This window comes from Balaenoptera ricei, chromosome 4 (assembly GCF_028023285.1).
Source record: "Balaenoptera ricei isolate mBalRic1 chromosome 4, mBalRic1.hap2, whole genome shotgun sequence".
In the NCBI taxonomy this organism is placed as follows: Eukaryota; Metazoa; Chordata; class Mammalia; order Artiodactyla; family Balaenopteridae; genus Balaenoptera; species Balaenoptera ricei.
The window spans coordinates 9283211-9427389 of record NC_082642.1 but is presented as its reverse complement, the minus strand read 5'-3'; the positions used below and the strand labels follow the sequence as shown (position 1 = coordinate 9427389).

The following is a 144179-nucleotide window of genomic DNA, read 5'->3' as shown; positions in this document are numbered from 1 at the left end:
AATATTACTCAGCCATATAATGAAATGAAATTGAGTTATTTGTAGTGAGGTGGATGGACCTAGAGTCTGTCATACAGAGTGAGGTAGGTCAGAAAGAGAAAAACAAATAACGTATGCTAACACATATATATGGAATCAAAAAAAAAAAAAAAAAGGTTCTGAAGGACCTAGGGGCAGGTCAGGAATAAAGACGCAGACCTAGAGAATGGACTTGAGGACACGGGGAGGGGGAAGGGTAAGCTGGGACGAAGTGAGAGAGTGGCATGGACGTATATACACTATCAAATGTAAAATAGATAGCTAGTGGGAAGCAGCCACATAGCACAGGGAGATCACCTCGGTGCTTTGTGACCACCTAGAGGGGTGGGATAGGGAGGGTGGGAGGGAGACGCACAAGGGAGGAGATATGGGGATATATGTATATGTATAGCTGATTCACTTTGTTATAAAGCAGAAACTAACACACCATTGTAAAGTAATTATACTCCAATAAAGATGTTAAAAAAATAAATGAATAAAATAAATAAACTTTAAAGCAAAAAACTGTTCAAACAATGTAATTCTCTTAGAGGAGTGCATTAAACATGTTCTACCTTTTAAACAAGGTGCAACAGATAGTAACATTTTCACCCTTTATTCTAGGATTTGTATTGGTAGGACCATTAAAAGGTAGCAGTGAAGAATGGGAAAATTGAAGCATGAGTTTTGTTTTGTTTTTTACTTTTACTTGAAATAGTGGCTTCCTGAAACCTCATGGAAGACTAAAAAGTTGTTTTCAACTTGGAGACACAGAAAGCAAAATAGGTCAAAGTCCACTGCATCTATTTTCAATTATTGAGACATACAGTACTCAAGCAGCCAGAGTCAGCCAGAATTGTCTGAGACCTGGTAATCATAATGAAAATATCTTATAGTAAAATGTATTCACCATAGGTTTAAATTCAAAATGAGAAACCAACTTTTTATTACTCGTTAAATGAAATGTGCAGTCTTTTACCCTTTTAAGGTCAAGTATGCAGTATTTTGGAAAACAAACCATAAAATCATGATTAGAGAGAACAGAGGAAGTCATTATTTTCTTCAGTCATAAAGAATGCAGCATCATTCTATCAATCTAATGTATCTCTGTAATAGCAGTGGCAGCATGTGGCAGTGCTTAAATTGCAAATACAGTATTTAAGAAAAAGCTTGGATTAAAAGATCACCAAGATGAGCTAGAAAATATCTACATGGATTAGATTATTTTTATAAATTCGATTTTCTTCCCAAAGACCCACTTAACGTTATATATTGCCATATTATCTACCTACCTGGAAATAATATATTCATCAGGCCAAAAATCATAAGTTAAATCCAAATGTACATAGTTAATATCTATTGAGAATACAGTCCATGTTGTGATATGTGGTATAGGAAACAAAAATATCTATGAAATCAGTGCAGAAAATGCTGAACCTGAACTGATAAATGTATATAACATCTCTTGGTTTACTTTGCTTTCTTGGAAAGATTTATAATTCAAAAACTGAAGATAGCAGATACACCTTCACAGTGTTACCATCAGGAGAGACCTCATGCAAAAGCTTATCACAAAGACAAACATTTCAGAGCATGCGGCCTTTGCAAAGCACAAGTTTGCTGTTGAGACAGTTCCAACGCAGCATCAGTTTCTCAACAACAGCTGCTAGCTATCTGTCATATTTAGGGCAGTTATGCTTTCGATATACTCCGCTAGAGGCAGCTGGATCAACTTGAAACCAATTTGAAAAACATGTTTAGAAAAGTAAAGGAAATGACCTTTAATATTATAAACACAGCATATCGTACTTGAGATTCTCACCAGTCTAGCTTTATCGAGTTAGGTTATCTAAGAGGGGATGAATTTTTAAGCCACCGTTCAGGCTCAGGATTTCATGTTTCAGGGCTAAGTGATGGCTTCTATTTCCAATCTGTCTTCTTTCAAATGATGTACGACATTTTCTACAAGACCTCGTTCTCCATAAAATAAAAAAACAAGAAGGTAAATCCTACTGAAGCTTCACTGTCTGGAATGCATGATGAGCAAAATCGTTCTGACTGAAGGGGAGCATAAGACAAGTTGGAGATTCTGCAAAATCCATAGACGAGGACTTTTTGTTTGCTTGGTTGGTTGGTTTGGTTTGGAGCTTCTTTGTTTTGCTTTTTGTTTTTTTGTAAGGAGTGGCGATGTTGCAACCTTGTCTCATATGCTAACATGAATTACGAAGGTTGCCTCTGTCCAGACCAGTTTGTTTCTCAACCCAACGTTTGTTAATGTAATGAATGAGATAAACAGTCTGTGCAACAAATAAAACTGACCTTCTGGATAGGCTAAGGAAATGTCAGGCCCCACTTGTTACAGAAAACTCAGCAGAAACCTACATAGACTCAGAATAATTGGAAGGAAGCCAAAGGCGCAGCCCCAAGCTTCAGGTTCTTTATCTTTTCTACACGTCTCACAGTAAGATTTGGCTAGGCACTGCTAAGTAAGAATGTTGAGCTCGTCAGAAAAATTGGCATAAAAGAAATCAAGATTCATTATTTTTTAAAGCAGTCTTTTTTCTTACACTCTTAAGATAGATGTTCACCGGACTCAAATTTGGTGGCCAGACTGAAAATTTGAACATTTATATCTTCAAACATCTCCTTTCTAGTTGGCATTTCAGAATTATTAACAATAGGATTAATCCCTCTTCAAAGCACATTAAGATAACAGTTCCAGCTCTCCCTTTGAGCCATTCCTGGCTCACAGATCAGTAATTCATTTTTAAGGGGAGATGCAAATGAGAAGATAGGACACCAGCTAAGGTATCTGGGTCCATAAAAATGCATGTGCAAAATACATGCTGAGAAAGACTCAGCATACCCACCCACATCTCCAGCCATAGCTCAGCATCTGCATTTAGCAAAGTAGTCTAGGGCTGAAATAGCCACATAAATGAGCTGGTCTTGATAACAATACTATGTGCTGCAGGAATCAGTGTTTTCGTTTTGCATGAGATCATACTCCAACATATAAAATCTTGGTAACTTCGGTAGACAGTTCTAATATTGTGCATTTTGTTGGCTTAAATATTGTTCTCCTGTGTTCCAAGTGCTATTGGAATCTCATTCCTCAAGTTAATTTGATACTGAAGTTAAATAAAATGCACCTTCAGAAGCCTCATTCAATGTGCTGGGTGACTAATATATGCAAACAAAGCTTAAGGCTGATGAAAACAAGGATCTAAGGACTTCAACCATTCCTCTCTCTTTGTTAATGTCAATGACAAAATAGATTCAAAACTAGACGTGAATTTAAGATTCATTCAACAAATATATTTGAGCACCTGGTACTCTTAAAATTTTTGGATATATAGCACTTAAGAAACATTAAAAAATAACCTCTGCAATCCTAGAAATTACATTCTAGAAGCGGGAAGAATATAATGAATGGGATAGATAAATAAAATCAATAAAATATAAGTAATAAATAAAATATATAGACTATAAAGGTGGTAAGTGTTTAGGAGAAAAATAAAGCAGGAAAAAGGACAGTGATTTTCAGGTTTAGGGAAGGGGGCAGGAATTCAGTTGAAAATAGGGTAGTATCAGAGAAGACCTCATTGTGATGGGTGACCTTGAGCAAAGGTGATGAGAAGTCAGCCACAGTAATATCTGGGAGAAAAGCATTACAGGCAGAGGGAATGGCAAACACAAAGTGGGGAGGATGTGCAGATTTTGCAGTGATTAGATAGGTTATTGTAAGACTTTGTTAATGTAATGAATGACATAAATAGTCTGTGAACAAATAAAACTGGCCTCCTAGATAGGCTAAGGAAATTGATTCAGAGACAAGATTTACACTTGTCTGGATTCATTCAGAGACAAGTTTTATGCTTCTACACAAATAAGAAAAATCCTATAGACAGTACATCAGTTTCCATGTTTCTTATCTTCACCGAATATTAGAAATAGCAGTGAGTTTGGGATGCTCACCAAACTCCCTTATTTTTAAGTCAGAGAAAAAGATGTTCAGGGAAATTAGATGGTTTCTCAAGGTCACAGCCTTATCTGGTGGCAGAGCCAGGGTTAGGTCCAGAACGCCAGTGCTCCTCATACCAGAATTTTTTCTTACTTGAATTTTCATAGTAGACACTCAGTATTCATTCTGAATTGTGGTAGGAATCATTGAAGTATTTTAGGGAGAAAAGTTCATGATTTGCTTTACTTTTATAAAGGCTCGCTTTGGCTACCATGTGGAGAATAAACGTTAGGGAGGGCACAGGTGGACACAGAAAGACCAGTTAGGAAGCCACTGAGGTGTCCTCCACACCTAGAAAAACATCTGTCAAATGAACGGATGAATGCAGATAAGTGCCTCACAAGAGATCAAATATTGTTTCCTAAAAGTGCTTGGTACTTTGTATACGCATTTGGAACAGTTAGAGATACCAAAGGAATAATAAAAATAGAGCCCCTGGGGATTTCCACTTCTGTAAAGAGAGAGCAGAGGTACTTTTTCATATTCCCCCCACTGAGTACAACTAAAACCCTGAACATTATATATAAAATAAAAATAAGAAGACTCTGAAAGATGGCGAGAAGGTGGCAAACTAGCTAGGGACCTTAGGACCCCAGGACAGACAATGGTGAGTTTCTGGGTTTTCTTTCTGCTTCATACATACACGACTCAGAGTTAAATAATATGACAACCCCAGGACTTCCCCGGTGGTCCAGTGGTTAGGGCTCCGTGCTTCCACTGCAGGGGCACAGGTTCGATCCCTGGTCGGGGAACTAAGATCCCGCATGCCACACGGCACGGCCAAAACATAAGAAGAAGAAGAATATGACAACCTAGAAACACCAATGGTCACAAACAAAAATAAGCCCCAACAAAAGCCTGCTCTCTCTAGCCAAAGGATGAGGGAAGGAGCAACCTAGAAAGACAGAATACTTTTAGATAATAACTGCTCCATTGTAGACAAATACCACAGAAAAAATTGTGGCCTCACCCATACCCACACCCACACCAGCAAAAGCCAAGAGTGGAGCCTAGATTTCTACCCTCATGAGGCTGTAATGAGGTGCCCCAACACCCCTGCCAGGGTGGAGTCAGACAGCATCAAGTAGTGAGCTGGGACTTTCATCTCCCCTGGCCAGGAAAAAGCTTCTCCTGCAGTGTCGGTGAAGACCACTGGGCGCTTGGAATTCCACCCCCTCCCAGCAATAATGAGGCACCCCTCCTCCTTTCCACTGCAGTAATATCAGAGGGGTCCTGGTAGAAGGTCAGGAGTTTCACTATATCAAGACCGCCCCTACTGTGGTCTCAATAGAGACTACACAGTAAGCCAAAACTCCCACCCCTGCCTAGCAATAAGAGTCTCCCCACTCAGGTGTCAAAAGAGGCTGAAGAGGAACCTGAACTTCTAACTCCATCTGATAGCAATTGGTGCAATCCCTTCCCCTGCCACAGCAGTGTCAAAGAAAGCCAGATAAAACAGAAGGCTTAAATACGAGCCAAAGTTTCATAATATAAAATGCAAAATGTCCAGATTCCGATCAAAAAAATCACTCATCACACAAAGAATAAAAACATTTGAAGCTGAATTTTAAAAAATAGTTGCCAACATTGAGATGACAATGGTTTTAAAGCAGCCTTGATAGAAATGCTCCAATGAGCAGTATTCAGAGGGAATGGCCAAGATGGTGGAGTAGGAAGATACTGAGCTCACCCTCTCCCATAAACACCAAAATTACAAATATTTACGAAGCAACTGTCAATGAGAACAATCTGAAGACTAGCAGAAAAGACCTTCTATAACTAAAGACATAGAAAAAGGAACCACAATGAGATGGGTAAGAGGGACAGAGATGTGATATAGTCAAGACCCATACTACAGGGTAAGCAACCTACAAATGGGAAAATGATTACAACTGCAAAGGTTCTCCCCAAGGAGTAAGGTGTCCAAGCCCCACATAGGGTACCCAGCCTAGGGATCCTGCACCAAAAAGACAAGTCCCCAGAATGTTTGGCTGTGAAGGCCAGTGGGGTTTACTTTCAGGAGAGCCAGAGGGCTGTGGGAAATGGAGATTTCACTCTTAACAGATGCACGCAAAATTTCATACACTCCAGGACCCAGGGCAGATGCACACAAAATTTCACACACTCCAGGACCCTGGCTCAGGCTCACCTGCTGATCTTTGAGATTCTCCCAGAAAGGCAGGAGGCAACTGGGACTCAGAATGGGGATACAAACACAAGTAGCAGCCATTTTGGAAAGCTCATCTCATCAGGAGGACACAGAGGAAAGAACCAGAGAAATGGAAGGTAGAATAATAGAACTTGCCCAGTATGAAAAACAGTGAGAAATTAGACTGAAAAAAAATATTAAATAAACAGAGCCTCAGGGAGCTGGGAGACTATTACAAAAGATCTAACATCTGTGTCACCAGAGCCCCAGAAGGACACAGGAGAAAGAGAGCAGAGCTGAAAATGTACTCAAAGAAATCATGGCTGAAAACTTTCCATATTTGGCAAGAGTTATAAACTTATGGGTTCAAGAAGCTGAGCAAACCCTAAACAGGATAAACCCAAATAAATCTATGCGAAAAAGCATCATTAAACTTCTGAAAATTAAAGACAAAGAAAAATCCTTGAAAGTAGCCATAGGGAGGGAAAAAAAACATACCTACGGGGAAAACAATTTGAATGATAGCAGATTTCTCATCAAAAACCATAGAGGCCAGAAGGAAGAGGTACAACATTTTTCAAGTGCTGATGGGAAAAAACTGTCAGCCTAGAGCCCTATGCCTATTGAAAATATCCTTCAGAAATGAAGGGGAAATCAAGGCATTGTCAGATGAAGGTAAACTAAGAGAATTTGTCACCAGCAAAAAACCTACTCTAAAAGAACGGCTACAGGAGTTTCTCTAAACATAGAGGAAACATTAAAGGAGGAAACTTTGGAACCTCATGATAGAAGAAAAGACACAATAAGCAAAAATATGGTAAATACAATAGCTTTTCTTTCTTCTCTTAAGTTTTCTAAATTATGATTGACTGTTTAAAGTAAAAGTGTAACACTATCAGATGTGGATCTAAATTTATGTAGAGGAAATATTTAAGACAATTATAAATGGAAGAGGGTAAAATGACAACAGCAGTAGACTGTGAGAAGTAAGATATACATAGTAAAATACTTACAGCAATCACTAAAAATGGCTATCTAATATGATACTCTCAAAAACACTTTATACAAATAAAATGCAATTCATAAAACATATTCAAATAACCCACAGAAGTCAGGTAAAGAAAACAGAGAAATGAAAAACAAAGAGAACAAACAGAAGACAAAAAAAAAAAAGTGAAACAAGCCCTAATATACCAATAATAATAACAGTAAGTGTTGGATTGGTTTTCCATTGCCACTGTAACAAATCATCACAAACTTGGCAACTTTAAAACACAAATTTATTACGTTACAGTTCTATAGACTAAAAGTCTGACACAGGTCTCACTGGGATAAAATCAAGGAGCTACCAAGTCTGAATTCTTTTATGAAGGCTATATAGGATCTGTTTCCTTGCCTTTTCCAGCTTCTAGAGGCTGCTTGCATTTCTTGACTTGTGGCTCTTTCCTCCAACTTCTAAGCTAGCCAAGATGAGTTGAATCTTCTGACATTATATCACTCTAACCTCCTCTTCTGCCTTTCTCTTCCACTTTTAAGGACCCATGTGATCACACTATGCACACCCAGATAATGCAGGTATCCTCATGTCAAAGACAGCTGATTAACAACTTTAATTCCAGCTGCTACTGTAATTCCCCTTTGCCATATAAGATGACGTATTCACAGGTTCAAGGGATTAGGATGTGGACATCTTTGTGGGGCCATTATTCTGCCTACTATAAATGTAAACGGTCTAAATACACCAATTAAAAGACAGAAATGGCAGAGTGATTTTTTTAAAAATATGACCCAACTATATACTGTGTACAAGAAACTCACTTCAAATGTGATATAGGCAAGTTGAAAGTAAAAGGATAGAAAAGGATATATCATACAAACACTAATCAATAGAAAGCAAGAGTGGCTATGTTAATATCAAATAAAGTAGACTTCAGAGCATAGAAAATTACGAGACAGAGGGGGACATCATATAATGAGAAAAGGATCAATCCACCAAGAAGATGCAGCAACCTTAATTTTGCATACACCAAACAACAGAGCTACAAAATATGTAAAGCAAAAACTAATAGAAATGAAAGCAAAAATAGACAAGTTCATAATTATAACTGTAAACTCCAATACCCCTCTCTCAACAACTGATAGAAAAAATAGGCAGAAAATCAGTAAGGATATAGAACTCAACACCATCAATCAAAAGAATCTAACATTTACAGAACACTCCATCCAACAGCAGAAAGCACACATTCTTTTCAAGTGCCCACAGAATATTTATCAAGATAGACCATATCCTAGGCCAGAAAATAAAACTCAACAAATTTAGAAGAATTGAAATCATATATAGTATGTATTATGGACTGAAATGTATATCTAAAAATTCATATGTTGAAGTCCTAACCCCCAATGTGACTATATGTGGAGATGGGGCCTTTAAAGAGGTAATTAAGGTTACATGAGTGGGGCCCTAATCCAGGTCATAAGAATGGGGCCCTAATCCAATATGACTGGTGTCCTTATGGAAAGAGGAAGAGATGCCAGGAATGTGTGTGCACAGAGGAAAAACCATGTGAGGGCACAGTAAGAGGTGGCCACCTGTAAGCCAAGGAGACAGGCCTTGGGCGAAACTAAACCTTCCAGGACCTTGATGTTGGACTTGTAGCCTCCAGAACTGTGAAACAATAAATTTCTGTTGTTTAAGCCACCCAGCCTGTGGCAGTTTTTTTTAAGGCACTGCTAGTAAACCAATAGGGTGTGTTCTTTGACCACAATGGAACCACACTAGAAATCAATAACATTAAGATAACAGGAAAATCTCCAAATGCATGCAGGTTTGGAAACTAAATATACTTCTAAGTAATCTATGGGTCAAAGAGGAAGTCACAAAGGAAAGCAAAAAACACACTGAACTGAGTGATAATGAAAATATATTATATCAACAGGATATAGGTAGCATCAAGAGGGAAATTTATAGCACTAAATGCATACATTAGTAAAAAGGAAAACTCTCAAATCAATAATCTAACCTCCCATTTCAAGAACCTAAAAAAAGAATATTAAAAAAAAACAAGTATAAGGAAGGAAGTAGAGAGAAGTAAATAAAAAAATAACCCCAGCTTTCTAGAAGTTTATAGCTTATATTTAGAGATAACAATTATATACAACACAAAACAAGGAAGAACCAGAGCCTGTAAAATTCAAGAAGATCAAGGCCACTTCTATTTTTAAAAGTCCCAATATACTAAAAAATAAAGAATGCCAAAACAGAGTTTTTTGGTATTGTGCTATACTTTAAAGCTCTACATTTAGTAAATGGATCCTTATAAGACCAAAGAAATGCAGTAATTGTATTATTCACAAGATAATGACATAATCTATAAACATATGAATTTAGAGTGTACTTCAAAAGTCTAGTAATGGCACACAAGGTAAACCTGTATAATAAATGTATTCATTAAGCCTGTCTTAGTACACATGACTATACCTATAGTCATATTAAGAAATAATATCGCAAACCTGCATTAGAGAACTTACAGATCAGAAAACATAAGATGAACCACCAATTACTCTATTCTAATATTTCTGTGGAAGATGTCTCAACCAATAATAAGTCACTGAAGGTCACTTTTTTTTTCCTTTGCTGCTAATTAAGTATTTGCAAAACTCTGCACACAGCCAAAAGGGGTTACCATTTGTGGTATTATCATAAAGCCATCTTCTGAAATTGCATCAGTCTTCTTGAGTATGACAGTCACGTCTGTTACACATAAAAATGTCAGGATGTCTATTATGCAAATTGAGCAGCTAAACACTCAATTACCCAATACACATGCACAAAATGCAGGCTCTGCATGTGAAAACAGTATCAAAAGTGTACTGTGGTAGAACCTAATAGAATTGTCCTGGAGGGAAACCCAAGGCATCTGAATATATAAATCAGGAATTTATAACCTCTACTTCTACTGTCTCATCTGCCACTGGTTACCTTGGAAACATGCAGCCCCCATGGAGACTTTTGCCAGTGGTCCAGTCTGTTCCAGAACCACATGGAAACAGTTTCTAAGTGGGTAAAGGTAAAAACCTGCCATCAGATCAGGGGTCTGCCTCTGCAAATCTGCCATCTTAGCTAAATACCCAAGATCACACAGCAGCAAGGCCAGAACTTAAACCAGGGCTTTGCTGATACTGTAACAGCAGCAATATTTCTGGGGAGTCTATCAGATGCCAGGCACTGAACTAGGTACCTGCTATCTCAGAACAACTAAACTAGTATAATTTTCTTATTTTCATAGATAAAATTTGAGTCAATAGTTATGGCAATTACATGAGGCCAGGTCACTAGTAAACTGGCAATTCAGGATTTGAATCCATGTCTTTCTGTCTCCAAAGTCCATGCTCTTTAAAAACACCCCAGATTATTCCCTTGAGCCTCCATCTACTATTGTTCTCTCCACTATTCTATAGTTTCTTGCTTTTACCCAAGTAGAATTTGTTTCCCAAGATCTCATTTCGCAACTAGAGTTTACAGATCTCAAGATGGAACAAAGACATTCCAAGGAACAAAAATTGTATCTAAGATTTTCTCCTTTATCAAAGTATATCTAGTATTACTTGTTGTAAGTTATTATATTTTTCCCTCAGAGAAAAATGTTCCCACAGATCTTAGAGTTTGTGAAATGCTCATGAAGAGCCAAAACCTTAAATTAGGTGTTCTCTAGCTCGAAGAGGAACTATCTCACAAAAATGCAAATTTGGTGAGTATTTGTATTAAGATACAAGAAACTGGAGAAATCATCCTCAGTTTGAAAGATGAGAAGAGAGAATTTTGAGTATCTGGTAACTTTTTATAGTCTCACTATAAAGTAATAGAATATTCCTGCTCCAAAGGTACCTTCAAGATCATCTATTCCAGTCCTCATTGTATTTATTCAGGCTTGCTTATTCAGAAAAAAGGATTTGAAGGAACATTTAATTAAAAGATATATGAACTGGAACATTTAAAGTAAAAAGATAAATAACCATATAAAAGAAGGAAACAGATCATTCCATCTGGAAACTAAAGGGAGATCATAATTGTACTTGGGTATCAATTCCATTTGCAGCTTGTTGGCAGCAAAGGCAAAAATGGAAAATGTTATTTGTCTATAACAATTTATATTATGTCATAATGTTAATAGCTAATATATATAAGAAAGGATGAGGTAGTACCTAGCACAACGTAAGTCGCTCACTAAGTGTTCCTGCCTCCCCTTTTTTAAAAGGGCCATTTTTCTTTATTTCACATAAATTCCAGTTAGAGAGTAGCATCCCTTTCTGAAATAACATTGTTTTGAAATTACTTTCTCCTGGGCACAGTTCTTTCCTTATTAAATAAATAAACAACTCCTATATTGTAAGATAAAATTCAACAAATAAGTGATAAATTCTTCATAACCTTAAATTGCCCAAAGGACTAGATTTGAAGAGAAAGAGGAAAGGAAGAGAAGGGAAGGGAAGGGGAGGGGAGGGATGAGGGAGGAGAAGACTGGAGAGAGGGGAGGAGGGGGGAGGGGATAAAACCGGCATCTAATATGTATGCATGTTTATAAAAGTTTAAGTAAATTTCCTCTAGATCTCAAGATTCAGCTGACAATATTTTCCCTTAATCACTCAAGGCAACTCACCCACAAGCACCCAGTGATTCCAGGAAAGCCACACCCGTTCATTTATAAATGTTGATGAGGACTAGTGACAGGTAGGTGATGGCCATTCTTAAGAGCTATATGCATTTGAGGGTTTGATTACTTAATCAAATAATTTTATACATTTTAAGTGTTGGTTCACTTATTCAAAAGTTTTAAAGTTTTAATAAGTACAAATATGGCTAAAGCATACGAGAACTTTGAGATCCCACAGACAAAATCCTAATAAAATAGAGACAACATGGAATAATCCAAGGCTTTCCAATTGGCAGGCCACTGCCAAGGGTACAGGTGTGCTAATAGGAAACAGGTGATCTGAGATAGTGCTCTCTCAGCCTCGGGGCTCCGGAAGCAAGTAGCCTTGCCTGTTTACCCCAGTGTGTAAAAATAGTATCATTTTCTACGCATAAAAAGAAGGGGAAAGCACCAAAAGAGACTATGAAACAACAGCAATGAATATGGAGAGAGAATGTTGATGAGAAGAATGATTTGAAACAGAAGAGGAAAATAAAGGCATTGAAAAAACAGGTCACAAATGGTTATAGAGATGTAGTCAATTCAAAAGAACACAATAATTACAAATAAGAGTTACAGTTTGAGCATTTCCAGGCAAGATACTATGGTTAAGAGTTAAACAGGCAAAGAAATACATTAAATGCTCTAACGATGCTAGTGTCTGAAACAACAACTTTATTATAAAGTCTGCTTCTGGGATACTACAGGAAAGTAAATAAATATTTTGTTTTGTTTTGTTGTTATTTTTCTTAAAGCTATACAACTCAAAATTGCATTCCCTTCAGTGTACGCTAAAATGAAATACCCCATTGAACACAGTCACTCAGGTTTTAAATACACAACTGGTTTTAAAATGCATAACTTTTCATTGGTAACTATAAAAATCTGAGTACAAATATATATGCTATTCCATGAACTAATAATTAGTAGTTATTTCCTGTTTCAGTGAGTTTAAAATTCAAAATTTAGTCCTTGGTGCACTAAGAAAAACAAAGATTGGCTAAGTTACAAAGTTTTATTTAAACTTAACTTGGATAATCATATGAAGATTGTTTCTTATTAATATTCAATTCAAACTCAAGTGATAAAATCCCTTTGAGAATGCTCACAATGGCTTGAAATCAAAGTAACTTATTCACTTTCAAAACTTTTTATTCAATCCCAAATGTAGGGAAAACCTTACAACTAAACCTCCTAGGAACTATTTTTACTTTTAAGACACAGCCAGTCAAGACTATTGTTATTATAATTATTTGAGGAATTCTATGGTTTAGGAATGTTTGTCAAAGTTAGTTTTCTGTTATCTCTACAGAAAATAAAATTAATTCGATAATAATCCCACAAACCAGAGACAATTACTCCTAACATTCTAATATATTCTTATAGACATTTTTCTTACACGTTATTTTTATTTTTTTACATAATCCTATAGTTTTGTATCATGCTTCCTAACCTAATATTATACTTTAAGCATTTCCTATCTACCTGATATTTCAATCACATTATTTGTAACAGTTACATATTACTCCATCGTATAACTACATTATAATTTATTCCAGCAGTGTTAACTATTGTTAAACATTTAAGTCATTTGCAAAATTTTATTACTAGAAACAATACAGACTTCCTGGTCAAACGTTAAAATGTGCAACAATGTACAACCAAAAAAATCAAAATAAAAAACTATTTTAATATATAGCCAAGTAAGAGAAAACTAAAAGTCTTAAGGTTAAGTAAGAGATTAAACCTCTCATCAGGGGTATTAGAATCAGATAGGCCATAGGTGCTGGAAGCTGCAATTTAACGAAGTTAGGAAACAGGAGACAAGATGTCACACCCATGAGAGTCAGAACTAAAGTCTGCATAAAACTGGGAGCATGAAGGACTGTGCATTCTATTCTACAAGCTCTGGTTGCCAGCCTTGGAAAGCTATAAAGAAACTGAGCATGTACATAGGGATAAGGTTGAAAAAGAATCACCTGTAGGAAAGCAGAGCACCAAACCAGTGCCATGGGTAAGAGGGTCATATTCCCTGGGTATGGAAATTCCAACATGAGAAACTAATAGAACTGTTTGTCCAAATCAGTAAAACTCATAAATCCCTGGAAGAGGCAAGTACAAAATCATTCCACAGGAATGACTCCACAGAGACAATTCCAAAACCCAGGATACTGGGACTTCTGTGGTAAACAACCCCTACTGAAGAACTGCTCACAGTAAAAAACTGTAAGCCCTACACAAAAGTGAGCTACACTGAAGCAGAGTGAGTAGATGCAACTAATGGAATCATCTGAACCCTAAGAACTGGAGATGATAGAGCAGTCCAAAAGAAACCTGCAAATAAATATGAAAGTAAATTTCAAATGGTCAAAGAAATAAAGAACAGAATCTCAATGTCAAGAACAGAGAACAGAATCTCAACATCAAGATTAGATGTACAAATGTGATTTTTAAAAAAGAAACTCTATAAATAAAAATATGTGATCAACATAATTTTTTAAATTTAAATGTTTTAATTCAAAAGCCATTAAGTGGAGTTGAGTATGATGGGTGTCCATGCAAGGTCAATAAGTGGGGGACAAAGATGCAATGAGAAATAGGCCACATACAGGTAGGACTGATGCAATAAATATATCTAGGATAATGGAAGTCAGTTTCCTCATGTTAGAGAAAGGAGTGGCAAATACAAAAAGATAAAAAATAAAGTGGATTGGAATTGAAGGTATTAGGGGAACTCATGGGTGTCAATATAGATGGTTTGGGAAGTAAATACAGAAGTATATATATGTTTATGTATTTATGTGTATGTATCTAGATAGATACATACAGAAGGAGAGAGAGATAACGTGAGAGCGATCTGAGCGTAACAGCAATAATTCCACCTAACACTCAGGTCTTACTTTCGAAATAACCACTCTCCGCTAAAAGAAACCACAGGGCTCCTTGGAGAAAGGCTGCTTCCTGAGCTAGGGTAAGGAAAGTATAAGGTGAGCCTGAAATATCTTTGGGCCAAAAAGTAATAAAATGCTCAGGGAATCATGGGTAAATATCAAAGACACAGACATCAATGTAAAGGGATTCCCAGCCAATTTTTGGAAAATTTGAGCATCAAAATAAATAATTACTTCAATGGATTATAATCCATTGAATAAAACAGAAATTCATGAGTCCATACTGATATAAATAAATAAATGAATATCTAAACATGGAGAAAAGAAAGCTTTTCCTTACAGCAGACTACCAGTGAATAAATGGAAATAGAATAAAGAAATCAGGAAATCACAATTTGACAACCATCAGAGAAATAATTAATTCAGCCAAGAAACACGAATGGATGTTAGAGCTACTTGGTGAAATTTTAATGAGAAATGGGATGTATAGTTAGTTTCAAAGTACTTCTTCTCAAAACCCTTATTAATTACAAAGGGATAAAGAGCACCTTTACTGTGGAGAATCCTGACAGATACCACTTTAATCATGGTTATGATGATCAGGGAAGGGACAAATCAAAGCCATGTGCCACCTGATAGGATGCAATGAGAAGAATATGGTATCACTTCTGTAATATTCCTATCAAAATACACAAGCTGAATCTAACCATGAGGAGATATCAGAGATATGAAAACTGAGGGACAGTCTACAAAATAACTGGGCTGTAATCTTCAAAAGTTTCAACATGAAAGTCAACGAAGACTGAGGAACTGTTCCAGACCAAAGGAGCCTAAAGAGACAGCTACACGCAATGCATAATTCCGTGCTAAATTCTTTTACTAAAAAGGGCAATGTTGAGACAACTGGCAAAACCTAAATGGAGTCTAATTAGATGGTAATGTAATGTACCAATGTACCAATGGTTAACTTGTACCAGTGTTAACTTCCTGATTTTGATGATTGTAGTTATGTAGGAGAATTTCTGCGTTTATAAGAATTACACACTACAAGCAAGAAAAACTACAATCCTGCAGCCTGTGGAACAAAAACCACATTCACAGAAAGATAGACAAGATGAAAAGGCAGAGGGCTATGTACCAGATGAAGGAACAAGATAAAACCCCAGAAAAACAACTACATGAAGTGGAGATAGGCAACCTTCCAGGAAAAGAATTCAGAATAATGATAGTGAAGATGATCCAGTAGCTCGGAAAAAGAATGTAAGCAAAGATGGAGAAGATGCAAGAAATGTTTAACAAAGACCTAGAAGAATTAAAGAACAAACAAACAAAGATGAACAATGCAATAACTGAAATGAAAACTACACTAGAAGGAATCAATAGCAGAATAACTGAGGCAGAAGAATGGATAAGTGACCTGGAAGACAGAATGGTGGAATTCACTGCCATGGAACAGAATAAAGATAAAAGAATGGAAAGAAATGAAGACAGCCTAAGAGACCTCTGGGACAATATTAAATGCAACAACATTTGCATTATAGGGGTCCCGGAAGGAGAAGAGAGAGAGAAAGGACCAGAGAAAATATGTGAAGAGATTATAGTCGAAAACTTCCCTAACATGGGAAAGGAAATAGCTACCCAAGTCCAGGAAGCGCAGAGAGTCCCACTTTGGATAAAACCAAGGAGAAACATGCCGAGACACATAGAAATCAAATTGGCAAAAATTAAAGACAAAGAAAAAGTATTAGAAGCAGCAAGGGAAAAACGACAAATAACATACAAGGGAACTCCCATAAAGTTAACAGCTGATTTCTCAGCAGAAACTCTATGAGCCAGAAGGGAGTGGTATGATATACTTAAAGTGATGAAAGGGAAAAACCTACAACCAAGACTACTCTACCCGGCAAGGATCTCATTCAGATTCGATGGAGAAATCAAAAGCTTTAGAGACAAGCAAAAGCTAAGAGAATTCAGTACCACCAAACCAGCTCTACAACAAATGCTAACGGAAGTTCTCTAAGTGGGAAACACAACAGAAGAAAAGGACCTACAAAAACAAACCCAAAACAATTAAGAAAATGGTAAAAGGAACAAACATATCGATAATTACCCTAAATGTGAATGGATTAAATGCTCCAACCAAAAGACACAGGCTTGCTGAATGGATACAAAAACAAGACCCATATACATGCTGTCTACAAGAGACCCACTTCAAACCTAAGGACACATACAGACTGAAAGTGAGGGGATGGAAAAAGATATTCCATGCAAATGGAAATCAAAAGAAAGCTGGAGTAGCAATACTCATATCAGATAAAACAGACTTTAAAATAAAGAATGTTACAAGAGACAAGGAAGGATACTACATAATGATCAGGGGATCAATCCAAGAAGAAGATATAACAAATAAAACATATATGCACCCGAAATAGAAACACCTCAATACATAAGGCAACTGCTAACAGCTATAAAAGAGGAAATCGACAGTAACACAATAATAGTGGGGGAATTTAACACCTCACTTACACCAATGGACAGACCATCCAAAATGAAAATAAATAAGAAAACAGAAGCTTTAAATGACACAATAGACCAGATAGATTTAATTGATATTTATAGGACATTCCATCCTAAAACAGCAGATTACACTTTCTTCACAAGTGCGCATGGAACATTCTCCAGGATAGATCACATCTTGGGTCACAAATCAAGCCTCAGTAAATTTAAGAAAATTGAAATCATATCAAGCATCTTTTCTGACCACAACGCTATGAGATTAGAAATCAATTACAGCGGAAAAAAATGTAAAAAACACAAACACATGGAGGCTAAATAATACATTACTAAATAACCAAGAAATCACTGAAGAAATCAAAGAGGAAATCAAAAAATACCTAGAGACAAATGACAATGAAAATACGACAATCCAAAACCTATGGGACACAGCAAAAGCAGTTCTAAGAGGGAAGTTTATAGCTATACAAGCCTACCTCAAGAAACAACAAAAACCTCAAATAAACAATCTAACCTTACACCTAAAGAAACTAGAGAAAGAAGAACAAACAAAACCCAAAGTTAGCAGAAGGAAAGAAATCATAAAGATCAGAGCGGAAATAAATGAAGTAGAAACAAAGAAAACAATAGCAAAGATAAATAAAACTAAAAGCTGGTTCTTTGAGAAGATAAACAAAATTGATAAACCATTAGCCAGACTCATCAAGAAAAAGAGAGGACTCAAATCAATAAAACTAGAAATGAAAAAGGAGAAGTTACAACAGACACCACAGAAATACAAAGCATCCTAAGAGACTACTACAAGCAACTCTATGCCAATAAAATGGACAACCTGGAAGAAATGGACAAATTCTTAGAAAGTTATAACCTTCCAAGACTGAACCAGGAAGAAATAGAAAATATGAACAGACCAATCACAAGTAATGAAATTGAAACTGTGATTAAAAATCTTCCAACAAACAAAAGTCCAGGACCAGATGGCTTCACAGGTGAATTCTATCAAACATTTAGAGAAGAGCTAACACCCATCCTTCTCAAACTCTTCCAAGAAATTGCAGAGGAAGGAACACTCCCAAACTCATTCTATGAGGCCACCATCACCCTGATACCAAAACCACACAAAGATACTACAAAAAAAGAAAATTAGAGACCAATATCACTGATGAACACAGATACAAAGATCCTCAACAAAATACTAGCAAACAGAATCCAACAACACATTAAAAGGATCATACACCATGAACAAGTGGGATTTATCCCAGGGATGCAAGGATTCTTCAATATACACAAATCAATCAATGTGATACACCATATTAACAAATTGAAGAATAAAAACCATATGATCATCTCAATAGATGCAGAAAAAGCTTTTGACAAAATTCAACACCCATTTATGATAAAAACTCTCCAGAAAGTGGGCACAGAGGGAACCTACCTCAACATAATAAAGCCCATATATGACAAACCCACAGCAAACATCATTCTCAATGGTGAAAAACTGAAAGCATTTCCTCTAAGATCAGGAACAAGACAAGGATGTCCACTCTCACCACTATTATTCAACATAGTTCTGGAAGTCCTAGCCACGGCAATCAGAGAAGAAAAAGAAATAAAAAGGAATACAAATAGGAAAAGAAGAAGTAAAACTGTCACTGTTTGCAGATGACATGATACTATACATAGAGAATCCTAAAGATGCCACCAGAAAACTACTAGAGCTAATCAATGAATTTGGTAAAGTAGCAGGATACAAGATTAATGCACAGAAATCTCTTGCATTCCTATACACTAATGATGAAAAATATGAAAGAGAAATTAAGGAAACACTCCCATTTACCACTGCAACAAAAAGAATAAAATACCTAGGAATAAACCTATCTAGGGAGACAAAAGACCTGTATGCAGAAAACTATAAGACACTGATGAAAGAAATTAAAGATGATACCAACAGATGGAGAGATATACCATGTTCTTGGATTGGAAGAATCAACATTGTGAAAATGACTCTACTACCCAAAGCAATCTACAGATTTAATGCAATCCCTATCAAATTATCAATGGAATTTTTTACGGAACTAGAACAAAAAATCTTAAAATTTGTAAGGAGATACAAACGACCCCGAATAGCCAAAGCAGTCTTGAGGGAAAAAAACGGAGCTGGAGGAATCAGACTCCCTGACTTCAGACTATACTACAAAGCTACAGTAATCAAGACAATATGGTACTGGCACAAAAACAGAAACATAGATCAATGGAACAAGATAGAAAGCCCAGAGATAAACCCATGCATCTATGGTCAACTAATCTATGACAAAGGATGCAAGGACATACAATGGAGAGAAGACAGTCTCTTCAATAAGTGGTGCTGGGAAAACTGGACAGCTACATGTAAAAGAATGAAATTTGAACACTCCCTAACACCATACACAAAAATAAACTCAAAATGGATTAGAGACCTAAATGTAAGACCAGACACTATAAATATCTTAGAGGAAAACATAGGAAGAACACTCTTTGACATAAATCACAGCAAGATCTTTTTTGATCCACCTCCTAGAATAATGGAAATAAAAACCAAAATAAACAAATGGGACCTAATGAAACTTCAAAGCTTTTTCACAGCAAAGGAAACCATAAACAAGACAAAAAGACAACCCTCAGAATGGGAGAAAATGTTTGCAAATGAATCAACAGACAAAGGATTAATCTCCAAAATATATAAACAGCTCATGCAGCTCAATATTAAAAAAACAAACAACCCAACCCAAAAATGGGCAGAAGACCTAAATAGACATTTCTCCAAAGAAGACATACAGATGGCCAAGAAGCACATGAAAAGCTGCTCAACATCACTAATTATTAGAGAAATGCAAATCAAAACTACAATGAGGTATCACCTCACACCAGTTAGAATGGGCATCATCAGAAAATCTACAAACAACAAATGCTGGAGAGGGTGTGGAGAAAAGGGAACCCTCTTTCACTGTTGGTGGGAATGTAAACTGATACAGCCACTATGGAGAACAGTAAGGAGGTTCCTTAAGAAACTAAAAATAGAATTACCATATGATCCAGCAATCCCACTGCTGGGCATATACCCAGAGAAAACCATAATTCAAAAAGACACATGCACCCCAATGTTCATTGCAGCACTGTTTACAATAGCCAGGTCATGGAAGCAACCTAAATGCCCATCGACTGACGAATGGATAAAGAAGATGTGGTACATATATACAATGGAATATTAGCCATAAAAAGGAATGAGACTGGGTCATTTGTTGAGACGTGGATGGATCTAGAGACTGTCATACAGAGTGAAGTAAGTCAGAAAGAGAAAAACAGATATCGTATATTAACGCATATATGTGGAACCTAGAAAAATGGTACAGATGAATCAGTCTGAAGTGCAGAAACTGAGACACAGATGGTAGAGAACAAACGTATGGACACCAAGTGGGGAAAGCGGTGGGGTGGTGGTGGTGGTGTGATGAATTGGGCAATTGGGATTGACATGTATACACTGATGTGTATAAAATTGATGACTAATAAGAACCTGCTGCATAAAAAAATAAATATAATTAAATTTAAAAATTTTTTTAAAAAAAGAGTTACACACTAGAGTAATCAGAAGTGATAGGGCATCACATCGGCCACTTACTCTTAAATATGTCAGGTAGAAAAGTTCTTCATCCTATTCTTACAAGTTTTCTCTAGGTTTGAAATTATTGCAAGTTAAAAGAATAAAAATGTCAAGCAGTAGAGCAGGCACAGCTAACAGTGAATTATTTGGAACCTAGAACAGAAATGATTTGAAACCAAAGGGACTGTCCAGTAGAAACTAACACAACATTGTAAAGCAACTATGCTCTGATCAAAAATAAATAAATAAATAACAATTTTTAAAATAAAACAAGGAGATTAAAATATGGGAGAAAAACTAAGAAAATGAGTGGGAGATTTCAGAATTAAGGATTTGCAAGGGCCTTACATTGGTTCACAGGAGGATACAGATGTACTGTTTAACTTTAGAATTTAAGAAGGCACATAGAAATTTAAAGGTAACATAAGGCAGATATAGAATTAAAAACTTCCAAATTAGTAGAGAAAAATATGAGAAATAACAAAAACACGATCAATCTTATAGAAAGCTGGATAAAGAATAAAACCATAGAAACTGAGTAAGTGTGATTAAAAAAAAGTTATCAATACTATAATAAACATTCTTGGATATAATCTTCTTTATATATATTTAATCATATCCTTAGAAGTCCCTAGAAATGGAATCACTGTGTTAAAATTTATGTCCACAATTTTATTATAGATGCATTAACTTTTGATACATCAACAAGTAAACTAAGGTTTTATTTTACAAACTACCAGTTTTTAATAAAAAGTTTTAACTGCATCTCTCTTAAACTTCACTTTGCCGTGATCCACCCTGTTGATGATGCCCCAGCCACACTATTCTTCTACCTGCTCCCAGAACACGGCAACCTCTTTCTCACCTTAGGGCCTTGCAGGTGCTGTTCCCTCTGTCTGGATGGTCTCCCACTTTCCCTCACAGCCCACGATCAACACGTTCCCTTTGGTCTTCCCACCATTTCCACCTTCCCAGAGAAGTCCTCCCCTAATTCTCCTTTAGCCCTTCCTAGGAGATCATCTCCCAGGGAATCCACAGCCACATTCTCCAGAAAACTTTCCACAACTTTCTCTCCTAAAACTGAGGAGTGCAGTGTCACCTTCTTATATTAATTTTTCTAAAGCAGTCTTTCTCTTCTGACACACTATATTCAATTTTTTTCTTTCATAAATCAAGCTGCTAAGTGCTAATAAAACATGTAATAAAAAGGTAAATGGCCTCTATTAATCTTAAGTACTGCCGCCTGTAATATGATTTTTAAAGCTATATTCTCAAATTATATAAACCCCATGGGGCTGATTGTCAATGTCTTTCATACATAAGAAAGCCTCATTGTGGCTGTCATGTAACTTATGCCAAATCTGTTTTCTTCTCAAAAAAAAAAAAAAAAAAAAAAAAACCTCGTTATAAGAGACTTCTGTGAACTTAATGCTAGTGAAAGGAGTCACACTAACTAACAGTTCATGACCTTGGCTAAACCACAGGAGAAACACCCTCTTAGATCACTGATATGCCTCACTTGCACTTCAACAAATCCACAGTTTCCCTATTAACAATCATCAAATACTAGTGAAAATTTTTGTCATTTTAGTTTTTTCCATTTCCACTAGGAAATGACTTGGACTACGGCAAGGCGACTGGCTTTAAGGGTCTGGTGATGGCCGCCAGGAACAAGCTGGTGAGTTATTAACATTACTAGACCTGTCTGTAGCATTTAGGATTTTCAGAGTGTTTTACGATCCCTTTTCTTAGTCATAACTCACAGACTTGTGAAAGAGGCAGCCCCTGTCATTTTTGCTTTGCGATTTGGATGCTGATCTATGGAAAGGTTAAATACCGTTTCCAAGGTCACCAAGAGTTCTCCTGACAGAGCCTACTTAAGCATTCATTGCTGCTGACATAGGGCGCTGGGGAGAAGGAAAGAGACGAGGTGAGGAAAAGCCCTAGGCTAAGCACATCCTGTGGATAGCCTTTCTCATAAACTACTAAAGACAACTACACCAGGAAATATCCGATTTTGTCCAATTCTCGCTAATATTAAATAGCGTTATCCTTAGAATTCCTGGGAACAGCAAAGCTAGAAACTGAAATAGAATGGGAAGGGAATGAAACAGAGTACGTTAACTTTTTTCACACCTCCAAGATATACTATTTATTTTCTACTTATATCATATTGATGCTAATACACGTAGCTTATATTTACAAACACTAATGTAGTCTGTCGTATGTGCGGAAAGCATTAATTTTTCTGTCTAAGGGTCACAATAGGATCTTAGTGTCAAAGGAACACTCTCATTACTGAGAGTGGTACACCGTCTTCAGAAAAGTTAAGTGGCTCCTCCAACATCACACACCCTGTCCCCAAGCCATGCTACCTCCCTCTGGCCTTCCTCTGATAGACACTACTGATACCCTTAAATATGTAGAAAACAACATCCATGAGGATATTTTAATTGGGGGGAGGCCATGAGTGGAGGGAATCAATTAGCAACAAGAGCTACTAATCAACTGGATTTGGATGAAATACTGAAAATGCTCCAAAATCACATGATCTGAAGACCTTTAAGAAGAGGAACTCACCATTGCTCAGTAATCATCAATCCTTGTTTACTGCTTATCCTAAGAACATAGACAAAGAGTTGGAAACCCAGCTGAGCTCTGGAAGCAGGCTGTGCCTCCAATCCTAGGCTCTTAGTCCCCATAATCACGAGTTTAATCAGACTACCTTCTGCACATAGAAGGGTGCAGTTATGGCTATTTCTCACAGAAAGCAAAGTAAGAGCGTAAGAATCAAATCTCTAGTCTTTTCTCTGTTTATTCCAGATACAAATTTATTTCCATCACGCTGTGGTTCATGAATACATTTGATCATAAAATCTTGGCAGCTCTTGGGAGTTAATGTTGTCTAACCTGGAGGAGAATGGATGCCAAGGCAGGGCCTAGAGCAACTAAACAGAACTGGACCTTCAACAAATTTCCTTCATTCACACCATCCTCTAAGCAGAGTCCAAGCATGGCCCTCTTACTCCTGCCTTCAGCAGCAAACCAAAGACTTTTCACTGTGGGATTTGGTTTGTTTTCCCTTAGCCCTGTGACCATGACTTTTCTAGTATGTGAGCGAGTGCACTCTCTGCCGAGCTCCCCAACTGGTCCCCACAGAACAGACTTGGCGCCCAAGGCAACATAGCTAGGCAGACCACAAAGTCTCCAGAATGCGAAAATGTTGGAAGCTGATAATATATCCAGCTGAGCATTCTTCCTGGCAGTGTGAGCGAGAGCCTGATTTGGACCTTAAAAGCTAAGTGGCAACAACAAATGAGCACTGGCCTGGAAAATCCACGTCCTCTTAGGCAAGATAAGGTAGGTAAGGGGATAATAAGGTTAGGTATTTGCAGAATCTCCCTGCATTAAAAAAAATGTTCACAGTCATATACAGGCTACTTTCATAGAATCATTCAGCTCTACATCCCTTGTGTGTAATCCAAACCTCTTTGCATCTCTGACTGCATCCCAGTACCTGAGGGTCAAGTATCCCACTGAGAGCTTGGAAAGAGAAGCCAAAAAGATTTGGAGCTGATACGGGTGACTGTAGAGCACAGATGGTCAGTTATCGATGTAATCTGTGTATCTGGGAGGCATGTGCTATAAGGAGACAGCTGCTAAACCAAATGAATTAAGCCACGGTTTTTAAGAAGAGAGGGTGGATTGGAAAAGGATAAAAGTTTTGAATGTATGCAGCTGTGGATTTTCCCGAAGTGCAACCCTATGGAAGTCAGAGGGATAGTCCATTTTACTGTGTGTGTGTGTGTGTGTGTGTGTGTGTGTGTGTGTGTGTGTGTGTGTGTGTGTGTGTGTCGGTGGAGCAGGGGAGGGGGAGGCGGGAGTAATCATTTTGCAAGCTCACCTTTAACTCTCTCAGTCCATTGTTTTCCTGGTATGCCAGAATGTGTTATATTACATCGGTTGTCTGTGCTCTGGGATAAGATAGTAGGTCCAAGTTTAAAAGAAGGTATTGGCCTGCCATTTTCCTATGGAGGGAGAGCAGGGAATGCTTTTACTCCATTTATTGGTCACTTAGACGTGTGGCTTAATCTGTACGGCTGGATAAATTCTGAATTTTCTATCCGTGGTGTAACCCATAATGTTAGTGGAAAATGAGCCAACATTACTTTGTTCTGGCAATGTGAGCAGCACTGAATTCTAATTTTGTTTCTCTATCTAAGCCCCAGAATGGAAACTGCCAAGGTCAATTCATTTCAATAAATCAACTGTTTCAGATGGCCATCTATGCTGAACTACAGCTGCTGTTCTTTTTTTTTTCCCTAACAAAATGATTATGAAGCAAGCATGTTCCAACTATTACATTGTTTTACTGAACTAATGAATTGCTCTGGGAAGACTGTTACGAAGACTTTTGATCAATTATCGTATACAAACTAGTTAAAAGGAAATACATCATAATTAGGCTAACAAAGCTGCTGTGACGTCACCTCTCCTGATGAATGAATTCCTTTGAGACTGAGTGGGCACATAGGGGTACTTATGTGTGTTTCTTCTGTTTATGGATTTTCATACTTTATATTATGATAGATTAACCAACACTGGCTCACAACTGCTCTTTGTCCAGAGTTTAATGGAGGAAAAAAATACCTTTTGGTCTCTTTAAAAAATCTTCTCCTAGATGTGTGAGAGGAATAAGCATATGGTGTCCAGCAATACTACTGAGAACATGCACCTAGATCAAAATGAGGAAACACATTTCAGCTGTCACTACCATGTCATTACAGCCCCTCCTCAACTGCATTTATGTTGCCAACAAGAATCCTCACCAGATCAAAATGATTGGAATCAGGCCCAAGACAGCTGTGGCCTAGATAAAGAAAACCAAGTGATTTTCAGTCTCCTGGATACCAAGGAACAGAATATGTCATTGATGGCCAGTTAGTGATATTATTCTACACTTCAGTACTGTTCATCTGAGTGTGACACTTTCTGTATAGTCCTTGGACCATCATTGTTTTTTACAGTTTAAAAAGGAAAGGATTCCGTTTACTTTAAAGCCTTTTACTACAAAGTTGGGAACTCAGCAAGTGACGCAGAGAAAACTTCAGGAGTCCATAAAAAGAACCAACCATCCAATCAACTACAATGCCCTTTATTCTAATAACTTTATTGTTCAAAAACTGAGGAGAAATTGGCATGTATACAGAGTTTAGATTGGAGAGTACCAAATGACATATGCAGTGTGACTCTGGATTTACTAAAATTTGACCTTATACATTACTTAAAAGGGAGAAAATGACTACATGAAGGAAAAGTCATCAGTCAAACCTCTGGGCATTGAGAAGTTTGGGCACTGAGGAGAAATTAATCCTTTTACAGCTACCCATATTTAAAGACACTGTTAGCATTATGCTCTATGAGATGAAATTTAATGAGTTAAAATTTTGTAGGTCAGATATGAATGTGGGCAAGATCAAAGTCATTTGAACTTTATGCCCAAACAAATAGAAGAGAGTCTCTGGAACTCAGGGGTAGTACATTTCTTAGGAAGAATCCATGTACCATCTTCCCCTGTTCCACGAAAGAAGCCAAAAGGAGTCCCTTTAATGGGCTTCCATTTTCCCTTGCGAGTGATCTTGTTCTTGTCTGAGGGGCTCTCCCCCACGAACTCTTGAGCCTTCTAGTTTATAGAGCTTCTTGTTGCCCTAAGCTCTTCTTCCCCTCTGTAATCAACCCTCACTTTCCCTGAAATAAAAATAATAACACCATGTAGGAGATAATTTGAAAAAGTGTGGTATCCTTGGAAGACCAATGTTAAAAGAGTCCAATCACTAGTAACTTAAGAGTTCTCCCCCAACTTTTCTCATATCACAGGACACATAAAGTTCATATCTGTACAGACAAGGCTGTCTGAGGTCAGGCAAGCTGCCTGGGGTTGCTCCAGCTACAAATTGCCACCCTGAGGACTGAGAGCATAAATATCTCAGTTATACTGTAAGCTATTCACGTGGGAAGCTTTACTGTCCAACAGAGGATCTTAACCCTTTTTGTGTCATTGACCCCTTTAGTATCTGGTGACGCCTATGGATCGCTTCTCAGAATAATATTTTTAAATGCATAAAATAAAATTCATAAGATTAAAAAGAAAACTGATTATACTGAAACACAGTTTAAAATATTTAAAAACCAAATGTATGATATAGTATATGTGTTTTTTTTATTAAAGCATGAAATAAGAAGATCTAGTGGCAAGTCTAGTAACTACCATAATTTCAAAGTAGTTGTGAGGATAGTTAATATTTCAAGATATCTGCAACAATTACACTGTAACATGAAAACATTTGTTATTTCTATTAAAGACAAAGTCATGGGTGTTGCTAATATGACAGTGGTTTGTGGCTTAAATTCACAGTTGAGGGCTATGCCAACTTGTAGTTAGAAGTGAGGAAATAATCACGTAATTTTTTCAAATCCCAACTCACAAACTCCCTGATTTTTCTCTATGGATCTCACGCTGAGACGCCTGCTTTAAGAGAAGAAAGCTACAGGAGAAAGAGTCTTCTCTGCTGCTTCGTATTCCTCCCTTTCCCCAGACTTGTCCTAAATCTCTTAATCCCTTTCCTGTCCCCTTTTCCTGCAGTTTCTCACTATTTCTTCCTGTATCTGTCTTTCCTTCACTCTTTCCTTACTTCTTCCTCCCATTCTCTTCCTTCACTTCATTCTCTTTTCTCACTTTCCGGAATCCCCTTCCTGACACACCGAGCACAGGAGCAGGCCGATCAGGACAGGCCCTTGAATTGGTCCGTCCATGGCGCGCAGTGGAGGTTTGGGCACAGAGGGAAACGCATCATGAAATGAGGCCAAGGTGTGAGATGGACGCAGCCTGCTCCAGGCCAGGCTTCTCTGTCACAAGTGAAAGAAAGAAAGTAGTCTCCACAGCTCAGAATGGAAATGGGCAATTATTTGCTAACTTTAGTCAATATACAGTCACTAAAGTCATCCAATCTCCAAAGTAGAATGTTTGACATAATTTTTATCATTTAAATATCAAGTTCTTCCTATAGAAACTAAGGTTACATTAGTTAATCCCATATTGTTACAGAAATTAGTATTAACAGAACCCTAAAAATATTTCTGGATACTCAAGAAGATTGGAAGGAAATTCAAGCATTTAAAATTGTTATTCACATACCTCAAATACACAGCACTCAAAAGTGTAACGATACTACACACACACACTTATCACCCTCCTCCTCAAATAATATTCTAGAAGCATCTTATATGATTTTTCTCTTAGAGACCACTGAATTTTCTCATTGGCCTTCTGGACCATGGCTGAGTAATCCAGAAGATGGTTAAATCCCCGAGTAAGTAGGTAATAAAAGATACTGAATAAATAAGGAAACAATAGGAAAACAAGAGACTCATAAATAAAATCTATTTTTAAATTGTGCCAGATAGATTAGACTTACCAGTGAGGAAAGGGAATTCATTAAATGTTAAATATTTCATTTCAGTAAAGCACATGTAACAACATTTAACATAATTTTGTGAGACCATCTGAACTAATTCTGCAACAAAAAACTCAGCCACCTGTGTAGAAAACTGTCTAAAAAAATAATGATAATTTATAAGAATGCCAGTTGGGAGAAAGCACTTAATACTACGTTGTCTAGCCAAAGAAAATGAGATCTATTCCAATTACTTCAATATTCTGACATGAAGTTTTTGTGTTATTTTGTTCTTAATTCACCATGGAGAAGACTCAATCAAGAGGCAGGTAGAAGCATCTGTGTGAAAGTCACACCTGAATTCACACTCTTTTTTTTTTTTTTTCAGATGACTCTCCCCTTTCCAGACTTACACAGGTCTGCCTTCCTGTTCTTTCAAGTACAAATAAACATAATGTCTCTGATTCAGTTCTGGGCTCCCTGACCAATCGTGTGACCTTGAACAATTCCTTTTTTCTAAGTTCCAGTTTCTTCAAATATAATATAGGTGTAATTCATAGAACAAATATGAAAACCAAAATAGACAATCTATGGTAAGTTGTTAGTACTGAGCCTGGCACAGAGTAAGGTCTTCATAAATAACACAGTGATGGTCTTTAACTGATCCATCCAACCGATCAGATAATATTTCAAACTAGGAGAAGGAAGAACAGTTGAATTTTGTATACTGTGGAATGCCTTTTACCTGTTGAGGAAGCTATTTGTTCTCCTTATATTTTGTGAAACATATACCAATGGTGTGCCAATGCTGTACCATTTTTTACACACCAAAGTTGTTAGAAGTATAATTTTAACTTCAAGTGTAAGCAGCTAATATTATGCCCGGGACTAAGTCTTCTGCCTTGATACAACATAAAGAAAAATCACATCTGCCTAGACAGAGAGAGAGGACAGCTATAGCATTGCTTCTATTTGGGAGAACAAATAAAAATTTTGTGATTTCTGTACTTTGAAATCCAAAGTACACTGGCTTAGCCTGGGGATTTCCAAAATAATAATTTTTTTTAAGTAATAATGATCTTTAAAACTAGGAAAATGATTACAAATCCATCTCCTTTATTCAGTCCATTCAAATATAATATCCATAAAAGCTTTGTGTTGTATTAATCCCTTACCATTTCCTCTCTCTGCTTGGTCTTTTCATTTATTCATTTCCCATTAATCGTAAAATTGAAATAAAAAGAGAATGAATTTTTTAAAGTCACTTTCCATTCTGGAGCTTGGCTAATTTCTTCTAAGTGCACTTTAGTGCTGTTTAATTTGTACCTAGGGGTAGCACACTGTTACTGCACTATTCGCTTATTCCTCCAGATAAAAGCAATTAGCAGGGCTAGCCAAACCCTCCACCTGGCCACCATTCGCATATGCATAACACCGGGAGAAAACAGGAGGCTGAGTGTTCCTTAGGGCATGCTTCCTTGGATAGTCAAAATCCCCACTTTCTCCTGTGGGCCTGTGGTAGTGAAGGCATATTTATGGAACTCAGATCATCTCTGATCTAATCCCGGCAGACAATAAACATAGGTTGTATTCCTATTCTGATAGTTCAAAACCAAACACAGTTTTTTCTACTTAAAAGCTATTGCACTAACAAATAGAGAATCTTTAAATTGCACTTACTAATTTGGCGCTGGTTGATACTTCTGGGGTGTGTGTGTGTGTGTGTGTGTGCTTAATACCACCAAGCAATTTTCTGCAACACCAGCTGGGTGTCCTACAATTTAACTCAACTCTAACACTATCTACCTGGAGATAGCATCAGATCCTACAGGTTAAGGGTTCAGACCCACAAGGCTTGCTCACCCCCGCCTCCACCGCTTCAAGATGCCAATCACAAGTCCAGATTATCACCTGTGTTTCTGACCTACCAGCTGTAGACCAGTGGTTCCCACCACCCAATTAATTTGCTAGAGTGGCTCAAAGAACTCAGAGAAACACTTTATTTACTAGATTACTACTTTATCATAAAAGGATATAGCTCAGGAACAGCCAGATGGAAGAGATGCATAGGGCAAGCTATGTGGGAAGGGGCTGGAAGCCTCCATGTTCTCTGGGTGCAGCACTCTCCCTGAATCTTCATGCTTTCACCAACCCAGAAACTCCAAACCCCGTCCTTCTGGAGTTTTATGAAGACTTCATTACACAGGCACAATTGATTAAATCATTGGCCATCAGTGACTGATTCAACCTCCACTCCTCTTCCCTCCCCAACGGCAGGCAAGTGGGACTGAAAGTTCCAACCATCTAATTACACGGTTAGTTCTCCTGGCAACCAGCCCCCATACTTATGTGCTTTCCAAAAGTCACCTCATTAACATACACTCAGATGTGGTTGAAAGGGGTTTATTATGAAAGTCAAGACACCTTTATGGCTCTTATCACTTAGGAAATTCCAAGGGTTTTAGGAGCTCTGTGCTAGGAATGGGGACAAAAACCAAATATATATTTCTTATTATAAATCACAACATCACAATACTGGAACTCAATGTTTTGTTAATGTTATATAAGAAAAGTCTAGAAAGAAACAAGAGTGATCCTGGTATGACTCAACCAGTATTATGGATGTCCACACTTTGGAAAATGTAGTATAGATGTTGGACTACAGTAAGATTGTCTTTGTAGGGTCACTGGACAACTCCATAACCCTATGAATTAGAATTTAATAAATTTGAAGTGTAACTTGATATATGCCTGTGTTGAAAATGATTTTTCTCTTAGATGACAGCATCATTAGTTTCTAGGCTTTCTTCCCAAAACTTAGGATAGCATTTCCTCTAGTTTATAAGAAGTTTCACTCCCTAGATGTCATCTGATGAGTGCTCATTTTGATGCAGAAAAGTTTGAATTTAAAAATTAAATCATGCTTCATCTGGAAATTAATCTGGGAATCTGGTACCCAAGAGAGCAGTCATTTTTAACTAAGGATCTATTGTGTCACGCTCAACTGAAGCAAACATTAAGCATCTTGTACAAGATCAATAGTGTAAAGAAATGTGCAAGAACTTTAGGTGAATAGAACACAGCACCGCATTTTTATTCTGTGTGAAATGCTTGTAATTAATCTTGCATTTTTATTTTTGAACAATATTTATATCTTTCTCCTTAGGTTTCAACAAGAGACATAGGGTTCAGAAGGCCTCATCTTGGAGGTCTTGGAATTTTCACTTTAGAGAATGATTCTTCTTGTCCTTGGTCATGTTTTGCCTGATCTTAGAAGTTGCTCAGTACCAAATTCATAGGTGATTTAGGAAAAATGCCGACCAAGCTATTATATCAAAGAGTTGAAGGGAAGCCCCAAGGATCTTTAAACCAAGTACCTCAAAGTTGCAAATTTCTTCTTCCAAAGCAAATTAACTCTTTTTTTAATTAGTTGGGAAAACCATCTGCTAAATAGCTTCTTTCTTTACTATGTACAATTTAAACTGCTGTTCACAGCTGTAATCAGTGTGCCTAGCTCAGTGTCAAGCACAGGGAAGATGCTACATAAATACCTGTAGAAATAACAAAAGTTTAGTTTAATTAATAGATGAATCAATGAATGAATGAATGACCATATTATAAGTCTTATTCTATCACTACCAACTTAGCTGAAATGTCCTGAGAAGTGTTACTGTTAACATTATTTTAACATTCATCATCATCACATTTTCCCTATTCATACTGTCAAAAATATGCAAATGTAGAATTGGACTCTAGATTGCTCTGCAGTTGTAAGAAGCCAGGGAACAGAGCAAATCAAGGTAGGGGAAATTTTCTAACCTCTTAACTTCTCTGGCAAATAAACTATCTTGCATGTTGTTCTGGATTTGAAAAGGTTTTAAAACAAATAACATTTTTCCTCTTAGCCCCTTTAAGAATCAATCTAAATCCCAGTTGTCAAATGTAAAATGTCCTTCAAACATAAAGGGACAAAAAAGGGAGGAGATGAACTGATACATTCAAGGACACAGTTTTAAAGAATTAGATTGCTACATTGCCTCAGAGCAGTCTGGAAATGAAAATTGCTAGGCTTTTTGGTGGTATTAGCAGAGTAGTAAATATAATGTATGTCATTTTTATTCCAGACAGGAAGACTGGAGGTAGTTACTAGTGAATGACAGTAAATTGTACCAGATGCCAAGTAAATTTTAACAGCCTTTTAGCTGCACTTCTCATATTCACATACTCATTAGTATTTTAATTTTTAGGTATATAACTCAAGGTTTCAATACAACCCCATGTAAAAATGAAAATTGCAAAGATGTCTATAGAACATCCTGCTCTTGAGACAAGAATCCACAGACTCTTGATCAAGAAATTATTCTGTATCTACCCAAGAGAAATGAAAACATATATCCACACAAAGACTTATACGTGAATGTTCTTATTATTATTCATAATAACAAAAACACCCATGAACTGGTAAATGGATAAACAAAGTGTGGTCCATCTAGACAACGAAATATTATTCAGCAATAAAAAGGAATGAACTACTGATAAATACTACAACATGGATGAACCTCAAAAAACATGATGTTAAATGAAATAATCCAGGTGCAAAAGACCACTTACTATATCATTCAAGTTATATGAAATGCCCAGAAAAAAATCTATGGACATAGAGAGCAGATCAGTGATTGCTTGGAACCGGGGATGGGAGCAGTGATTAACTGCACAGGGGCCTGAGAGATCTATTTGGGGTCACAGAAAGATCCCAAAATTTGGATTTTGGTGATAGTTACACAGCTGTATAAATTTACATCCTCACTGGTTTCTCATCAATCCTCAGATTACATGATCTCTCAGGAGTGTGCTTTTCCGCCTTAGAGTTGATGCTGTAAAGGACTGAGACTTTGACGAATGTTGGGATGGGTGAATGCATTTGGTACCTTCACCTTTCCAAAGATCCAGACAGTCACTCCCAAGTGCCTACTGCACATTTCTACTTGGATAACACATTGGCAGTGCAGATTCATATACTGTATTTCATCAAATCTAAATCACCATCAGTTACAAAATAAACCATTACTTTACATACCATTAAGAAAAAAAGTCACCAACTTGATTATGATATGCTATTCATTGTAAGAATCACAGCAAATTAAGACACATTAACACAGGGAGAGTTCCCTGGTGGTCCAGTGGTTAGGGTGTGGTGCTTTCACTGCCATGGCCTGCTTTCAATCCCTGGTCAGGGAATTGAGATCCCGAAAGCTGCGTGGCTTGGCCAAAATTAAAAAAAAAAAAAATGGGGAGGGGGACACTGTGCCTTGGATTCAAAGAATTGTGGGAAGGAGGTGAAGAATTTCCTCAGCTGGGCTTCAGAAAGAAAGCTATTTCAAGCAGCTGGCAGAGCACAAGCAAACGCATGGGTGTCTGAAAATGCCAGGTGTGTCTGGGCAACTATGGCACCTGGAAAGACCAAAACTAACTTGAAACAGCCTCTTATCAAAAAGATCTGAGCAACTAAGCAGGCTTTCAACAATCACCCATAATCCCCTACCTCTGAAATGTACTCAGCATCCACATTCAAACTCTCACTGAAGCACAATCTCACTTCAAAAGAAGATGCACCATTCACTTCAGTCTTGAAACCACCCTCTCTTAAATCACCTAGTGAGCAGCTACACATTTTTTAAGAATTCTATAACTTAGAAATCAGCAAATTACACTGGTTCTTTAGAATTCTAAATAAACAGAATATACCTTTAAAACATATTCCTTAAAAAATATGTGTTAAAAGTAAAATTAAAAAACATAAATAGGGAAGGATGTCTGGTGCTTACACAGATTTTAACTAACAGCATTACGTAGGCTGAAGTTCAGAATGTGCTATGGGGAAATGTCAAGGATAACAAACATCATTTAATTGGATCATGGAGACAAGAATTAACAAGAAATGGGCCCCTCTTCTTTACTTCATTTTGGGGAGGTAGTATCATAACTAAAACAGAAAGAAATTAGAAGTACTCAGCTCCTAGTTGCCCCTGCCCCAGCTTGTCTTCACCTGGAAAGGGTAGAAGGAACCAAGCCCAAGAAATATGGGGAATAGTGAGAAATCATCAGTCTGTTTACTGCGGTCACAGGCTCTAGGCCCAGCTGGACTGTGCATGGAACTCAAGTTCCTCTGGGGAACTGGAAGTGCTTGCAGATGTTCGGAAGGAACAAATGCCAAGGAACTTTAAAGAATTCAAGTTACCTCTAGTCAAGAAAAGCCTCCCACTCAGTAACTGCCACCCTCTTTGTAGGCAACTGCTGCTGCTTTCCAACTTGTCACATCTGAGCTTCTACTCCTCAGGCCGTGTTTCAAGGTTTCTTTTGCCCTGGGTACAGTTGTTCCACTTCACCTCACAAAACCGCAGCTGCCTACAAGGCCACCAACCTCTCTGCACTGCTCAGTTCCAGAAAAGAATCCATTGGAGTAAGCATCGTTTTCATGCTGGCATGTAAGTACCTCAGTGTCGCTGATGTTGTCTCGTGATGTAATGCTCTAATAGGTTCTTATGGATGATGATGGAGCCATAAAAGGCATGACTGATGTCTAATCTAAACATACTACACATATACCTTCTTCCTGATTTGCCTCTCCATCTGGGTCTACAGTCTTACTAAAGTTCAGAAGCCTTAGCTTGACTTGGAAGCAAGCTAATCCTACCAGTGGACCAGTGGTTCTCAACAGGAGAGGTTTAGCCCCAAGGGGACATTCAGCAAAGTCTGAAGACACTTTTAATCCTCACAACTCAGAGGGCGTAAGGGGGCTACTACTGGCATCTAATTGGTAGAGTCCAGGGTTACTACCAGCATCTAATTGGTAGGGTCTGCTAAACAGACTAAAATGCACAGGACAACCCCCAAACAAAGAATTACCAGACCAAAATGTCTATAATGTTAAGATTAAGAAACCCTGCGGTAGCCTAACAAAATATCATTAATTCCATGACTTTAAACTCATTTCTCATTTGTCATGTATTTTTGGAGTACAGAGTTACAGTACTTGCCTTCAAAGATTGAACTAGAATACGAAACTGTTCTGCATACCTACCATGCATACATTTAAACCATATTCAGAGATCACCAGCATCAGATAAAATAATGCATGCCAAAAACATTGTTGACTCTTTTTTTAATTTCCAAAATACATGAAGCTATTAATATGCATAAACCATTAACAATTCATTTAATAAGTGCATGAAAGAGCGAAGTCTTGACAGTTTCTATGCATAATTTTCACTTATGAACCTGTCTCTAGACTCTTTCTCATCCCCATTAAAGTCTTACCTGCCTTAAACATAATATCCCCTACCATAACCAGGAAGAATATATGGAGTTCATCTTTCATATCAGCAGATTTGAACCACACACCTGACCCTGCAGGGCAGGAATGTACATTATATTCTGAATCTGCCTGATGCCATTATGATACTCTCACTGAGGTATTAATATATATAAACATTCCATTTGATGGACAAAATGCTAAGCAGAAATAAGCAAATGAATGAGTTTAAAAATGGGTATGAGTTAGAGAGTGAAAAAGAAAGAAGACTGGGAACAGAAAAAGAGAGTGAGAGAAAGAGCTTTTCCAAAAAAGAAATCATCAAGGCTTATGCCAGATATGTTGGGGATAATTACTTCAGCTATGTCCTTCTCTCAGCTTCTGAAGCCCTGCCATTGTCCACAATTTGTGACTTGGTCCTGTATTATTCTTGATCAACTTGTCAGTCTGTCGGTTAGAATTTGTCATCAAACTAAACTTTTACCAGCTGCTACCCTTATGCCCATTGGACTTAAACCAGCCACTCTTTCCCACATTTTATACTCTGAACTAAATTGTGTGTGAAAATTACCTTTTATTGACTTTAGTGAGAGCCTTATACAAACAACTGAGGGCAGATTTGAACTGCCCACTGCCAAAATAGCCCTCTGTCCCATCTGTTGGATGCACATATCATTAAGACTTTTATTAGCCTCGGAAATGGAGAACTCATTTTATGGTGTTAGTTAGCTAAAAATCTACAAAAGTCCTTGAAAAGCAGTTCTTACTGGTCCTGGTAACCACTGCATCTGAGCAAACGTTGTTAAAGAGCCAGACTGGGAACAGATATTGAAAGATAAGAATGCCTCTAAATGATAGCACCAAACTGTAATTTCATGTCTATAAATTCATACTTTACATTAAACTGCTCAGAGAAGATGTACCTATTGCCCTTCCAAAATGGAGACTTTTTAAAATTTAAGTTTTGAAAGAAAATAAGAAAAATTCCTCAGAAACATTTGGAAAAACATAATTTCTTAAAGAAACCACTGTGAAGGAAAGACACGGCATAAGAGTCACCAGCAGAAGAAATCAAGAACTTTCTTGGAAAAGTTATAAAAGGCTTAACCATTAGGGGCCCAGGGAGAAGTAATGATCTTTTACCAGAAGAAGAGAATAAAATCATGGAAGCCTAATATGGCTTTTTACAGTTCTGCTTACAATTACACATTAAACAATTTACCCCTTGTGGATGAGTTCCTGAAGCCTGCTGAGATGTGGCACTCAGAGAAACGAGTACATGCTGCTTTTCTTCTGTTGAGGTTTATTTTTATTAAAACAAGAAACTTACAACAACTAAAAAAAATTCATTTTTGCTGAATTTTACTCTTTCTAAGAAGAGCGACAGCATGGATGAATATTTATCCAATGTTTGTAGTAAGTCCAACAATAAAAGGCAATGGCTTATACATTCATGCCCAGTCAATGTCCTATGGGCTGGAATTCATAAAATAAAGGCAGCAGATGGCATTCCTAAATTTAATTTGCTATTTGACTCATCCTTGTGTTCCCACTCTGAAATGCAGACACTGAATGTTTATCTAACACTGTTAGAAAACACAAGACCATGCTTTGAGCAAGTTTATCATGTAATCTGATGCTGGACCATCAATCCTGAGAATGAAAACAGTAGCCCATCCACAGAGGCACTCTCTTCAGATTAAGAGGGACCAATACTAAGAGCAATTAAGAGTATCATCAACAGCCAATACGCCATGTATCAGGGATGGCATTGCATACAGTTTGGAATCACTTCTCATGACAGTAAAGCAATACCAGAGACCATCAAAAAGAAGAATGTGCTTTGATTCTGCTGTTCTAATTTGAAATTAAAGAGGATATTTTTGTGTGTTTCGACCTTACCTCCCAATGTTCCATTAATGTGATCGCTTTTCCTTATGGGTTCTTCTCTTGAATACTGTGCTACTGTCTTTGATTGTCCATTAGTATGTATACATCAGACCAATATTCTAGACCACCACACTCTAAAATGAATACTTTTTGAGACTTACGTTACTGCTTCTGGCAGCTGTCAAAATAATTCCTGCTGACATCATGTTTAACAGACTTGCCTCCCAGTCAGATCAATGTTGGGAAGCAGCACGCAGTGCTACAAAATTAGGTCATTAATTGTGAAGCAAGCTAACCCCTGCTTGCATTTGGAGACCAAAAAACTCTGAAGTTAAAAAAAAAAAACTGAACAATCAAAGATTCTGGAATCTTCTTTTAAATCTCAATAAAGGTGTCAATTTAGCTATTTAATTCTCAGAGTTCTTCAGAGTTCTTCGGAAGAATTTTATTATTTAAAAGTATGGTGATATAATACCTAGTCCTCCAAAGGGATCTGAAAACATTCCAACATTAAAACATACACCACTCCTAAAGGGTGAAAATCCAAGTGCTAACACCCATTGTACTGACCATCTTTCTGAGCACTCAAATGTTAATTTTTTCAAATGACTACAGAAGAATCTGTTGTTAACCTGTTACTCTCAAGTGTCAACCTGAGTGGTCATCATAGTATTTGCCTATAAAATTACCTCATAATAATATAAAAGAAACACAAGAGTCTCAATGACTTAGAACCTGGGAAGAGAAAAAACCAATCTGGTAGTTAGAACCAGACTGCCAAATGACAGCATCAGCTGCATTATCTGTGTGCCTGGAGGCTTCCCTTCCAAACTAATTTTAAGAATAAATTGAAATTGAACTGGAGCCGTGCAAAGTAGAACACAGACCTTTTTGAAGATTCGTATCAGGTAAAGAGTAAACACGTTGTCAGAGAATATTGACATTTTCTTTTTAGAATTGATTTTATGCTTTTATTTTTCTACCCATATGGCATTTTATATTATTAACATTTATTTATTAAAACCCTGCCCTTTCCTCAAAAGGTTTTAAGGAGTTTGAATGTTCTGTTACAGTATTTTAAGATAAAAATAGCTCCCCATTATCTTACAAACTAGAATAAAACAAATATTTCTATCTGAATTAAAGGTGGAAATGTACACCTTCTTACAAGTTTGTTTCCAAAGCTGTTAAGATGGAAATACAAAAAAGCTCATTTATTAATTTAAAAATTCAAAATACCTGGAATCTTTCCCTAAAATCTATCATCTAATACGCAAATCAAAGATCAAAATATTAAGATGGTCTATAAGAATTAACAAAGATAAATCTTTTGTAGATCCAAAAACAGGTTGATTTATTTGGCATCATTCCAATTTACCTCCCCACTCTTCTGTCCTGATTAATTGCCCTCAGCAAGGAGCTGTAACCTAGTTATTCTGTTTTCTTAATTCCTGTTGATGGGGTGTTGATAGAAGGATAAAACAAGAACCAACTGCCTTTTAACTAACCCATTCTTCATGAGTTAATCAATCATAACTTGTCCATTTTAATTATCTCCCAAATTCCTAATAGAGATATGCTTGCAGTTTCCAAATATTTGCATGATTAAAGATGTTTTCCTTGTTTCAATAAGGAACCTCAAATTGATGAGTCAGGTGGCAAGATTCATGGGGTGAAGTTGTCCTGTTTATCTCCCAGCTTTCAAAAATACTGGTCTGCAATTCAGTAACAAAACAACATTCCCACCAGAGATATGCAGACTATGCCGATTAATGATAATGTACATGTTTAAAAAAATATATGTACCAACAGCAGTAGATGCCAGAGAGAAAAGCCTCCAAGAAAATGTTTACTAGCCTCCCTCTTCAGATCCATAGAAAGGCAGTCTATTTGAATATTAAATATAATTACACAAAGCTAACAGGCCATTGGTACACCTGGATAACATTTTCAGGTCGTTTTTGCCCTCCTTGGAGCCATACCATAGATTGTGTCATCAATCAGCTATACCACTCAAATTACACAGAAATTCTCGCTGCTTCACAAACTACTGGACAGTTCAGTTATGATAAAAACGTGAGCAGAATTTTCATTGCACTGACTGACAATCAGTTATTTTGATTGGATGCAAACAGAAACAAAAGCTAACTTTTTTCAAAAACAACTTCCCATTTAGGAACTACCCTCTTCTATCACTGAAAATCCTACCATGTTTTAAACATCAGAATTGAAGCAATAATGTTCCTCTTTCATAGTAAATGGTCTAGCAACTGATGATAGAATATGATGGTGATGACGACAACAATGATGATGATACCGGGTTTTTGAGAGAATAATTTTTATATAAAATTTTTCCTATTCAATATCCAATAGACACAAATATATGTACAAAGTAACTGAACTCCTCCAAGTCATTAGAACTGTTTTCTCTGATTTAACAGAAATTGCACATTCCCTGATTTATCTCTCTTCCCTTGAATCATCTGGTCCTTTAACAGTAAAGAAGAGCCTTCTATTTACTTCTCACCCATCAGTTCTAGGTAGCACTCAAGTTGAGAGAATGGTTTGCCCAAAATCATCAATTGACCCAATTGTTAAACCTACATGCTACAAAAAAGAAGAAAGATGTCAAGAAAACTACTTCCTTAAAATTTGTGCCTAACCACTAATATGCCTGGCACAGCAGGGCTTGAAGAGCAGAAATCAAGCCCTTTTCATCTCTGAATACTCAGAGTCACTTTGAGTCACTCCTCGCAGGAGGGGTGATCATTACTTGCCCCTCCTGAGAGGAGTGACTTATCTGCCTGGTGAAACTTGGGAGAGCCTGACATCCATGACAACATCATCCTGGAGGCAGGGTACTGTTTAGAAACATAGAGAGTGCAGGTCCATCTCTCCTTCTCTTGGACCTGTCTATCCTTCAGTGAAGCTTTTTTTATACAGCTCCAAAAGCAAGTTATACTTCAATATCATAAATCATATAATTAAATGTAATCAAATGTAACTATATATACATTTGTATATATTCACTGAACTTCCCTCTAAACAGTATAACTTATAATCCAAGGTGGGTGTTCAAAACATGCCTGTAAACATTCTTCTGAATATATTCTTAGTATTTTACAATCACACTGATGGCACTTAGCCCACTGACCTTAACACTGAAGTCACAATAAACTTTTTGGCCTTGAACAAAACAGACCAAGAATCCACAAGTTAATGTGATTCCCTTTGTTAACTCAGTCTAGAGTTTCCCAAAATGTGTTCCCAAAATCACTGGTCCTAAGTGATGCTTTTGAGAAAAACGTTCCACAGCCAAACACAATGGTCTAGCAATAGTCCTAAACCTTCTAATTTAGCTGGACTTAACCAACCTGGCACTCTACTGTGAGATAAGTTTGGGAAATGCTGTATCAGAGTCCCTTTTTGATAATTCACAATACATATTAACAACTCTAAAAAGCCCTACACTAAATGAGTTGGTTTATTTTAGTTTAAAGCAAACACATTTGACCTTAGAACCCTTTCCTATTTAACACCATGGAATATGCTTGGGGAAGTGCTCTTCCAGAAAGTGAGACATCACATAGGATGAATCATAACTCCATGGGGCAGTTTACAGCCTCTCCAAAATCTCATGCTGTTACATGAAACACAAACAGATACAAAGGTGCCTCTTGGCTTATTAATCACCAAAGCTGCGCATAAAAAAGAAGAATTTAGGGCTTCCCTGGTGGCGCAGTGGTTGAGAGTCTGCCTGCCAATGCGGAGGACGCGGGTTCGAGCCCTGGTCTGGGAAGATCCCACATGCCGCGGAGCAAATCGGTCCGTGAGCCACAACTACTGAGCCTGCGCATCTGGAGCCTGTGCTCCGCAACAAGAGAGGCCATGATAGTGAGAGGCCCGTGCACTGCGATGAAGAGTGGCCCCTGCTTGCCACAACTAGAGAAAGCCCTTGCACAGAAACGAAGGCCCAACACAGCCATACATACATACATACATACATAAAGAAAAAGAATGTAAGCAGACAAGAATATCATTAAAAAAAAAAAAAATTAAAAAAAAAAAAGAATTTAAATATATAAACATGAGATGGGAAGCAGCAATTTTAATATCTATGAAAAATTATTGCAACTAACAAAAACAAATGTTAATTACTGAAAATCCTAATTGCCTTCCACTTGGATTCACAAAGTACCAACTGAAATAAATTCTCTAGCATGTTTACCATCCCAAGTACAATACCACAAGTCATCCACAAACGATTATGTCGTTCTTTTTTTTAGCCATCCAGATCCGAACCCCTACTCTAAGGTGTTACACATGACAGAGTTGCTCTAGACTCCCTTCTTTCAGGCGATGGTGCAGTTTATACAATAGCTAATATTTCCTGTTGTAACTGTACTGTTGTCTCAGTGGAACAGTCAATACTGAAATTTAAGAAGAAAGCTACCTGACTGTCTAAAGCAGACACTGATGTTTTATGGAATTTCTTCAGCCGGTTAGATCTGGTACCCTAGGGAGGCATGGCTGAGGTCAATACTACAGATTGGTTTCCTCATACTGTTGGGAGTCCTGTTGATATTAACCTTAATTAAATGCCATATTAGGCAAATTGAATGGATTTGGTCCCAGTCCCTGTCAGTCAGATTAGTAAGAGTGACCAACAGAGTAGCACACTCATGGAAAAATTCACCAGAAGTCAACAGTGTATAGAAAGAGGTAGGAACTGTTGAGAGGCAAGTCTTCATGGATCCCTTTGTTTCTGCATGTCTTGGGACAGCTTTTATTTTGGACTATCTTTTCAAAGATGTTTGTACAGCAAACAACTTGAAAGACAGAAATGACATCCCCCTCTAGGGCAAAGGAAAGTTCTGTTTGCCATTCAGGATATTAAAGCTAATGTCTCGTCTGGGGTAAAAGTTGGGCAGATTTGCTAGCAGCTCCCTTATAAGATTGAGAGGTTCCTAAACTTGGTATACCTCAATTGTGACACAAACCTTTGCACCCAGCATCTACCTGGGCCCACCTCCACATCATCCCCATAGGACTGGGGAGTAAAAGGACTGAAACAAACATAAAGCTTACGCTGTCTGCTGTGCTTGCATAATAAAGTCCTTGAATTTTGATCCAGGAGTTTTGTCTTCTGCCAGCATCTATGAAACTGTGGCTGGATAACCTTTTATCTTGTACGTAGGATAGTATCTCAGACCCTTCACACTTTTTGACAAAGACCCAGATTAATGTACAGAGATAACATGCTTATAAGTTGGAAGACTCAAAAGTATAATTATATCAATTCTCCCCAAATTGATCTATAAATCAGTGCAACACCAATCAAAATTCCAGCAGGATTTTTCTATTTTCATAGAAATTGACAAGTTGGCACTGAAATATATATGAAAATGTAAAGTACTTAGAGTAGCCAAAGCAATCTTGGAAAAGAACTAAGCTGGAGGATTTATATACTCTCTGACCTTAAGATTTACTATATAGTAATTAAGACATTGTGATAGTTGTATGAAATTAGAGAAATAGATCAATGGAACACAATATGAAATCCAGAAATTACCCCGCACATATACGGCCAAATGAATTTGACAGAGACACCGACTGTAATTCAATGGGGAAAGAAAAACCTTCTCAACAAATAGTACTGGATCTACTAGATACCCATGTTTTTTTAAACGTGTTGATCCATAACTTACATTGTGCAGAATGGCCTAAACTACAAAGCTGCCATAAGAAAACATAGGCAAATATGTCTGAGGCCTTGGGATAGTCGAAGACTTCTTGGGAAAAAATGTAAAAGACCCAAATTATAAAAGAAAAACAATAATGAAAAGGCAAACAAGGGCTTCCCTGGTGGCGCAGTGGTTGAGAATCTGCCTGCCAATGCAGGGGACACGGGTTAGAGCCCTGGTCTGGGAAGATCCCACATGCCGTGGAGCAACTGGGCCCGTGAGCCACAACTACTGAGCCTGCGCGTCTGGAGCCTGTGCTCCGCAACAAGAGAGGCCGCGATAGTGAGAGGCCCACGCACCACGATGAAGAGTGGCCCCCGCTTGCCGCAACTGGAGAAAGCCCTCACACAGAAACGAAGACCCAACACAGCCAAAAATAAATAAATAAATTAAAAAAAAAAAAAAGGCAAACAATTAATTTCTTTTAAAAGGCAAAAGAGGGCTTCCCTGGTGGTGCAGCGGTTGAGAATCTGCCTGCCAATGCAGGGGATACGGGTTCGAGCCCTGGTCTGGGAAGATCCCACATGCCGCAGAGCAACTAGGCCTGTAAGCCACAACTACTGAGCCTGCCCACCTGGAGCCTGTGCTCCGCAACAAGAGAGGCCGCGATAGTGAGAGGCCCGCGCACCGCGATGAAGAGTGGCCCCCGCTTGCCGCAACTAGAGAAAGCCCTCGCACAGAAACGAAGACCCAACACAGCCAAAAATAAATAAATTTTTTTTAAAAAATGTTAAAAAAAAAAAAAAGGCAAAAGACTTCAATAGATGCTTCACAAAAGAGGACTTACAAATGGCCAAAAAATTCATGACAAGATGTTCAATGTCATTGGCATCAGGGAAATATGAATTAAAACTACAATTAGATACCACTGCACACTCACTAAAATTACCAAAATTAAAGACTATAACACCAAAATGTTAGAGAGAATGCAGAGCAACTGGATACTGGGGGAAGCTTAAAATGATACAACCACTGTGGAAAAATGTTTGGCAGAATCTTAATAGTGTGAAGCCCTCCCTACATTATTATTTAGCAATTCCATTCTTATATTTACCTCCCTCCAAAAAGAAAACATACATCTACAAAAGGTCTTGTATACAAGGTTTATTGCAGCTTTATTCATGATAACACAAAATTGGAAACAATACAAATATCCACCAACAGGAAAATAAACTGTGGTATACAATAAAATACCACTCGTTAATAAAAAGGAACAAACCAATAATACAAACAAAACACTAATAAATCTCAAAAATGTTATCTCGAATGAAAGAAGCCAGACACAAAGAAATATATACCATATGACCTCATTTATATAAAGTTTTAGCACAGACAAAATTAACGCATGAAGCTAGAAATGGAAATAGTGGTTGCCTGAGGGGAGTACAGAAATAGACTGAAAAGATGCTCAAAGGAACTTCTTAGGCTGATGAAAATGTTCTACACCTTGACTGGGATGTCAAATTCTATAGAATTTGTTCTATATAATTCTCAAATCAAAAAGATGTTAAAGGCTATAAAATAGATTTTATTTAAAACTCCTTTACCTCCAGACTATTCTAGGTCTGACATCCAAATCAGACAGGCTGAACTTCAGATTATTTGCTCTGTTTCCACAGGTGTTAAGAGAGATATACTCGCAGACCTTACACAGCTACCAGGGCAACAATGCCAGGAAAACCTTTAATCAAGATTTGATAGTGCCTATTTGCAATCAGGAGAAGAAAACAAAGAACACCCCGGATTATAAAAGCAGGTGAAACCCACCAAAAGACCTAATCAGGCACAATGCTGGCGTTCTTGATTCTCGTGACTGTGACCCTAGCATCTGCTCACCATTCTGGTGAGCACTTTGAAGGGTAAGTGACTGACACCTTAAATGAGCAAGCCCTTCCTTGTTAGCCAAAAAATTTGAACACATTACCCAATTTTAAATTTTCTCTCTTTCTTCTGTATCTCACCATTCAGTGAGAAGGTGTTCCGTGTCAGTGTTGAAGATGAAAATGACATCAACTTACTCCGTAAGTTGGCCAGCATCAGTCAGGTAAGTAACAATTCTATGCTCTAGGGTTTCCTTCACACTTATTTTAAAATCTTAGATTATACTATGATTCCATCAAAGGAAGAATGACATGAAATATTAACTATAGCACTTTTGTAGCAAGAAATAAAAACTTGAAAAACATTTAGTGCCCCCATGCCTTCATTTTCTGCCTAAATTAGATTGCCATAAGCCCTATAGTATTATAAATCCAGGGTAACTTTTTAAAGAGCTGTCAGAGCATGACAACTGAATGAGCTGAAACTGCTGCAAAGGTCATAGAACATCTAATGTACAGTAACTTCCCTTCTAAGGCAAAAGAGAAAAATGATCAGCTTGGATATTACAGAAAAACTGGGCTTTTGTCCAACTTGATATTCATTTCCACATCCCATGTATCATCTGTTCTCTTTGATTTTCTTTCATTCCAAATCAAACAGCTTGAGTTTTCATGACCTTGATTCAGGCCCTCTTAATGATATGGCATGAAGGGGGTAAAGAAGGTAAAAAGCCAGGAGTGATTTTCATACTTTTACTTTCAAGAAACCAAAATCTCTAGGCTACTTTATTTTTAAAAATCCACTGTATATGGGATGAAAACTGACAGTTTTAATTATATATATATAGTGTGTCAGGAAGCTATTGCTGACCACAATAGTTTACTTGATCCAATGCTGTCTTTTCATGAATATAGAAACCAAAATATTCTACTAGCTCCTAAGTATCTATCTATCCATCCATCCATCTATCTTTCTATAGTTATCTTTTTAGCTTTTATGGTGTGGAGGAAAAAAGAAGGTAAAGAGTGTCATAATCTGAAACAGATTCAGAAGGTTAGAATTGAAAGAGAAAATAAAGTCATCTATTGCAGCCTTCCACTCAAATTTGAACTTCCTCACTGGAAACAGCATCCCTGGTTACTAGCCCTGATAAAAACTGTTTATTTCCAAGGATAGTAGGAATACTGCTTTTTCAAGGTAGCAAATTTGCCTTACAAATCATTTTAATCGTCATACTGAGCTGAAAGCTACCTTCTCTATCTTTGACCCATTGGACCTAGCTAAGTCAAATACTGTCTCACTTCTAAGATTTATCTTTTCCAGGCCTTCCACCATTTCTCTTAGCACTGGTTTGCAGACACTTGATCATTCTGGTCACCTCTGAATAGAGCTCAATCTTTCTGTCTATATTTCCTTTTTAAAATGTAGCTCTCAGAATTGACAATGGACTTCCAGGTGTGCTCTGATTAATACATACTGTAGAACCATTGCCTGCTTTCATTTGTAAAGCAGACACTTATTAATGGGGCCTAAGATTCTTTTTAGCATCTTGAACAGTTAGAATGCTCTTAGCTTATAGTAAACCTATTGCCAATCAAAGCTATTAGGCTATTTTTTTCTCACGTGAATCACCCTCAAGCAAGGTATTCTTCCTTCTGTACTTGCGTAATTAATTTTTTAACCTAAATACAGGATTTTAGATTTACTCTGTTAAAAATTATCTTGATAGCATATTGAGACAGTTTTAAAAATTAATTCACTCATCCAAATAATTCTTCGCCCTAACTTTGTATCACCAGCAAGTTTGATAAACATGCCTTCTTGACTTTTATCTTTGTCACTGATAAAGAAAAAACATTAAGGAAGTCAGGGGTCAGCACAGAATTAGAGGCACCCTTCATGGTTCATTCATGTAATACCTGTTTATCATGAGGCTCCAATATGCCAGACACAGTGTTAAGTAAGCACTGAAAGTGGTTCATTAACCAACTCTCCTTGGATGAGTTTGCTCTACTTCCCAAGTTACTGTGGTGTTACCTACAGCTAACACTGTGCTTTCCAGCTTGTAAAGAAGAATATAAATGCAGAGACTTGGTCAAACGCTTTGCTAAGATCCAGATTCAGCATTCTATCAGGCTAGTGGTCTCTTTCAGTAATAACATGAAGTTAATTGGGCTTGACTTATTCTTTATTTTTTTGGCTTGACTTATTCTTGCTTTAAACCATGCTGGCTCCCAAGGATCATGGCTTCCTTTTCTGAATATTCGTAGTCCATCTGCTTCCAGTTTACGTTGCCAGTATCCATGCCAGGCCCCTGGAGCTCCCACTTCTGGGATTCATGTGTCTTCCTGTTCACGAAATCCAAGACGTGCCCCCTCCACTCCTCAGTGATCCCTTCAAGCTCTGATTCCTCCAAGATTGCTGGGAAAGTTCTGCAATCACATCCTCAGTATTTTTTTAGTTACCTAAAATTCAGCATTTTCTGGTGGTCAAGAGCAGAGAATCTGGACTCAGACTTCCTGGGTTCGATTCCTGGCTCCACCATTTGCTAGCTGGACCTTGGATGCCTCTCTGGGTCTCAACTTTCTCATTTGTCAAATAAGGAGAATAAGAGCATTTACCTTACAGGATTGTTGTGAGATTTAAAAGAATTAATATAAGTAAGGCACTTAGAAAGAACTTATATAGTAAAAACTATGTAAGCATTTGTTGTTGTTATTGTCATTAGATCCAGGATTTTGAATGCAATTTGCATTACCAGACTAATCCCCTCTCTCCTTATCTATCCTGGGCCTCAATGTTCTCTTTCCAAAGAAGGTTTTTCTGCTAAAATCATAATATTTGAAAATTTCTTTACTTATGGTAATTTCATCTCTCAGTAGAAGTAGAAAAAACAAGAGATAGTATAACTCCTTAGAAAAGACAAAAGCCAAACAAGAGTTCAATCTGGCTACTTCCTCTCTTCCAGCTGCAAACATTATATTTTAGCTCCAAGCAGTGAGACTGCGTGTTTCTTCTTTATTCATTTTATTTCCAACATGATTGAAAAAGAGATTTTTAATCAACAGATGAATGGATAAAGAAGGTGTGGCACATATATACAATGGAATATTACTCAACCATAAAAAGAAACGAAATTGAGTTATTTGTAGTGAGGTGGATGGACCTAGAGTCTGTCATACAGAGTGAAGTAAGTCAGAAAGAAACAAATACCATATGCTAACACATATATATGGAATCTAAAAAAAAATAATGGTTGTGAAGAACCTAGGGGCGGGACAGGAATAAAGATGCAGAGGTAGAGAATGGACTTGAGGACATGGAGAGGGGGAAGGGTAAGCTGGGACGAAGTGAGAGAGTGGCATGGACTAATATATACTACCAAATGTAAAATAGATAGCTAGTGGGAAGCAGCCGCATAGCACAGGGAGATCAGCTCGGTGCTTTGTGACCACCTAGAGGGCTGGGATAGGGAGGGTGGGAGGGAAATGCAAGAGGGAGGACATATGGGGATATATGTATATGTATAGCTGATTCACTTTGTTATAAAGCAGAAACTAACACACCATTGTAAAGCAATTATACTCCAATAAAGATGTTAAAAAAAAGAGAGATTTTTACTCTCCTTAGCAATCTTGCAAGTGCAGCATATTCTGGACTGTAGCCTTCCTGATAAGATCACTACAAGGGCATCTAGTCTTTGTATTCATCCTTGGCCATGTGTCCTTCCTCCCTGCTTTTGAACATGTCCTTTTAAAAGTTGAATGTATTGGAGAGACCTGTGACCACAATGGACTCTAGCAGCCTCCCTCTTTCCATATGGAATTGTATAGTAAGGGTTTTATTTTATCTCCTTGCTCCTTTATTGGAGATATTCACCACAAAACGTATTCTCTTTTCTCAGTACTTTCTTGAACTCTGTTTCTGTAGTTTCAGGTGCATGCCCAAGATAACTTGGTTACAGTCTTCCAATGTTCCCATCACTTCCATTATGATTGTAAGCTTCTCCCTGCTGTCTGGAACTAGGCCTAGAGTAGAAGTCATTTCCTCTTCCAACAAGAAAGGAAAATTCCATCAAGATAAATGAAGAGTCTATAATATGCTCAACTCATAGTCAAACGTAACGTGAAGAAACAAATTTGTGTAAATATGTGAAGAACCAAAATTCCCCAACACAAATATTTATTCTTTTATGAATCCTTCTTATTCCCAAAAGAATTTAAGGTGAATACACTACTTGCTTTTGTGCTGGTTTTGTAATATATTTTAGGAAGGACTCTTTAAATATTAGCCAGCTGGCTGATTAAGTTGACATTCCCACAGTGCTATCACTTAAAGATATTCCTTTATCTTCCAACAAATGGTTCTTTGTCACTCAGGTTCCTGGATTTATAATTTTATAACCTCAGTTTTATAACTCCTTTACATATAATAATTCAATTTCCCATATCTCATATCACATATTTTACTCCACTTCCATATTTTAAACATAGATCTCATTCACAAAGTGTTGGTAATTACCGAAATTTATATTTATCTCCCTGTACCAATATTTTAAGTTTATTATTTGTAACCATACTTAATGCATTGTAAACATCCATAGGCCTATAATGTTGCTCCTGATTTTTGGCTCCATTTCTCCTAAGAACTGGGGACTAACTCCAGGTTACTAAGTCTGCATCATATTTGCAGGACTCCATAGTGCTGGATGTTGGTATGTTTGCTGGCCAATTTTCTCCTTGTCGAACTGGAGTTTTTACAGGACCTCAGGTTAGGTCTGCAAGTCTTCTGTCAAACATGCTTATGAGATTTCTCTACCCCATTTAAAAATATATATATATTTTCTTAAATGGGGTTCAGAAATTATATATATATATATATCTCCCAATATTTGGCAGAGTTGGGACAAACGTTTGCACAAGAGGTTAGAAGATTAGGGAAGGCAACTTTCAACTTAATATCAGAAGGAAAACCATCCAAAAGGCAATTAGGCTGTTCTGAAGTAGTAATAGATATACTCTAGATTGTATTAGAACCATCACCAAGGATATTGTGCAGGTATTTGTTACTCTAAGTGGGAAGCTAGCATCTTAATGTAGGTTCTTCCAGAGCAGATTCTTAGACAAAGATTCAAGGGCAAAGATTTCATTTGGAAAGTATAGGGAGCCTGGGTAGACAAGTGAGGAGTGATACAGAGAAGGGAGGGCAGCAAACAAAAGGGGCACTATTAAGCCAGCTACCACAGAGGATGACTAGAGCTTAATCCTACAGAGAAATTCCAGGAAAGGGTGCAAACCACATGCATCAAAATTATCCCACCCGAGAAATGACAGAATTGGAATATTTAGACATCAACTTGCTAGGGTCATTGGTTAAGCACTTCTCTGGAAAGAGTTATTTCTTTGGCACCTCCTGCCTGCTGTGAGCTGTTAGGCTTTTTCCAGTTTGGGGGAGTTTTCAAGCACAGAGATGCAGATCTTGGCAGTGGGGAGTCTCCAGAGCATGCTAAAAGGCCCCAGTGTTAGGTATGAGTGGGGCGCTGTCAAGTTGCCTACAGATGCTTGGAGGACTTTATGTGCTTTACCAATTCTAAACCTCTGTGTCTATAATAAAGATACACCTCCCTCTCCCATCCCACCATGGAATGACAGGCATTTATTAAGAACACAAATTCAGAGTTAACTTTTTTTTTTAATTTTTTTTTTTTAAAGATTTATTTATTGATTAGCTGATTGATTGCTATGTTGGGTCTTCGTTTCTGTGCTAGGGCTTTCTCCAGTTGCGGCAAGCGGGGGCCACTCTTCATCGCGGTGTGCAGGCCTCTCACTATCGCAGCCTCTCTTGTTGCGGAGCACAGGCTCCAGACACGCAGGCTCAGTAATTGTGGCTCACGGGCCTAGTTGCTCCGCAGCATGTGGGATCTTCCCAGACCAGGGCTCGAACCCGTGTCCCCTGCATTAGCAGGCAGATTCTCAACCACTGCGCCACCAAGGAAGCCCCAGAGTTAACTTTTAAAAATATGCTTTCTCCTATAATGTGCTTGTCTTCATGGCCCTTCTCTTTACAATGCTGGCTAACTAGAATTCATCACCCGCCCTTGCTTTCTCTGTCTTTATCATGATAAGTCTTTATACTTCCTCCACTACCTTTTTTTTTTTTTTTTTTTAATATTTATCTATTTTTTTATTTGGCTGTGTTGCGTCTTAGTTGCAGCACGCAGGATCTTCGTTGCGCTCACGGGCTCTTTACTGCAGCACGCGGGCTTCTCTCTAGCTGAGGCGTGCGGGCTTCTAGAGCACGCAGGCTTAGTTGCCCCTTGGCATGTGGGATCTTAGTTCCCCGACCAGGGATCGAACCCGCGTGCCCTGCATTGGCAGGCGGATTCTTAACCACCGGACCACCAGGGAAGTCTCCCACCACTATCTTTTAACCTCTCACCTTTATCCTCTCATCTTTGACTCAATAGATCACATTCTGCAGCCAATCCTTGTCAAATTATCAGTACTCTCTCTTTTCAATACCTTAGTGACAACCATGCTCACACTATTTCTTCTGGAATCCCGCCTCTGTGTAATCCTAATGTCCCTGCCTCCCATTCCCCTGACCTTCCCTATGACCCTGACTCATGATTCAGTACCCTCTAGACATCTACAGAGGTTTGAAGATTACCAGGACAGGATATAGGCACCTGGATTCTCCACAGGTATATCTAAAATTGAGTCATCTTATTATCTTACATCATCAGTTTCTATTTAACAACCTCTAAGTCTTCCCAAACTCCCTTCTAAGTTCCAAAGCAATGGTCCTAAATACCACCACCTGTCACATCTCCATCCTGAGACTAGCTCATAAATATCTAAACAGGTATTGAGTGAGACACAGGGCAGAGAAAGATCCAATGTCAGGGTCACCTCAGGTTTCTAGGCCTTTACTCAGCTCAAGCAAAGAACAGAAAAACAGAGATCTGTGAGAGGCAGAATGTCATTGGTTAATATTTTCCAAGGAGAAAGGAGATCTGAAACCACACATCCACAAAGAAAAACATTAGAATTATCAAATATGTCATCCTACTTTTGTGCACAATTTCCTCTAAAATCTCCCCATGTTTGATTTGCTCACTAGTGTATTCCTGGTCTCAGGCACAGAGCCTAGCACATAGTAGGTCCTCAGTAATAGTTGATGAATAATTGAACAAATGAAAATGTCAGCACATTATTGGATCCTCAAGAATATTTTGTTTCTGGCCATGGTGCCAACATGACCACTGTGGAAAGATACATTTTTCCTCCCTGATGGATCCTCCACAGGTCAGGGATGTTCTTAGTTCCACACATTACTGTGACTTGTATAGCACTGAGTTCCAAGATAAACTCATAAAATGAGTCCATTAAAAAGTTAAGAGAAAGCTCAATTTCTCACTTTTAAATTTTGTGGCTCCAGTTAATTCAGCATCATTCATTCAGCACATACATCCATTACCACAAACATTGCTATCACAATAAGCAACTGTTCTAGAAAATCAATAAATAGAAGAGAGCAGTTACAGAATACTGCAACTAACTAGCATTATGGGAGATAATTATATGCTCTTCATGCTTGTTCATAATCAATTAATGCTATGTATGTATGTGTAAACACTTTTAGTGACATCTAACTGCTTGGTCCCAACTCTTATTCATTCAAAGGAGAGATTTTTAAGAGATTTCATGGATAATTTGAGTCTGAAAATAACTCATTGGAGTACAGCAATAGTGTGCTTGCTGGTGATAATTCACCCACTGAATTATAGGTGTCCAGTACAATATGCATCTTATTCCTTATTCAGATTGACTTCTGGAAACCAGATTCTGTCACACAAATCAAACCTCACAGTACAGTTGACTTCCGTGTTAAAGCAGAAGATATTTTCACTGTGGAAGACTTTCTGAAGCAGAATGAACTACAATATGAGTAAGTTTATGTTTTATAGTTATGAAAATTCTCTCTCATGTATGCTCTCATCCTGGTCTCCAAAAAAACCTGGGAAGATAAAAATAAGACCAAGACAATGGCTTCCCCAGGGCCCCACAAATAGGTCATGGCAGAGCTGGCCCTGAATTCCAAGTCTTAAGATGTCAAGTCTGGTAGATTTTGTGTTTAGTTATTGCTCTAATAAAAACAAGTTTGACTCTTGAATCCCAACTCTTTAGCCAGATATTTGACCTGCTACTGGTTTACAAGTGATATATAGACTAAAGGCCAAACCAGTGGATATTCTATTATCAGCCCGACACAGTTTTAGTCCCAAATCATATCAAGTCTTCTTGCCAGATAATCACCAGACCTATTGTGAGCCATGAGGGTTCTTCATGCTCCTTTAGATTAAGGACCAGACTAGAGTCAGACTGAGTGGTCCTTCTGTCCTTTTTCCTCCCAAAGTCCCCAACTATCTCTAATGATAGGAGAAGGCATGGAGAGAAGGACTGAAAGAAAGGAAAGTGGTTCCCCAAAGGCTTAGAGTACAGTTGGCTAAGCTGATCACTCCATGAATCTTCCCCAAATACCACACTGATCTATCTAAGCCTTTTAAGATGAGAATGTCCTCTAAGTGGAGACGGCTGTCCATCTGTTGATCCAACAAATAGATAGTGAGCATCTACATATAACAAATGCTGAAAAAACAGATAGGGCCCATCCCCTTCAGAGGAAAATGAACAAAGAACTGCAATATGTGTAACAGATGTCAAGAAGAGTAAAGAGCTGGAATTGCAGGGGAATAGATCAAGTCTAGGGATCACGGAGGGCCACACTAGGAAAGGAGGCTTCAGCTGAGAACTAAAAGACGAGTTAGCCAAACAAAGACAATGAAAAATCATACTCTAGGTAGAGAACAGACTATATGTTAAGGCTTAGAACTTCCTTCAATCTGCATTTGAGGGAAGGAGGAAATGAGGTCTTTAGTCTAAAGCAGAGTTTTTCCTCCAGAGAGTGGATCAGCAAGGAGCAAAGAGACAGTCTCACACTCCAGTCTTGAACATTCAAATGTTTATCCAACAGTCCTCTACCACAAGCTCAAGTCTCCATTATATTTTGAGAAACTGTGACCTACATAATTTTAACAGAAATTTTCTCTTATTTTTCACATCCTAAAACTATAGAATAGTATTTATGCTAGTAAAGATATCAGAATTTTCACCTATAAAATCTGCATCTCCATTAGGAGAAGTGGTACAGCATAATGCAACAAGCAAATGCCTTGGGAAAAAACAGACAAGGCTTAAATCCTGACTCTGCAACTTCCTGGCTGTCTGACCTTGGATAATTTGCTTAACCTTTCTGAGCTTCAGTTCCCTTGTCTTTATAAGGAAAGGATCCTTCTAACCGTATCTTCATAAAGTGAAAATATATATAATGCCACTCTCAAAGGGCTGTTGTGAAGATGAAATAAAACAATATGTAAATAAATTGCAACTGATAGTTTTATTGCTGTGAACACTGCTATAGTTGACTCTTGTACAAAGAGGTAGATTATACATCTTTTAAAGGTCAACAGAAACTTGTTTAACCCCATTATCATGCTTCACACAGCTTAGCTATCTGCTTCTGCCTGAGGGAAGTGTCAAAATGTGACCTTAAGAATTGACTGTCTTTTTAAAACAAAGATATAATACAGTAAGTTTCAAAATGTGATTAAGATTCACGTCTGTGATATTTTGCTCTTTTTATTACACTAGGAAGGACTTCTAAAATCCTAGCCTATAGGAGCCCTTAATAATATTCAAAAAGATGAGTTTCCTTATAATTCTTTAAGAAAAACAGGAGGAAGATCAGTGACCATAAGCTAACCCTAGCCACCTGAATTGACATCCTAATTCTACTCAGATCACAAAGTAGTAAAATGGCTTCTAATCAGGTAACAATCTCCTTTTACCAGGAGGAAAATTCATGTCTTTTTTTAATGGGTAAACTTTTAGGGAACTGTGTATGAATGCTGTCTCACGTAGAATATAGGATGCTCCCTGAAGGCTAAGATCTTGTTAATTTTTGCTTAGCACATTTGTGGCATATAATTTTCTAAATATTAAGTAATAATAACTCCCTAGAAATCCTGGAGCAGCACACCAGCAATATCCTTGCCGGGGCTGCAAGCAGTCCCTGTGCATCCCATTATTACCTCATGTGGTAACTAATATGTATTTAGATGGTTTCCTGCTGGCAAGAATTTGCAGTTGTTTTTCTATGTAACAGGAACCATCTACTGTACAAGTTCTACCAAAATAGCTTTTCAGATTTTTCAGTGGTTCCAACCCTCTTCACTAAGACTTTCATCATTTGGTAGTTTTAATCAGATTCTGAATTACCATGGGAAAAAATTAAAAATGTGTGCACCAAGAAAAATAACTATTTTTTAATAGATCTTTATTGGAGTGTAACTGCTTCACAATACTTTGTTAGTTTCTGTTGTACAACAAAGTGAATCAGCCAGATGCATAAATATATCTCCATATCCCCTCCCTCTTGAGCCTCCCTCCCACCCTCCCTATCCCACCCCTCTAGGTGGTCACAAAGCACCGAGCTGATCTCCCTGTGCTATGCGGCTGCTTCCCACTAGCTATCCATTTTACATTTGGTAGTGTATGTATGTCCATGCCACTCAAACTTTGCCCCAGCTTCCCCCGCCACCCCATGTCCACAAGTCCATTATCTAAGTCTATGTCTTTATTCTGCCCTGCCACTAGGTTCATCAGTACCATTTTTTTTTTTTTTTTTTAGATTCCATATACATGTGTTAGCACACGGTATTTGTTTTTCTCTTTCTGACTTACTTCACTCTGTATAACAGACTCTAGGTCTATCCACCTCACTACAAATAACTCAGTTTCGTTTCTTTTTATGGCTGAGTAATATTCCATTGTATATATGTGCCACATCTTCTTTAACCATTCATCTGTCGATGGATACTTAGGTTGCTTCCATGCCCTGGCTATTGTAAAGAGTGCTGCAATGAACATTAGGGTCCATGTGTCTTTTTGAATTATGGTTTTCTCTGTGTATATGCCCAGTAGTGGGATTGCTGGGTCATATGGTAATTCTATTTTTAGTTTTTTAAGGAACCTCCATACTGTTCTCCATAGTGGCTGTATCAATTTACATTCCCACCAACAGTGCAAGAGGGTTCCCTTTTCACCACACCCTTTCCACCATTTATTGTTTCTAGATTTTTTTATAATGGCCATTCTGACTGGTGTGAGGTGATACCTCACTGTAGTTTTGATTTGCATTTCTCTAGTAATTAGTGATGTTGAGCATCTTTTCATGTGCTTCTTGGCCATCTGTATGTCTTCTTCGGTGAAATGTCTATTTAGGTCTTCCACCCATTTTTTAATTGGATTGTTTGTTTTTTTGATATTGAGCTCCATGAGCTGTCTGTATATTTTGGAGATTAATCCCTTGTCTGTTGTTTCATTTGCAAGTATTTTCTCGCGTTCTGAGGGTTGTCTTTTCATCTTGTTTATGGTTTCCTTTGCTGTGCAAAAGCTTTGAAGTTTCATTAGGTCCCATTTGTTTATTTTTGTTTTTATTTCCATTACTCTAGGAGGTGAGTCAAAAAAGATCTTGCTGTGGTTTATGTCAAAGAGTGTTCTACCTATGTTTTCCTCTAAGAGTTTTATAGTGTCTGGTCTTATATTTATGTCTTTAATCCGTTTTGAGTTTATTTTTGTGTATGGTGTTAGGGAGTGTTCTAATTTCATTCTTTTCCATGTAGCTGTCCAGTTCTCTCAGCACCACTTATTAAAGAGGCTGTATTTTCTCCACTGTATATTCTTGCCTCCTTTGTCATAAATTAGGTGACCATATGTGCACGGGTTTAACTCTGGGCTTTCTATCCTGTTCCATTACTCTATATTTCTGTTTTTGTGCCAGTACCATACTGTCTTGATTACTGTAGCTTTGTAGTATAGTTTGAAGTCGGAGAGCCTGATTCCTCCAGCTCTGTTTTTATCCCTCAACACTGCTTTGGTTATTCGGGGTCATTTGTGTTTCCACACAACTTGTAAAATTTTTTGTTCTAATTCTGTGAAGAATGCCTTTGGTAGTTTGATAGGGAATGCATTGAATCTGTAGATTTCTTTGGGTACTATAGTCATTTTCACAATGTTGATTCTTCCTATCCAAGAACATGGTATATTTCTCCATCTGTTTATGTCATCTTTAATTTCTTTCATCAGTGTTTTATAGTTTTCTGAGTAAAAGTCTTTCGCCTCCTTAGGTAGGTTTATTCCTAGGTATTTTATTCTTTTTGTTGCAATGGTAAATGGGATTGTTTCCCTAATTTCTCTTTCTGATTTTTCGTTGTTAGTGTATAGGAAGGCCAGAGATTTCTGTGCATTAATTTTGTATCTTGCAACCTTACCAAATTCACTGATTAGTTCTAGTAGTTTTCTGGTGGCATCTTTAGGATTTTCTATCTATAGTATCATGTCGTCTGCAGTGAGAGTTTTACTTCTTCCTTTCCAATTTGTATCCCTTTTATTTCTTCTTTCTTCTATGATTGCCATGACTAGGACTTCCAAAACTATGTTGAATAAGAGCAAGAGTGAACAACCTTGTCTTCTTCCTGATCTTAGTGGAAATGCTTTCAGTTTTTCACCACTGAGTATGATATTTGCTGTGGGTTTGTCATATATGGCCTTTATTATATTGAGGTAGGTTCCCTCTATGACCATTTTCTGAAGAGTTCTTACGATAAATGGGTGTTGAATTTTGTCAAAAGCTTTTTCTGCATCTATTGAGATGATCATATGGTTTTTATCCTTCAATTTGTTAATATGGTGTATCACATTGATTGATTTGCATATATTGAAGAATCCCTGCATCCCTGGGATAAATCCCACTTGATCATGGTGTATGATCCTTTTAATATGTTGTTGGATTCTGTTTGCTAGTATTTTGTTGAGGATTTTTGCATCTATGTTTATCAGTGATATTGTTCTATAGTTTTCTTTTTTTGTGATACCTTTCTGGTTTTGGTATCAGGGTGATGGTGGCTTCATAGAATGAATTTGAGAGTGTTCCTCCTTCTGCAATTTTTTGAAAGAGTTTGAGAAGGATGGGTGTTAGCTCTTCTCTAAATGTTTGATAGAATTTGCTTGTGAAGCCATCTGGCCCTAGACTTTTGTTTGTTGGAAGATTTTTAATTACACTTTCAATTTCATTACTTGTGATAGGTGTGTTCATATTTTCTAATTCTTCCTGGTTCAGTCTTGGAAAATTGTACCTTTCCAAGAATTTGTCCATTTCTTCGTGGTTGTCCATTTTATTGGCATATAGTTGTTTGTAGTAGTCTCTTATAATCCTTTGTATTTCTGTGGTGTCAGTGGTGATTTGTCCTTTATCATTTCTAATTTTATTGATTTGCATCCTCTCCCTTTTTTTCTTGATGAGTCTGGCTAAGGGTTTATCAATTTTGTTTTTCTTCTCAAAGAACCAACTTTTAGTTTTATTGATCTTTGTTATTGTTTCCTTCATTTCTATTTCATTTATTTCTGCTCCGATCTTTATGATTTCTTTCCTTCTGCTGACATTGGTTTTCTTTGTTCTTCTTTCTCTAGCTGCTTTAGGTGTAGGGTTAGATTGTTTATTTGAGATTTTTCTTGTTTCTTGAGGTGAGATTGAATTGCTATAAACTTCCCTCTTAGAACTGCGTTTGCTGCATCCCATAGGTTTTGGGTCATTGTGTTTTTGTTGTCATTTGTTTCTATGTATTTTTTTTCTTCTTTGATTTCTTCAGTGATCTTTTGGTTATTTAGTAGTGCACTGTTCAGCCTCCATGTACTTGTGGTTTTTACAGGTTTTTTCCTGTAATTGATTTCCAGTCTCATAGCACTGTGGTCAGAAAAGATGCTTGATATGATTTCAATTTTCTTAAATTTACCAAGTCTTGATTTGTGACCTAAGATGCGATCTATCCTGGAGAATGTTCCGTGCGCACTTGAGAAGAAACTGGATTCTGCCACTTTCAGGTGGAATGTTCTATAAATATCCATTAAATCTATCTGGTCTACTGTGTCATTTAAAGCTTGTGTTTCCTTATTTATTTTCTATTTGGATGCTCTGTCAATTGGTGTAAGTGGGGTGTTAAAGTCCCCTACTTTTATTGTGTTACTGTCGATTTCCCATTTCATGGTTGTTAGCATTTGCCTTATGTATTGAGATGCTCCTATGTTGGATGCATAAACATTTATAATTGTTATATCTTCTTGGATTGATCCCTTGATCATTATGTAGTGTCCTTCCTTATTTCTTGTAACAGCCTTTATTTTAAAGTCCATTTCATCTGATATGAGTATTGCTACTCCAGCTTTCTTTTGATTTCCATTTGCATGGAATATCTTTTTCCATCCCTTCACTTTCAGTCTGTATGTGTCCCTAGGTCTGAAGTGGGTCTCTTGTAGACAGCATATATATGGGTCTTGTTTCTGTATCATTCAGCCAGTCTGTGTCTTTTGGTTGGGGCATTTAATCCATTTACATTCAAGGTTATTATTATTACTTTGTTCTTTTCACACACACACACTGTATTTTATTTTTACAAGAGATAAACTGACACCAAGCATTGTAAATGGATGACCACAACAAAAGCAACAATGATTGCAATTACCAAACATGAAACACACTCATACTATGTCATAATATTGACAATCAGTCCAGTAATCCTCCACTGTAACAGCTCCTTTAGTTTGCAGTGAAAACTGATTTGTATATTTTTTTGCCTCTGAGTCCTTGTGGGATTTTTTTTTTTTTTGTATTCAAACAGAAAGTCACAAAAATTATAATCATCCTCATCAGTTCACTCAGTCCCATGTAATTAATTCTTTTCTTATCTTGATCTTTTGTTAGCACTTTTTTGTTGTTGTTGTTAGCACTTTTATGAATTCATCAGTTTTCCATTAGAGTTCTGAAAATGCTTATTCATTCAGTTCAGCAGTATAGTCAGTTACCAGAGACCTGTACTTGTCAGAGTCTTTTCCTTGAATTCCTTGAAGATGAAACCCTTTTACAGGAACATTTTTGCAAAAGCATCAGAGTACACCCAGAACTGTCTGTAAATGACAAAAGACTTAAAAATGACCACGGCTAAAGATTTGTTGAAAGTTCATAATAATGCAATTGACAAGGAAATTTAGTTATTTCTGAGATATACATTTTAAAGTAATAACTAGAATTATGGCTTATAACATTATACCAGAACATATAAGACTTTTAGAAATTTCATGTAATGTCTGAAACATTTATATTAACATATTTCCATACAAATACCCCAAAGAAAGTTTAGTATTAGTCGTTTTATTGTTTGTTTGTTTATACTGCAGGTTCTTATTAGTCATCAATTTTATACACATCAGTGTATACACATGTCAATCCCAATTGCCCAATTCAGCACACCACCATCCCCCCACCCCTGCGGCTTTCCCCCCTTGGTGTCCATATGTTTGTTCTCTACATCTGTGTCTCAACTTCTGCCCTGCAAACTGGTTCATCTGTATCGAGGTTATTATTGATATGTATGTTCCTATTACCATTTTCTTAATTGTTTTGGGTTTGTTTTTGTGGGTCTTTCCTTCTCTTGTGTTTCCCACCTAGAGAAGTTTCTTTAGCATTTGTTGTAAAGCTGGTTCGGTGGTGCTGAATTCTCTTAGCTTTTGTTTGTATGAAAAGCTTTTGATCTCTCTGGTGAATCTGAATGAGATCCTTGCTGAGTAGAGCAATCTTGGTTGTAGGTTCTTCTCTTTCATCACTTTAAGTATATCCTGCTACTCCCTTCTGGCCTGCAGAGTTTCTGCTGAAAAATCAGCTGATAACCTTATGGGGAGTCCTTTGTATGTTATTTTTTGTTTTCCCTTGCTTCTTTTAATATTTTTTCTTTGAATTTAATTTTTGTTAGTTGGATTAATATGTGTCTTGGTGTGTTTCTCCTAGGGTTTATCCTGTATGGGACGCTCTGTGCTTCCTGGACTTGAGTGACTATTTCCTTTCCCATGTTAGGGAAGTTTTCCACTATAATCTCTTCTAATGTTCTCTCAGACCCTTTCTTTTTCTCTTCTTCTGGGACCCCTATAATTTGAATGTTGGTGCGTTTAGTGTTGTCCCAGAGGTCTCTGAGATTGTCTTCAACTCTTTTCATTCTTTTTTCTTTGTTCTGTTCCTCAGCAGTTATTTCCAACATTTTGTCTTCCCACTCACTTATTCGTTCTTCTACCTCAGTTATTCTGTTATTGATTCCTTCTAGTGTATTTTCCATTTCAGTTATTGTGCTTTCATCTCTGTTTGTTTGTTCTTTAGTACTTCTAGATCTTTGTTAAACATTTCTTGTATTTTCTCAATCCATGCCTCTATTCTATTTCAGAGATTCTGGATCATCTTTACTATCATTACTCTGAATTCTTTTTCAGGTAGATTGCCTACTTCCTCTTCATTTATTTGGTCTTGTAGATTTTTACCTTGCTCCTTCATCTGTGACATTTTTATTTTGCCGTCTCATTTTTTTTTTCCTTTTTTTTTTATAAGTGGGATTGTGTTCCTGTCTTACTGGTTGTTTGACCTGAGGCTTCCAACACTGGAGTTTGTAAGCTGTTGGGTAGAGCTGGGTCTTGGTGCTGAGATGAGGACCTCCAGGAGACCTCACTCCAATGAATATTCCCTGGGGTCTGAGGCTCTGTTATTCCAGTGGTTCGGACTCAGAGCTCCCACCACAGGAGCTTTGGTCCAACCCCTGGCTCATGAACCAAGATCCCGCAAGTCGTGCGGGGTGGCAAAAAAAAAAAAAAAGGAGAACAATAACAAAGTAAAAAATAAAATTAGACTTAGAAAGTAACAGCTATGTTAAAAAACATATAAAATTAAAATTTTGATGAAACAACAACTGGAAGGTAAAACAGAACCACAATAGTAAAAAAAGAGGTGGAAAAAAAAATAGGTGGAAAAGGCCTTGGCTGTGGAGGGCGGGGCCTAAGCAGGGGTGAGGTTTGGGTGGTGGGCGGGGCCTATGCTTAGGACCCACAGGGCTGGAAAAGGCCGGGGGTAGGGGGCCTTAGGCTCAACAGAAGGGACCCAGGCGTGACTCCCGCCTCTGGTCTCAGAGGGCAGGGGACCCCACCTGGGAGCCCAGCAGGCTTCCTCCACTCCTCTCCTGCTCCTCCTGGAGGTCCCCTCCCACCTGCCTCTCCTGATCTCCCTCTTATGCCACCCGGGCCCATGTGGCCTGGAGGGGACTTTGGAGTGCAGGGGACTGGCCTGGGAGCTCAGCAGGCTCCCCCAGCCTGAGTGGGTGGGGCAAACGCCCTCTGCTCCTTTCCACTCCTCTGGTCCTGGAGGGCCCCTCCCACCTGCCTCTCCTGTTCTCTCCTGGGCTCCCTCTTATGCCCCCAGGACCAACCCAGCCCGGAGGGGACCTCTGAGGGTGTAGGACCTGGCCCAGAGAGCCGGGCAGACTTCCCTGGCCGATTGGGCAGGGGAAACACCGGGCCCACTCCCCCCTGATCTGAGTCTCCAAGGGTCCCTCCAGGGTGGGAACCCCTCCCCCATCTCAGCCACCCCTCAGGGGCGCCGGTCCTGTCCGGCCTCTGTACTCCCACGTCCTATCAGTTCGTTTGGGGGTTCTTCCCGTCTCCTTGGGCATCGGTGTCTCGCACCAGCATCCGGCAGGCACCCTAGTTGTGGGGAGACACGAACTCTGCGTCTTCCCACACTGCCATCTTGACTTCACCCCCCAGTAACTGTATTTTTAAATGCTTATGTCACACCCTAGATACAGAAAGACTAGGAATTGGATGGTGTAAATCTCCCATTTATGGTTCTAAAGCCAAGTTGACAGAATCTTTCAGTGGGTGGGCCTTAACAGAATTCCTTCTTACAAATTTCAGGAAGGTGGTCTATGCCCTATCCAGTGCAGGAAGAGAGTGATTGTTGCTATCTGCCTATAACATTTTTCTGCATATTTCAGATTCGATCAGTAAAGTGTCCTTGGATAACAATGTGTACATAGTAATGTTCTTCAGTAGCAATGGGTGTGTAGTCTGGGGACTGACCTAATACTCCTTTTTCAGGAATCTGAAAGGGGGAGAAAACTAAGTCATGTCTCTCCTCCTCAGACATTGTGGTTCTTGCTTTGTTGGGAGTCCCGTTATCTAATTTGCCTGCATGCTTAAAAAAAAAAAAAAAGAAGAAGAAGTGGGATAGCACTATAAAAGGAACATATAAAAGTATAAAACAGTGTACATGCCTCTGTATTTTGGAGCTGTAATGCAGTCCCTATTACCTTATGAGTCATTATTTTAATCTCCTAGAATAGAAGCTCATTATTTAGTAATAATATTTTATAATGTAGCTAAAGTAGTACTTTGTCCTAAATCTAATAAAATCAAATTATCATAGGGCTGGAAAGGATCATTTAAGGTCAATTTCCCACCTTCAGGCAAAAGCACCACATTTCAACCTCATTCTGATACTCTTTTGCAAGTTACTAGAGGACACTTTTACTCTTGGGTGTCATCTTAAATCTAACTGGTTTTATTATGCTTCTTTGTCCTGATTATTGATGAAAATGTTTAAATATTAACATAATAATAACTCTAACAGAATGTCTCTTCTTAGTACCAAACAAAACACTAACCTCCACATAGTCACTTATTCTCCCAAATAATCTGAATTTGAGGATTGTATGCAAAAGAAGGATATTGCAATATGCTGTGGAGGCCCTATTTCCCCCCTCTACTCAGAGCTGGTTCCTGGTAGGTCAGAGATCACTATGGTTATGGCCTTAGGGACAAATGTCTACTGAATGTCCTGAGGCTGTAGAATGCCTGGGAGCAATTAAGTGATGATTTCTTTTCTCTGGGCAGCCACTAAGAAGCCACGTGACCTAGATGATTATTTTACTTGCTGTCAATGGAAAATCTTGTTAAAGGGAAAGTAGATGTCATTTACCATTTCCTCTTGGATTTTTAGTTTTGCCATTCTGTCAGAAAGTTCATCCTTGTTAGGCAGGATTTGTTCTTTCAAACTGATAATCTTGGAATACAGTTGTTTTCTTAAAGGTTTCTGCCTGTTGATTTTTAGCTTTCAAGGTTTTTGTTTTATTTGTTTGGTTTTGTTTTTAGTTTTTAGTTATATTTGAAAATCATTTACCTAAACTATCTCTATTCTAGATGTTTCCCTAGAGTTTATAGGTGGCAACTGGCAACTTTACTGTAGTTTAATTTTTTTTCTTCATAAACCTTGGAAGACATCTATGTAAATGACCAAGGCCTAGGGATTTGAGTCAAGTCATTGCATTTTAGAACTGAAAAGGACATTGAATACCAGCTAATAAATATCCCATTATACAAATTATGAAATTAAGGCCCAGAGATTAAATGACTTTGCTGAAACCAATTTACATGTTAGGTGAAACTATGACCCTGATCTTTTGATTTCTAATTCTAGATTCTTTCTAATTCCACCCTATTCCCTAACAATACAATTTGGGTGTTGAATATAATTAATTATAGCACTTACTATAATCATTGTTCTTAACTATAGCAGGCAGAATGACTGTCCCTCCAAAACGTCTACATCTCAACCCCTAGAATATCTGAATATATGCTAATGGCAAAGATAAGTTAGGATTGTAGATGGAATTAAGGTTGCTAAGCAGCTGAACTTAAAATAGGTAGGTTATCCTAAATTGTCCAGAGAAGTCCAAAGTAACCACAGGGTCCTTACAAGTGGAAGAGGGAGGCAGAAGAGGAAGTCAGAGTGATGAAACATGAGAAGGACTTGAGCTGCTATTGCTGGCTTTGAAGATGGAGAAGGACAAAGAGCCAAGGAATGTGGGCAGCCTTTAAAGGGCAAGGAATCAGACTCTCCCCTAGAGCTTCCAGAAAGCACTTCACTGTTAACAGGTTGATCTTAGCCCAGTGAGACCTGTGTTGGACTTCTAAGCTGTAAAATAATAAATTCATGTTGTTTTAAGTCACTTAGTTGTGGTAACTTATAGCAGACTTAGTTTGTGGTAACTTATAGCAGCCATAGAAATGAAAGCACTAACAAAGTACTGATGGCTGCTTAATGGGAAATTTTCTTTCCACAGAATAAATATTAAACTCTTCTCCTTTTCCTTTTTTTTTTTTTAAATACTACCTTAAGATAGTTAAGCCCTTAAGACAGTATTTGCCTCTTGCTAGGAAACAAATATCATTTAGTATTAATTTATTGCATTTTCCATAAACAGACACAAGTTCATGCACAGTTAACCAAAAGGAGAGATCAGGAGGGAGGTTCAGAGGATGTCCCTGACATACTTCATCAGAATGCCCTTGGGGCAGCCGGAGGAGAAGTAGACTTTTGATATGCGGCTACAATTCTCTGTGTGTCAGATAAAAACATTTCAAGGCTTGACTGTGGATAATAGAAGTTTCTGTAAACTAACTACTGCCCATGATATTTACAGTCTATGATCAAGGACATTAGTGCTCATAAAATTTTGTCCCTTCAGAACACACTTTCCACTCAAAAGTAGCAAAGAGAAACAAAGTCATATATACCCATACCTTCACACCTGCCTCTTATAATAAGACCTTTCACCTGAATAATCATTTTTAGAAATAAGCAAGCCTCAAAGTTTCTGTCACCAATTTTCATATTACCTTGCTACAGAACCATTCTTACATTACTTTAAACCAGCCAAAAGAAAGGCAAGCAGAAACGAGTACTTTAAACTCAGTATTCTTTGGTCTAAAAAAATCTTTAGCTTGTCAATATTTCTGAATTTCCACCCATCAAGATATTTTTCTCAAAACCTAGAGAAAGGCCTCAGGTGACCGGCTGTCCCAATCTACCTGGGATTGAGTAGCTTCCTGGGACATGAGACTTTCAGTGCTAAAACGAGGAAAATCTTGAGGAAGAAAGACCATAGATAGGGCTGGAGGGCATGCTTCTGTGTTGCAGCCCAAGGCCCTGATGCAGAATGCCCCAGGTACCAGGGAAATCATTTTCCAAGTTTAAGGTCCAAGGACCCCCAAACAGGTGAAGTTTGGCCCAAAGAAGAGCCTGCCCTGCTCACAGTCTCCAGTATCCTTCTCAATGATTTACTTACTTTGTGTGATGAGCAGCTCAAGTTGAAAAGCATAATCAGAGGACAGATCTGATTTCATGGAGAACGTACTGTACCATTGGCTAAAGCATAAACTCCAGGTTTTTGCTGACTGGGAAACATGCTTATGTTCACAGGAGTACCCCCTTTGATTTATTACAGGGTATTAATAAGCAACCTCAGATCTGTGCTGGAGGCTCAGTTTGATAGCAGGGTCCGTGCAACTGGACACAGTTACGAGAAGTACAACAACTGGGAAACGGTATGACGTGCACCATGTGATTTAGACAGACATTGCTTTGGGAATTGAACCAAGAATGTCACACATTAATCCACAAATGGTTCCATTTGGTAGATAGAGGCTTGGACTCAACAAGTCGCCAGCGAAAATCCAGACCTCATCTCTCGCAGTGCCATCGGAACGACATTTTTAGGAAACACTATATACCTCCTCAAGGTAATCCTTTTTAACCATAACCTTCCCATGTCTGAGGGCTTTAAATCAATGAATTCTAACACATTAACATCTGTTTTACAGACATATTCATCCCAAACATTGTTATAACTCTTTCCCTGACTCAGACAGATTCCCCAGATTGTTTTATCATATGTGAATTTTTAAATCATTATTTTGATTTACTCAAAAGGAAAAATGCAATAAAATAAGAGCAGTCCTATAAATTTAACCACATCCCTGTAAGCAATGTAAATGATCACCTACCTTGATGCAGTTGTCCTCTCCCAGATGTTGTTTGCAAATCCATTTGCTAAAGAGGTTCATAAACTTCATATCTATCAGACAACGGTACACAACGTATCAACAATTTGTTTCTGTCGTCCTCTAATGCCATTTTTGTCATGCAATTCTAATGAAGAAAATAAAAAGACGTGGAATAAATGGGAGAGAAGGAAAACTTCTTACAAGATTAGCAACAATCATGATTACTTCTAATTACTCATCCAGTTGTCTTGGTCACGTCCCCTAACAGTAGCAGCAGAAAATAACCTCCATGTGAGTACAATTAAGCAGGGTAATCAAGCATCTTCTGAAAAATATGAGCTTGTCAAGCTTAATAAAAAGAATAAACAGCCATGTAAGCCTTCAGCTCAAATATTGTGAGTGTCTAGAGGCAAGAACATACCGTGCTAGTATTATGTTTTAATTTAATCGTGGAATGTACCTCTTGCTGCTGTCAGCTTTCACCTTTCGAGTCCAAAGCCCAGATGGGTAGTGAATGTTAACCCCTGAATATGATGAATTACAGTTTCCCTTTTCCTTTTGTTTGCAATAGGTTGGCAGACCTGGACCAAATAAGCCTGCCATTTTCATGGACTGCGGTTTCCATGCCAGAGAATGGATTTCCCCCGCATTTTGCCAGTGGTTTGTGAGAGAGGTCAGTATGTAGAATGATTACTGGCAGAGGAAAGTAGAAAGTATTTTTTTTTTATTTCAATCAATCCCTTGTAAACTAGCTATAATAAAAAAGAATAATAGCATAGAAAAAATTCATAATTCCAAGATCCAAGCTACAAAGGTCACTAAGAGAACTTGATAAGGCAAAATTTTTAAACAGTTAAAAACTGGTATTTATTTGTATTTCACTCATCTTAACTTTCTTACCCACCTTTGGTAGAAAGGCTAACAGGTAGTAAATATCATGGATAGGGCATTTAAAAGTTAATGATTGTGGAAAAACCACTAACTTGATCATTATCTCCTAGATAATAATCAATGTATACTTCAGAATAAAAGAAAACAATGCATAGTAGTCCCTATTCTAAATGATACTGTTTTCCACTCCTTTATAATTCTAATGGTAAGATATATGTAAAAACCCTTTTAAATATCCATGAGTCCATAATGATATAGATGATTCAGTAAATTAAAAAAAGGGAGAGAAGGAACAACTCTTTCTTATAGAAGAATTACAACTAATAGATGTACAAATGAGCAAAATAGAAAGTTACCATTAGAACACCACAGTAATAACTACTTCATGAAAATCTACAGATGGATACAAAAATTAGTGGGTAAAAGTTTAAAGAGAAATAGGTTCTTTGCAGCAGCAAAGTATCTCTTAAAAAATATGTATTAGGGCTTCCCTGGTGGCGCAGTGGTTGAGAATCTGCCTGCTAATGCAGGGGACACGGGTTCGAGCCCTGGTCTGGGAAGATCCCACATGCCACGGAGCGGCTGGGCCCGTGAGCCACAACTACTGAGCCTGCGCGTCTGGAGCCTGTGCCCCGCAACGGGAGGGGCCGCGATAGTGAAAGGCCCGCGCACCACGATGAAGAGCGGTCCCCGCACCGTGATGAAGAGTGGCCCCCACTTGCCGTAACTAGAGAAAGCCCTCGCACGAACCGAAGACCCAACACAGCCAAAAATAAATAAATAAATAAATAAAGTAGCTATAAAAAAAATTAAAAAAAAATATGTATTATATTACAAAGGCAAAATTTACAGGGGAGAAGCCTAGCAGAAACTACCTTAACCAAGTGATCAAGGTTAACAACACCTGTGTCAGAGTCATAAAGGAAAGTCTGAGGAACTGTCACAGATAAGAGGAGACATGATGACCAAATACAATGCGGGGAAGCTGGGTAAAAGGTATATGAGAACTCCTTGTATCTGCAACTCTTCTATAAGTCTAAAATTATTTCAACAGTAAAAGTTTAAAATATTGAAATACTTTAAAAATATAAGACTATTATTATATACAACATAATTTCTTTTGGGTAAAGCACTTCTGTATCTATTCATTAGGCTCTTGGTTTCTAGACATGTTATGTGTCCAATTGGCACCATTTAATTTCAGTGAGTATCTCACTATCTGCCCTCGAGAAAGAAAGACTTTCATCATTACTTCGGTTACCTCTAATCACAGACCACTAACAGAACATGGTTCTATAGCTCTTCCAACATAAAAAGCACATGCTTTACCATGTGTTATTTTAATAAACATACATGTATAGAGCCATGAAGACTATATAAAAACTGTTACTACACAGAAGCCTTAAATATCTTAAAAATCTCTTCAAGCAAGCCTAGGGAAGAGTTGAATGTAAATTTAATATAATCCTGGGGCTGAAGAACTGGGACTAAGAGAGCATAATAAATGGGTATGAGGTCCTTCATTCATAGATAGGTATCCACATCACTTAGCAGGGAGAGCTAGACCCTTAACAGAGTTCCCTTCTCAAGAAAGAGGAATACGAAGAAGACTTCCATCATTATGCAACTTGAGACTTGCTGAGAGCCTCTCCAAAATCCATCAGTGTGATCTCACTTCATAGTGGGAGGCTTTTTCATTCTTCTTCCTCTACTGAGACCATCTACAGGAGGTCTCACCAAAATTAAACAAATTTCTAGATGACAGTATTAGGAACATGCATAGCCATCCATAGACATTCCTTACTTACTTACTAGGAATACCCTCACAGCCTACTAACTTTGAAAAAAAGTTCTTACCCTCATATCCTACTAACTTTGAAAAAAAGTTATTACAATTACTATTTCAAAGGAAATGAGTATTCATGTTCTTTAAAAGTCTTTAATTTTATTGAATTTTTGTTCATCTTTAAATAGTTAAAATAAAAAGTAATAATTATATGAGTTATATATGGATGAAATAGAGCAGGGGTCCCCAACGCCCGGGCTGTGGACTGGTACCTGTCCGCGGCCTGTCAGGAACCTGGCCGCACAGCAGGAGGTGAGCGGCAGGTGAGTGAGTGAAGCTTCATCTGCGGCTCCCCATCGCTCGCATTACCGCCTGAACCATCACTCGCGTTACCGCCTGAACACCCCCGCTCCCCCATCCGTGGAAAAATTGTCTTCCACGAAACCGGTCCCTGGTGCCAAAAAGGTTGGGGACAACTGAAACAGAGTATCCTAGAAAAAGAGAAGAACTAGAAACTATTTTAAACAAAACTGTCAGTAATATTTTGCTATTTGCTTTTTAAATATTAATAATATCTACTTCAAAAGGGGATGCCACTTTTGTTACCAAAGTCAACATTCATCTAATCTATGTAAATTTTAGCAGCATAATGCATTCCATTTTTCCATAAAATTCTGCTTTGTAATTTATACACAGGCTGTTCGCACCTATGGACGTGAGATCCACATGACAGAATTTCTCAACAAGCTAGACTTTTATATCCTGCCTGTGGTCAATATCGATGGCTACATCTATACCTGGACCAAGGTATATGAACCATTACTGAGCGGGGCTAATGAAATTAAAACCAACCACTTTCTACTATACTTGTCCTAACCATAAACTGCACTTTTCAGTACCGAATGTGGAGAAAGACCCGCTCCACCAACGCTGGATCCACCTGCATTGGCACAGACCCCAACAGAAATTTTGATGCTGGTTGGTGCAGTAAGTATCTGGCTGACCATTTTGCATGCGTCTTTTGAAAAGTATAGGAAGAAAGTAACAGGAAAACACAATAGTGTCTAAAATAAGAATAAAATATAAATCTTTATATTTTAGAGTTCTAACTTTCTGAAAGCACAAACAATAAACAGTTTGTTTATTCAGTCAATAAAAATGTATTGCTTATTCTATTATGTTCCCAGCTGTGCTAGACGCTGGAAACATAAGACTGAACAAACCAGACATAATCCTACTACTTGTGGAATGTAAAATCTAGAGGAGACCATCATTAATTATTTAAACAATTATTTAAATAAAATTGTGATATAATTATAATTTTGTGATTCAACTCTCAGTAAATGATTGTACTAATATAGAAATTTCTCATGGATATTAGTTTGTCCCTACTTATTAATCTTCTTACACTATATTGATCTCATTGTTTAGCACTACACAGGGACATATTGGTGATTTCACATGCAACTTTTTAGCCTGTTAGCTTAAAAACACCCTACTCTTGTGACTAAATGTATGCATACTTTATAATGTACACATACATGAGGATGATTATAAAAACTCCTGTGAAAACAACTTATTTTTTAACTCTCTAACTCTCTAATTTGAAATTTTGAAACATGACCTGTGGGAACATCAGTAGATGACCATTTGCCATTAACAACAATATGTTTTTCCAGGTGTCGGAGCCTCTAAAAACCCCTGTCATGAAACTTACTGTGGATCTGCTGCAGAGTCTGAAAAAGAGACCAAGGCCCTGGCTAATTTCATCCGCAAGAATCTCTCTTCCATCAAAGCATATCTGACAATCCACTCATACTCCCAGATGATGCTCTACCCTTACTCCTATGATTACAAACTCCCAAAGAACAATGCTGAGTTGGTAAGTAGTCATGGTAGTAGATATAGCATTTCACTGTTGAGATTTTTGAATTCTATTCCTAGAAAAAAAAAATTATACAAACAATTTCTGGAAGTTCCATTCTTGATTTTCAGTAATAGAAGCAAAAAACTTACCACCACAGATTTACAAGGAATCTGAAATTGGCTAGATAAATTGGCTAGAAGAAATGTGATTTTGATGCAGGGAATGATCCCCAAAATGCGGTTAATTCACTAATCTTCAAAATGACAACAGTTCCACTTCCTCCTGCTTCACCACAATACTGACACACATGATGATTTCAGACACATCTGGGGTAATCAACAAAGTTCCTTCACCTCATACATAATCTTAATCAGAAAGTCAATTTTATCAAGTTGCCTTGAGCTGGATTTGACATGCACAGGCAGAGTATGGCAGATGTCATTAGGAATTTGGCACATTTGGTTGATATCAGGTTCAGTGATAAGATCCTAATATTGCTTATTTCTAAATTGTTGGATTAGGTGAGACACAGATGTAAATCAATCAATGAACAAATGATGTGAATGGGTCCTTACTATATATGAGAAATAATGCAAAGAAAATGAACTATCCCTGACTCAAAAAATTAGCAATCTTGTTGGAGAATCAAGATACAACCATATGAAAAGTTAAATAATATAAGAGTTTTATACTATTCAAATTAACAAATATGGTACATCAATGTATAATTTTTTTAAATAAGCAGGTTTGAATCCTTCAAACAACTTTTTTTTAAATTTATGAACATCTGGCTGCCAGAAGTTGGGACCAATGATCTGAAAGAACAAGTGTAAGATTTAAAGCATTTGAGTTATGCCAAAAAAAAACACAGTATTCCACCTAGACAACGACATAGATATTTGCCTTACCTAAATGCATAAATTCAAAGACCCAATAACTTTATCAACTGGAAATTGTTTTGTACTTTCAGATTCAGTCTTTCAGAGACCAAATAAAACATGTAATGCTGTAAATATTTTGTGAACAGCAAAATGGAAAAATAACTCAGCTTCTTAGAAAACTGATAGCTAATAGTTAGCCAGGTCCTGTTCTTTAAAAAAAAAAAAAAAAAAAGCTATTTTTCATTTCATTTCATTTCAGGAAAATCTTCCCATCTTCCCTATCTGTAGCCAAAAAACAAAAGAGGACATCATTAGCTGGAACCATTAAATATTCCAGTTTTCCAATTAGGCTCAGTCTGTAAGTGTTCCCAGCAGTGGGTGCTCACAGGCCTGCTGTCCCAGAGATGGGTGTGGCCAGCTCCTCATTTCAGTCCTAGATTTCCAGGGCCACCAGAGCAGAGGAGGTGGGGGTATGTTGTTTGCTTAATTCATGTGAATATGTTTAAGCTGTACCACATCAAGAGAAAACGACAAAGCCATAAAAACTAAGCACGAATGAGTTAGTAAGTAAAATATTAAAACTAAAATTATAAACCATATTAAATGTAACAATAACCAATATATCCAATTTGCTTAATAACTAGTTTTAAACATAAACACTAAAAGACTAATGCTAACAGAAAAGCTTGAAGTGTTCTTTGGGATTGAGCTGCCTCACAAAGTTTCAATACTTTTTCTTACTTGGGGAATAAGTTTAAGCCCTTTTAGCGATGAAAACTTTGTTGTCCCACTGGCTCCATACAATAACGTAGTATCTGACTGCTCTAAAAGTCTACAAACTTTCTTTTAAAAAAAAGAATCAAGTAAGTTCTACCTGTAGAATCTCATGAATAATGCTTGCTACTTCCCATGGTTTCTCCAGGAAAAGACCCAAGACTCAAAGTGAGTTTAGTGGGCCAATTCAATATGTGCCCCAAATGGTGTGAAACCATTCCAGAGAATGTGATCCACTGATACCTTCCTCTAAGAATCACTCCTTCACTTAAAATCAAGGAAAGCGAGGTAATAGTAAAATATATATACATATATATATATATATATATATATATATATATATATATATTAGAAATTCCATCCTCCAAAATTGTTTTTAAATTCTAATTAACAAAGAAGTGAAACAGAACTATATCAAAGTAACATATTCATAATCAATTCTCAGACAAGCATAAACCACAAAATAATCTTACCTTGTTTATATTTATACCCACAAATCTAATAAATTCAAGGAAGAGGACATGTTACGTCTTATGTTTTCTAGAGCATGATAAGATAGGTGAATAAAATACAAAAATTCTTTGCACTTATATCACACACATTGATTTAAAAGTTACTTTAATTTCCAATAATTTTTTCTGTGATTAAGATTTTGCCTAGTATCTTAAAAGAGATATTTAAATGCCATCAGTAAAATCTAAGATGCATATTATTTGATTATTTGATTCATTTGAGATCTGAATTTAGTTTGGCACCCCAAAACAATTTAAATCATTTGAATAGTTAACTAGAAATCCTTTCAGTCTTTTTCTTATTTTGTATAAATCCAATTCACTTCCTTCCTAAGAACATTTTGCTAGAACAACTCATAACTATAGTGTTATCACAAATACATGTATAGCCAAAAGAGAATTTGAGTCTCCCAAGAAGAAAGATATTGGCTTTTCCATGGTTTTTATTTGTAATGAGGATATCACTTTAAAAAAGTAAAAGTCTTGACCTAGAAAGATGAATGTTCCACCCAAATCTAGTGCCTCCATATTAATTCTCAATTAGAAAAAATGTGACCCCACTGTAGAAAACAAAAGAGAGTAAGAGACTAATAAGATGAATTATTGGCACCATACCACATTATAGATAACTCAGAATTTTCTTAAAGGACTACAAAGCAGACTTTGTCTTATACAGATTTTAGTATATATACATGTGTGTGTGTATATATATATATATATATATATATACACACACATATATGATTCTTATTTTTCTTTATACATATAAAACTTATAAGATCATATTTGTAGCTAAAAAAATGCTTCAGTGAAATAATCGGAAGGAAATTATTCTGTACAGAAACATTAGCACTCGACAGTTCAAATTTAGAACATACCGTAAGTAGCAATCCTTTGACATTTGAGTCGTGATGAAAATGTATACGGCTTCATTTCTGAAAGATCTTACATGTAGATTACCTGACAATTACTTATATCATGAGACAACCTTCAGAGGGAAGAAAGGCAGAGATGGGAATGCAAAAGACCAATGAAGTAAAAGTACAGAAGTAATAGCATGGATTAAAAAGGCTACCAAAAAATACATCTTCAGCAGATGAGTAAGAAGTTTGAGGAAACATAAGAGTGTCTTACATGCATAATGCTTTCCTGACTGCAAACTGCTTTTACACACATATATTATTTAAAGAAAGAATACAAAATGCACTGTGAGTTTCCAATGACTTCATAAATGTCCAGTCCCTCAGTGTTGACTTCTTCAGTATAAAGCTATCACTACCTTCAGAGGAAGTTTTAAGATCCAGAAAAAGAATATCTTTACATCTCCAAAATTCTAAAGGGTAATGAAATATTGAGTTATATGACCTCTTTATCATCAGAGGAAATAAAAACTAGGAGACATAATTGAAAAGGCTCCCAAACCTATCCATATCTTTGCATTTATTGAGCATGGAAAAGCTCCCAATCTTTGGTCTACCTTCCCCCCAAAGAGGCGCACACGGCACTGTTAATAGTAATTATTACTATAATACTACTTCTAAATTCAAAAGCAGAAACCCAGAATAATAACCAATCAACTAGGTACCTTCACCCATTTCCCAGACTGACCAAATGGAAAGCTGACGTATACTACACAAAGATGCCAATCCAGGGCATGCATCTATCGTTACATTTCTACATTAGAAGCACAGAATTTCACAGGTGGAAATCTTGGAATTTCTCTGGTTCTGCTTTCTCATTTTCCAGCTTAGACAATGAAGGCTTGGCTAAGCCAACACCAGTAGTAGAGGCAGCCTTGGGCATGGAGCTATTGGATGCTGAAGAATTTCCTAAGCTGCCCCAACTTCCAAAGATGCACACACACATATTTGTGTGGCCGTGTTCTATGTTGGTGCTCCATGCAGCCGGTCTGCAAAAGACCATTCATTAAATAAAGTCTTTTATCCCACAAATATATCATTACTACCTCCGACCCCGGACCTTGCTAAGGATTGACACTGGTCAAGTAAGATCCCTGACTTCTCAGGGCCCAGTCTTCATGATTCTGGCCGGTACTTTCATGGGTATAGGTACATTAACCAGGAGAAATATGACAGTCTAAAAATTTCTGAAAAATTATTAAACTTGGCCGAAAGATAGAACTCCACTTCTAAAATCTAACGCCTTCTAGTCCAGAGACACCTCGCTACCTCGTAATTAAAGCTTTAGTTAATGAGCCACCAAGATAGAAACCCACTGCTCCCCCCAAGCACGTGAGCATAAGCCAAGACTATGATTAGAGATACACATGAAAATCAGGGGGAAGAAATATTGTGAGTAGGAGGTGGACAACTGCAGGGCCATGCGCACACTCAGTCGCAGCTGTCACCACGTCCTTGCCTAATAACAAGAGCAACAGGGCACAGTCCCTGTGTCAAGCAGGCTGCCGGCAGCTAAGGCAGACAGGACTGAGGCACAGAACATCTGCTTCAGGAATTTTCTCAGGATTTCTAATCTCACTTATAAGACAAAAAAATTTTAAATGACGACTGCAGAATTTCTTTGATTAGAGAAACCGGTTGCTGATTTACCATTATACATTTTAAGTGGCTTCTTGGCCTGTTAAAATTCTCCTGCAGGGCCTGGTCAGTACATGACTCATCAGGCAATTACCAGAAATTCCACTGAGCACCTATTAAGTGCTCGGCATAAACCATGGTTCCTGCCATGAGGAAGGGAGCAGAGGGGGTCAGCCTGTTGTGAGTGTTCTCTCGAAGGAAGAGTGGGAGTGAGGTAACCAGGTTATGGAGGGACTTGAATGTCAGGATGACTCCTGTGTCACAGCGGACCCTGGAGCCAGTGACCTGGTAAACAGAATGGCCACGTCAAATACAGAACTCCCAGTCAGATCTGATTTCAGATAAACAACAAATAATTTTTAGTATTTAAGTATGCTCCAAATATCGCATGGGACAGACTTATACTGGAAAAGCACTCATTGTTTATCTGAAATTTAAATTTAACTGGGTATCCTGTATTTTTGGCTAAATCTGGCAACCCTGCAGGTAAAGTGTGATTTTAGCCGGTGTGACCTAGCAGCAGCGCTTCGGAGACACTTGTACTACCGTCAGCAGAGGAAAACAAGGCATTCAGAGCACCTTTAAAACCAGCTGTCTTCTTTTTCAGTTTTTCTCTCTAAAATACTTTCTTCTTTAACATAATTACGTCTTTTATCTGACTTTCCTTTAAGCTAATTTTGCCTCCTTCCCTTCCCCCAGAGGACATCTTGGGGGGGGGGGGGCGGGGCCTTTTTGATTGTTATCACTGTGGGAGTGCTCCCACATGATGTGGGTGGAGGCCAGGGGAGGCTGATAAACACCCTACAAAGCTCAGGACAAGCCTCCACAGCAAAGGATTATCCAGCCCACGTGTCACAAGTGCCAAGGCAGAGAAACCCTGCTTTAAGCAAAGGTAAGAAAAGTCTCATTCCTGGCCAAAGGTCCCTGGCTTTCACAGGATCCTACACCTCCTCACAAAGAGCTTACAATTTTCTGCAAATCTCAAGTGCGGCAGAGTACATTCCCATCATACGGCATTTATTTTTTAACATTTATTTGGAAGAAGCACTACCGCCACCGGGGGGAAAAAAAAAAAAAAAAATTCTGGACTTTGCAACTTCAGCTGACTCATGCTTCACATTTTACCTGAATCTTAAAGAGCTTAAAAATATGTATTCAGATCAGCCAAAGAAAGAATTTGGTTTCCATCAGTGAAAGCACTACCACGCTCCCCATGGAGTCTGCCAGGATAGACAGGCTCTGCTCTCTAAAGCAGGCCTCCCCACACGCCTTGCCTTTTCTTCGTCTCAAGGCTTGGCAACCAGAGCCTGCACTTGTTTACCCTCCTCCTTTTTCTCAGAAACATATTTGTTTCAAAGGCTTTCTCCTCAGTCCCTGCCTCAGTAGGCCTTGGAGGCTTCTCCTTTTGCACCAAAATTATAAAAGTTCAATTCCTCATTGGTCCCTTGGTGTAAGCTACCCATTATCACAGGACAGAAGGAAGGAAACTGCCCCTAAAGATCATTTTGATGCTTCCATTATCACATGTATTCACCCAGAGGGATGGTTAAACTCAGAACTTCAAGTTAGAAACAAAGTTCTGAAGAAAATTTCCTTTGAATTGGTATATACCCCACAGTCAGTTTGGGGCTTTCGTTTTCTTGTACGGTAATAATGGGCCAGTGGAAGATTAGAAGAGGCAAGACCCCACTGTCGTGACACTTGGCTGTGTACGTAGAGGTTGCAATGAGGACCATGAGCACAGTCACGAGACAGAGCTTCCTGATCACATGTTACCTAGGAATGCAGGTCAGTGGAAAAGGACACCCTCGCCTTATTCATCTCACCAGCCCCCTGGAGCTCAGAGCCTGGGGAAATGTTACACTAGTTGGTCCTTTGTCTCTTGGGCTTTGAGTTAGATGTGACATTTTAGACTCTCTCTGTCTTTTGCTCTATGACCAAGGCCTCTTTTTAAGAAAACAGGTGACAAAAGAGAACATGCATAAGACGTGGTAGGAAACTCATATCTAAGGATTAATAAAGGCTGGCCATGTTTGGCCTTGACTGAAAGCAAAGTTTTCTCTGAGGCTGATTTATATTTAGCTTCCTTCTGTTCTTTACAACTGGTAAAACCAGCTCTAGCAACACTTCTTTTGAAGTATTCCAAGGCCACAAGGAGAAGTGAAAAAGAGCACAGGATTTAAAGCAAGAAGAACCTAGCTCAAGTCAGCCACTTATGGGGCTGCATGCCCTTGGGCAAGTTCTTTTATCCTCTCTGAGTTTCAGTTCTTTTATCTGTAAAATGGGGATAAAAATACCTAGCTCTTATCAAGAGCTCTTTGTCAAAGTCTAAGGTTTTATGTAAATGTTAGTTCTTATTTTGAACCCACTGAGCAAGGATGTAAGATCTCCCTCAAATGACAGGTTATATAGAAAGTGTCATTAATTAGAGTTTCAAGACATGGATCATGCTCTCTGATGTGCTATTGTTTCTGCCAGTCTTTTGTCAGCTGTCTTAGTCCCTTTTTACAGAAACATACAAGGAAAAGGAGTTACCTCTCTAATATTTTAGCAAATTCAGGAATCACCCCTCTCTCTACCATTTCTGGCAGGGGTCAGTCACCCAGCTTGGCTGGAACATTCCCACCAAGCGTGCTGCCCCCATGGCATTCCATTCTGCTAGAAAATTCTGTGTTGATGAAATGTGGACAGATAATGTTAGGAAGATAAATGAGTAACATTTGTAAAAGTATTTGAACTCTTAAAAAAAAAGAAAAGACCCACACTGATTCCAGGGATTTTTGTTACAATACTTGGAACTTAAAATATGATATTTTGGTTGATTAAAGTCTGCTCTGACTTTTTTGTCTCTTGGCCTCGGAGGGGCTGAGAGAAAGGGTCCACAGACTTCACTTATTTTTTATCAAAGGAAATAAGTTAAGTGCCCAGCAGAGGTCAGTGTGTAAATGCGGTAACCCGTCAACCATCACTACATGGCACCACCACTCTCCCCACAAGCATCCTCAGTCTCCACTCAGGGGGGTCACACTCCAGCCTTTGTGGAGCTCAGCACTCTGCACCCCCATCCAAATCAGGCTCACCTGAAGCCCTAGGAAGAGACTGAATCAACCAACCAACAGTGTGCTAGGTGTTAATGCAATCTGCTGAGGATACTAAATGAATAGCCAAGAATCCTCCCCCTACAAAAAGCTCACCTAGGGGACAAACAGATGCAAAAACAAATGATTACAGCACAGAGTGACGGGAACTCTGATAGAGACACGTGAGCCCTCACAAAGAAGGGGTGCTCATTGCTCCCTAAGAGAGTTGGGGGCAGCTTTGCAAAGAAGATGACATTTAGACTGAATTTGGAAGAACAATAGCAAGCCTCCTTGTGAACACAGAGGGAAAGAGAATTCCTACAAAGGGAGAAGGACACCCTACGTCATGGAGGTAAGGAGAGGCGGGGAAGGGTACAGAAAGTAGTTCAGGGAAACCTGGCTCGGAAGGAACACGGGGATGCAGGCCAAGTGATGCAGCCTGAGAGCGAAGAGAGGGACAAACTCACACAGACTCTTCATGTCAAGAGAGGAGGCCAGACTTCAACAGGAGGTGAGAGAGCCACTGAAGGATGTGACGATGAGGTGACGGTCAGAGGACGAGTGGTGAGGTAGACATCAGGATGAGAGAGCAACTTAGGACAAGGAGAACCAAGGCTGCGGCACAGACTAGATGTTCCTTCAGTGGGCACCCGTGACAGGAACAAAATAACAGCCATCTTAAGTTCACATCAATCTTGGATATTGCTTCAGCATCACAGGCACAGCAACTGTTTCCAAAAGATGCCTCTGAAGGCTTAGAAAGCACTTGGTTATTGCTCTGAGGAAAGGCAAACTAAACATTTTTGTGTGGCCCTAAGGGTAGTTATGACTAAATGGATAAGCTGATAAATCAGAAGCAATAACAGATCACAAGTAAGCCCCTTCAATTTTGCCAGATAACTCAAATCTTATGTTACACCAATAAAAATATTGAGAGACTTGAAGGCCATCTGACACACAGGAGGTCAAGAGATAAAGACAATGATCTTGTCCTAAATTGTCTATAGTCATCATAACTTCTCACATTTGGAACTAACCCTGAAGAATTTCCTTTTTTTCCAGCTCTACTGGGATGTAGTTGACATATTACACTGTGTAAATTTAAGGTGCACAATGTGATGACTTGATACACGTATATACTGTAAAATGTTTACCACATTAGTTTACACACCCTCTACCTCACATAGTTGTCATTTTGTTGTTACGGTGAGAACATTAAAGCTCTATTCTCATAGCCATCCTTAAGTATACGACGCAGTATTGTTAACTATAGTCACACTGCTGTACATCAGCAGTCCCCAGCCTTTTTGGCACCAGGGACCGGTTTCATGGAAGACAATTTTTCCAAAGACGGGGCTGGGGGGTGGTGGTGCGGTGGTTCAGGGGGTAACGCGAGCGATGGGGAGTGGCAGAGGAAGCTTTGCTCACTCACCCACCCTCACCTCCTGCTGTGCGGCCCGGGTCCTAACAGGCCGTCGACTAGTACTGGTCCAGGGGTTGGGGACCCCTGCTGTACATCACATGCCTGGAATTTATGAGAATCTTATTTCTACTAACTACAAGTAAGAATTCAAGGTTTAAGGGGGAAAAAAAGCAGAACAGAAGAAAAGCCTGAGGAAGGTAGCTAGGGAAGGAATAAGAGTTCTTTAGGATTCGAGGTTCTGCCTTACAGAAAAATAAGTAACTAGAAATTTCCTTGGATGAATCGCAAGTTAAAGAAATTGTAGAACAGTAGGAAACATGTTGTTTGCCTACCAAAAGAACAAGTACCTCACCGTGTTTCACATCTCTAAAAGATGGTTTTAAATGTATTCTGAGCATTGTGCAATGTTTACAGATTATTTCTCATTTCAACTGGCAACAGGCCCTATACTAAAGCATGGAGAGAAGACCTAACTCTAGTATGTTGGTTAGAATAAGATTAAACAACAGAAACAATACCTTTAGATCACAACAGTAAAGATTCCATACAGTATAAGAAAGCACATATTTATCAGTTTGGGAAAAAGGGAAATGAAACCCTAAAATGTTCAAATTACTGTCCCAAAACTCTAAGAATAATAAGTTAGTTCCAAGAAACTGACTGCATCATTTCAAACCAGAAAGTCATGATTTAAGTTTTATAATTCCTTTCAAATTTCCAAATTTACCACTTGTTTCGATGAAGCATTGATGCTTTGGGAGCTGAAATTCTTGACGTCTTACAGCCATGCCCTCATCAATTTGACTTAAGACTTTACTAAACTGGTTTTAATATTAGAACAAGGACTAAGGGAAGCTGCTGTTTTGTAAAAACAGAATTATTCTGATGTCGTCACCAACTTCAACAGTTTTCCAGGCATATGTACAAGACAATTATGATGCCAAAGTAAGAAATATAGCTAGTTTCATAGCCAGAATGAGTTACGGCTAATTCTCCTGTAGTAACAATCAGATTCACAAATCTGTGTTCTCCAGACAGAAGAGTAAAGCTTGCTTTCAAAGTGATTCAGTTAAATAGACAATCTGTCAGCGGACACTGGAGAGTTTACTGTGCAGGGGGGAGCTGAGTGCACAGCCCTTCTCCCTGGGGGGCTGGGTGTAGGGGCGGGAGGGCAGCGTGTCTGATGAGAAGGTGATGCTGCTTCTAATAAAAAAAAAAAAAAAAAACCCATAAGTTAATACTTGCTACTTTTTTAAATTCTGGAATTCAAATGTTCTGCCTTTTGAAATAAAATAAATGTTCTCTAATTTTTCAGTCTAAAAAATCTTCCATGCTGGAACTACCACTCCTCCTTGGAATTGTCCATTCTTAAGCATTTTTACACTATCACTGAAGGTTGCACCACTATCCAATCATTCTTCTGAGTGGTTTTTAACACTCCTACCCCAACTCACATAATCCTGTCATGACTTAATCTTCGCTTTATAACCTGCCCTATTTCCAGGTGGTTTTTGCATTGTTTTGTTTGGAATTATTTTGTACGTTTTTGATTTTTGTTTGTTTACCTCTAATAGGTAGACAATCTCTTTGCACAACCGTAAAGACCTCCTTGCCTCCTGCTTTTCTCTCACAAGCTCCAGAGACAAGATAGATTTGCCAAACTCATCCTTAGATATAACCTAATTCTTCATACACAGTGACATTTTACTATGTCAATAAATGTGATATCTGGGACAGTTACAAATCACTATAGCCTCATTTCTCCAGCCTGAACTAAGGTTAAAAAAAAAAATGTTTAACAAGCCTAAATAAGAATTCCAGGAAAAAAAAGAGCAACTAAATTCTATGTAAATAAAAAAGAAAACAAAGTAAAAGAATAAACTCTGAATACAACAGAATTTACAGCTAGGACCCAGATTTTACTGCAACGGTCATTTAAAATAAATGTAAGGACCTAATTCTCAAATAATAGGGTAAGAAGAGTGCTAACCATCTCAGAGTTTCAACAAACACTTACTGAGTAACCACTAAGTAACAAACCCTGGGCTAGGCCCTGGGGACACGGAGATAAAGGACAGAAAAAGTCACTGAGAACTCAGAGGGCAGCTAATGGTATTGACACAATATGACACAACTCTGTGCGTGACAAAGGGAAGCTCAGAGTGAGTGCTTGAGGAGGGCATTAGGGAAGACATCCTTCCACAAGAATCACTTGGATCATATGACAAAGTTCGCTGGAAAATGGGGATGCGCACTGAATAAGTTTAAAACACTAACCCGAACTGTGACTTACATGTCTTCAACGTCTTAAAAATAATGTACAGATGTTTGGTTTTTTTGTCAGTGTGTGCTTTTATTTCTTCACTCACTTACTGCTGGCTCTTTTGCAGAACAGCATGGCTAAAGCTGCCGTGAAAGAACTTGCCACACTGCACGGCACCAAGTACACATATGGCCCAGGAGCTTCAACAATCTGTAAGTCTTGGCATCAGAACTCTGCAAAGAATCCACGTGCTTATAAGGCAATAAATGGTTCCCAGCGTCTTTCCTTTCTATCATTTAAAGCATGTGACTTTTGCCTGACAGTGAATTGTTTTATAAAATATGTAATCAGTTTCCTGTTCAGAAAAAAGGGGGAGAAATATCCCTTTCAGCCCGCGGAAACATTTGCTCTCCGTAAACATCTATTGAGCATCTACCACTTGCCAGGCCCTCAATAGATGCTAGGGGAGAAAGGAAAGAAGGATGGAGAGAAGGCAAGAGGGAAGGAGAAAGGAAGGAGGAGGATGGAGCAATCTTCAAAGAACCCACAGCAGGGAAGTGGGAAGAGTAAACATTAATTGTCATACAGGAGCTAAGTGCTTCAACAGAAGGATGTCTAAGAAAAGAGCACACCCAAACACTAACCACCCCACCCTAAAGTATCAGGAATGAGTTCCCAGGATGATGACACAGAAGCTTTATCTGGAAGGACAATTGCTGGAGGAAAGCAATAGAGGGAAGGTTTTCCTGGCTAAACAGATGGCAGTTTCGAAAGGCTACTTCAGGCTCAAGCTGTTTTCAAGGGATGCAAGCAAGTGGCAAAAGAGTTAGATAGGGGCTAGACCCCAGAGCCTTGGGGCTGCAGTTCGTATTTCACTGGGAAGGCACATTCTGCAGGCCCCATTTTCAATTTCTACATATATTTGCCTTTGCATGATTTCTTTCCGCCCCAGGTCTTAAAGGACCAGAAATACAAGGGAAAAAGGCCAGTCCCATCATCAAGGGGGTTTCAATGCAGTTGGAGAGGCTCCAATCCTGAGGGGTTTCTAAAAGCTTCATGTAGAATACAGTTTCCTGTATTCTTGTCCTTTATTAAACTTCTCTGTATCAGATGGGGTATACTATTTTCTTAAGGAGGTTCTATCAGAAATAACCCACAGTGACATTGCACCTATTCACAAATTGTGAACTTCTTGTAGGTTTTCTTCAGGCAAGTTCAATGAGGTTTCTCTTTCCATCACCGTGTAAGCCCCTGGAGGGCAGGGGCCATGTCTCTGCTTTGTCCTAGCATCTCCAGAGTGGAGCACATGGCCTGCTGCTCAGTGAGAGCTGTACGATTGTTGACTGAATGAATGAATGAATGAACAAATGAGTGACTGAATAAATGAATGACATCATAACTGTCACCGAATGAATAACTGAAGGAATGCCTAATCTGTGCCAGGCCATATGCTAGACCCTGAAGAAACAAAAATGAAGGCACAGCCCTGCCCTCAAGCTGCTCCAGTTTCATCATTCAGCACAGTTTCAGCAGGGTTTGGAGTCCTCTCCTCTCACCAGTCATCATGCAGTTTTCCTTATTTTTCCAGAAGATACACATCCTTTTCCCAGAAACTGTATATATTTTGTAAACAGATTACACACTACATAGCACAGTTTACCTCAGCATACAAGCACTCTGAGAAGTTTATATATTACAAATTACATACTTCCTGGGGTATTAAACACATCACTCCCACTAAGTAGACTTAGAGGTAAGATTGGACAAATTTTTAAAACAGCCCCCATAGCTTTTGTGATCCAGTTTACTAGAAAATTCGCCTACCTATACTGTTTTGCGCAGTAAAACATTTGTAATTATAAAAGAAAGCTGGCGGGGTTTTTAAATCTCCTTCCTAGATTTAAAATTTTTCTTCTGTTTGCTCATTTCAGATCCCGCTGCTGGGGGCTCTGATGACTGGGCTTATGACCAAGGAATCAAATATTCCTTCACCTTTGAACTCCGGGATAAAGGCAGATATGGCTTTGCCCTCCCTGAATCCCAGATCCGGCCAACCTGTGAGGAGACAATGCTGGCGATCAAATACATTACCGGCTATGTCCTGGAGCATCTGTACTAGCCCAGAGCGCTAACAGCCTTATTTCTAAATGTTCACTCTTTGTTTCTTTTCTATCCTGAATGCTGACTTTTGTTTGCCTAGATGTTTTCCAGGTCCTCCTCTTTCTTTTAAGATTCTGGGTCTATTAAACTACCTGGGTCTTTAATATTGATCATAATAAAAATGAACCATTACAATTGAAAAACCTGACAGACTGTCTACTTCTTTGGGGGAAAAAAGATGTGAACAAATGACTAAGGCAAGCCGTGCACAACCAATGATGTAGGTCAGCCATACGGGAGTTGAAGCCCTTGGAGTGTTGCCAACCCTGGCAGACTGCAGACGTGCACAGGTTATATTGGGGTGCTGATGAGGAAGAAGACATATAAGGGGAAACCCAGGACTGTAAAATGTGGTATAGGTGAAACGATCCAATCGTGGTTTAGCTTTCATCTCAGCTCACTCAAGTTATTTTCTGAGCTGTTTACTACATGCCGAGCACTTTGCTAAGCAATTGAGGACAGAGCAATGAAAAAGAAAGAAAACATTTCTGCCCTCAATGGTTCTATAAGCCACTTGAGAAGATGGACATGAAACAAATAATTATTTAACTAATTATGTAATAATTAGTGACTTAATTTATATTACCTATCTGATGTGGAGAAGGAAGCTCTCTCAGGAAGTGCTAAAGCCTGAAGAATGATTCACAGTTACCTGGAAGAAGGGAGCACCCCTGCCAGGCCCTGTAACTATGCAGAAGCTGTAAGAAGAAAGCAAGAGAGGGTGGAACTCAGAGAACTGAGGGAAGAGGGGCATGTGAAAGGGCTGAGGAGGGAGTTGGGGATCATATCAGGCAGGGTTAGAGGTCATGTTAAGGATTTGGAACAACTGATCTAAGAACAATGAGAAGCCTTAGGAGACGGATCCAAAAAAATATTGCTGCGATTTGTGTCAAAGAGTGTCCTGCCTATGGTTTCCTCTAGGAGTTTTATAGTATCCAGTCTTACATTTAGGTCTTTAATCCACTTCGAGTTTATTTTTGTATATGGTATTAGAGAGTGTTCTAATTTCATTCTTTTACAAATGGCTGCCCAGTTTTCCCAGCACCACTTATTGAAGAGACTGTCTTTTCTCCATTGTATATTCTTGCCTCCTTTGTCATAGATTAATAAGTAAAGGAAACCAAGGCAAAAATAAACAAATGGGACCTAATTAAATTTAAAAGCTTTTGCACAGCAAAGAAAACCACTGACAAAACAAAAAGGCAACCTACTGAATGGGAGAAGATATTTGCAAATGATTTGACTGATGAGGGGTTAATAGCCGACTTATATAAACAGCTCATACAACTCAACATCAAAAAAATAAACAACCGGATTAAAAAATGGGCAGAAGAACTGAATAGACATTTTCCCAAAGGGAAAATGCAGATGGCCAACAGGCACATGAAAAGATGCTCTACATCACTAATCATCAGGGAAATGCAAATCAAAACAACAACGAGGTATCACCTCACACCTGTCAGAATGGCTATTAGCAAAAAGAACACAAATAACAAATGTTGGTGAGGATGTGGAGAAAAGGGAACCCTCCTACACTATTGGTGGGAATGTAAATTGATGCAGCCACTGTGGAAAACAGTATGGAAGTTTCTCAAAAAACTAAAAGTGGAACTACCATATGATCCAGCAATTCCACTCCTGGGTATATATCCAAAAAAATATAAACACTAATTTGAAATGATACATGCACCCCAATGTTCACAGCAGCATTATTTACAATTGCCAATATATGGAAGCAACATAAGTGTCCATCAACAGATGAATGGATGAAGAAGATGTGGTACATATATACAATGGAATACTACTCATTCATAAAAAAGAATGAAATTTTGCCATTTGCAGCAACATGGATGGACTAGGAGGGCATTATGTTAAGTGAAATAAGTCAGAGGGAGAAAGACAAATACTGTACGATATCACTATATATGGAATCTAAAAAATACAACAAACTAGTGAATAAAAAAAAAAAATAGGCAGATTCACAGATATAGAGAACAAACTGGTGGTTACCAGTGGGGAGAGGGAATGTGGAAGGGGCAATATAGGGGTAGGGGGAAAAACGGGTTATTATGTGATTATATGAAATCATGTGTGTGAAACTTTTGAAAACTGTAAAGTACTATAGAATTTAAAGAATCTTTCATTCAATTAAAAAAGAGCAATGAGAAGCCACTGGAGATGTTAAATTGTAAATGACATGATAAGAGTTTTTTGTTTTTTGTTTTTTTAAACACCAGCCAGGCTACAGTGTGGAAAGCAGACTGGAAGTGAAACAAGAAGGTGCCAGGGACCCTGGCTGGACCAGCTGGGCCTAAAATGAAAGAGGCAAAAATAACGCTATGACTTGTAGGTCAAACATGACTTGAAGTTTTCCAGAATTAAAACTGAACGTGCTAGTAATGTTGGAGAGTACTGTGCAAAGTTCAAATTTTAAAATATAATAATATGTATTTAGATTATAATTTGGGGGCATTGCTTACTTTAAAATCATAAAACAAAATATTACCTCATTGTTTTCCATGTAGATTCAAGGAAGAGAAGATTCCATATCTAGCATAATATGTTGAAATATCTATAAGAGTGTTCCATTCAAAAACAGAATCCATTAACGTCGCAATGATTTGTTTGGAAGCTGTCAAGCCAAAGAATGATTAATTGCATTAATTGTCCACTAGATGGTAGCAGTGCAGCTGCTACAATTTGTCAGGCAACCATCTTCAAAATAATTCAGTAATAGATCATTTAAATAGGCACAGAAAAAGAGAGACCCTTAAGTGCCAAAAAAGAAATTCCCGTAAATTCTTAAGCAGTATTGATGCTAATTTTAAAAATAGATGTAATTTAGCAAAATTATTGTTTCTTTCTCCCATTCTGTTTAAGTTATATCCATGTGAATTGCAAAGCTAACTCAACCATACTTACCTGAGTGAAGTTATCTTGCTGGAGGTGTATCATTCAACTCAGTTCCACAGGACACTCCCTTATCCTACCTCTAGCAGGTGCCATCGACTTCTAACTAAGGGATGCTGTGGCCCAAAGTTCACTGCTTTAAAATAGAAATTAGGAATATACATGGGCTTTTCTAAAATTTCAAGGAATTTTTAAGAAGAATTAGAAATAGGAAAGCAAATAAAATCCATGTACCTGAGATTTCCTGCACTAGAGACATTTTTGCTATATCTCTTGCCAACTGAAAGTTAACAGCTAGCAGGCCAGCAGTACCACTTGCCTGAGCTTCACCAAGAAAAACGAGAAAAGAAGTTTCTGCTTTAGGCCTTCCCAGTGCAATATAGTACTTTATGCCTTCCTGCCCGGCTGACCAGAGACTCTGCTGCTTTGCCAGACCAGACATTGCCCAGCCTTGCCCACACAGGAGCCCCTGGCTGTGAGGGCACCTCTCTTCTCCCTTTCTTTGGCTAATTCCCACCCTGAGAAGAACCTAGGACAGGCTCTGAGCTCCTTCAGTCCCTAACTCTCACCTCCCCAAAGCAGTAATTAACAAACAGCAGGGGCTCAGCCCCCTGGATCTTTCCTACCTCAAACAGTGTTGCTACAAAATAGCAAGACTGGTTTCCCAGTCTGGAATATGGGAGGTCTACATATCTAGAATCGTTATCTCATGTGTTCACCTGCTTTGCCAGATAACCTATATGCATTGGTCAAAGAGAATTTCAGGAGTAGAAGGAAGACGGCGGAACCATGATAGTTAATGATTTGGGGGCCAAATGGGGTCTTGATGAGCCTCTTAGGTCATCTCATTTGAGCAGGTAGTCACTCCCCCTCCAGCCAGGTCTGACACTGCCTGAATCACTCACCCATGTCTCTGTGCAGAAATGCCACCTTTCCTGCAACTAATAAAGACAAGTTTCTCTGCAGCATTTTCCAGGGCAGTTTCATTTCAATGTTAAAAATCCAATATCCGCAACTAAAGGCAACAAATTTTTCTTTCAACATATCGTTTATGAGATATCGAAAGGTATTCCAGAAGTTTACTATATTTTATTTGAAGATAGAGAATTATTTGAAAGATTGTAGTAAATCACAGGAGAACTTCCACTTCCATTTTCTAGGACATTACTTTTATAGTGATAATGTTTGAAAAATATGCAGAAAAGCATAGTTTAAAAAATACAGTGGTATTTTTAACTGTGTCTAGACATACAAAAATCCTAGGAGTGCAAAGATCCAGAAAGATGGAAAATTATTGTCGTGTGAAGCATTCAACTTTAAATATTTTTAAAGAGATTAAATTAACCTATGAAACATCACACCATCTTACATAGTCAATCCTAAAATGATACGGTGTCTAACAATTATTCATCCTACTCCATACATACGCCATGACCTTTCATAAGTCTTGATTCAGGAATACAAGGTTTTACTGAACTACGCCTGCTAAGAAACCATACTTGTTCTGAGAAAGAGCTCCAAAATATTCTTGAAATCCATCTACTGTACTGTTTTTCAGAGGCTAAATAGATTGGGAGGAGTGGGAGGTCTTAAAGCGTCATATGTCTATGTCCTATTCCAGAAACAAGGAATTGTCAATATGCAACAGATATTAAGAAGTCAAAGATTATTTATCATCAAAGTCTTATCTTGAGAAATACCAGGATCCTTCAAACATTTACTTAGATCCCCAAATAAAAATGTCCTTCCTAGCTGACCTGAAAAACAGACACACAAGCCTTTTCTATACAGTTTTAAAAGTAGTCACACAGAAAAAGGCTTTAACATAGAAAATTTAGCATAGAATGCTAGAATTAAGAGTGACTTCTATTTTCTTCCTTCAACTTTTCCATATTTTGCTAACTTATTTTCAATGGGCATTTATTACTTTTAGAATCCAAACAAAATTCCTAAAAGCAAAACTATAACATAAAATTTTTTTTCTTTAAGCAGCCCACATTAAAACAAATACAGAGAGATATTCTGGCCTTACAGGACACAGCTACCACTTTAACCGACCACATGATACATGCTGATACTCATCAGTTCTGCAGCCTGACAGTGGCCAGCAAGTGTGTCTATAGAACCTGACAACTGTATTAACTGCTTAGAGGACACAGGCATGTTTTTGTACCTACCATCCGCCAAGTCCCTTACGTACGCATCTCATTTAGCCCTCACAGCCACTTGTTAGAGTCCCATGTGCATCCCTATTTTACAGATGAGGAAACCAAGGCCTGGAATGACTAGGCAGCCGGCTCAAGGTAAAGTAGCTAGTGTCTGGGAGCCCCCCTGAGGTTACGTTTGTCTAACTCCAAAGTCAAGCTCTTCCTTTTCCTCTGTACTCCTGCCAAGCGCCCCCTTAGAATCAACAGAGCAAGAATTTGCCTTGGGATTTTCCAGTGCTGATAAGCTTGTCCAATGTCAAGAACATGAAGGCATTTGTAAACCCCTCCACTTCCTTACCTGCAGGGTTGCAGCAAGGGAACCCTCTTGGGGGACCCGTCACATTGCACATCTGTCAGGTGGAGAGGAATGAAGCTATCGCTGCTATACTTATAACAGGGGCATCTCCCCAACAGTATTATTTTGATAATAAAAATATACAACTATGACTCTGAGAAATTTCACGTATGACCATCTATACACGAAGAGGTAGTTTTAAAGGAAATTCTAATAAGTTATCTGATTAAATTCACTCAGTATATTAGGTTACCTATAATTCTGGGTAAAAGCGTTGCCTTCTCCCAAATAATCCATAATTAACTGAGTTTTGTTCAAGATTAAAGACCTCCCACCAAGACACTGTTTAAAATGGTTTATAAATGACTTTCAGTAATTCAACTTTCAAAAAGCATTTATTGGGCACCTACAGCATCTAGACCCTGAAGAGAGCAGCCCATGAACAAACATTTGAGCAACCATATTATCTTGCCCTCTAAATGTCCTCAAGTTGCTTTATGAATAGGGGTTCTCCCTGAGGACAGAGGGAGGGAAAGGGGAAAGGAGTGGGTATGTGAGTAATTTAGCAATTTCTGTAATGTTTACTTCTTTACCAAGAGAGGTACCGAGAAACGATGGCAAAAGTATAAAATCTAGACAGTGAACATATCAATGTTTTCCAGATTACTTACAGTATTTTTAGTATATCCAAAATAATTTGTAATCAAAAGTTCTTATTTTAACAATTTACAATGTAGCTTCAAAAACATATGTTTTAGAGGGGTGGGATAGGGAGGAATGGAAGGGAGGGAGACCCAAGAGGGAAGAGACATGGGGATATATGTATATGTATGGCTGATTCACTTTGTTATACAGCAGAAACTAACACACCATTGTAAAGCAATTATACTCCAATAAAGATGTTAAAAAAAAAAAAAAGTTTTGCTATTAAGGACCACCCATCAGGGTTCTGTGGCCAGATACCCAAATTCATCTCGGGTTCCAAGTGCAAATTTAAACCGATTCCTTCCATCCTTCAATTCAAGCATATGGTACAGTAGTATTTTAGAACAAAGAATTGGGTTCAAATCTCATCATACTAGCTCTGCTTCCTTGGGCAAGTTATTTGCTAAACAAGGAATTTGCCTCTCATCTCATCTGTAAAATGGGTATTCCCAATTGTAAAAGGTATATGAGTAGCATGGAATTCACCTGTCACAAAATGGGCATTTAGTATTAGTGTTGCCACCCTACTCCCCTCCCCAACTAGAAAATATGGGGGGCATTTCGTCCACCAGAACCCTAAGAGGAAATGAGCTGCTCCTCCAGATAAGAGCTGAGGCATAAAACTGGCAGAGGGGCTTGGGACAGGCAAAGAAGAACCGCGAGGTTCATCCTGCCTCTGGTTTGATCGCTATCACCCTTGCAATTGCTCCTGTCCGCTCTGACAGGTGAATCTTGCCGCCCTGTGTTCCAGACTCCATGTGGGAAGAGGATTATGAAACACTTCTTTACAGTTTACATGTTTCATCTTTTGTATTCTTAAAGGGAGAAGGTGCTCCGTGTGAAGCCCCAGGATGAAAAACAAGCAAACATCACAAAGGACTTGGCCAAAACCAAGTCACCTTACATACATCGTTTCAAATTAAATTATTATTTAATTACTGACTTTCAATGTCAGTGTCAAAATGTAACTTGTTGAAAACAGAATAACTTAAGTTCAAAGACTTAAATTAAATGACCAAGATGACATATCAAATTTAAAGCCAGAATGGAATCTGAGATCTAGTCAGATACCCCCTTATCTCCACATCAAATCAATCAAAAGTTCTGCCTGTACTAATTCCCAAATGGTTTTCAAATCCATCCTCTCCTCTTCGTTCCTCTGTCACTGCCAAATTCACGTCTGCCCTACCTTTTACAGGGACAATTTCAATAGACAGTTACAATTTGTCTCGTGTTCAGGGGTCTAGCCCTGCCTCCCACAAAGCCAAGTCCGCATGGCACCCTGCTTGCTGTCTCTAAAGCTGGACAACTGCATTCCTCCACTTGAAGCTTTTTAGTGAGAGGCAGCCTAGTCTGGAAAGAGCATGGTCTTCAGAGGTTCAAACCCCAGCTCTACCCTAGCTCTGTGTCCTTAGACAAGTGACTTAACCTCTTTGGGACTCAATTTCCTCCTCTGTAAAGTGGGGATAACAATCACACCTACTTTCTAACGTTGCTGTAAAGACTAAATGAGCTAATATTTGGGCAATGCTCAGAAGTGGGCCTGGCCGTAATAAGCACCGTAGAAGCATCTTCTGTTGGGATAGGGGTGCTATTCCAAGCACTTCATAATCTCCAACCTCTGCACTCCACCCTCTTTCTCACCCTTCAAGCACCATAAACACCAAAAACTCGCCCACTTTGGCCCTACACACCTTTTCTCAGGAGGAATGCACTTCCCTCTTTACTTGGCTCACTGCTATTTATTCCTCAAGACCCAGCTCAGGCAGTATTCCTGGAGGAAGTCCTTCTCTGTTCATCAACTCTCATGACCCAGTTCAGGTTGCCTGTCATGCTCCTAGAACACTTGTGCTTGCCTCTGGCATCGGTCAGCATGTTGGAAGTGCATATACAGCTCTGTGTGCCACACTAAACTTCTTGCTTCTCTTTTATTAACCTCTACAACCCTGGCACCCAGCTCTGGGCCTGGTGCTTAGTAAATGCTCATGAAGGTTCACTGAGCCTTAACTCTTGTACTATATTATCCTGTTGGAACAGAGAGATTGCTATTGTGATTAGATGGTCCTACCTTTACATCACACATTACATCTCTCACATGTCTAATTCAGGTTGTAGCTTCTTGATCCAAATAAGCCAATAAATATTGGTTGGTTCACTGCAGCCCCCTATTGGCACATAACTGATTGACCTAGAGGGAGAGAGGGAGTCAATCACAAAATAGCCAGGTAGATTTAGACACGCCCACAAGCTTGGCATGATGGGTAGAAAGTGAGCACTTTCTCTACATTTCCAAGGTTGGGAAATTATACTTCGTTGGGTTTCACAATTGAGTATGATTTTGAAGAACACGAATTGGAATCTTCTTAAATTACTTTAATCTGAATGCTATCTTTATAGTCCCATTCACCAAATTTCTGAAAGTCTCAGCTAGAGGAAGATAAAGAGAAGGGAATCAGCAGTTGCTAAATGCCTGCATGGCCCACGTGTCACAGCTGTTTCACAGTCTTCACAACACTCCCAGTGGAGGACTGTTAGCCCCTTTTTTAGGGGCGAGGACTGAAACTCAAAGAGTTTTAGTAATTTGCCCAAGGACATACGGCTAGAAAAAAGACATGGATAGAGACTATGCTTTCATTGGACACAAACCTTCCAGGAATTCCAGAGTTTACAGGGACATCTGGTTCTGAGGCCTGACTCAGGAGCAGGGGCAGGGGAGGGTGATGTCATATATTAATCCACATTCCCAATTAGAGGCAGATGCTGTGGTTAAATCAATTGTGAAACAACTCCAAATGACCCCAAGATGGTAGAAGCAAACAGATTAACCAAAAGCTGCTCATTCTTTTCGCAACTGTACATACTATGTCCTAAAAAAGTGATCAGTACAATAGTTCTTTTCCCACTCCCTAATATTCAACAGTTCTTAAATACATTTGCAAAAATCTCATAGGTTTATTAAGAGAAGAGTCCATACTTCAGTCACGTTGAACCTCAAATTCCTTTCATTATGTATGACACATAGTCATTTCTTAATAAATATGTGTTGGGTGAGCAAATAAACAACTGCGACTAACACTGAACTCATCTGCACAGCTTGACTTCTGGTATCCAGACATCACCCACCATGTAGCTGCTAACATGACAGTGGATTTCTGAATTAGTGAAAAGGAATTCCAGTCCACTCAGGCTGCCTTGGATCAAAATAAAATGCACTATGAGTAAGTCCTATGCAAATATTCAAATGTGCTAGAGACTCAAAGTCTTGGAGTCTTGAAATTGAAAGGCAAGTGTAATTTTTAAATTGGGCCCCCCAAAATGAAAGCTCTATCTATGAGATAAAATTTGTAATTATTTCCAAACAGACTAAGGAGGCCTGCTTATAAAAGTGGTGAGCTCAAACTTGGCCACTCAACTTCTATCTTATGTTTGCTATGATCTGCAAGAACGACAATTACGATATCTGCCATCTCTAAAACTCAGCCCCTTGTAAGGACAGAGTGCACGTGAGCAGGCATGGATGGTTTGGTCACACTCATCACCCCTGCCAGGTAATCAACCCAGACCTCAGCACTACTGATGACTACCAGCACCACATTCTTGTATTTGAATTCTCCTGATACATAAAAAGAGACCCTAACAATGTTCATCCTTGAGTCAGAGATGCAGGAATGTAAAATACATAATAAATAAATAATTCTTTATGAAAGAAATTCTTCCTCAGAGAAAGCAAAAACAATGCAGTAAAATAAGACAAATCTAAGAGGAGAGAATTCTCGAATGGCCAAAGATGAAGAAATGAGTCGCTGTGGTCCCACAGAGAAATAAAAGGAAATTGGAACTTAGCACTAACCATGGGTCATGCACACGCAGTCTGGGCCCTGGGGCAACAAATAAGAAGGGAGCCCAGAGATGAGTATCACAAATCGACATACAATATAGAAAACAAAATGTGTTTTTATACTTTAAAATATTTAGCAATTTGATGTACTGAGGGATCCTGTACTCCCCCAGCCCTTGTCATTCCAGTAGTCCCCTTTATTAAGACCCCCACCACTCAAAACTGCTAAACACCAGTTCTTTCTTTTTGACTTGCTATTTCATGCCTCTGCTACCTAACTTAGTGCTGTAACTCAAAAGGCCTTCTACTTCTGGCTCAGACAAAGATCCTATAATGTCATATTACAGAGCAGGATTTATTGCAGCTCATCATGACTTGATTGTATTTATTATATTGCTTCAATATTCCTAGTAAATATAAATACTATCGAAATGAAGGAAACACATACATAGACAAGTAAACAAAAAATATTCCTGTCTGTGGCTTAATGGCTTAAAGTCACAGGCTATTATGTGTGATTGTTTTTATCACTGTCTTTGTTTTTGTTGTTGTTTCAAGAGGGTTGTAAAACAAATGTAGAAGTTAATATATGGGGAGAACATATTCAAAATTCATTTATACCAGCATTTAAACCTTTTTAATTAATATATTGATATGTGTTTTTCTATGATTTTATAAATTGTGTCATTAAAATTAGAAGTAGACACTTTATAAATATACCTCCAAATCACAGAAATTAGTAGTGCGTTATGGACTGTATGCTTTTGCTAAGGTCGCTATGACGTCTTGATTCTTTCATCTAAAAGAAATCACCCCTCTACCCTAAATACTCCCTGGTGATTGTGTCTCTTGAATCACTTCACAGACCGACTTTTCAAATGTGTGCCTCGATTATTACAATCTTCACTTTACTTCATTAATATAAACCTGACCCAGATTCCTATGATCAACTAATTCTTACAAAGTATCTAGCCCAAGCTAAATATATTTTAGTTGGCAAACTTTGTATAATTTGGTTTGAACAGCAGGGTAAAAATGAAGCAGTATGTTTCCTTAATATCCTGGTAATGTAGACAAGCAGCTAGTTGCTCAACACTGAGTGTCGATAGTGGAATAAATCACTGTCACAGAAGACACCCAGGCAGGGGGCTGCCATCTTTCCATTATACCAAATAACTCACATCAGCCCTTTCTCTTCTTTGGTCCTCTCCTAGCCTGGAACAATTCTGACTCAAACAGAGGTCTAAATCCAGATCCTCAGGAATAGTGTGGTTTTCACTTTGTCTTATGCCAAATACTTCCTTGCTATCTACATCAAGAACCAAAGTGTTAAACTACCTATAAAAACTAGTTTTATCTAATTAGGAGATGATTTCTAGAAATTGGTCCAAATTAGCCACAGTTGTGAGAAAGCCACATAATTAGATAGTTACCTTCCTCAGAAATATAAATATGTAAAGTGATCTGTGCAGACAAGAACTATTTAAAATCTTGTCTCCAAGTGCTAATTATATAGATAATTTTATCTGCATATTAATTACATGTGTTACTTGGTGTCAGTCAGTAACAGAAGAAGGTTCTAAGAACAGAAACATCTGGTTGGACCAGACACCAGTCAGAATAAAACCACATTAAGAGGTTGGCTTGACACAATGATTTACTAAGACACCCTTCATTAGACAGTGCATATAAACCACTATTCAGTTTAAAGCATCTGTGTGATATTTTTTTTAATTTTCAGAAAATTAAATTACCAAGACAGATTTTATTTTAAAGTAGCATATTTGCTCCCTTTCTTTCCCTTTACACTCTTACAAAATCACAAAAGGCCAAGCCTAAAAAACAAATAATATGTGTATACTAACAAACCTGAACAGACTGGTCCAATAATGTCTAAAAGAATGCACATCCCTTGGACTGAGCCTTAAAGGACAGACACCATATTTAGAGTCAGCAGTTGAAAACCCTAGTGTTTTTACTAATTTTTCTACATTTTAGATATTCGTATTTTAGATACATTTTAGATTATCTCTTCTTTGATCAAAAGTTAAAATTAGAAAATAAAGAGTTGTTAATGAAAGGTAATTCAGGAAACAACAACTAATATAATAGTAAAACTCAAATGATACAATTAAGTAAAATCTTATTAAGACCCACATAAGATTATGTGAGAAATGTGGAAGAGATCTATACCAAACTGATCATCAACACTTCATGTTAATGTCTAATTACCTAATAACGTTCAGTCAGATACAAATCCATATTCCAAGTATGTGCATGGTCCTATCAAATAAGTATTTCAACCAAATAAATCATTCTAATGGTTCATCCTATTCATTTTTCCTTCTGCTCCACATTTTTATATATTCCTTACCCAAGAATAAAATGGGTATTGTTAATACCTGATGCAAATGTCAAAGAGATGTTGGTCATGGTGGAAAGCAGAAGAGTGTGGTAGATAAGAATATAGATTCTGGAGTGAAGGTGTCAATCTAGTCCCATTTAAGCCATGCATTAGGTATTTAACATTGACAGTGCATTTAACTTCTCTCCATCTCATTTTCTTCATCTTTAAAATGATGTTTCATAGGGGTTTCATGAAGATTGGCTGGGACCATATAATGTTCTTTGGATGGTTCCTTTACTACTTTTATTAATGCAAGTGGAGGAAAGACCACTTATACGTGTGCTTACATGAGCATGTGCACACACATGCACACACACTGTGCAACAGGGGATAACGAGAGACTATCATCACCTGCACCCTTTCCCTCCTACTGAATAAATCAGTGCCTTAAAGTTTATTATCCAACACAGAGGTATGCCTCAAATGTTGGGGGAAATCCATGTCGATAAGTGCCAAGTATGATACAAAGTAACCCAATTAGGGAGTTACTGGAGACAAATGAGATCCTGTAGAAACCTGAAATCATGCTTTTTGAGTAGACCCTATCCTGCAGGAATGTGAACATGGGGGAAAGGCAGTCCAGACCAGTTTATAAGACACGATAACAATGACTCTGCCTCCCTGAAACATCCTTCCCCACTACAGTTACACACACAGACACACACACACACACACACACACACACACCCCGAAGCTCATGGCAGTCACATATACTGGCACACAGTTCTCCATTCCTTCCTTTTTGTTAATGGAAGTACACTTGAGTACAATATTATATTCGTTTCAGGTGGACAGCATAGTGATTCAGTATTTTTATAGATGACACTCCATTAAAAGTTACTACAAAATAATGGTTATAATTCCCTATTCTGTACAATATATTCTTGCTGCTTATCTATTCTTATGTATAGTAGTTTGCATCTCTTAATCCCATACCCCTATCTTTTCCCTCTCCACATCCCTCTCCCCACTATTTTGTTTTCTAAATCTGTGAGTCTGTTTCTGTTTTGCTATATATATATTTGCTTGTTTTATTTTTTTAGATTCCACAAATAAGTGATATCATACAGTTTTTGTCCTTCTCTGTTTGACTTATTTCACTAAGCATAATATTCTCTAGGTCCATCCATGTTGCTGCAAATGGCAGAATTTCATTCTTTTTTTACGGCTGAGTAATATTCCATTGTATATGTATGTGTGTGTGTGTGTGTGTGTACACACACACACACACACACACACACACCCCACGTATTCTTTATCCATTTGTCTGTTGATGGACACCTGGGTTGCTTCCATATCTTGGCTATGGTAAATAGTGCTGCTATGAACATTCGGGGGCATGTATCTTTTCAAATTAGTGTTTTTGTTTTTTCTGGATATATACCCAGGAGAGGAATTGCTGGATCATATGGTAGTTTTATTTTCAGTTTTTTGAGGAACCTCCATACTGTTTTCTATAGTGGGTCTGCACCAATTTACATTCCCATAAACAGTGTACAAGGGTTTCCTTTCCTCTACATCCTCGCCAACACTTGTTATCTGTAGACTTTCTGATGATGGCCATTCTGACAAGTGTGAGGTGATATCTCGTTGTTTTGATTTGCATTTCTCTAATAACTAGCAATGTTGAGCATCTTTTTCATGTGCCTGTTAGCCATCCATATGTCTTCTTTGAAAAAATGTCTTTTCAGGTCTTCTGTCCAATTTCTGATTGGGTTGTTTTTTTTTTTTAATAATTGAGTTGTATGAGCTGTTTATACATTTTGGGTATTAACCCCCTGTCGGTCATATAATTTGCAAATATTTTCTCCCATTCAGTAGGTTGTCTTTTTGTTTTCTCGATGGTTTCCTTTGCTGTGCAAAAGGTTTTAAGTTTAATTAGGTCCCATTTGTTTATTTTTGCTTCTATTTCTTTTACCTATGGAGACAGATCTAAAAAAATATTGCTACAATTTATGTCAACTACTGTTCTTCCTATGTTCTCTTGTAGGAGTTTTATGGTTTCAGGTCTTATATTTAGATCATTAATCCATTTTGAGTCTATTTTTGTATATAGAGTGAGGAAATGTTCTAATCTCACTACTTTAGATGTATCTGCCCTGTTTTCCCAGCACCACTTATTGAAGAGACAAGAATGTCTTTTCTCTATCATATATTCTTCCCTCCTTTGTCATAGATTAATGACCATAGGTACACATATTTATTCCTGGGGTCTCTATTCTGTTCTATTGATCTATGTGTCTGTTTTTGTGCCAGTACTCTACTGTTTTGATTACTGTAGCTTTGTAGTATAGTCTGAAGTCAGAGAGAGTGATACCTCCAGCTAACTGAATCCAACAATATATAAAAAGGATCATACACCATGATCAAGTGGGATTTATTCCAGGGATGCAAGGATGGTTCAATATTCACAAATCAATCAATATGATATACCACATTAACAAAAGGAAGGATAAAAAATCACATAATCATCTCAATAGATGCAGAAAAAGCATCTGACAAAATCCAACATCCATTCATGATAAAACCTCTCATCAAAGTGGGTACAGAGGGAATATATCTCAACATAAAAGCCATTTATTACAAATCCAAGCTTGGGTTCAAGCTAGGTGAAAAGATGAAAGCCCTTCCTCTAAATTGAGGAACAAGACACAGATGTCCACTCTTGCCACTTCTATTTAACATAGTATTGGAAGTCCTAGCCACAGCAATCAGACAAGAGTAAGAAATAAAAGTCATCCAAAGTGGAAGGGAAGAGGTAAAATTATCACTATTTGCAGATGACAAGATACTTTACATAGAAAACCCTAAAGTCTCTATCCAAAAGTTATTAGAACTAATAAATGAATTCAACAAAGTTCCAGGATACAAGATTAACATGTAAAAATCTGTTGCTTTTCTATACACTAATAATGAACTATCAGAAAGAGAAAGTTAAAAAAAAAATTCTGTTTAAAATCACATCAAAAAGAATAAAATACCAGAGAATAAACTTAACCAAGGAGGTGAAAGACCTATATTATGAAAACTATAAAACACTGATGAAGGAAACTGAAGATGATACAAATCCCATGCTCTTGGATTAGAAGAATTAATATTGTTAAAATGGCCATACTACTCAAATCAATCTACAGATTTAATGCAATCCCTATCAAAATACCCATGACATTTTTCACAGAACTAGAACAAATAATATTAAAATTTATATGTACCCACAAAAGACAACATATTGCCAAAGCAATCTCCATTCCTTCTTTTTTACTCTCTAAAAGCAGCAGAAGGAGGGAGTCTTGAAATTGTCAACATAGGATTCATTTTGCCTCTTCTCTGAGATTACTAGCTCCCTGATCTTGGGACTCAGGCTTCCTGGAGAGTTGGTCAACTGGGCAAACTTTCCACAAGCCTCAGTAGACTAAGAAGACTATAGATCCGACAGCAATACCCAGGGATTTCACTCCTTGTGATGGAGGCATTGCTGTATATGGTTTAGCTAGAGTACTGAAGTCATACATCTCTAAGTTCAAATCCCAACTTCTGTATTTTAGTTATATCCATGTTGGAAATCTACCTAACCTCTATAAAAATGGGAGTTATAACAGTACCCAATTAAGAGTGCTGATGTAAAGATTAAGTGAAAAAATGTAAATAACATGCTGAACAGAATGCCTGGTACGTAAGAAAGACTCAATAAACATCCATTTCTATCATTAAATCCCCAGGGATAATTATTTATCCTTTCACCTATATTTAGGAACAATTTTTAACAAATTAAGCAAATCTTGGAGTGCTAAAATAATATTTGAGAGAAAGTAATTTGCTTTCCTCTACTTAAACCTGGCTGCTGGTTAGTGGAAGGCCTCATGAAAATAACATCTGGCCATAGTTCTTAATTTCCAGCCTTAGGCTTAATTTCTAGTCCTTATCAGCAACAATCTGTTACCATTCTGATGTCTTCATGCAGCTGCATTTGTGGAAAGGTCGTATTTCAGCTCACACGATTTTCTTTTGCTGCTGTTATCACAAGAGCTAAATTGATATGTGTAAGTCTAAAAATATTCTTAGATACGAGCTTCCTGTGACTAATTAATATTGCCGTATGCTACAAATCAACCTCTGAGACCATAAAATCTCTCTTTTCCCTGGTTCCTCTACTTCTATTAATGCAGGTGGAGCAAAAGCCACATACCCTCTTTAGAGCTTAAGACAATTAATTATGTCTGTAGAGACAACCCAGAATATAACTTCCAAACTTCTCAGACTTCATGTGAGTTTTAGTGCAACATGCCCCACCTGATTCCAAATTTGTTGTCATAATTTTTTTCTCAGAAATCCCAGATTCATCCTAAGTCAAAAGCCAAGCATACAGTGAGTTAGATATAATATGCATAATAATGTGCTTGTCAGTGATGTTAATGGGAATCAATATTCATGAGCAGTACTTGGTCTCATGTGCTAAATAAACTCTAATTAAGAGTATACCTCATTTATGTTCTTCCTCTACACTCAGATCAGTCAATCAGCAAGAACAGCACAGCTCTAGATAAATGGGAAGATTGGAAGCTAGACACATGACACATCTAAAAGACATGGTTACAGAATAATGAAGAAACAGGGTAAACTTGATCTAAGATAGAGATGAAGGAAGAGAAAATTTCTGCAAATGAAAGATAACTGCTTTTCTTTCTCCAGTAAATGTGTATTTTATCATTCCCCCTGTCAAACAGAATCTTGATTCACGATGTATAAGAAGAGGCTGAGAAACAGTTTGATGTCAAAGAAGATATCCCAGGCAGGCACAGCTATGCAAAATACAATAACAGGGACAAGGTATAGTACAAAATGCCTGCACTTCCACAAAGAAAAACGTCACCCTCAACATTTGTTGTCTTTTAGTTTTCTTTTATTCTAATCTCTCAAAATTGTTTTTGTTCTTAAGATTGTTGCTTGGACTGAAAAAATGGTACATAAGCATCCTAAAATGGTCTCTCGTATTAAAATTGGAACTACTGTTGAAGATAATCCACTGTATGTTCTCAAGGTAAAAGTAACTTAAGAACTACAGATTCTTACTATTGTTGAAAAATATAAATGTTAAGAGTTACTTTGTGACACAACTAGCTAATTTTTAGACAATAAAAAGTCTTATTTCTTTGAAGAACATATAAGCTCTAGACATCCATTCAAGAATAGAAGTGCCAGGTGGTTTTAGGTAGAACCAAGAAAGTCCCTGAATAAACCACCTGACAGACACAGTGGACAAAGCCAGACAAGTTTCTTATCCCATATCTTTATAACAAGAATTTATGATGTCCCTGGTGTATAAAACAGTTTTCCATCCATTAAAATTCAGTGAAACTGATGACTAAATGTTGGGAAGAAAAGAAATTTAAGAATCATATAATCATAGGATCTCAGTACAGTCAGTGAGGCATTTCAACTCTGTGTTGATAGGGAATTCCCTTCTATGACCGAGCTGACAATTGCCATTCAGCTGCTGCTGGATTTTTGTACATCCAAAGACATTGCTCCCTAAAGCATCCCCTTAATAACTGAGAAGCCCTTCCTTACCCTGATTTCCCATCCATTCATGCTCTCCAACCACTCAAAACAAATCTAAATTCTCTAAAATGACAGTTCTTCAAATATCCAGCCACTATCCCTCCTCCCCACTGCAAACACAACTACAAAATCTTTTCCACTCCAGGCTAAACATCATGTTTATGAAGTAAGAAAAATAAAAGGAAATGGCAGAAACAGAAGCAACTTTATAATCTTTTTCTCAGGCCAAAGGATATTAGCAATAAAATAAGGAAAACAATAGATTGTGATTTTTTTAAACCCGAAAAGCAACTCTTGACACTAAGAAAATTTTTTGAAAAATATACTATGAAATAGATTACGAATTATGTATTTTAAGGATACATGCCATGGTCCTCCCTGAGAAAAATATGTGCATACACAGTTACTCATTCAACAGAAGACAGGTGAAAGAATTGCTCTGAGACTATGAATGCGTATTTGGACAACAAGAGATCAGTGTGTAAGTTCATGTAAAATAATATCTCAAATGTATTTTTTAAAAGATTGGGGAAAAGGATGAAAGAAGAAAGGCTATTTTTATGGATTGTGGCATTCATGCACGAGAATGGATCTCCCCAGCATTGTGCCAGTGGTTTGTCTATCAGGTAAATCAATCGGAACATTCACACAATTCTCCTTTGATTGTCAAGTCTCCATCACTTCACTGAGTGGCAACACCCCTTTACAAATGAGTGCAGTTCCTCTTAACAAGAAGAGCCCACATTTGGTGCTGTCAGGAGATAAACGCTCTGGATTTTACTCATCGTTGAGGTTTTTATAAAATTGACACCTTCCTTTAAACTTCTTGAACTCCAGCTAACAGTTTATAAAACTAAAAAACAATTTTTGGCTACAATCTGGTTTTTCCTATAGTTAAGTACGGGAAATCTGAAACTATCTTTATATTACAACCTACAAACTTGGCCTTTCTTCAGTGAGTTCAAAGCACAGAACATTAGGTCCTGTTTAGATATTGAATTGGCTATGCACACATTTGGAATTTTCATACTTAAGTTTCCTTTCCAAGTGAAAAATAACTCTCTTTTTTAAAAAAGTAAATCCAGTTTATAAGTTTGTTGTTCTTCTCACTCCATTTCTATTGTATTCTGACGCCTACTATCTTTTAACTTCCTCTTCTCTGCCAGCTTTTGCATACATCATGCCGCTGGAATATGACATCACAGCTGCTTTCAGGGCGAGGATACTTTTCACTAGGAATGAATCTGCCGGTAGAACTCATTTATCCCTGCAGTTGTTTTAGTTCTTCCAGCTGAGGGCCGAGAGCTCAGCTTACTTAAGTAATAAGCTCGCTTACTTAAGCCATAAAGGAACACACAAGATAGGGCTACAACAAATATCTTGGCTCCAGTACAGATATACCTGGAAGACATTTTCCAAGAATAATGAGAGATTTTAGGTAGCCATAGAGAGTCCAGATAATTAGAGAAATTTCCATCTGATGTGAGAAAACAAGTTGATTGGTCAATCTAAATGCTCTAATTTTTTAATTAACAAAGTGTTTTTTCTTTAATCCTACTTATAATTAATTCATGAATCCTCCCCAATATTTACATATTCCTATGCTTACAAATTCAATATGTATTTACCGAAAGATGTGAGGAAAAGAATCTATTTAAAACAAGTTGTACTAATTTTTCACTTGGCCTCTATTCTTTCTATGAAACGTATCTTGCATGCTACATTTGGAATGCTACAAGTCTTGATAATTAAATGATCCTTTAAAGAATATTTAGTTCAATTAATTTCACTAGTCTGAATAAGTGTCATTTTTTTCTGTCATCTATATGGGTTATTTATCTTTATGCAGTTTAGGGGAAATACGTTTGAAATCATGTGACCTTGGGCAAATGGACTTAAGGAGTGGTAGTCATTACAATTATAACCACAGCTTTCCACATGGTAGCTAAACTTTATACCAATAGCTTAATTTTTCCTACCCCTGCAGGCAACCAAAACTTATGGTAAAAACAAAAATTATGACCAAACTCCTGGACCGAATGAATTTTTATGTTCTTCCTGTGTTCAATGTTGATGGATATATTTGGTCATGGAGACAGGTACTGCTCTGTAGTCTCTTGTTTGCATTTAGGTAATATATTATTTACTGACTTTCATGCGCATTGAGTGTTATGCATTAAGTTTAAGGTTTGGTTAATCAATTCCAGTTCAGAAAAGTGTATTTTTAAAAACTCAGTTTCAACTAAGGAAAGCATGATTTCCTGGTTACACAGGAGTTCTTGAAATAATATGAAATTTCTGCTGCTAGAAGCTAGTAATGCAGAAAAATGAAATAAAGCAGTAATTATAAAGGAAATGTATATTATACAATATGGCAAAAGTATTTCTAGCTAAGAATAAAAGTCATTTAGAGACATTCTGAACATACTGACTTCAAAACAAAAGTCATTGTATTGCATCAATTTGGGACAGAATCTGCAGTGGAATAACTGTATCAAAAAATAAATAAAAGAGTGACACAGATATCTGTCTTTTAAGAGAATTCTTTATACCCTGCTGTTGCTAAATAAGATTGATTTTGAGATTTCAGACAGATACTATCACAAAAAGTTATTTTCTGAAAATTATGCTCCAACAATCACAATTTGACCTGTATTATTTCTGAATCTATAAATGGTGAAAGATGTAACGAAGCTAAAATTCAAATTACAGGTAATATCAGAACAACATTGATCATTTTTTAATACTCAGAACTAATCAACAGTTTTTAAAACTAACTGAATTTTTTATCAAGGCCTTAGACTATTAATATAAAAAACGCTTCTAAAAATATTACCAGTTATAAGAAAAATATTTTTTTTCTTTATATAATGGGTCTCAGGTTAACTATATAAATTTCAAATAAAGCTGTAGACACCTGCAGGGAGAATGTGAAATGATCAAATTGAAAAATGCTAACTGAGCTTGTGTAAACACTTCCATCATTCAGTACTGCAGGACCGCACGTGGAGCAAAAATCGTTCCAAGAACCAACGTTCCAAATGCATTGGAACTGACCTCAACAGGAACTTTAATGTCTCATGGAACTGTGAGTAGCAGACAAGATCTCAAGGGAAATAGCTCTAAAGAGTGTTTAGACACCGAATTTAGTTAAACTACCTACTTACTCAGTAAAGATAGGTATTCCCTAAGTGTTAATTTTCTAATCTAAAAAATGAAAGATAATCATCACTACCATAGAAGTATTATGAATGTTTTGTTGAATGGGTGGAAGTAGGAGGTAGGACTGTTTATCAAACAATCTCTTACTTAATATATCTAGCTTACTAAAAATCAGGCACAATCCAGAAATTCTGATAATCTGAACAGAGATCTCAGGTCCCTCCTCTTCCTGATCTGATAAAATTTGAGAAATACCAGTGGTTAGAACCAACATATAGGTAGTTCTTCAGATGTGTAGTGAAAAGAAACATCTGGGGCAAAGAAAGTGAAAAGGTTGCAGGGAAAAGCATGATAAGCAGAGGCCTGCTACATCAGATGATGCTGCAGCTGCTACACAAATACTACTTTATCATTACATACATTCAAAGAGGAATTGCCACTATCCCAATTCATAAATTTCCTCTTTATCTAACTTTGTTGAAAATACCACCTCAGCATGTAATTCTATTCTACCATAATGAATATGATAATAGCACATATCCCTAAGTGAAAGCTGCCTACTGAAACAGGTTAAAGAAACTCAGGCTCAGAGAAGGTAATTTACAGCAGTCTCCAATGAGTTAGAGCTGAGGCTGAACTGGAACTGACTCCAGGCCCTGGGCTGCTTCTGCTGAGTTATTCCTGTGACCCTGGGAAATGGAGGAAAAATAAACAAGGCTAAGAATAAGAATATTCAAGTGGGCTAAGTCTGTTACACTCTTGCGAGTTATGCATACAAAGTTAGTCTGCTGGGACACTGAGGCAGCCCTGTAAACCTGGGAGACTAAAATGTTAAAAACATTTTGTGAATCCCTGTCAAAAGAAGTAAGGGCTGTACTGATGGGGGGCAGATTCTGATCTCCTCCCTCCATGTCCTCTGCAGCTTTCCCTCACATCAAGGACCCATGTTGGGAGATCTATCAGGGCCCTGCACCAGAGTCCGAGAAAGAGACCAAAGCTGTCACTGACTTCATTCGAAGCCACCGAAAATTAATCAAGGCTTACCTTACCTTCCATTCCTACTCCCAGATGCTATTGCTTCCCTACGGATATACATCAGAACTGCCACCTAACCATGAGGAACTGGTGTGTAGGAAAAGCCTGTGGTTTATGCACTGACACCACCATTGACTTTCAGTCTGTTCATCATTAACAACCTGGGTTATCTTGAAAACATTTCACATTTGAATACCAAAGAAGAGAACTAATGAAGTCTACCTTAGAGTTAAAACCATAACCTTAGGTTAATTTTCATGTGATAAAAGTACATAGATAATAGAATCTTTTGATATGATTCTAAGATAAAGCCAGTATGAAGAAAGGTCTAGGCTACCAGAGTAGAATTCCATTACTACACAGATGTTGCCTAGTTAAATACTTACCACGGGTCATAACATAAAATCATATACAGCAAAAGCCTAAGACAATAGCAAAGACATCTGCTATTCCTGTCACGAGACACCAGATTTAAGGAGAGCAATTGTATCTTTATCCTTCTGATCAACTTGGAAATTACATTAATTCTTTTATTAACCAAGGAAAGAAATTTTGAATGATTGTGAAGCTTCTGCACTAAAAACACTCTCTCCCAAACTATGATCCGCTAAGCATTCTTTTCCTTTCTATGAAAATGAATTTGATCATGTTAGCTTTAAAAAAAAAAAGAACTTCTGCGTATGAGGGATAAATATTTTTAATTGCTCTAGAAGAAGTAAAAGCTGTGATTCAAATACTGCTTCACAAATTTTTTTTTAAATTTTTTAGAGGTTACAATTGCCTTTCTGACTTGAGTCAACTGTTTTCAGCATTCAATTCTGAGTGGGAGCAAAGATTTGAACCAGTCATTAAAACCTTCTGTTTATATACAACAAATATACAAGCAATATGTGGCCCATAGAGCCATTTATTTAATCAATCTAGTTGAGAATCTGAACCCATGAGTTTTATTAATTTATGCAAAGGTACAGCAATGCAATTCAATCTACCCTTAGGAAAATGGTATTATGGATTAAGAAATACAAATATACAAAACAAACCATTTTGAGTAAAGTAAGTGTTCTTACACAGCAACGAAATTGATTAAGAAAAAAACGTACTTTTTGGTTATATACATTACACATGTAGACTAAACAAAATCTTCACTAGAGTACAAAAACGTTAGTGACTATACTCCATTAAAATGAATTCCAATAATCATTCCCACAGCACAAAACGCTATTGTGTATTAAAGGTCATAAGCTGCCACTCAAGAAGAAAAACTCTAATTTAAACAGAAGTACTTTAAAAAGGAGTCAAGCACCTTTCTTCCCTTGGCATACTAAAATCATATGTGGAGAAAGACATATGGTGGTGTGGAACCTATGAAGACCAAGGAAGGAGGAACGTGGGAGAAACTGACTTTGAGAGAGACAAATATCTGAAGCCAAAAAAAAAACCTGAGAGGAAAAAGAAAGAATATGTTGTTTTAGAAGGAAGGTCAGAAGTCAAAAGGAAGAAAAGGAGGGAGGGAGAGAGGAAAGAAGAGTGAGTATGAAGAAAGGGTAGAAACACGAGCTATGATATTACTGTACATAACTGATTTCACATTTAGAAGGCCTCACGATGACAATATGTATATCTTACTGAAAATAAATTTCTCACTCAATCATTTATTTTATTTTGATCTTCAAATGCCAAATAACCAGTAAAATCGACTTTTTTTAATCTCCAGTGAATTAACGGCATTCACATGGTATCCGGTTATCCCACTCCTACTTCCCTTTCTCTCCAGGCCAAAGTTGCAAAGATTGGCACTGATGTCCTATCAACTCAGTAGGAACCCACTCCACACCTGTGGTCCAACAGCATCAACCATTTGTACGTTTTTCCTATTATTTATTGTGTCACTTTCCCTAATTCTCTTTTAGAGACATTAAAGAAAGTTATAGAATTTATAAGTTAGGATTAGAACATCTTGGAACCGCTAATTTAAACTTCGGTTTTAACAGGAGATTCTGAATTATACGTGAATCTAGGAGACAGATTCCACCCTTTTGGGGGGGGATAAGATTTTTCAAGAAACAAATTATACTGAACTTTTACAAGGCTACAAGGTCAACAGAAGTAATTACATCAAGACAAATTTACAGTTTAATTCTTTCACCATCCTATTCTCTACCACCACTACCACCACCATTTTATCCTCACAGGAACTAACAAGAATTAACTGGGGCAGAGTCAATTCTTTTTTTTTTTAACCATTTAACTCTGACTCGACTCTTTCTTCCTTGGCCTTGTCCCTATGCCAGCACAGTCTTTTCCCTAGCTCCTGGGGGGGTAACGGGTAGGCCAACAGTTTCAGCCACTCTGCTCGTGTAAAGCCAGTCTCCTGTCCCTCTCACCAGCCCCTTCCTACTGTGTTCAACCGAAATCTATACGGTGGATTAAGAAAGGAGGTCACAAGGCCCTAGTTCTGCTGCTTTTGCTTTAGTGTCTCAGCACCACTTCTTAATCTTCACTCTTTTTAAACTTGCTTTGTCTTTGCATTTTTTAATTATTGACACAGACTTTTTACAAGTCAGGCACTGTCCTCAGCCCTTGATTTTCACAATCTCAGTTACTCCTCACAATGTTCCATGAGGTGTGCAGTACTCGCAACTAGCTTAACTGGGATTCAGTCCCAGGTTTTAACAAAACCGAGGTCCGAGATCTTGACCACTGCGCAGACTGCTTTCCCATTTGGTTTCTGCAGCTAAAATACCTAGGGGTTTCTATTTTCAAGCAATAGAAAGAAATTCATTTAGTTTTCACCAAAGACCATTAATTCAGACCCTGGGAAGTGAGACGATTTCTCCTCAGATCCCACTGATCTTAGTTTGGAAATTCTTTAGTAAAACTCGCCTTTTCTCCAAACTATTTCCAAGTTTAAGTTCTTAGGCCCAAACTTTACAGGAAATTCCAATGAAACTGCTTACAAAACCTTAACTTCCTAACAAAATTTAATTCCTCAAAAGCAAGGCTTACACTTCAGATCTCCTCTCAGATCATACAATATCTAGCACGGGGCATGGAACAATAGCAGAATTAATCCTCATAAACTTGGTCAAAGAAAATGGTGTCCTGACTTGTCCAAAAGGTGTGAATGTGGATTGAAACCACAACAAAATTAGACTTGATTTAGCCTGTATCACTCTCTAGAGCCAAGATATCCAACATTTTTAGCATGAAGACTGCTGTTTAACTTTTAAACATTTCATGGAACAACTCACCACCACCCAATACAGATGATTATTTCCATGATACTTTTAGAACGCGTGGATTGAAAATATAAATATGTGCATCTGTGGATTCCAGGCAATAACTCTACCTGGCCGTACCTCATAAACCACTTCCCTAGTCCAAGCTGAAAGAATAAACTGTAACTAGAAGTCTACACCCTCAACAATTGCTATGGAATTTGAAAATGCTTTAGTCATCACAAACAACTTCTAGAGCCTATTTACTGGAGGTTCCTTTGGTGGAATTAGAAAAATGACTTAAAAAAACAGACAAGTTCCATTCCTAGAGAACATTCATCAGCAAGCACGTATCAACCAGTTGTGTGCTTTAAAGGGCAGAAGAGAAAGTACAGTGACACAGCCGATCACCAGCATCCAGACAGATCTGCTGCAACATAGCCAGGCCAGGGATTCATTACACATACAAGTGGATGACAACAAGATTTCAAAACAGATGATATACCCAGCTATATAAGTGGACAAAAGTAAGCAAAGTCAAGGACCAAAGGACAGACTAGAACACCAGTTTAAAATGGCAGCCTACTTAGTGGATATTGAGAAATAGCAGGGCCAGATAAGCCACCCAGATATGATGTAAGAGGAATTCCTAAATCATAAGGAGGAAAAACACACAGATTTTCTTGGCAGCAAAGAACAAAGGGTTCCAAACGGGAGAAAACTTTGCAAATGGCAGCTAGGGCATCAAAGGATTATTACTCTCACTTTCTATACATATATATATATATATATACACACACACACACACACATATATACACACACACACACATATGCACGCATGTATATACATGATGTATATTTGCACATATATGCACATTATGAGCATATTAGAGCTATGCATTTACATTGAATCACAATTATTTAATAAGCAAGAATTTATGGAGCACCCACCTAATAGCCCAGCACTTGGAGCTTTGAGAGATAGGTGAAAAGAGTGAAGACACAATGACTACTTTCAAAGAGTTACATTCTAACTGGGAGGAGGAGATCACCAAAGATAACATAGTTCCCTGCTATCATGTGTCACTTTCAATATGGGAGGATAAAGAGGAATTACTATTCTATACAACTGTGTAGTAGTACTTTAAACTTTTATTATATTATATTATAAGTTTTTTTAAGCAATACAGATTTAGAAAGAATTGTCTCTTCCACATGGGGCTACAGCAGCTTGATAGATGTTCAAAACTTTTAGGAGTGACTGCTTTAATAAAGCACCTGATTAAATGTTAATCAAACGTTCACAAGAAGCAGGCAGTAACAAAGCACTTGACTTGGTTAAGAAAAGAAAATAGGAGCACCCCACAATTAAAGTTTAGTCATTCCAATATCCTAATTGTCATTTAACAAGTTCCAGGATTTGGGGGAAGCATCTAACATTTACCAGTATTTTTCTCTCTTTGATTTGATGGAGACAGAAGAAAAGGACTGAGGGAGCATTTTTAAAACCCAAATTGTGGAGAGATCTCTGACCTCCAGAAAAATGTTTGCAATTTGAACCTAATAAACAAATAAGTTAAAACCATAAAATTTGAAACCAGGAGGAAACCTAGGAAATGATCTAATTCATGGTTCTCAAGCCTGACTTCCAACTAGCATTATCTGAGGAGGTTTTAAAATATGCAGATGATCAGGTCTTATCACCAGAGATTCAGATTCCATTAGTCCCTGGTGGGGCCCAGGCACTTGAATTTTTTTAAAGTGGTCAAAGAGATTCTAAGATGAAACGAGGGTTGAGAACCACTGATATAAGCTAAATCCCTCATTTATAGACTATGAAATTGAGATACAGAAAGATTTCATCACTTAGGGGCAGAATAGGGTCAAAAATCAGCATTCCAGACCAGAGTCAAATGGTATACCAACTATTTGGCCACGAAGCAGCTATATTTAGATGGCACAAAAATCGATATTGAAAGATTGTGAAATGCTTATATTTGCATATCGACAGCATAGCCAATCCTTTACCATCTTAGAAATAACTGAAGATAGTTCCTAGTTAGCAAGAATAGTTCACTGAATTGATAGGAATCAAGTAGCTTGTATCATTAATATCATCCATCTATGAGTCACACGATGAAATAAAAAGTTAATTTCAAAGTGCCTTTCTTGTTCCCTTCCCCACACATCAAAATCGCTAGCTCTGCTCTTATTTCTCAACTCTGTACTGTTTTCTATACTCTTTACTACTCTACATTTTGAAAAGGAGAAAATCAAGACCCCGAATTTGTAGCTCAACACCCACTATCTATCCACTAAGACATTCAAGCTGAAATTATACTGAGGGCAACAGAAGTGCAAAGTAAATATTTCAGTTCATGCCCATGCATCTCTAGCTTCAGCTCTTGCTTCAAATAGAATTTCCACTCTTGTTGACATAAAAGTGCGTGTTAGTATGCTTAATGCCTATCAATAATATTTTTTTAAAAACATAGAAGTTAAGTCACCAGTGTCACTTTATGTGGATTTCTCTGGGATGAAACCAGAGTGTTAGGTCAGTTCAGTTTTACCTTGACTTGTTTTGACTGTATTACAGTCAGTTCCTTGCACTTAATGTGCCTTGAAAGGAGTAGGAAATTTTTTTCTTATTGTCAACATTTTAAGAAAATGTTAACAACAAAAAAAATTATCTTGTAGAACTCAATTAAGACTTTTTATTGAGAGGACTATAGATTGACATATGGTAGGTAGTAAGTACAATGGTTAGTCATGCAAACTCTGAAGACATTGCAGCTTGGGTTTGATTCCTGACTCAACCACTTACTAGCTATGTATCTTTTTTTTTTAATTGACGTGTAGTTGATTTACAATATTATATTAGCTTCAGGTGTACAACATAGTGAGTCAGTATTTTTGCAGATTATAGTTTATTTTAGGTTATTATAAGATAATGGTTATAATTACCTGTGCTATACAGTATATCCTTGTCACCTATCTATTTTACACATCTAGCTATGTTGTCTTTGAGTAAATTGCTTAATCTCTCTGTGCCAAAACTTCCTCTTCCTTAAAACAGCAATTGGTACTTAAATCATAAGGTTGTGACAGGAATTAATGAAATGAGTTAGCATACATAAAGCACTTAGAAGGGTGCCTGGTGTTTAGCAAGTGATTGTTATTATATTCTATAAATATATACACATATTTTAGTGGGTACAGATGGAGATAAATAAAAGGCTAAGCAGCATGTTCAAAAATTAAGTTGTATAATAATATATTCTTACAAGTCTTTCAATGTTGTATTTATTTTATGTCTTAATATAGTTTTTGCTTGCAAATTTAAGGTTTTGAAGATACAGAAAGTGGTATCATAAAAGAAAATGTATTACACTCAATAACATCACACAATTATGAAAAATCACAAATTACATAAATTCTCAATCACCACTATTAATCTTAATGAGAAATTTCTCATAAAGTAAATTTTTCAAAATGAAATATCAATATTCTTTAACTCTTTGAAATTATAGCAGTTTACTTAACTGCAAATGGAGGGCTGGTACAGCTAGAAACTGGCCACATTTATTGAAATGTCTAGCACACTCTAAATCATCATGCAAGACACAATTCCTATTTACCCTACCTCCATTGCTAGAGAACTCTTATGTTCTTTTTTACTAATGAACTTAAACTCAACTCTTGCTAAAAATGGCAGCCTTCTTGATCACTAAAGCCAGTATATCTATCTCAGCTCACATGCTCCACAAACTCCCTGCAACACTGGACCTTGTTGATATACCTTCTTCTTGCCATTCCCCTGGCTTCCTTGACACCAAACTCACCTGGTTTACCTCCTCCGCCTTCTTTTCCACTTTGTCTCTGCTAACTGCCTCTAAAAGCAGATATTTTCCCAAAAATAGGTATTACGCAGATATTCCACAAGGTTGTCTCTTCAGGCCCCTTCCTTCTGCTTCTTTCTCATCAGGGAAGTACTCTCTATCCTCACAGGCTGGAGCCTGCATTTGCCACCTAGAGGCGCCGGGGTGGCCCAGCTAGGAAATCACCTTTCATCCATGCAGCAGTTACCTGCAGGGATCAGTGGGAGCCCAGCAGCACCAGGGGAAACCACTAGATGAAAACAGCAATGCAAAGGCTCTGAAAACTATATTGACACTGGAACCAGAAGTCACTAAAGAAGACCAGGGCCTGCATGCTAAACCTAAACAGGGTGACTGCCTGCTAAAGTAGATTTCCGTTAAAATTTAAGATTTAACATAATAGCCAAAGTGTCTAGGATACAATCAAAAATCCCTTATGCCAAAAATAAAGAAAAGCACAGCTCGAATGAGAAAAGACATTGACAGATGCCAACACTGAGATGATTTAGGTGTTGGAATTATCTGACAAGAATTTCAAAATCGTCATCATAAAAATGCTTCAACAAGCAATTACAGATAGCCTTGAAACAAATGATAATATAGAAAATCTCATCAAAGAAATGCAAGGTATAAAAAGGAAGCAAATGGAAATTATAGAACGGAAAAACACAGTAACTTAAATTTTAAAAACTCACTGGAGAGGATCAATAGCAGAATGAATATGATGGAGGGAAGAATCAGTTAACTTGAAGATAGAACAATAGAACTCATCCAGTCTGAAGAGAGAAAACAAATTGAAAACATATATAAACAAAGCCTAAGGGACCTGTGGCATAATAACAAATGATCAAACATTCATATCATCAAAGTCTCAGAAGGAGAGGAGAAAGAGAACAGTGCTGGAAAAAAATATTTGAAGAAATAAAGACTGAAATTTCCCAAATTTCCTAAAGACATAAACCAACATATTCAAGAAATCAAGTGTACCACAAACAGAATAAGTTCAAAGAAACTCACATCAAGCCACACCATAATTAAAGTTCTGAAAACTAAAGACAAAGTAAAAACTCTTGGAAGCAACGAGAGAGAAACAATCTAGAGGGGGCAAAACAATTCAAATGACAGCAGATTCTCATTTGAAAACGTGGAAGGCCAAAAGGAAGGGATAACATTTTTCAAGTGCTAAAAGAACTATCAATCATTAATTCTATATTCAGCAAAAAATATCCTTCAGAAATGAAGAGGAAATAAAGATATTCTCAGACAAAGGAAAACTAAGAGAATTTGTCACCTACAGACCTACCCTTTATAAGGAAAGCTCTCCAAATAAAGAAATGGTAACAGAGGCTTGAAACTGTGGAAAGGAAGGAAAAACAATAGATGAGGGAATGAATGAATGAATAATGAATGGATGGGTGGATGAATGAAGGATAAATAGACTATCTTTCTCCACATGATGATTGAATCAAAAAGTATAATTCCATCTGATGTGATGTTTAATATATGTAGAGAAGTAATCAAGACAACTGTATTTTAAAAGTGGGAAGGGGAAAAAAATCTAAATGCAAGTAGGATTTCTATATCTTACTTGACATGATAAAACACTGATACCAGTAGACTGTGATAAGTCATGTATGTATATTGTAATACATAGAGCAACCACTAAGAAAACTATACAAACTGATATACTCAAAAACATTATTATAAATAAATCAAAATGGAATCCTAAAAATGTTCATGTAACCAACAATAAGGCAATAAAAGAGAAATGGAGGAATGAAAAACAGAGGGAACAAACAAAAATCAAATAGTAAGATGGCAGATTTAAGGTATATCAATAATTTACCTAAATATATTAATTAAAAGACAGAGATTGGCAGAGTGGATTAAGAAAAATATGATTCAACAATACACTGGCTACAAGAAACTCACTTCATATATAACATAGGTTGAAATTGAAAGGCTGGGAAAAAGATACACCATGCAAACATTAATCAAAGGAGGAGTGGCTATATTAAACATCAGATAAAGTAAATTTCAGAACAAAGAAATTTACCAGAAACAAAGAGGAACATTAATGATAAAAGGATCAATCCACCAAGAAGAGATAATAATCCTGAATGTGTGCAAGCCAGTTTCACCTGTGATGCTTCTGCCAATAATTTTCAAATCCATTTTCCCAGGCTCCTTCCTCCATGGCACAGTAAATCAGAGAAAGGCGGCAGCGACCCCTGGCTTTCATCAGCCTCCCCACCCTCCCAACTCACGTTTCAATGCAGGACTGAGGCTTCACATATCCTTCTGCGTCAAACACTATGTACTTGGTAGGTGCTGTGCACAGGACTGAGGGGAAAAGGCACACAGAGACCAACTATTGCCTCAAGGACCCTGCACAAGCCCCACCCATGGAGTCCCCCCTGCCTTCTCTCCCAGGGCTGGACATGACTCTTCCATTCTGCCAAGGCTGGACATCTGACCGTACTCATCTGACTGCTCCAGCCCAAACAGCAACACAGTGTTCTGCCGCCAGTGCCCAGATCCCTAGCAGAAAGCACTCATCCCCTGTCTGACTGATGCTAAACATCTTTTTTCTTCCTTCCTTTACCCTTTCTTTTCCCCATCACTACTCTCTCTGAGTTCCTGTTTCTGTTAATAAAATGTGGATTTTTTTCCAGCTACCCAGATTGAAATCTCAATCATTTTCATCAAATTCTGTGACACTTCCATTCCAACGTTTCTTACATAGAGTCCCGCCTATTCTATCCCCAGTGTGGTGACTCTACACTAGTCCAGGCTTTCACTTCACAATACCTCCTAACTGGTCTCTTTCCAGTGCTGCCAAACAAAACATCTTTCCTTTTTTATTAGGTTTTCTGAGCTTTGCCCACAAACTCTTTTTTTTTTAACTAATTAATTTATTATTTATTTATTTATTTATTTATGGCTGTGTTGGGTCTTCGTTTCTGTGTGAGGGTTTTCTCCAGTTGCGGCAAGTGGGGGCCACTCCTCATCGCGGTGCACGGGCCTCTCACTGTCGCGGCCTCTCCCATTGCAATGCGCAGGCTCAGTAGTTGTGGCTCACAGGCTTAGTTGCTCCGCGGCATGTGGGATCTTCCCAGACCAGGGCTCGAACCCGTGTCCCCTGCATTGGCAGGCAGATTCTTAACCACTGCGCCACCAGGGAAGCCCTTGCCCACAAACTCTTACTGCTCCATTTTCCAGTCCAACTGTATCTCACTGGTCCCTAAAAATGCCTCCATGCTTTCCATCCTTGTAGTTCACTGGCCAGAATGCTTTTCTTCAATCTCCATCTGGAAAAATACTAGCCTTTCTTCAAGGCTCTCCCCAAATACAACCTCCATCATGAAGGTGGTATTTGAGCAGGTATTGAGCATGAAACGCCATCCTCCTCACCAAGCATAATTGCTTTCTTCCTTTAAATCTTCACAAGATACTGTACCTTTCCTATGGTACTTTTATATTCTGCCCTACCTCTATTGATTTACACAGTTGACTTCTCTCCCCTCAACTGTAAGTTCCAAAGACACCAGTAGCACCTTCTTCATCTTTGTACCCTTGCACCACCCACCCTCCACAGTGCCAAGTAAAGTGCACTGCGCATATTAAAGGTTTTAATAAATATTTGTTGAATAATTTTAAAGCCAACCCTGTCTCTCTCTACCAAAATATTCCTTCTCTCTTTCTTCATCACAGCTTTGAATTTTTATCTTTCAAACCTAAAATGTTTGTATCAAACTCATTACTTCTCCTAAAACATAAGTAATTTTATGTACAAAAAAATTAGTTTTTCAATTATGTAAATCAAAATATACATAAATGCTTTTACAGTATTTACATACACTTGTATAAGCCTTATACGTATATAACCTCTAGATGTTTATATTCTCAGTCTTTTTTTTCTTTTTAATAATTTTTTTTTTAATTTATTTTTATTTATTTATGGCTGTGTTAGGTCTTCGTTTCTGTGCGAGGGCTCTCTCCAGTTGTGGCAAGCGGGGGCCACTCTTCATCGCGGTGCGCAGGCCTCTCACTATCGCGGCCTCTCTTGTTGCGGAGCACAGGCTCCAGACGCGCAGGCTCAGTAGTTGTGGCTCACGGGCCCAGCCGCTCCGCGTCATGTGGGATCCTCCCAGACCAGGGCACGAACCCGTGTCCCCTGCATTGGCAGGCAGACTCCCAACCACTGCGCCACCAGGGAAGCCCTATTCTCAGTCTTTTTAACAAATAACATTCTTAGTAAAATTTCACAAAAATTGACATGGAAAAGTTGGATTAGGGGATTAAATATATCCTTAAAATAATTGATTTAAACTTTCTTGGTCTTTTAACTATAGAATAGTTTATCCTAGCAACATGAATGGAAAGAGACCTGAACTACTAAAAAGAATGTAATTTTGCATAGCTTGTATGTGTAGTTTTCCTTGGTGGGTTTTCAGTGACCAGTGACCCCTCCTCAGCTGGTCTCCTCAACTGCTTGCACTTGCTCAGACCACTCCATCCACAACAATGTGCACCCAGAAGACAAACTCAATTTAGACTCAAAATGATCCAAGCACAATGTAATTTTGAAAATGCAGCACATATTTAAAACGTGTGATGGATTCCAAAGCCATGATTATTTTTTACTCGACACTATACTATGCAGACCACTACTCCCACTCCTTACTGCAATTAACTGTACATGAAATTATTTTTATTGCTAATTTTACACCAGTGAATTTCCATTTCAAGAAAAACATTAACATTTGTTTCTAATTAAATACTTATTGCTTATGTTTTACAGACCCCACATCAGGTTCTTCTTTAGACTGGGCTTACAACCTGGGCATCAAACACACATTTGCCTTTGAGCTCCGAGATAAAGGCAAATTTGGTTTTCTCCTTCCAGAATCTCAGATAAAGTCAACTTGTAAAGAGACCATGCTAGCTGTCAAACTTATTGTCAAGTATATCCTCAAGCATACTTCCTAAAGAACTGCCCTCTGTTTGGAATAAGCCAGTTAATTCTTCCCGTGCCTTTCACTAGAAAGTCAATCTTTGCTTATCCCTAAATGTGGTTTCCACATCACCTGAATAGGTCCTCTCTTGTTCACTTAAGTCCTATGTTATTTCTTTTTGCTTTTATTTACTCTCAATAGTATCTTAACAAATAGCCTTAGGTGAAAGTTTAACCAAGTTAAGTTAGAACCGAGCACAAAGTATTATTTTGAGTATTTTGAAAGGTGATATACAGTGGGTCATGGGAAGGAAATGAAAACCTTCACTTTCTCCAGAACCAGACTTTCACCATGTGGCTTCATCATTTCATGTGCCAATATAATAAAAATAAAACATATTCCAAAATGCACCTTCTGTTTTTTATAAATTATGTTCTCTACATTCCTCTATTAGCATTAATAATCATGCATTAATGCTTCTCATGCATTCTGTTAATAAGAAAGAACATCTTCAATTTTTCAAAACATATTTTGCCTACATATTTTTTTTTAATACAAGTAGACAATGTTTATATCCTCACACTAGCAAAAGGATGTTCTAGCAGGAAATAAAGTGGTTTATTTAGAGATGAATCTCAGTGCTTTAAACAACCAATCCAGTTCTCACCAACATAACGTACATAAAATTCAAAATAGTTTAAACTGCCATAATCAGAGGAAATTACCTGCCAAAACACCTCTTGGCAGTTACAGACACAGCCAGAACATCTGGTCAGCTGTGAGCCCTGCCTAATAATGGATAGAAAAAAAGCCTGGAAATAAAGTTGAAAAGAGAAAGTCATGTCGACCAAGGGCAATTGGAGTAACTTATTACCTTTATACTGTCTATAATAATATTGCTTAAGATAGTGTTATAAAATACCTTTTCCCTAACTTTATTCTTCAATATTTCATCATGTGACAACAGTGGCATCTACACTGTCGAAATCCAGAACATAGATGCCTGACCAGAATTTAAGGGACAAGTAGAGAGTTCCTTGACTTCCTATAAACTCACTTCTCAGAACAATCTGGATAAAATTTTTGAGGATCTTAAAAGATCCTGAGAAACCAGGTTAACAAATAATCTGGGACACTCCTCACGACTCCTTTAAGGGCCCATAAAAGAAAGAGTGCCATCAAATCTACAAGGTGATGGTATTTCTGATAGTTAGAAGGTAGGTGAAGTTTCCCATGCAGAATTGTCTAGGGGAAACCAATATAAACTAACAAAATTGCTTTACAGGTGGAGGAGGGAAAGGTGACAGGGGCAAGAAAGTAAAACATAAAACTCTGGTTATGAGGTTAAACTGTCCCTTATAAAAAATATAATATCTATACCTAAATATTTAGCATTCAAAACTGGCTCAGAACCCAGGAACGCAAATTTGTTCCATTAAACATGCCATATGGGAATTATACACTCATTCACACTTACTTACTCAACTGATGAAGGACTGAAAGAAATCGTAATCTTAAAATTTATATAAATATTTCTAATTCCATTAGGTCTTTAGGTGGCAGAGGTAAAAGAGATAATCCCAATTATTGAATATCATCCAGTGTTCACCTAGTTTATAAAAGACACAAAAGTTCTACTCACCATTTTATTTGAGCCTTTATTAGCTTAATATTTCTTTTCTCAATCAGAGAGAAAGCATTTGAGTGACTAAAAATCCTAACAAGATCATTCCTTATCTTAACTGAATACCTTTTGCATGACATCTCAGGGTATTTCGCTTGACTTCATATGAATTGTGAAAATAAACATGTGAAGAAAAATATCTATCAATATATTAAAATTTAAAAACTATAAAACTTCATTTTATTTATGGAAAAGTTTAAGTAGTCAGTGCTTGATTCTTCCCTTGCCATTTCTCATTTATCAGTAAAATGACTTGGTGCCCAAGTTACAAGTAGTGCTGTCTCTTAAAATATTCTTGTCAATGTCTCACAAAAAAAATCTTCTAAGTCATCATTCCTCTTCTAGTTTTCATACCACCAAATTCACTCAAGAAACATTGTTTCATATTTTGAAAATTTTTATGGTTATGATCTAGTAGCTGAGACATAGACCTCCATTATATGAGAAAATGAAACATCTTACTGATTATTTTTAGCAATGCAAATAAATTTGAGTTTCCAATGGGCATTATGACTCCAAACTGATTTTAAAATGTCATATCAGAAGTACCCTCCCCACACCCTACACATCGGATACGTTCTATAACTACATAAATGCTCACTGGCTAAGTAAACATTAGACTTATTGACAAGAGTTTCTGTTTCTCATTTAAAACAAACATTTATGCCTGATTTTCTTTAGATGAAAAAACAGACAAGTAATTCCCAGAGAAACGTGCAAGAAATCACTGAAAATACTCAAGTTCTCTCTATTCTCAGGTTCTACCAACTTGTTCTCACAAAGTGTTTAAATTATTTTGGTCATTTCAAATAAATGAATGTTGGGCTTTTGTGGACATGGGAAAAGATCAAAGACAGAGCACTTCTAACCTTTTACCTTTAATATAGATAATGTAAATGGAAGTTTTTCTAAAAGAGAACGTGCATTGGTTCCAAAAACCTACAATAAAATATGGTAGTATTAAATTGATGTTGATTTCCCAGGATATAAATTTTAAGAAGGAGTAGCAGAAAGCAATGAGTTGAACACTCATTTATATGAAGCAATGGCACCTAGAAACTGTGCCCAAGCTTATAAACTGCTAGTTGTGCCCTAAAATCTATTCTCCCCTCTTCCCTAGTAATAGGCCTCCCAATTTTGAACTGGGCACATGGCTACTCAAATAAAGGCTCAATTTCCAAACTTCCCTTTCAAACAGAGTGGCTCTTGGACTGTTCTGGCCAGTGAGTTGCAAGAGGAAACACCATGTGGCAAAGTCTAGAAAGCTAACTTCATAGACCTCTGGCATATACACTTTGGTCCTTCCTTTCTGTTCTTTTCTCTTTCTTTTGGCTGGAATACAACTGTGATGACTGAGGCTGAGCAATCAGCTTGGACCATAAAATGTTCTTGAGAACTGAAGCTAAAAATATGAAAGTAGGAGCTATCATAACAGTTCCAGATGTGATCTGGATGAAAATCTCCAGAGGGTGTTATACAAAATCACAGGACTAGAAATCAGGAGGTTAGGTTAGACTCCTGAATCCACTGAATGATATTCAGCAAGACACAGTCACCCTTTGCCTGCCCTCCTTATCTCCTAGATTTTTGTTAGGATTTGAGATAATAGATGCTCAACAAGGTAAGCTACTTATTTCCATTTTGTTTATATTTGAGATAAAGAACACTTATCCTAAACAGAGTTGGCTCAGGTGGTTCCTAATTGAGGTAGGTGTCAGGTGGTACAGAAACATGGCACCATTGCTGCCCTCAGGTGTGGTTTTCCCCCCAGGGCTCTGCTATAATGAGGTACAAAGGGATGTGTGCATATGATATTTCCCTGCATGCAAAGTTTTCATCAGATTGTTACAATCTAAGGGTTACTGATGCTCAAAAGTTTACAAGCACAACTGAAAACAAAATCCAACATAATCTGAAAAATATCTGCACACATAAAAATGAACTCCAACCCAGGGAACTCAGAGTTTGTAGAGAAGTTTGCTTCTTTTTTGTTGTTGTTTATTAATATTGATTGTATTTTTAACAATATTCAGAAGAAATACATAAAATGTCTACTAGATAGCTGGAAAATATAAAACATTTCCAATTATCAAAGACAAGTAAATTAGACATCCTAAAATTTTATAAAATAATTAAAGCATGACAACATATTTGTTATAGTATGTGGCCTGAACGTTTCCCTGCTCTATAGTGTCACCTACAGTTTCCCCAGTCGTTCTGACCCTGAGCTGGTGCTTGTCCAAATGTAGTATATGGAGAGTGACATCACCAAGATGGCCAAATAAGGTGTCCCTCACTAATATCCCCCCCTCAACAACAACAATTTGGCATCCATCCATGTACAAAGGTGCCTCTGGGGGAGCAACAGAATCCAGCCCCATATGCCAAGGGTAATAGACATACAGACCTCAACCCTGGCTGTGGACCCTGAAAGTGGCCCATGAACTGGCTCTAGCCCCTCTTGGTCACAGTCTGGGAGCCCCTGGAGAATACTGACTTAAACAATCAGCCTTGGACTTCCCTGGTGGCACAGTGGTTAAGAATCCACCTGCCAAGGCAGGGGACATGGCTTCGAGCCCTGGTCTGGGAAGATCCTACATGCCACAGAGCAACTAAGCCCATGCACCACAACTACTGAGCCTATGCTCTAGAGCCTGCAAGCCACAACTACTGAGCCCATGTGCCACTATTACTGAAGCTCATGCACCTAGAGCCCGTGCTCTGCAACAAGAGAAGCCACCACAATGAGAAGCCCACACACCACAACGAAGAGTAGCCCCTGCTCGCTGTGACTACAGAAAGCCTGCAAGTGGCAACGAAGACCCAATGCAGCCAAAAATAAATAAATAAATAAATTTATTTTAAAAACTCAGCCTCTTACTTTGTGAAAGTCCAGGAGTTCAGTGGAGAAGTTCTAGCCATTGCACCAATGGAGAAAAAAAATCCAAGACTGGACACGTTGGAGAGGGTAAGAGGAATAGTTTGACTTTACGCTCATCACCTCTCCCCCAAGGGGGCACAAGTCAGCCTAAGAGAGCCCTTCTTGGCCTGCAACTTCTCCCACAGAGGAAAAGGAGAGCATGTGAGTGAGCACCTGGCTTCCCCAGCTATGTGGGACACTACCGAAGAGGCCCATTTCTCTCTCATCTCATCCAGAGTACTGAGTCATGAGCTGCCTGACTGCAAGCAGTGAGCAGCTGGGAGAACAGGAGCCAGGGCTTGGAACGTATCAGAGGGACATGAATGATACTAACCGTATCACAGATTCCATCATAGAGACCTGCCTAAGAGTCACTGGGATGCCCTGCCTGCAGATCCCCCCAACCAGCCCAGTCACTCCGAGCTCTTCACAAACACACACACACACACACATACCCACACCCCATGGCCAGCCCCTGTGTGTGCTTCCAATAGTTGTGAGAGCAACCTTTGGCAGACAGATAGTGAGCACATACTCAAAGCAGGCCTGAATCTGTGGGCCAAAGAGAAACCACAAACTTGAACTTTTAGCACTTCCCCTGGGAAAGTAAAAAGGAGGCTGTCAGCACCCAGCCTGGTATATTGCAGGATCAAGAGAAAGCATACAGGCTTAAGAATTCTGCCACAAGATGCAGTAAAAAGTGTGGGGCCAGCATATCTACAGAAAGTCTGAGAAAGTCTCAGGATTTCTAGCACAGCTGAAGGAAGGTTATTTTTCTCCTACTGTCAGTCAGTAAGGACTGGAGGAAATGACTGCCACTTCAAATGTGAAGAGAGCAACACAAAACTACAAGGAACATGGGAAATCAAGCAAACATGACACCACCAAAGGAAAACAATAATATTCCAGTAACTCACACCAAAGACATAGAGATCTGCAATTTACCTGATAAGGAGTTCAAAACAGCTGTTTAAAGGAAGCTCAATAAGCTACAAGAAAACACAGAAAAATAATACAATGAAATTAGGAAAACAATATACACAAAAAATGAGAAGTTTAATAGAGACAGAAAGTGTAAATAAAAAAAAAGAACCCGACAGAAATTCTGGAGCTGAAGAATACAATGAATGAAATGAAAAAAATGCAATAGACAGGGCTTCCCTGGTGGCGCAATGGTTGAGAATCTGCCTGCCAATGCAGGGGACACAGGTTCGAGCCCTGGTCTGGGAAGATCCCACGTGCCGCGGAGCAACTGGGCCCGTGAGCCACAACTGCTGAGCCTGCGCGTCTGGAGCCTGTGCTCCGCAACAGGAGAGGCCGCGATAGTGAGAGGCCCGCGCACCGTGATGAAGAGTGGCCCCCACTTGCCGCAATTAGAGAAAGCCCTCGCACAGAAACTAAGACCCAACATAGCCATAAATAAATAAATAAATAAATAAATAAATAAATAAATATGCAATAGACAGCATCAACATCAGAACGGATCAAGCAGAAGAAAGAATCTGTGAAGTAGAAGATGAGAACTTTGAAATTATCCAGCCAGAGAAGAATTAAGAAGAAAAAATGAATGCCTACATGAATTATGAAATACCATCAAGAGAAGAAATCTGCAAATTACAGAGTCACATAAGGAGAAGAGAGGGAGAAAGAGGCAGAAAGCTTATTTAAAGAAATAATGGCTGAAAACTTTGAAATCTGGGGAGAGATTTGCTCACCCAAGTTCATGAAGCTCACAGGTCCCCAAACAAATTCAACTGAAAAAGATCTTCTCCACGATACATTATATTGATAATAAAACTGTCAAATATCAAAGACAAACATAGAATCTTAAAAGCAGCAACAGGAAAGAAGCTTGTAATTTACAAGGGAATCCCCATAAGTCTATTAGTGAATTTCTTCCCAGAAAATTTACAGTCCAGGAGAGATCAGAATAATATATTCAATGTGCTGAAAGAAAAAAACTGCCAACCACACATACTTTGTCCAGAGAAGTTTTCCTTCAGAAATGAAGGAGAGATAAAGACTTCCCCAGACAAACAAAAGCTGAGGGAGTTCATCACCACTAGACTTGACTTACAAGAAATGGTGAAAGGAATTTTTCAAGTTGAAATAAAAGGAAACTATTAGTGACATGAAAACATATGAAAATATACAACACACTGACAAAGGTAAGTATATAGTCAAATTCATAATACTCTAATATGGTGGCATATTAACCTACTTAACTCTAGTAAAAAAAGATTAACGGACAAAAGTATTAAAAATAACTATAGCTACAATAATTTATTAATAAATACACAATATAAAAGAGGTAAATTTTGACATCAAAAACATAAAATGTGGGGAATAAAAGGGTAGAGTTTTTGTATGCAACTGAAGTTAAGTTGTCATCAATGTAAAACAGACTGTAAGGTAGTTTATGTAAGCCTCATGGTAACCACAAAGCAAAAACCTACAGTACATACACAAAGGATAAAGAAAAGGGAATTAAACCATACCACTATGGAAAATCATCAATTCACAAAGGAAGACAGAGAGAAAAAAGGAACAAGGGAAGTACAACACAGCCAGAAAACAATAATTTGGCATTGTAAGCACTTATCTATTAATAATTACTGTAAATGTAAATGAATTAAATTCTACAATCAAAAGAATGGATAATAAACCAAGACCCAACTACATGCTGCCTATAAGAGACTCATTTCAGCTTTAAGATCACCCACAGGTTCAAAGTGAAGGAACGGAAAAAGATATTCCGTGCAGATGGAAACCATTTAACTCAAAATGGATTAAAGATTGAAACATAAGACCTAAAACCATAAAACTCCTAGAAGAAAACTTAGAGAAAAGGCTTCTTGACATTGGTCTTGGCAATGATTTTTGGGATATGACACCAAAAACACAAACAATAAAAGCAAAAATAAATAAGTGGGACTACATCAAACTAAAAAGCTTCTGCACAGCAAAAGAAACAATCAACAAAATGAAAAGGCAACCTGTGGAAATGGAGAAAATATTTGCAAACCATCTATCTGATAATGGGTTAATATCCAAAATATATAAGGAATTACACAACTCAATAGCAAAAACAAAAACAAAAACAAAAAAACCTCAAAAAATCAAATTAAAAAATGGGTAGAGAACCTGAATAGGCATTTCCAAAGAAGACATACAAATGGCCAACAGGTACATGAAAAAATGCTTAGCATCATTAATCATCAAGGGAAATGCAAATCAAAACCACAATGAGATATCACGTCACACCTGTTAGAATGGCCATTACTAAAAAGACAAGAGATAACAAGTGTTGGCGAGGATGTGAATAAAAGGGAACCCTTGGGCCTTGTTGGTAGGAATGTAATCAGTACAGCGACTATGGAAAGCAGTATGGAGGCTCCTCACTGTATTAAAAATAGAACTACCATATGATCCCCCTTCTCTGTACATATCCAAAGAAAAAGAAATCAGGATCTCAAAGAGATATCTGCACTCCCATGTTCATTGCAGCATTATTCACAGTAGCCAAGAAATGGAAACAACCTAAGCATCCAGCAATAGATGAATGGATAAAGAAGAATATTATTCATCCATGAGAAAGAAGGAAATCCTGCCATTTGTAACAACATGGATGGTCCTTGAGGGCATTATGCTAAGTGAAATGAAGTCAGATAGAGAAAGACAAATACTGTATATCACTTATATGGGGAATATAAAAAGCCAGCCTCATAGAAACAGAGTAGAATAGCGAGAGGTTGCCAGCCACTGGGAGTTGGGGGAACGGGGAAATACTGGTCAAAGAATACAAACTTCCAGCTATAATATGAATAATTTCTAGGGATCTAATGTACAGCATGTTGACTACAGTTAACGATATTATATCACATACTTGAAAGTTGCTAAGAAAGTAAATCTTAAATGTTCTCATCACAAAAAAAAACACATAATTATGTGAGGTGATGAAGGTGTTAACTAACCTATTGTGGTAGTCATTTCACAATATATACACATATCAAATCAGCAGGTTGTACACCTTAAACTTACACAGTGTTATGTCAATTATATCTCAATAAAACTAGGGGGAGAAAAAGAAAAAATATTTGGCCCTTACAGATGCTGTAATATTTTTAACTGCACATGTTACAATATTGAGACAACTTTACAAACTTACCCTCAAAAAAAAAAAATAACCCATTGAAATGGGAGAAGTAGTATTCTACCACTCAGGGAAGAGAGAACTTATAGAGAATTATAGGAAGTTCAGATTACCTCTGGTGGCAGAGGACACCTCCTTTTCATTTAACTAGTGACAAAGAGAAAATTATTAGTGAAAGTCAAATCAGGAGTAACAAATATATTCGACCTTCTAAATTAGAAGGTTTTATTATGTAAAATCACAGCAAAAACAACAAAATTTACTAAATAGTACAACTAATGAATACATGGCAATTTTTCAGACTATCCTTTATACTTCTTTCTCCTTTCAACACAATGGTATTTCACGATGAAAATACCGAGCCATCTTTCTATAATGAGTAGAAATGAGTCATAACAGCATCTTGAAAATTTCGGCGGCATATAGGCTACTGTCAGAAATTCCTTAGGCAAAGCTTTTGGGACACTCTCTTGCATTTCATTGTCACAAAATCCATTATACCAGGACAGATCTCAGCCTGCCTGAGTAGCATCTATCTGAGGGTTATAATTTTGTCATAAAAATTTACTCTCACATGAACTTAGCATAAAAGGTCTCCGTCCAGAAAATAGGAATTGAAATGGATGTATTATCACTTGAACTGCTTTTTTGCTCACTTATCCTTCAATTACAAGCCTTAAGTTCACTGGTGTCAAGAGAGGTTAAACCAGCAAAATGTAAAACAATTTTTGAAATATGTGAGGGAAATGTGACACTTAATGTTCCAAATGCATTATTATTGCCATGGTATCACTGAAATGTGCTATTGATTCATTTTACATCATGGATTAGAGACTTAAAAGACTATTCATGAAACAAAGAAAAAAATCCATATGTATCTTTCATATATAAAAGAAATTGTAAGAACGCTGGTTTCTCTTCTCATTTAAAAAGTCTCCAATTTCTTATTTTTAATCTCTGCTTTGCAAAACAAATTTTAAGAGGTAATCAAATTTAATGGGACAAAGAGAGGGGAGGTGAGAAGGAAAAATTTGGGGAATTGTAATCATAATGGCAGTAATGATCATATGAAAAGTAACATTTGCAAAGCACTGGATAATTTAAAAATTACCCTCACTTGCATGTCTGCATTTGATCACAACAACTCTGAGACTGAGTTGGGGGGGAGACTAGTATTATCTCCACTTTATGTACTAGAAACCATGGCTCTTAAGTGACTTGCATATATAAAGTTGCAACTTGAAACTAGACCTTCACACTTAAAAATTCAAATTCTTTTCCTTACACCACACTGTCCAATGGTCATCACTTTCCTAAAAGGAGAGAGCGAAAGAGGTTATCTAATTTGTGAGTCATCAATTTAGGTTCTCAGTCTCCAGCCCTGCCAAAGGTATCAATATATCTTCTTAACAACTCATCAGACACTCTTCTAAATGGTTTAGACTTGAACATGTATTGGAATCACCTGGGAAGCTTACAAAAGTACAGATTGCTGGGCCCCTTCCCCAGAGTTTCTGAAACATTAGATCTGGGGTGGTGCACAATAATTTTCACTTTTTTTTTTTTTTTTTTTATAAATTTATTTATTTATTTATTTATTTATTTTTGGCTGTGTTGGGTCTTCGTTTCTGTGCAAGAGCTTTCTCTAGTTGTGGCAAGCGGGGGCCACTCTTCATCACGGTGTGCGGGCTCTCACTGTCGCAGCCTCTATTGTTGTGGGGCACAGGCTCCAGATGCGCAGGCTCAGTAATTGTGGCGCATGGGCCTAGTTGCTCCGCGGCATGTGGGGTCTTCCCCGACCAGGGCTCGAACCCGTGTCCCCTGCATTAGCAGGCAGATTCTCAACCACTGCACCACCAGGGAAGCCCCAATAATTTTCACTTTTAACAAGTTTTCAGATAATGCTGATGCTGCTGGTCCAGGAATCACACTCTGAGAAACACTGATATAGAATAATTCTAAATGTTCTAAAATAAAAATAACTATTTTTCAATGATTGTTTTTCTCAATAATTATGGTGATCTTTATTGAAGTGTCCAGTTTATTTGCAAAAGTAATTTACTCATAGGTTTTATCTTCAATTAAAATTGTAGACAAATCAAATAGATGAAATGGGGATAATATTTCCATTTCAATTTCTATCTTTCCATAAAAATGTTTGTAAATAAGTATTTGAACAAAGATTTACACACTTCAAATCCATTACACATTAAAACAGTTTAAAATATACATAAATAAATAAGAAAGGGTCCCTCCTTTGAAATTCTGTTGATTCTACAGATTTTAACTGGCATTAATTTATTTTTTACTATTTATATTTATATCTTATATTTTTATTTATCAATATATTGAATTTTTAAATGTTTCAAGTTTTTAAGTTAAAGCCATACCCAAAACCATTTTTAGAACATAAAAATAAGACTTCTGCCAAGGCCCAGGTTCACTATGGCTATATCCAACTGAGGAAACTCTGGTTTGGTTTGGACTAAAAAATCCTTCAGCAATGAGCAGTAGCTTTCTTAATAGTAAAACTGAGCACATTCTATGAGAAGTATCTGCAGGAGTCTTTCTGGAGTTAACAGCATTTGTTTCAGTGAAGACTAAGGGGAGGATTCCAGCTGATATGGTTCTTTGGCTGTCACATAAAAAGCTCAGACAGGGTGATGGGATAATCTGAGGACTTTCTTATGTTCTGGCATCCCTTGATGTTGCCACTGGACAAAGCTCAATTGAATCTGCTGCAATTAATCTTTTTCAAAGACAGAGAAATGAAGAAAAGGTAAAGAACACATGTCTAGTCATTTTTGTAGAAGACTAGGAAAAAAGGGTCAGGAAGGAAAAAGTAATAAAATCAGATTCTTCCCTAGCCACTTCCCCGAACACCCACCTTCTCCAAGAATTATTCAAATATTCTGCCTCTAAGCTTTATCTTAACCCAACTGTCCATTTCATTTGGTCTACAAAAAGCAAGGCTTTGAGATGAGTCAACTTTCCTCAGACTGTGGATCAGGGTAGCCTCACGATTCTGGTGTGTCTAGTATATTCCTATTTACTACTTATTGATTTTTTAATTAAAATAACATTGTGGAAGTTAAAGATTTTTTATTCCCTTATCTTATTCTAAACCAAATATGCTTCTGATATACATTTTGAAAGACTAATAATACAGGAACAACATTTGAATGTACAACAGATGTAAAGGAACACACAAGGACTCTGAAGTCACTCAAAGGCAGGTCTGAAGAGAGCCTTCACCACTTACTAGCTATGGTCCATCTGTGAAATTCAAGTAATGCTACCTATGTCACGAGGTTACTGTGAAAACTTTAAAATAACTATATAAAACATAAGGGTGACCAATTGTTCTAGTTTGCTCAGAAGTGAAAGGTTTCCCAGGATATGAGCCTTTCAGTGTTAAAACCAAGACAGTCCTGGGAAAACTGGGACAGTTGGTCACTGACTTCTACTGAAATGCTTCTCAAGCAAAAATAAACATTAGGACGCCTCCCCTTCCAATTCTTGAGAAACTACTTCACCAGATAAAATATATATTAATATTTATTAGTAGTTATCATTTTGTTATTAGATGTTAAATACTTTACATGAATTATACCAGTTATTCTTTAAATGAACCCTTAGAGCTAAATGCCATTTTAATCACTCCCATTTTGACAGATGCCAAAATGGAGGCACAGAGCAGCGGAATGCCCTACTCAAGGTCACAGAGCTAATAAGTGGAACAACAGGCATTCAACTTCTAGCAGTTAAAATTTAAGATGTGCACACTGAACTCCTTCTACTCAGCATCACCTGGGAGCCTGATAGAAATGCAGACTCTCAGCACCACACCTACCCCAGACTAACTGACCCACAATCTGTACTAAAACCCTATGCTACAGTGCCTGAGATGTTTACAGCTGGAAAGAATTTTCAATCGTGAGCTTTAGATAACATGAGCAAATTCTGAGACCATGCCCCTAATTTGAGAGGTCACAAATCTGAAGCCTAGAATTTCTAAAAGCCCCACAGAGACTTAGTGAAGTAAACTAAAGTTGAACTAAAGTAGAACTTCCATCTCTGGAAGTAGACAAAAATACTAAGCACTCTTGAAACTGAAATAAACCCAAGCAGTGCTTTCTTAAAGCACAGGTTTGAGGGGGTTTCCCTGAAAATACACCTACTTTGAACATGACCAAAACTATACCTTTCTTCTAATACAAATGCATCAGGAAGTGTGGAGAGCAGAGACCAAAACATCAAAGCATTTTGAAAAGAAACTTTGAGCTGATCTACTTTTTGTGCTGTGCAAGTTCTTGGCTTCCACATAAAACTGAAAATAGGAAGGAAATTCATAATTTGGAGACTTGCTTATGTTTAGCATGGATTTAGAGTTTTGAATACAAATATAAATTAAGTATTGATAGCCTCATCCACCAGAGGGCAGACAGCAGAAGCAAGAAGAACTACAATCCTGTAGCCTGTGGAATAAAAAACACATTCACAGAAAGACAGACAAGATGAAAAGGCAGAGGGCTATGTACCAGATGAAGGAACAAGAAAAAACCCCAGAAAAACAACTAAATGAAGTGGAGAAAGGCAACCTTCCAGAAAAAGAATTCAGAATAATGATAGGGAAGATGATCCGGGACCTCGGAAAAAGAATGGAGGCAAAGATGCAAGAAATGTTTAACAAAGACCTAGAAGAATTAAAGAACAAACAAACAAGAGATGAATAATACAATAGCTGAAATGAAAACTACACTAGAAGGAATCAATAGCAGAATAACTGAGGCAGAAGAACGGATAAGTGACCTGGAAGACAGAATGATGGAATTCACTGGCATGGAACAGAATAAAGATAAAAGAATGAAAAGAAATGAAGACAGCCTAAGAGACCTCTGGGACAACATTAAACACAACAACATTTGCATTATAGGGGTCCCAGAAAGAGAAGAGAGAAAGGACCCGAGAAAATATTTGAAGAGATCATAGCCGAAAACTTCCCTAACATGGAAAAGGAAATAGCCACCCAAGTCCAGGAAGCGCAGAGGGTCCCATACAGGATAAACCCAAGGAGAAACATGCCAAGACACACAGTAATCAAATTGGCAAAAACTAAAGATAAAGAAAAATTATTGAAAGCAGCAGAGGATAAATGACAAATAACATACAAGGGAACTCCAAGGAGGTTAACAGCTGATTTCTCGGCAGAAACTCTACAAGCCAGAAGGGAGTGGCATGATAAACTTAAAGTGATGAAAGGGAAGAACCTACAACCAAGATTACTCTACCCGGCAAGGATCTCATTCAGATTCGATGGAGAAATCAAAAGCTTTACAGACAAAAATAGCTAAGAGAATTCAGCACCACCAAACCAGCTCTACAACAAATGCTAAAGGAACTTCTCTAAGTGGGAAACAAAAGAGAAGGAAAGGACCTACAAAAACAAACCCAAAACAATTAAGAAAATGGTCATAGGAACATACATATTGATAATTACCTTAGACGTGAATGGATTAAATGCTCCAACCAAAAGACACAGGCTCACTGAATGGATGCAAAAACAAGACCCATATTTATGCTGTCTACAACAGACCCACTTCAGACCTAGGGACATGTACAGACTGAAAGTGAGGGGTTGGAAAAAGCTATGCCATGCAATTGGAAATCAAAAGAAAGCTGAAGTAGCAATATTCATGTCAGATAAAATAGACTTTAAAATAAAGAATGTTACAAGAGACAAGGAAGGACACTACAAAATGATCAAGGGATCAATCCAAGAAGAAGATATAACAATTAAAATATATATGCACCCAACATAGGAGCACCTCAATACATAAGGCAACTGCTAACAGCTATAAAAGAGGAAATCGACAGTAACACAGTAATAGTGGGGGACTTTAACACCTCACTTACACCAATGGACAGATCATCCAGACAGAAAATTAATAAGGAAACAGAAGCTTTAAATGACACAATCGACCAGATAGATTTAATTGATATTTATAGGACATTCCATCCAAAAACAGCAGATTACACTTTCTTCTCAAGTGCACACGGAACATTCTCCAGGATAGATCACATCTTGGGTCACAAATCAAGCCTCAGTAAATTTAAGAAAATTGAAATCATATCAAGCATCTTTTCTGACCACAACACTATGAGATTAGAAATCAATTACAGGGGAAAAAACACGTAAAAAACACTAACACATGGAGGCTAAAAAATACGTTACTAAATAACCAAGAGATCACTGAAGAAATCAAAGATCAAAGAAAGAAATCAAAGAAACCAAAAAATACCTAGAGACAAATGACAATGAAAACATGACGATCCAAAACCTATGGGATGCAGCTAAAGCAGTTCTAAGAGGGAAGTTTATAGCTATACAAGCCTACCTCAAGAAACAACAAAAATCTCAAATAAACAATCTAACCTTACACCTAAAGGAACTAGAGAAAGAAGAACAAACAAAACCCAAAGTCAGCAGAAGGAAAGAAATCATAAAGATCAGAGCAGAAATAAATGAAATAGAAACAAAAAAAAACAATAGCAAAGACCAATAAAACTAAAAGCTAGTTCTTTGAAAAGATAAACAAAATTGGTAAACCATTAGCCAGACTCATCAAGAAAAAGACAGAGAGGACTCATATCAATAAAACTAGAAATGAAAAAGGAGAAGTTACAACAGACACCACAGAAATACAAAGCATCCTAAGAGACTACTACAAGCAACTTTATGCCAATAAAATGGACAACCTGGAGGAAATGGACAAATTCTTAGAAAGGTATAACCTTCCAAGACTGAACCAGGAAGAAACAGAAAATATGAACAGACCAATCACAAGTAATGAAATTGAAACTGTGATTTAAAATCTTCCAACAAACAAAAGCCCAGGACCAGATGACTCCACAGGTGAATTCTATCAAACATTTAGAGAAGACCTAACACCCATGCTTCTCACACTCTTCCAAAAAATTGCAGAGAAAGGAACACTCCCAAACTCAGTCTATGAGGCCACCATCCCCCTGACACCAAAACCAGATAAAGATACTACAAAAAAAGAAAATTACAGACCAATATCACTGATGAATATAGACGCAAAAATCCTCAACAAAATACTAGCAAACGGAATCTGACAACACATTAAAAGGATCATACACCATGAACAAGTGGGATTTATCCCAGGGATGCAAGGATTCTTTAATATACGCAAATCAATGTGATACACCATATTAACAGACTGAAGAATAAAAACCATATGATCATCTCAATAGACACAGAAAAAGCTTTTGACAAAATTCAACACCCATTTATGATAAAAACTCTCCAGAAAGTGGGTACAGAGGGAACCTACCTCAACATAATAAAGGCCATATATGACAAACCCACAGCAAACATCGTTCTCAATGGTGAAAAACTGAAGGCATTTCCTCTAAGATCAGGAACAAGACAAGGATGTCCATTTTTGCCACTATTATTCAACATAGTTTTGGAAGTCCTAGCCACGGCAATCAGAGAAGAAAAAGAAATAAAAGGAATACAAATTGTAAAAGAAGAAGTAAAACTGTCACTGTTTGCAGATGACATGATACTATACATAGAGAATCCTATAGATGCCACCAGAAAACTACTAGAGCCAATCAATGAATTTGGTAAAGTTGCAGGATACAAAATTAATGCACAGAAATGTCTTGCATTCCTACACACTAATGATGAAAAATCTGAAAGAGAAGTTAAGGAAACACTCCCATTTACCATTGCAACAAAAAGAATAAAACACCTAGGAATAAACCTACCTAAGGAGGTAAAAGACCTGTATGCAGAAAACTATAAGACACTGCTGAAAGAAATTAAAGATGATACCAAGAGATGGAGAGATATACCATGTTCTTGGATTGGAAGAATCAATAGGTGAAAATGACTATACTACTCAAAGCAATCTACAGATTCAATGCAATCCCTATCAAAATACCAGTGGCATTTTTTACAGAACTAGAACAAAAAATCTTAAAATTTGTATGGAGACACAAAAGACCCCGAATAGCCAAAGCAGTCTTGAGGGAAAAAAACGGAGCTGGAGGAATCAGACTCCCTGACTTCAGACTATACTACAAAGCTACAGTAATCAAGACAATATGGTACTGGCACAAAAACAGAAATATAGATCAATGGAACAGGATAGAAAGCCCAGAGATAAACCCACGCACCTATGGTCAACTAATATATGACAAAGGAGGCAAGGATATACAATGGAGAAAAGACAGTCTCTTCAATAAGTGGTGCTGGGAAAACTGGACAGCTACATGGAAAAGAATGAAATTAGAACACTCCCTAACACCATACACAAAAATAAACTCAAAATGGATTTGAGACCTAAATGTAAGACCGGACACTATAAAACTCTTAGAGGAAAACATAGGCAGAACACTCTTTGACACAAATTACAGCAAGATCTTTTTGGATCCACCTCCTAGAGTAATGGAAATAAAAACCAAAATAAACAAATGGGACCTAATGAAACTTCAAAGCTTTTGCAAAGCAAAGGAAACTACAAACAAGACAAAAAGACAACCCTCAGAATGGGAGAAAATATTTGCAAACAAATCAACAGACCAGGAATTAATCTCCAAAATATATAAACAGCTCATGCAGCTCAATATTAAAACAACAAACAACCCAATCCACAACTGGGCAGAAGACCTAAATAGACATTTCTCCAAAGAAGACATACAGATGGCCAAGAAGCACATGAAAAGCTGTTCAACATCAGTAATTATTAGAGAAATGCAAATCAAAACTACAATGAGGTATCACCTCACACCAGTTAGAATGGGCATCATCAGAAAATCTACAAACAACAAATGCTGGAGAGGGTGTGGAGAAAAGGGAACCTTCTTGCACTGTTGGTGGGAATGTAAATTGATACAGCCACTATGGAGAACAGTATGGAGGTTCCTCAAAAAACTAAAAATAGAACTACCATACGACCCAGCAACACCACTACTGGGTGTATACCCAGAGAAAACCATAATTCAAAAAGACACATGCACCCCAATATTCACTGCAGCACTATTTACAATAGCCAGGTCATGGAAGCAACCTAAATGTCCATCGATAGATGAATGGATAAACAAGATGTGGCACATATATACAATGGAATATTACTCAGTCATAAAAAGGAACGAAATTGGGTCATTTGTAGAGACATGGATGAATCTAGAGACTGTCATACAGAGTGAAGTAAGTCAGAAAGACAAAAACAAATATCGTATATTAATGCATGTATGTGGAACCTAGAAAAATGGTACAGATGAACCAGTTTGCAGGGCAGAAATTGAGACATAGATGTAGAGAACAAATGTATGGACACCAAGGGGGGGAAAGTGGCGGCGGGTGGGGGTGTTGGTGTGATGAATTGAGAGATTGGGATTGACATGTATACACTGATGTTTGTAAAATGGATGACTAATCAGAACCTGCTGTATAAACAAATAAACAAAATAAAATTCAAAAATTCAAAAAATAAATAAATTTTAAAAATTAAAAATTAAAATTAAAAAAAATAAAATAAGCTACAAGGATATATTGTAGAACACAGGGAATATAGCCAATATTTTATAATAACTATAAATGGAGTTTAATCAAAAATTGTGAATTACTATATTGTATACCTGTAACTTCATCATATTGTACATCAACTATACATCAATAAAAAATAAATTAAAATTAAAATTAAAAAATAAGAAAAAATGTATTTAATGTTCTTTTCAGAAACAGGAACTTAGCAGAGACAGTCTATCAAGCAATCTTACCAAAAGCTAAAAGCACAGCAATAAAATCTCATTCCAGGCTGAAACCAGACACACGAAGTCAGAAGTAATGAAGTCATTATCATTTGCTAAATTAAAAACACTCAGTCTCAAAACTACTCAGACCCAGTTCAGAGTAACAGCTTCAGTCTATCAGAGTAAATATTTTATGTGCCAAAATATGTTGGGTACACAGTCTGTACCAAATTATGTGTTTAATTAGCTGTACTTCATCAGATGCCCATACACCAAGGCTGTCTCTTCTATATGACATATTTTTTCCATATAAAGTGAATAAAATAGTCACTGAAAACAACTGCATTTAGGAAATAAGACTATAATTCCATCTTCAAAGTTCCTCAGCTTAAATCTAAAGATTTTTCTCACAGTGTTTCTTTTTTAAATAATGCATAAATATCTTATTTTTTTTCATTAAATTTAAATTGGACTTTCAAGGCTTTAGCTTCAGGTATCACAACGGACACATTAGGCTGTATTAGAAGGGAGCTGACACTTCTGGAGCTCCATGCCAGGTACTTTACATCATTTTATTTAATCTCCCAACAATGCTATGAGCTAGGTATAATTAACCACCAAATAAAGGAGGAAACCAAGACTCAAAGAATCTAAGAGAATCACCCGTGGTTTTCCCTGGAGGGGCAGCATTAAGGTTTGAACCCACGTCTAAGCCCCAAACACAATGCCTTCCAAAAGTGACCATAAGTTCTTGTGGTTCTTCATTCAAGTCCTCTGGAACTGAAAGCGAACCGTTTCCTGTCTAACAAGTGAGACTTTACAGACACCATAGGCTCACAAGGAATGAGTAAACAAAAGGAAGGTTTAATGCTCCTCCCAGCCACCTTAGACCCCTGCCTCCATGCTACCACAGCCCATGGAAAAGCAATGGTTACAGCTCTTCCATAGTGATGAAGAAGAGGGGAGCACGGCTCCAGAAGGTGCAGGTCCAGCCAGGAGCTGGTCAGTGTCACCCACCAGGCCAGGGAGAGCAATTCCCCCAGCAATCCGGCCCAGGTGACACGATGGCTTTGACCCAAGTGTGTGGACCGTAGTACATCTGGCTGTCTCAAAGAGCAAGCTACCAGGTTCTCCCCGTTATGGGTCCCACTGCATCTATGGCTCTTATCCAGGGCTTCCAGGCATTCAGAAACTGAACTTCCCATACACAAGTAAGCCACTAAGCCTCTCCAAGGACACTGCTAAATGTCAGTCACCAAGCTCCTCAGCAAGCACAGTGTTTGGACCTACATTCAAACCTCAATCCCACAATCAAGTTGCCTGCTCTTAGTGTCGACAGACTTCAACTAACTTACTAGACAATTTGGTGACCAGAGAGGAATAAGATCGAGTTTTAACATGGCATTTGCTCTGGAGGACCAGAATCTAAAATGAACGTGTCCTAGGAGTCTTTACCAACATCACTCCCTCAATTCAAGTTCACTGCTCAGACCAGCCCCTTCATGGGGCCTTTCCAAAAGGTTCCAGTCTATGGGAGCCTCCTCCCTTGCACTTGTTCCCAGAGTTTGAGTCGCTGACTTTGATAAACTACCCCTTGTGTAGGGTTACTCCTGAGCATGCATCTATACTCTTGGAAATCAGCTACTATTGCATAAACTTCTTTTTTATTCCCCATAGCACCTACCACATCTATGACATGGTAAAGGATAAGACCAATCCTGGCAGGCTGCTTCAGCAGGGCCTCAGGATGGCAATGCCAAGGTGGAGGGACCACAGTTCAGAATCCGACGTGCAGAAGTGGGATGAGGAGTGAACAGGCTCTGCTAAATGAACGCGTGTCAACCAGACTCACTAGGGTCCGACTTCTACAATGAGACTGCCAAATTATTAATTTATGGTGGGCTGATAGGGGTTTGGAGCTAACTGGAGAACGCAGAGTAGACACACTTGGGATAGACAAGCAGCATCCATCCCCAGCAGTTGTTAAAGAAGCAGAAATGCAAACAGGCTGGGAGAATAAATGTCATAAGATCACGCTAAGTCTCAAGTTTACGCACTTTGGCCTGGCAAGTATCTTGGAAAAAACAAAACCAGCATAGCACCTTCCAGTAGCCATCACTCTGTCTTTATCATCATTCTTTCCCTTTATTCAAAACAATAAGGGTGTTTCTGCTTTCTACCGTAGAGAAGCCTGGAAACTGGGGGGCAAGGGACAGTAAATGCCCCCAGGGGTGACATTAATGCCCCTAGAAGGCCACCTGCCTCTAGAGATCACTTTCTAAATATGTTCTCTATGTACCCACATCCTTGTCTCAGGCTCTGCTTTTAGGGGAACCCAAACGAAAAGGGAAATGAAGGCAGGAGAAATGGCCAAATCATCCAGAAGAGATGAAAGGGAGGCTTATGTGAATAATTCACGTACCACCCAGGATTATCCTTAAGGCCCTAAGTATCAATTTGTCAGAAACTTTTGGCTGACTGTGAACAGAAGTTACTTAATTTCCAGCAACATGTGATTCAGTTGAGGAAATTAATAAAGCTATTTGTTTATTAGTCAAATAAAAAATGTTAAAGAAACTTTAGTGATGATACCATCACTGATAAAGGTGCTAAAGAGATGGAGATCATGACACAGGTTATAAAAAGCAGCCTAAACCTGTAAAGCTATGCATAATTGCCAATAACTCTTGTTATATTTACTTTTTAATAGACTTTATTTATTCTTTACTGCAATTTTAGGTGCACAGCAAAACTGAGCAGAAAGCACAGAGAGTTCCCATGTAACTCCAGCCTCCACATGTGCAAAGCCTCCCTCAGCGACATCTTCCACCACGGTGTACATTTACTACAATCAGTGAACCAACACTGACACAGCCCTGTCGCCCAGTCCTTACTTACATTAAGGTTCACTCTTGCTGTTGTACATTCCATGGGTTTTACATTTAATTTTAAACTGCAAAATGATATACAAAAATGAGATCTTCCCCCAAAATGTTATAGTATGTGCTCAAAAAACATAGATGGGTTGCCACTGAGCTAACTCAAAGTCCTCAGAATAGATGTCCAGGAACCCTAAACAACCCACCAGTTAGGTTAGCTCTTGATACATCGCAGAAATGTGTATTAAGATGGGTAAAGAATAAGCCCATTGAGAAGTGCAGAATCTCATGGTCATTCCCAGTGGCCTAATTGAACCATTGCAAATCCTCACATATTGAACCCACAGACCATTTGAGTAAGCTCTGAGAATGGAATACGAGTTGACATAAAATCAAGATAACGCCAACCAAACTGGCAGAACAGTTGTTCGCAGCTTGTAAGAAAAAAGACAGGAGATAATGACGGAGCACTCTAAAGAAATGATCTGTTACCAATGCTCCTGATGCCTCCTGTTGAGTGGAAAAACACACACACTGAGGCCTCTAAGTGGAGAAAAATTATTCACAGGAGCAAAATTCTGAATATGAGGTTATTTCAGGAATAACAGCAAATTTACTGTGCTCATATTTGCATTTTTATGTATGTACAATTGTGATATATTTTTTTATCACACATATTTTTGAGACCCGTCTAAAAGAGCCCTTTTTAAAAGTATGGAATAAAAATCCTAGGGATTAAAATTTTTTAATCTAATTGGTAGCTCTTTTTTCTTTCATAGTGACACAACTGATGGGATCTTAACTTCAATAAAATATTATAAGTACTTACAAAATCATGGAAAGGTCTGAGGGAGCAAAAGTCAGGGAAACCATCACTGGCTTTCAGAGATGAGAAGGCTTAAGAATCATGGAAAACCTCTGCTAATGATCCTTCTCAGCTGCCCCCAGTGCCAAAGCAAGTGATTCAAAAACATGCCCAGAACTCAAAGTAAACTTCATGACTGCCATTTGCCCTTTACCTGCCCACCTGCTGGCAGAGAATAATGCCTTCTCCTAATTTTCCATTTTTCGTATGTCAAGTAAATGTTTCTCATTAACAGAACCTGACCCAGAACTCTGCTGGCTAGGGGTTCTGGGAAATGTTGCTCTTAGGTACTAGGGACTGAATTGTGTTCGTCCCCCAATTCACATGTTGACAGCCTAACCCCCAATGTGATGGTATTTAGAGACAGTGCCTTTAGGATATAATTAGGTTTAAGTGAGGTCATTAGGGTGGGCCCCCCGTGATGGAATTGGTGCTCCTATAAGAAGACACCAGAGAGTTTGTTCCCTCTCTCTACCCACCGCATAAGGGCACTGTGAGAAGGCAGCAAGCCAGGCAGAGAGCTCTCACCAGAACCCAACCATGCTGGCTGGCCCCCTCATCTCAGGTTCCCAGCCTCCAGAACTGTAAGGAATAAATGTCTGTTGTTTACGCCACCCTGTCTATGGTATTTTGTTATGGTAACCCAAGCTAATACACTAGGCATCCCCCATGAAATGCAGTGCAACCATCAGCACCTTTAATATAATATAAGGGATGAGGATGATGGTGAGTTAACAGCAGACCATCTACACTGTTGCTTTGAGGATTATGATATACAGGATTATTATTCTCACTTCCTCACTCACTCCCTAATAAAGTTACACATCCACAATCTTTGCCATGTGACTTTTCAGTGTCTCCCAGTGGGGGTAGAGTATATATACCCCAGCCTACTGCAGTTGGTCTTGGCCACGTGATTTGCGTGGGATGATGGAATTTTAGCAGATGTGATGAAAGCAGAAGTTTTAAATACGGTTGTGTGATTTGGCCTGCCGACTTACATTTCTGTGGTCTGCAATAAGAAGAGCATGCCCCAGAGAGCCGCTGGCACTGGTGAAGCAGATGGGAATCCAACCCACAGCCTGGAGCCAAGGATGGCCAATCCTGGAGCCCAGCTGAGCCACAGACAACCCACAGACCTGTGAAGGAGAAAATGAATGTTTATTATTGTAAATCCCCAAGATTTTGACATTGTTATGCAGCAAAAATTAAAGAGAGGATTAAACATATAGTATCTAAAACAGTGCTTAGCACATATTGACCATAATTATTTCAGGAATCTTATAAATTATACTGAAAATAAAAATGTAAGCAATATATTCTGAGTCTTTGTTTAAAGATGACAACAGTTATGAATAGCAGACCTTCAATATGTACACAATGTTACCTTTTTGCATTTTTTCTAGATCAAATTAAATCTAGTTTGAGTACCAGGCATTAGGGTTGGCAAGAAGCATAACAGCTGTTCTTTCCAATCCCCATCCCTTTCTTACATGACAAAACCCCAGGACTTACATGGCTCCAAACAGAAGGGGAGGGTCACACTTTCAGACAACTTCTGCAGGTAACACTGATTTCAAAAAATATTTTGTACCTTTCTGGGACACCTAAGACTTCAAACTATGTAAATAATACATACTCTCTATACTGGTAGAATCTGAGGGAGTAAATGTCCCCCATTGTCTCAATTTATATTTATATTCCTACTTACTTAAATTAGAATTAGAATTAGGAGGATTTTACAGGGCTATTTGGAAGTAATAGTGGTTTTAAAAAAAGGAAGATGGTCTATCACCATTTAAATTTAATGTATCCTTAAAAAATGTAATCAGAGTAGTGTAAAAAGACAGAAGAGGAATTGTCTTAAGTGATATACAACAAGTTTGTGCATATGCAATTAAGTATACATCAGAATAAGTGTATAGAAAACCTTTCAAAGAATAGCATCATTCTTTGAAGGGCAATTTGGCAATACTTATCAAGAGCCATAAAGTTTTTACATCCATGGACCTTGTAACCTCATTCTTAAAATAAATCTAAACCAATAAATCAAAAGAAAAAGATATATTTTTAAAGATGTTATAATCATCTCTAGTAGTGAGAAGTAAAAATAACCTAAACATAAGAGAGCTTTAATAAATTTCAGTATGTAATTTTTTAGAATATTATGCAATGTATTAAGAATAAACACTAGAACCATTAAAATAAACAAAAAGAACAAACCAAAAGAAGTATACTCAAAAAAATAAGGTGAAAAAAACTTGCAGCATAAAAAAATGTGATTGTGTATGGTTAAAGATTGGAAATGGAACACAAAGAGCTTCAGTATAGTATTTTATATTCTACATTTATATTTACATGCTAAACACTCTGTAAAAATAAAACCATGAGACAAAACTATATGTTAATTTGTGCTGAAAAAAAAAATCTTAGTCCCTAAAAACAGTAGCAAAGGGTGGTGGATCCATTTCCAGATCCTACTAGGAAGGTGAACAGGCACTATTATTGGCTCTCACACCCAAGATCAACCAAAGACACCA

At 37.8% G+C, this 144179-nt stretch overlaps 2 protein-coding genes across 2 annotated transcripts; both read left to right on the top strand.

Annotated features, from left to right (window-relative positions):
* Positions 1-34686: 34686 nt before the first annotated feature.
* On the top strand, positions 34687-85188 carry CPB1 (carboxypeptidase B1). The gene is made up of 12 exons (XM_059921872.1): positions 34687-34865; positions 44946-45185; positions 45295-45370; positions 52973-53097; positions 66422-66521; positions 66615-66716; positions 67552-67653; positions 70354-70464; positions 70554-70644; positions 71337-71539; positions 83143-83227; positions 84947-85188. The coding sequence occupies exons 2-12, from the start codon at positions 45115-45117 to the stop codon at positions 85132-85134; spliced, it is 1254 nt and encodes a 417-aa protein (XP_059777855.1). The 5' UTR covers positions 34687-34865; positions 44946-45114; the 3' UTR covers positions 85135-85188.
* A 624-nt stretch (positions 85189-85812) lies between these two features.
* CPA3 (carboxypeptidase A3) lies at positions 85813-119383 on the top strand. The gene is given in 15 exon segments (XM_059921810.1): positions 85813-85875; positions 91923-92017; positions 92115-92186; positions 92557-92560; positions 94386-94510; positions 102262-102364; positions 102474-102575; positions 103621-103722; positions 105084-105107; positions 105109-105195; positions 106094-106184; positions 107181-107383; positions 109068-109121; positions 109123-109153; positions 119196-119383. Coding segments are annotated over 15 exon segments (1344 nt in total).
* The last annotated feature ends 24796 nt before the right edge of the window (positions 119384-144179 follow it).

Bases quoted from the DNA above. Each gene is read 5' to 3' on its own strand.
- CPB1 (XM_059921872.1), top strand. From the start codon at position 45,115: ATGCTGGCGTTCTTGATTCTCGTGACTGTGACCCTAGCATCTGCTCAC. The intron at 45,186-45,294 runs GTAAGTGACTGA...CTCACCATTCAG, and splicing joins TCTGGTGAGCACTTTGAAGG to TGAGAAGGTGTTCCGTGTCA. The intron at 70,645-71,336 runs GTAAGTATCTGG...ATGTTTTTCCAG, and splicing joins TTTTGATGCTGGTTGGTGCA to GTGTCGGAGCCTCTAAAAAC.